Raw genomic sequence first — 116,996 nt, 5'->3', positions numbered from 1 at the left:
TCGCCACCACATATTAATTTAATTCATTGAGATACTTGTTTTCCATGGAGGAAATAGAATACGCAAGTCCTCCCTCCTGAAAATAATATTCGTACTGATCTACTGAATCATCACAGTAACTCCTATCCAGCGCTGATTGAAAAAAAAAATCTCTCCCTCTCCCTCTCGCTCTCCCTCTCTATCATCATAACAAACTTGTACACAAAGGACAGGGAAATGAGGGTTTTTAGTTCTCTCAAGGGAACAATTCACATTGTTCATTACAGAATTTCGCACTTGTTTGGGATTATAACCTTATCCGTAAATTGACGTAAGAATGGGATTGTTGACTTTTTCCCATGTTGACATATTTGTTTTACACTAATACTGAGGCAAATCATGTACAGTAGCTAGCTGTGTGATAAGAGTGCAGTTAGAACAAGCACATACTGTCAGGGAGAGGAATTCCGGGTAGATGGTGTGGTTGTAATGTGCGGTCACCGAGAGTAATTCATGGCACACACTCAGTAACTATGTCTGCCATTCAAAGACATCACATTGGTGACAAATGGGCTGCTTATAAAATCCCATCTCTGTTATTCATTAGCTCACATGGAAGAGGGCCACACAATTTGCAGCAACATCATAAACTCTGACCACAATCTCTTGGTGAGGACTTTAAAATGCAGCCCCATACATTGTTGCATTCATCATTTGAATCGTGTGAGTGGAATGTGTGTTGTGTAGCATGCCGTAAAATACACGATTGTACAAATTTATGTCAGATTTGGCACATAATTAAATAGTGGCACTTGTGATGATTTGTTTATTGTTGTGCCTTTTCCATTTACCAAGCCCTTCCTTTCCATCGGTCTTCACCCTTTGAACACTTAGACCACATAAATCCAGTTAAGACCATGTTTTCCCCAGATACTGACATTTGTTTATGCTATGTCAACCCTTGTGTGGGTGTGACCAAGAATATATGAACAGGGATCATTTTGGACTTCTGCACCTCTGTGGCTGATGAGACCGCATCGCACTCATAAAGATGACAAGTTCTCTTTGAATCATTATTATTGTCATGTTTAATATCTTTCTAAAAGCACCCCACTGACCGCGGCACAAGTATTGGTGCGTGAGGAGGGTTGTCACACAGGGATGCATGATCGCGGGTGGATGGCGTATCTAAACAAACCAGATTGACACTTCGTTGAATTACTTTCAGCAAAGAAATTGTTGCGATCAAAATGAAAATGTCAAGAAAATGGAAACGTGTGACAAATGGTAGATCTAAAAGCTGCAGGCATTTTGCTGGTCATTAGAGTACAAGCAAAAGTCACTTCTACAGCATTTGCCATTTGCTGTAAGTTGCAACCCTATTCCAACAGACTGGATGATAAATAATGTGCAGTTTTTATTTTCTGCTTCCAACACTCCTTAGTTTATGATGAGACACTTTGGTATATGATTTGTCCACTCTACAGATTTGAGGTCACCACGAGGGAACAGTTCAAAGTGACAGCTCAGTTTCCACAGCAACAAGACATAGCTTGCTTCTATATTAAATCTGTTTTCAGTTTTTTGTTTTTTATTTGAAAATGGTCTGGTAAAACTAACATGCCTGTTGATTGATTTAATATTAAATTATGCATATACTTGTATTGTGTAGTGTTGTTAATAAGAACAAACTGTTGTAGATTCCATACATATGAGGAGTATCACACTGTCTGACCAGCTTGGAAATCCTCCAAATGATACTTTTGCATCTATTCACCAGCATGTATCTGAGGCATGTTAGATGGTAATGAAATCTTGCTACCACCTGGAAATGCAAAAGAAAAACGTGACCCCCCAAGTAGGTGCAAATAATTAAACACAGCTAAGGCTTAATTTTGAGGTATTCATCTAGCAATGTCAGTTTGGAGTTTTGCAGAGCTGCATCATACTGAGAGCTTGTAATATTTTGAGGATATTTGGCATTGATGGAATTCAAACAGCTCTCATTATGATGTAGCTCTACAACACTGTAAGATTTTGATGTTGTCTAAAAGAAGCTTACGTCACTTATTTGTGGGTTAACAATCCAATAGGTGAATGCTGCTTCCTTCCTGCCAGTCGTTTTTGACCAATTAGAATTGCGTGAAATAGGGCATTACGTCTTTCATGCCCATATTGAAAGAAGAAAACATTTTGTGACCGCCCCCCAACTCTCCGCCACGTCGATGGATAATATCAGTTTTCTATAAACGTTTTATAAGTACACGTTTGTATAACATTGCGTCCTTATTATACTTATTGTAATACACTTATATTAATATAATCATAACTAATTTATTATTGCGTAGTTAAAAACTAAATTGAAAGAAACATAGATTAACATTGCTTTTAGTCTTTCTTCTACTTTCTTTTCATCTATGTTTAATATTTTTCCTTGGTGTCTCTTAAGGGTTTGTTCGCTACACTTCTTATCTCCTGGTCTGTACTGTGTGAGCGCATGCCAAAAAACAAACAAAAACCCTACATCTTAGCGCTAATATTGCCAGCACACACTCTGACAACGAGAGTGCCGCTACCACCTACTGTAGTGGATGTGTGATTACACATTCTAGTACAAGAAAAAAAAAAAAAACGTTCCTTCGGGTCACATTGCCCCCCGCCCCCATACTGAAAAATTTGTCTTTATCTGTAGTTCCACCCCTAAGATTTAAACAGCATTTATGTTTATCTGACGTTTTAAAAGTGGATCCTTAAACAGAGCGATCTGCTTTGTGTTTAATGAATCTATCACCCAGTGAATAAATCATTTTGTGGCTTTTGGGGGATTTCAATTTATGCTGAAAAGGTTTCTGAATACGTTAAACTTTTATTTCTTTGTCTCCAGAGTCTACATAGACACACTGGCAACCTGCTGCCTGCACATTGCTAAAAATATCCTCTAATAAGCCATTGGCATGGAAGTCACATTTGTAAAACTTCACTATATGACAGCCAGGGTCTTCTCAATATCAAGCTCATGGTGAACTTTGAGTTTAAATAAATGAATATATGAAACAAGTGGAGAGAGCATGGATAGAAGCAAAATGATGCAAAGATTGACATTAAGATATTGACGGGACTCTCACTACGATACATAGCACATTCAATTAAAGAATTCAATAAAAAGACATCAGCTTGCATGTGAAGGCGAGATGCCTGACAATAAGAAATCACCAACTAATTAAAGCTATTGCTATCAGAGATCTAGATGTTAACACTCAATGTGCAGAGTCAGTGTCCGTACTTTACAATAACGAGTCTAACAAAATGGCTGACCTTCACAACTTGTCCTTGTTAAAATGACAACTACCTGAAAGGCAACAAGCCTTAATTGCCTTCATTTGATCAACTACAATATTTCCAAAAACAAGATCTGCTCTCTGCATATGCACCAAAATACAGTCTTTGGTTAAAGCAATTACAATTAAATCATAAAAAAAACATTATGACAATTGCAATTAGTAAGGCCTATACAAGATGTTTGATATTTTCGGATCACACGGATATTTTTTTAAAAAGTTGCATTTACCACAGGTAAACATTTTTACCGCCAAACAATGAGGAATGAAGCTAGTCGTGTGCCAGAATCTTTCTCAGTCACACGAGGCCAAGAGCATCTATGCCAGAATTCAATAGGTTTCATAACCATCACTTTATTTTATTTTCAAATACTATCTAAATGAAGACTCTACATAATAGCTGTGGCTGTTTTCTTTTTCTAATCCACGAGAATGAATAATTTTTATCTACTTTCATTCATACCTCATGATGACAGATTGTCATGATGACAAATTATGCATTACGCATTTCCCAGAAAAAAGAAGTCAACTCCATTGCCTGAGGTAAGGGAATGCTGCTTTCATTTGTGATTAACTAAATGACATGGCTGAACTAATATAAAACCATGACCTTGTTGATTCACCTCCGCATCCAGGCTGAAACTATTCATTAATAATTACGGCATTGATTAGTTTTTTTTTTTTTTTTAAAGCAAAGGAGAACATCCATCCATCCATTATATGAGGCGCATTTCCTCACAAGGGTCGGGGGCATTTTGCAACCTATCCCAGCCGTCTTCGGGCAGTAGGCGGGGTACACCCTGAAGTGTGAGGCCATCATGCTAACCAGTCGTCCACCTCGCTGCCACCGAAGGAGAACCAGAGTTGGGGGTACTGTGTGTAATATATTACATTTTTGCAACAAACAAGTAATATAACGAGTCACACTCAGTTCTTTTATAATATTATAATTCGTGAGTCTGGTGATGCCACATTTTGGGACCTTACCACAAATTTGATTGAATGGAAGTATAGCTTACCTCCTCACTTAATGCGTATGCTAAGTAGTGGAGTAATTGTCTCAGAGTTCCTTGACTTCCTGCAAGCGCAGTGCAGCATAGTTGGGCGGGTTGCCCATTTGAACTCTCTTTGAAGTGTTTCATTTATATTGTCACGATGATCATCCGCCTTTGTGACACCAATCACGGTCATGGCTTTATAAAATAAAATACAAACAGCAGGAATAAACCTAAGTAAAAATTGTGAAAAATGTGGTCATTCTGTTTGCAATTTTAAATTGTCTGCCTCAAAGCCGAAGACGTGCGGTGGCCAATGATGAAACTACAATACGCACCATTAAATGCGAGTGTGATGTGCTCGTTTATTATACCAAATTTTTGTTAAATCACCTTGAACCTTTGTCTCCATGTCGGAAAGTGAATTGTAGCTTACTGAACTTTGAAAAAAAAAAAAAAAAACCTCAGGTAAGTTTTGATATAATAATAATAATAATAATAATAATAATTTGCCCTTTATTAGTCCCACAATGGGGAAATTCGAGATTCGAACCCAGGCCTCCTGGGGAGACTGGGTCCTGAACGCGGCGCCTTAGACCGCTCGGCCATCAATACATACAGTATTTTTTATTTTACTTCACATGTGCTTTCGATCTATCCATCTGTTTGTTAAAATGATCAGTTATACGTCATCCATATTTTTTTGTGTGTAAATTAATTTGAGTATGTTGATAATTTAATTTATGGATTAGAGTCTGGGATTAAATATTGGAAAAAAATTCACTTCCATTAGTTAACTCATTCGCCATTGACCGATATAGAAGCCAAAAAGTAATTTTGCATTTTCTTTTCAAAGTGTCAAAATCATCATGAAATAAATTATTCCACGATTAAAAAAAAACTAACTTTATAGTGACTTAAACTTGGGTAACTCACAAACACAGTAATATTGAAAAGGAACTTCTTTTACATGCATGTAACAAGAAATATGTAATATGTTTACGAAGTAACTTTGAAAAGTTTGAAAAAGCCACGCTAAAGGATATACAATTTAACTTCTTCATATTTGGGAAGAATTGACTATATAATTTATATCTGAATTCATGGCGATACGTCAAGAACTGCTGCGTTCTAATCTTATTTATTACTAACTGAAAACTTTGTCTGGACACAAAAAGGGGTCAGTGTGACTTCCCTTAACACCAGTCAAGTATGCTAAGTATGCTAAGCTTTAGCCTTACATTTTTATGAGGGAGTGGGCATGCAGGAGATTAGTGCAGGAATGTTAATAAAGGTTGTTTATTAACAGAGGGATTCCTAAAGGGATTTACTTTTAACATAGGTAGCATGAGTGTTGGGTGCCATTCGACAAAATGGAAACCAATTTGAGGAAAACCACTGTTGCTTTCGATTACTCATTGGCACATACGCATAGTTTGATTATTTTAGGAATAGGACTAAAAAGACATATGGTGCACATGGCAGATGAATCAAGAATATAAATGAAAATAATTGTCTATTCACGCAACAATTTTTCTTCATCAGAGCTAACATAGGAGCTCCTGAATTTTGTCATAAGTGTCGGCTTTCACGCGGTTAACATGACATGGCCCGTCTATTCATTTTCTATACCTCTTTTACTCATTATAATTACTATGACTGACTGTTGAGCCCATCCCATCTGACTTTGGGTGAGAGACATGTAAACCCTAGAATAGTGGTTTTCAATCACTGGTCTGTGGGCTGGTACCAGACTTTTTTTTTTTTTGCGGTGCGTCAGCCAAACACCCCCCCCCAATCACATTGATTACCTTCCAAAGGCCAATATAAGTAGGGCTGGGTTATTATATGGGTGACGATTGGGATATTACGCCACCAGCTGCTATCTGTGAGCATATTTACTCCATCAGACGAGGCGGAAATATATGCAACTGCAGCCAATTGGAGTCCAGCTTTTTCTTGGAACGTGGTTTGCAAGTTGAATCAAACAGAATTCGAAAAAAATTAAATAAATAAATGAATAAAATAAAAAAATAAAAGGAATAATGTGCAGTTCACTTGTTTAGCAAAAGTTTAACGCATCAACATGGGATCTAATTACACATTCATTAAAAAACTGTTTATGGCATCTGTGATTGGCTCGATATATTGTATGTAGGTGCAACTTCTGCCTTGCAACATCATGTATGGATGGCTATTTTGACGTAAAAATAAAAATGATTCTTTGACTCCGAATAGGTTACCGTGACAATCATTTGTGATTGGACGCTCGAGGATGCCGATGCGGAACGTCCGTTGACATATGCAACGGATTTCCACCTTCTGCCGTGGATGGATACAGCTACTTTTCAGTTTACAGCAATGTGTTATGCATGTTGCTAATGATGCGAGAAGCGCAACCTAGATCCATCCGTTCATCCATGCCAGGACTATTCATACACCGACAAGAGTACGTAAATAGAGATAAATGTTGCGCATAACTCAAATTGTTCGGAAATTTGTAACTCGAGGTTCCACAGGATGTGCACTGGCTCACGATCAGGTTTGCAGACGCTGAATAGTGGACAGTATTGTGTTTGACCTTAGAGGGTCCACAATAAAGTAGATGTAATCACACTTCTTGCATACTAAAGGCGGAAAATAGCTCGAGAAAACAACAGTCACATTACGATTACACCGCTGACTTATTAATCAGGTCAAATCAATGTTCTAATTTAAGCTTCGTTATGAGGATCATAGTGAGTAAGATGTGTACGTGTGCATGTCTAAGCAACACACTATTGTTTTGGGAGCCAACTTCCCTAGATTGAAAAACTGTCCAATTTGTATTTTCTTAAGGAAATCAAACAATATGCGTCCTACGGCGTGCGATGTTTGGGAGAAGCAAGAACATTGTGTGGTGACTTATCAAAAGAAAGGATGGCCTGTATCCAAGTCACCTGATGCTAATCCTTAGTTCCAAACAGAGGACAAAGTTGGAGAAAAAAAAAAAAAGGCCCAATTATGTACGTCATTTTGCATGCTGCATCTTTACTCACACAGTGACATCTGGAAGGTTATTAAACATTTATAACTTAGTTAATGCGTTCCCTTTTCAGGGCAAAATCAAAATCATCGCTGTATCTTCATTTTAGAGACACTCCTTACAATTACCAGCAAGTCACCGCTGTTGTTTAGTGTGCCGCAGAGAAAAACACTGACTTTATATATGGCCGTTGGTAGGTGAAAAACACCGTTCATCTTTCCCTCAGAATACCTAACTGCTTATGAAGGTTGAAGCATCTTTATCTCAAGCCTCCGGACCTGTCATACGTCCACTCAGTCTAGGTGCTGATGAGGTGGTGATCGGGTCAAAGTACTTCTGAGCTATCACATCCCTCCTGACACTGCCCAAACATTTATAGAAAGTGTCACATGTCACTTATTGGCTCATTCACTCAAGCACATTCAAGGCAAACCATGCAGGCAGGACACATGTATGCGGCGTGCAGCTTTCTACGAACAGGAGGTGGCTTACGTTACCTTGGTGTGGAGCGGAGTCAAAGCTCATTCTGCCATCTGTCAAGCAGATTCACAAAAGGAAGTAAGGCTACCTCTTCTTCCCTTGTCCCAGAGAAGTGTACTTCCAAGGACGAGTGGGTAGCTGGGGGTGTCCCCCTGTCAGACTACAGCCAAACCAAGAAGGATGCTCTCCTTAAGGAATCACAGCCTCCTCCTGCTCCCGTTGCTGCTCATGCACAATGGCCCCTCCTCTCACCGCACGTCTCCAGCCTCCTTTCTCAGCTCCCTCTCTCCCTCATTCTGCTCCTCTTGAACCCACTCACTCACTCACTGAGACAACCACAGAGCCGCGCACTGCAAACACGATCATATGCAAATAGCACAAGGCAGACAAAAACGCTCCTGTTTGCTCAGTTATGTCAGTTACAATCCGCTTGTTCACTGAAACACGTGTTCAAATGAAAATTGGGATGGTTAGAAATTGTGGTTAATTTAAACAAAAAGGTATGTTTGCTATTTCCTGTACAATTAAACCAGATTCTGAGAATATGACAAAAAAAGACTTCTTGCGCGGAGGAATTGTCACTGAATGGACGATGGTTCAATTGTTAGGACGAAGCAGATGTTATGACTCATTCATAGAAGAAGAATTCCCAGAGCCGAGAGTTCTCTGTGATGGCACAAACATTTAATACAGTATACGTTATGCGTACAGGCGCTCAAGGCTGGTGTGTGAGCAAGATCGGATTGGATGCTCTGTAGGGATTTGCTATTTTGAGCTCCTCCGTTGTGATGCACAACCGGAAAGAGGATGCTCTGTTCGGAGAATCTCCCCTAAAAGTACACCACTCTCACCCTCCCCTTCACTTTCCTCCACGTCTACTCTGATTCCGCTTTTTTTCCTCCGTGCAGAAAATGTCCAAGCTTTAAGGGGATAACAGCAGGAGGGAGGCAAGGAACGAGCGATGGAGTTGTCTTGTAGATAAAAATAGTCATGCAGTGACCTAAGCTATTACCAGATGGCAGGCTAAGGTCCACTTGGCGGTTTAATTACAGGTTGACAGAGAGCACATTTTCTTTTTCTTTTTATTCCTTTTTTTTTAACAACTTGATGAATTTCAACACTTTAGTGTTCAATTAACAGAGGTTGGGTACGTCACTAAATTTTGCAAGTCCATCATTCCTCAGTGTCCGTCATCGACAGCCCATTATAATTTCAAGCCAACTAAATATATCATCGTCAGTTTGTCACTCGTTATTTTAGCCACGCTTCTCTCATGGCAACATTACATTTCCTTTCCAGTATTTTTTGGTCGTGAGATTTCTTCTTCTTCTTCTTCTTTAAGGTTTTTGCATTTGCAGCACAAGCATGTACGTATATATTATGTATACAGTAATCCCTCGCCACTTCGTGCTTGACTTTTTTCAGTATTTAGCAGATTTGACCAATAATTAATCAAAAAGGAAAAAAAAAAAAACGGGAAAGAGATGACACACAAGAATCATGATCGTTTCCTGGCGTGAGATTGACCAATGTCAGCATGTGTGGATTCATCCCGTGAGGTTATTGGCTGCAATGACCCAGCATCTTCTGTTGTATCTTGCCAGTGTCGTTAATAAACGAATGGCACTTTTGAACAACATTTTGTTTGGGAATTCTGAACGTTATTCAAATGTGCCCTTCAGTTAGTCAGAGTCATAGAAAAACAGCTGTGTTCAGAAACTGTGAATGGAGTGAGCAAGAACGACAAAACAAAGGCAAATTAAACGATAAAGTGGTTGTAAAACTTCGTCCGAAAACACCTTAACTTAACTAGAACCTCTCGTTGCATTTTATCCAAAGGTCCTTGTTGTTGTTGTTATTGTGATAAGAGAAAGTTAAGTCATCATTACGTCCGGTGGCAGGGCACTTTGTCACCGTCAACAAGGACCTTTGGCTAAAATGAGCCGCTAGTTAAGGAAAGCCAATTTTAGTATAAAAATTTAAAGTTCAACATAGTTATTAGCCAACGCTCCAACGTTTTATAATCGTCCTGTGGTGGATGATTACGAAACGGCTTGTAGATCACCTCTCACATCCTGCAGCTTGGCATTTATTCTTCATTGTGCTTTTTAAAAACGCGATTTGTTGCATAAGAAGTATTTTGAAGGTTGGGAATAATGTAAGCATAGTGCAGTGCTAAACAATTTGCAAAACACTTGAAATTAAAAATGAAATTCAACCATGAGTGAGCAGCACAGGAACATAAAACAAGATGTCACACGGGAATGCATTGAATTGAAAGAAAGTCTGTGTGATTAAAAATCAAAGCAGTGGCACTTCAATCTGAGGATTATCTCAAGGTCACCTGTTGGCATTTTTACTGGCAAGAATCCCAAAGCACATTAACATTCTCCTCAAATACTCATCGCCTCTTTGTCGTGACAAAAAAAATAAAAAAAGACATACAACCTGAAAGCTTCCGGTTGAATTACAGAAACTGACAAGACATTAAATACAATGTGTGCAGGCTTGATTCAATGAAATAAAATGTCATTCTTTTGTGTCACTTCTCTTCTCTTCAATATCATTTTCAGTTTATGGCATGGCAGCAGGATTATGGGCAGAAAGGAATGCACTTTATGTAGGAAATGTTAATTCTCGAACTCCAGCCCAATAGTTGTCTCGTAAATCTTTATTCATATTTTGCTTTTTAAATCTATTTGTTGGTGGGGTAGAGCGTCATGGCTTTCTCGGAGATTGGAAACTGTCACACTGATTACCTTTGGCCGCAGTGGTTTGCCCTCCTTCAATTTGCCCCATGTTTTGTGGTTGACCCAATCAAGCACGGGTTCTTCACATTTTTTGTTCAGTGAATTGACTGGTGCAGTTAGCTTAGCCGCATTAGCAAGCAGGTTGCTATGCTTGTTAGCAGAGTGCTCCAAATCACAACAAGTTCCAAATTGCCTTTGTTGACCTACTCGGGTATATTTTTGAATTTGATGACATCTCCGTTCATTGCTCGTATGTCAAAGCATCCCATCAGCTTCCCAACTCAACATTTTTAAGTTTATACAAGAAAAAAACAAAAGGAAATTATTACTAAAGGGTGTTTTATTGCTTTAAAAGAGTGCTTATATTAAATAAAGTTTCCACAATCGACTTTGTAACCAGTTAACACAAATATCTATTTTAAAACTAAATATCTTTCTGGACGTGACATTTAGTTTTGAAATCCAAACAAATCAGACCTTACTCCTTCTGCTGTAAATTAAACAAATTTATACTCATAATTAACAAATAATCCATTTAATATCCTACTGCTTAGCTTGTGCAAGAGAAGGTCACTCTTGTCTTACGCTTGTCGTTTTGCATGCTTCATTATAATGTACTCTTTGTAATTAACCTTTAAAGTGGTGATGATAATGTGCCTCACTTTCACGCCAACGCAAACATAAGGTCAGAACAGCAATAATTAGATGATTTTTCAAGATTTATATTTTGGAATATGATAATTACATTGAGAGAAAAAGTACAACTTGCAATAACAAGTGTTGATATATTTCACATTACACGGATATGGTTTACATAAAAATGTATAAAATTGATGAAAAAAAACCAAATGAATCCAGGTTCATGAAACCAGTTCTTGCAGATGTTGCTGTAGCTATGGATATATTTGGGATGAACAAACAATATATATATTAAACAATATGTAAGGCCGCCTACTCTTTTCCTCCTCCTGACCACAAAGGTTCTGTTACTGTAATCCACCATCTTTAAAGCTATTTTTCACCTTTTTTTTTTAAATCACCGGCCCCTTTTCTCAGATGACCTATGGGTTTAGCCTCTCTCAATAGCTTCTGATGGGATATGCCATGCATAAAATATTAAGTCCAGCACATCATTCAGCTCCTGTTCAGCTTTTAGGAAGTGAGTGATAAAAATGTGATAGGCTTGACAATGCCCAACATTACTCATTGTCATCTGCGTTTATGTCAAGTAAAGTTGATCCAAATAACGACCAGACACACCCACTTAATTTAGTTCAATAGTTTGTCATTTGTTGATCCCCTGCCGAAATTGCTATGACTTAATAAAACAAAACATTTTGGAAAAGAAAATGGCTTTGTTAGTTTTATGTAAGTGGCAGACAGGTTTGCATATTAGTCACACAGTGCAGAGTGGTTCAGGATTCGATTCTGGCTCTGAGCTTCCTGTGTGGAGTTAGCATGTTCCCTCCATGCCAGCATGGGTTTTCTCTGGGTGCTCTGATTTCCTCCCACATTCCAAAAACATAGTAAGTGACAATTCTTCACTTCTTTCCTTTTGGTCTGTATTTTTTTTGTTGGGAACCTGACAGGATTTTCAAAATGAATATTTTAGTGACACATTTGGCATTTGGAAATTGAGCATATGCTGTCGTTTGCACTGGAAGAATGGGCATAAGTGATTTTTAAAAGGTTCAGGCACATCAGATTTTGCTTGAATTCACATGACTACGTCTCGCAAGGTAAAATGGCATGACTCACTTTTCGAGCCATGAAACTTCAGAGGCATATGGTAACAACTTGGATGGCGAGATGAATTGTGAAACACGCAGTCAGTCTGAAGACCGCCGCGTACTTCCTGTTTGTCAGTGTTGCTTTGTTCTCTTGTGGTCAAATATGGTGGAGTCCAAGCCTCAAACATCTGCACTTACAAACGTCGGCATTATGCAGCGGCATACCAAACAACCAAGCAGCTTCTCGGTCTTGGTTCTTGACAGGAAGACATCTGTCTATATTAAAGAATAGCTCCATCCATCCATATTCTGTATCACATCTCCTCAACCTTCAAATAATTGATATAATATGAAGAAGGCACAGCAACATATCACAGAATTATTAACCCACTTGTTGCTAGGCAAAATTGACGAAGCACAATCATTTTTGCCCCCAAATTTCAGCGGACAGGGATATTTGCATTCTTAACTGTAAACATTGATTTGACCAATCAACATTCCATATACTCAATTACAATTTATTTGCTCACAATGAGTAAACAATTACCTCATCACTGATTGAGATGAAAGAGCTCGGTGGAGGTGCTGAACCATTTTATAGGACTGAAATTTGTTTATGGGTAGCTCTGCTGTCCCTCATACTCTCTCGGGCAGTGGTTTAATTACACATGAAATATCAAACAAGCATAAGGAAGGGGAGATTTGGACGTTAGTGGTGAGCTAGATCAAATCGGAACGTGTATGGCTGATAAAAGAACTTCCGTGTGGACAACACATTTGAGAAATTAAATGGCAAGGTTAACATGTCTACAGTTCAGTCTAGGAGTATTTGGATAATATGAGAAATCTAAATGGGTGTTACCCAATTGTAATCATTTTTTTTTCCAAGTTAAAAAAATGCATTTTATAGAAACAACAACAATTATATGCTGAGTACCTCCATTACACCATTAAACAAAATCCTCCACCGTTATGTGATCTATAACCTGCACGACGCAATTTGCATCATGGGAAAGGGGGTAAAAATAAATTGCTGACATGTGAGATAACGGGGGTCGCAAAAGTGTGCGTGCCTTCTAATCGCGTATACAGCGAGTTGCAAAAGTATTCTTACCCATGAGCAACGCTCAATTTGGTGGCACATAAAGGAAAAGTGTGTTTCACCTGTTTGCATGAAAGGAAATAGCACAAACGGAACAATCCGTCACTGCTTTTGTTCATACGCAATCGTTCCTATAGCTGGATTGCAGAAGTCTGTATTTCATTGTCGCAAAGGTATTCACATCATTGCACCAAAGTTATTTTGAGACAAAAATTATTGAATCACATTTAGTCACCCATGACTCGAATAGGCTTGATTTCGCCCTATAATCACCTATCCACAATCATTCCGTACTCGTCTCTAGACAACTGTCATTCAGTCTAAGAAGCTGTCAGAAGACTGACAGAAAGAAAGTTCGAGAGAAGCATTGCTAGGCAAACTACACAGGTTCACCAATGTACCAAAACTCTTGCATCACTGGTCCGGAAATGGAAGTGCCATGGTACCACCGTGATCCTCCGAAAAGCAGGACATGCCTGTAAGCTCACGACAAAAAGCAAGAGGAAATTCCTCAGGGAAGCGAGCGCAAAACCCTCCGTAAATCTTGAAGACCTGAAGAAGTCCCTGCCGGTTGTTGGGACTAATGTACACAAATAGACAATATCTCACACTTTATCCAAGGAAGGACTCTGTGGGCGTGTTGCAACGAATAAGCTATTCCTAATGAAACATTTCAAGGCTCATTTGCAGTGTGCTACCACACATCTGAAAGATTTTCAGTGATGTGGGAAAGAGTGATCAGGAAGAGGAACATGCAGGTTCTAGACTGGACAAATCAAACCCAGATCTGAACTCAGTAAACTTAAGGCAGGATCTGAAGATTGTTGTCCCTCGCTCATCCCCACAGAACATGACTCCGCTGGAGTGGTAATACAAAGATGAGGGGGCGAAACTATCCAAACAAGTTTGCGCAAAACTCATTACTGGCTATCCAAAGCCATTGGGAGCTGTTACTGCTTCCAAAGGAGCAGCAAAAAAGTACTTGATGACTTTGGGAGAATATTTTTGCAACAATGAAATTCAGACTTAGGTGGTTATATAAAAGAGCCCTTATGAACAAAATCAGTGGTGGATTGTTGTATTTGTGCTATTTCATGCAGGTGAAACACACTGTACCTTTGTTCTGTGCTGAGAAATAGAACGTTGCTCATGGGTATGAATACTTTTGCAACCCACTGTAACTGTAACTAATGTGTTGGGAATTTACTGGTCACATTCAAACTAATGGTAATTCTGAGTCAGCACGAGCCTGTCACCGTTTGCTTTCTGGCAGAATTAAAACAATTTGGAGGGATATCTATTTGAAGAAAACCTGCTCAAGTTTTTTTACTCAGAAATTCGAAGTCAACTTTACAAGGAGAGTTTTTGAGTAGATCTTTCTTGCATAGTGTTCCTATCATTTAAAAATGAAAGAGAAACACCACCAAATGTGTCCGAGTTGGCAACAATTTGCTATTTGGGTGGGGAAAATAGTCTGCAAAAATCTAGTTGTGGTCTTGTAAATATCCACCATGAAAAATTCACAGTCTTTAAAAAATGACAATCCGAAACTAGGCTGCGACTAAAAACATATATTGTATATAAATGAGAGCAGATATGAGAGTTGTCCAAGGGCCTTTTCCATATCTCAAATTTGCAAGGAAATATGACATGTGTGTCCAATCAGTACTTTTAAAATATGAAAGGAGTTCACAGTTCAAGTTCACACTTGAGTCATTTGAGGAATGGCAAGGTGACCTGAATAATGCAAGCCCTGAAGGAGAGGAAGGAGAAAAAGAGTAATGCTGTTCTGCCACCATGTGGACCAACGTCTCCATCACCACAACAAGGTTTTACTTTGAGCATCTGACCAGTGTTCTGTACGAGTTGTTATTTCACTGGGAGGATTTAATCTAAGACTTACTGTAAAGCTTTTATCACAACATGTATCACTTTCACACTACTGTGAATCTGGAAAGTATTTATAGTCTTTCACTTTTTATGTTATGGCATCATAACAATATGGAATACATTAATTTCCCCCCACAATATTCTGCACTCACCCCATAGTGACAAAAAGAATATTTTTCTTCAAATCTATTTGAAGAAAACAAACAAAAAAAGAATCAACCTATGTGAATAAATATGCACAGCCTTTGCTCATTACTTCATTGTTGCACCTTTGCCAGCATTAACATTCACAAGTGAGTGTACCACTACATCATCAGTGATCCCTCTTATTGGAATAGGATACCTCAACAAGGGTTAGGGTTTTTTTTTTAATTTAATAAACAAGTACAATTTTCTCAGAAAACCTTGTAAAATTTTTAATTTCTGATCGAAATTACTAAAAATACCACTGCCCATTTTTTACAGTCTAGTTCATCTGTAAGGGCATTGCAACCTGAGCGTTGTGATTATAGTCCTGCTGAGGACCCAAACATAAAGAATATAATAATGAATGCGGTGATGGCAAACAAACAAAAAAAAAAAAAAAAAAAAAAAAAAAAAAAAAAAAAAAAAAAAAAAAAAAAAAAAAAAAAAAAATCAACAGATGATTTGCAAAAGAACACTGAAAACTTTGGCAGCTTTAGCAATCATTAATGCGCTCTGGCAAAGCACATCCAGTGCTGTACTTTGGTAAACCGGAATTAATATGACTAGATTTTACTGGTCTATAATAATGCATGGGCGGCACGGTGTAAGACGGGTTAGCACGATGGCCTCACAGTGCAGAGTTGTGGGTTCAATTCCGGCTCCGGCCTGGAGTTCTAATGTTCTCCCTGTGTCTACGTGGGTTTCCTGCCACATTCCCAAAAAATTTGCATGGCGGGTTGATTGGACACTAAATTGCTCCTAGGTATGAGTGTGAGCGCGGATGGTTGTGCGTCTTTGTGTGCCCTGCGATTGGCTGGCAACCAGTTCAGGGTGTCCCCCGCCTACTGTCCGAAGACAGCTGGGATAGGCTCCAGCACCCCGCCACGAGCCTTGTGAGGACAAGCGCTACAGATAATGGATGGATGGCTAATGATGCATGCTTGCCTTGCCATGCGGCACAGAAGCAGATTTTTAAAGCTGAGGATTGCATCGACTCAATATGCTCACTAATTGGACTGGAGTCTACTTTTCATTGGTAGATAATTAATGTGACACTTGAGTGTGAGCTAAGGAAATAACTCTGGTGGGTCTTTGCTGAGCCACGACCCAAGAGACTGCGGTTTATCAGCATAGGAAGGAGATAGGAAAGCAGAAGGAAACGAAATCAATGTCCCTGCGTTTGCTCATTAACCAAGGACCTTGGCAGGGACAGCCTCTAAGGAAATGCCCTTGCGGGGGAATGAATTGTGCAGTGAGGATAAAGAATTTTTTTTTTTCAGACTCTGAACTTTAGGTGGTCAGTTCATGGAAAGAATGTCAAGTTTACATTATGGGCCCCATTTTTGCAGACGGTGCGGTTTCATGCTGGACGATCCAGTGGAACAATTTCAGAATATTAAATAACACGCTGGGCGTGCTTCATAGTTATGTCGTGGAGTGGGCTGATTTTAAAAATGTAATAAAGATAATAAGGCCTTTATTGAATTGATTACTACAATAATTCAGAGGGATAGGCGCATGCTGCTGTCATATATACAAATGAGATATGAAGACATCTGCCACATATATCCTCTGAGATCAGAATCTGTTTGCCTGCACCTTGTCTGTCAAAAAAAACTCCCTAGATACGTTGGAGCACTCGAACCTGTCTGCCACATTCTCAGATTTGCCAAACAAGGCTTGCAACTGCACAGCAATTAACAATTGCCAGTTTTTGTGCTTGCGTCTACAAATACACAGAGAGACCCATGTATTGCTTTCAACTCTGCATTTACAAACTGATAATAATCCATACAATTTTTTACACAGGAATTTTACAAATTTTTTTTTTTTTCAAATTTTAGACAGTATATTCATTTCAATCATTTAAAAGGTAAGCTATTCCTATAAACCTTTCCTCACCACGAGGAGATTTAAATAGGCCGTCAAATTTAGAATTTCGTGATAAATCTTACCATGCATTCTCAACCACTTATCGTCCTTCAGGGCGCAGATGAACTGTGTCCAATAACTTAGACTTGTGAAATGTGGGGTACATCCTGGATTGGTCACAGGGCACTTACTTATGCCTATAAACATTTTGAATATCAATAAACTTAATGTACAGTGTAGAGATGTGTTCCTAGTATACGATGACGCCTAATTATTTACAACCAAATGAAAATAATGCTCACGCACACACACATTTAGGCCTATGACATATGGCATAACATAATAATGAATAACTCGGTTTGCGATCCAATAAAGGGCTCAGTTTTATAATCTCTCTGGGCGCATTTTGTTAACTGGTCTGCCAGTTAAACGCCAACTGAACATAGTAAATTCAAGCAGGATTATGTCTTTTGTTGTTTGGATTATGAATCTAATTACCTTGCCGAGGGTTTAACGGCCTCTGTGTCTTATCTGCTTGATTTCCTAAATTGTCACTGAACGCTGAGCCAATTTCTAGTTTCTTGAAAAAACAAACAGCAGATTAAATGAAAATCTAATATTAAATTGAAATAAATGTGCACCATAATAAAATCAAAACGCAAGAAGATAAATATTGCCAAGTGTGTAAGTCCACTTGCAGCGACATAAGAAATAACCTTAAACCTGATGTGCGGGAGCCCAGTCGATTGGCATCTTTTCACGAACTTTGGTACAAAGAAATGCAGTACAAATGATTACAATTTCAGCTTAAGTACTGTACAATAATAACAGATGTTACCCACACAACATATACTCACTAACTATTTTCATAAAAAGCAAAAAAAAAAAATTCTGCTTCATATAAAGTCGAATCAAAATAATGGCAACCAGGGTATTATGTTCTTATATATGGAACATAAACTCATTACACAAATATGACTTCAAAATTCATAATGGTTGGCCAATTTTGAGTGCAACTGCGCAGTAGGTTAATTCAATACAATGTATCAATCTAAATTTAAACGACTGCTGCATGTAAAAAGCCTTCAGTGAGTAAACAAGAACACACTCATAAATAATGCATTTTTTTTTTAGCTTTGAAACAAGCAAGTAGAGCAAAAAGTTAAAACTCTACGTTTGTCATCAGATTTTGTGTTAAACACTTCTCTATTCGCACAAATAACCTTTTTAGCAAGTTTGTCAAACAATCCAGGACACGGGAAGACTAGAAATGCCGCATCAGGCTTTCTTTCCCAGCATGTTAGTGATCAGAGCTTTTGTAGGATGAAAAGAAAAGATCAATTTCTCAAGCAAGATGTGGAGCTTCCTCATTTAGTTGTCAGAGCCTTGACTTGGGTGCTCATTAGTGCGCTCATGCACACGCAGCATTCACACCGTCATACATACACACGTAGCACAAAGAAAAGTGTCTCGGAATCAGCTGCAGTTGCAAAATGACACAAAAAAGAACCCCACTCATTCGTTTGTCATATCAAATGTGACCCAATTACAGACATTCAGTACCTGTTTCTGTGGCGCTCGAAGGGTGGTTTTCTTTCATTTTTGCCAGCATTTCCCAATAGGAACAAAAAAATGAAGAAATATATTAAGCCGCTTACTTAATCTTTCACAAACACAATTATAGCAGAATACCATCTTTAGGCTTTGCGTGGAGGAGGACCCAAATCCAGGGAAGCCAGGCAGGAGTAACTCAAAAGTATATTTTAATGTAAACAGAAAGGCGAACAAGGTACTGGGAAAAACTAAAATATCAAAGCACGAAACAACGTGGATAAAGTAACAAAACTTAGAAAGTAGCAAAATCACTATGACCATGACTAAGACAGCCGAAACACACTGAAAGACGGAGGACAGAATATTTATAGGAGACATTGACAACTGACATGAACAATGAACCAGACAGAAAAGAAAGCAAACAAGGAACTAAATACAAACAAATTAACGAGACAACGAGGAACACCTGGACAAGACACGAAGGGTTGAAGGGAGTTGATTGGTATAACACGCACAGGTGGACACAATAAGCATGACAAGACACAGTACACCGGAACTATCTATTATCTCCTCAATGAATTCACATGAACTCATATATGAAATATCTTTCAGAATTTCCATCCCCTGCAATTAAAAAAAAAAAAAATGAAGTGTGTAATCACGTGTTTTCCCAGTTCACACTTTCACACATTAAAATGTGATCCCCAAGCAGATTAAAATGTCCTCATCTGAGAAGCTTTCTTTAGAAAGCACAAGATCGTTAGACGGATCGTTATCCCCTTCAGGAAAGAGAATCACGAGCTGTGTAATCTGGCATTGACACAGTTGGCCAGGAATGACAAAAGGACTCTCCAAGTCTATCTGAAAGGAGATATAGGAACCAAATCAGCACATCATATCGTTCATATTTGGCTTTAAAATGAAAAGAATCGTGTCAAGTCAACAGGCTCCACAGTGCTGATGCAAAATCAAGCTCAATGAACGTGGTAAAGTATCTTTCACTTTGATCGACAACTATATCAACAACCAGCAAATTTGGATACGACAACGTGCGGAGGCAATTTAAAAATGCAAGTAAATCCAGCGGGTGGCCTGGTTAGCATGAAATTTCACGCTTAAACAAGATACCACGTTTATCCTTTCAACACAATGCTGAGTGGCATTACAGTTCCCATGCACAGGTTTTGACGAAATGTCACAGTTTACCAAATCCCAACGCTGAAATGTTTTATTCTATTATTATTATCCATACATCCATTATCAAAAGCGGGGGTCGCGGAGTGCTGGAGCCTATCCCAGCTGTCTGTGGGCAGTAGGCGGGGTGCACACTGAACTGGTTGCCAGCCAATCGCAGGGCACAGATAGACGAACAACCTTTCTTAATATATGTAATAATATAAGCTCTGAACTTTTACACACATACTAAATGAGCTTGAGATCATTCCCAGCACAACAGCAATGACACCTGCAGACAAAAAGGATGAAGTGGTTGCGTTCAAATGACCATGGTCAGACAGAATCATGCAATTGTATTGCTTTATATGAAGCTTCTTTTAGTTAAGCTGTTTTATTATCAATTTAAAAGATACGGTAATTTTAAATCTCTGCATGACCTGCGTATCATTTATCATCCGACACTCACCTCCTGCTTTTAGGGCAGGCGTGGGCAAACTACGGCCCGGGGGCCACATGCGGCCCGTTAAACGTTTTAATCCGGCCCGCTGAACTTGAAAAAAAAATTAAATAAATAAACCTTGTTAATGTTTGTTTTTTTAAAATACTGTGGTTTTTCAAAGACATATATATTGTCGTAATGCTTTTGTTGAATTTAATATACAATTAAATGTATTTTTTTTTTCTCCGATGAGGTACACTCCATCCATCTGCTCCTGGTCCGGCCCCTTTGTCAAATTTTAGAACCCATTGTGGCCCGCCAATCAAAAGGCTTGCCCACCCCTGTATTAGGGCAGTGCCCAGTCAAGTCAGTTTGCCTGGAGAATTTTCCACCTTCAGGTGAGGGATGAGAAAGTCTTGTCATCAGCAATATATGTGCAGCAGTAACAAAGGAGAGCTCACGTGACAACAATCATCCACAGGTGAATGTTCCCGCTGAGATACAGAGCTGCTTGGTATGCACCGTTACTGCCGACAACCCACACTATATTTCCTACTCTGATAACCTACAGAGAGAATTTCCAACATGGCCTCACTGTATTTTTGTATGGGTGATGAAATTTAATTATTACCTTAGTATACTTCTCTGCTGCACTTGCTTGAGAGAGCTCAAGTTTTTCAAGATGACTTCAATCCAGGAGGAATAAAGTAACTTTGATGGAAGTTCCTGAAGTTGTACACTTTGGAATATTTTTTTATTTGGGGGGGGAGGAGGGGGGAAGGCACCTCTAAAGTTGTGCAAAACTTTGGAACTGTCAGCAGACCAAAGATTTTCTCATGCGGGCTCATCTGAGCGAACGAGTGCATGTGTTTTTTTGGGGGGGATTTTTTGGTTGAAAAGTATGAACAATGGAAGTCACATGTGCTAAGCAGTCTGATGTTCAAAGCAGTCCCTTTTCAAAGGTATTGTAACTGGATTTGATGTTTTACTGTGGTTAATTTAGTTACATTTAGTTTTGTTACATGCAGGTGTTGGTTAATTCGTGGTTCGAACTTGGCCCTCGCTGTCGAGAGGTTCTGAGTTCGAACCTTTCCAACCTAGGCTTGCTTTATCCCACATTGCAAAAATGCGCATATTACGTTAACTGAATTCTACTGACTCTAAATTGCCTACAGGTGTGAATGTGATTTTGAACGTGTTTTTGTTTTTATGTGACCTGCAATTAGTTCACGACTAGACCTTGACTCTCACCAAAAAATTCAGATGGTGACGATAATGCAAACTCGTGCAAAAGAAAATGGATGGATGAATGTTTTTTTTTATTAGGCGTATATTTAAATATTACTGGTTTACAATTTAAGCCCGAGAAAAGAGAGCAGCTATTGCTCACAGAGTACAAAGAAAACTCAAGATTTAAAGAAGAAGTACGGAAATGAAGGAATCTCTAAAATAGCATGCCAGTAACTTCTCTCAGTGGATTCATGGTGACATATAATTGGATAAGTTGTCAGAGAGGGAGATATACTGATGACACGGGTCACAGGGCGACACTCATTACACACCAAGGGCGGCTTTTCCATTTCAATGCCCGGAGGATAGTAAAATATCGGATTAAAAAAATAATTCTATAGAAATGTAAGTTTAAAACAAAGAAATTTGAGTCTGTTTGATTTGAAGGTGTCAATCAATGTATTTGAGTCGGGAAACAAAGCAAAGCAGAGCATGTTATTTCTACCAATAAAGTCAAAGAACATTGATACAATCATCTTAAAAGTTGCTTATAAAAATTATCCGACCATCGAATACAAGCAGAAAGTGAATGGCAAGCATAGCAGCCCGTTTGCATCATCAAAGTTCCACCAGAGGGAGCTTGAAGCAAAGCCACTCATGCACTGCTGAGTCAAATCGCCTCAATGAGAGCCAAGAACAACAATGAACGGAAGGTTTGTCTTTCATGAAAGGGGGAAGCGGACATTTGATTACATTTTCGTAATTAAGGAACCTCACTACAGGCTCCACTCATATTGATACATCTCACCTCCAATAGAAAGCATTATTGCATTCTAAATTTATTCCCAAAGCATATATGCTTGTCAGATAAGGAGCATTTGATTATAAGTTCCTCATTAAAATTCCACAATAATTTTGCAATAACTGCTCAGATTTTTCGATCCATAAATTAAGAGAAAAGTGTAAAAGAAACACTGCAGTTGGATCTCACGTCAAAATGCTGCCATTGTAAAACTGGAATTACTGTACAGGCAATTCTTTAAATATAATTTCAAAATTCTTCTGACATGGATCCATCGGGGGTGTGCGGTGTTGTGGGATCTGGCCATTTGTATGGAGTGTATAAATTGTAAAAATGAAAAAAGAAGAAATATTCATACAGTATGTAAAACAATACAGACAACTGTAACTTTGAGAACACGACCTGACATGTAGAGCTGCTAGTCAGCCCGTGGTAAAGTAGCTAACTATGTACAATACTGTAATTTAATTCTTTAAAAGTACATTTGCTTAACTTCAGATGTGATTTAGTAAATGTTGAAGTTGGTCCTGATCAATTTCACAAAACCCCCCCCCCCCCAAAAAAAACAACAAAGAATATGCAAAATCCTCTGATGCTCACTGAAATAAGCTCCATTATGACACATACTGACATTTGAATAATATGTGTGGTCAGTTTGACCTCCAAGTTCTAGTGTAACATTTAAGACATGTTTTTAATGTTACTTTACAAAGCACTATAGTGTGAGATTTTTAATTTGTTGGTTCTACTGGACTTATTCGAGTATAGACCTAGAGAGTTGAGTTCATTGAGGTAAATACCACAAATTTGATTTATAATTCAACTAATGCAAAATAAAATCACCCCCATTACATCTGGTTAATGGTAAAAGGGTGACTCTGCAACAGTATTTTATATTGTCTAACATTCACAAAGCTAGCTGAAGTGTAAATAAAACACTATTTGCAATAATTTGTCATAGTGCATCTGGCAGCAGATGATAGCAGTGCAGCATATGCATGTATTTATAGGTGTGCGACTGTGTGTGCGTGTGTCTGTATATGAGTGTTTATGATGCTGTTGTCACACATGGTCAATCATGTGGAACAATAGAGGCCTGGAGCAGAGAGTATACGAATATAATCTGGTCTTGAATATGATGTTTGAAAAAACATGCTGCATAAAAAATATATGCACATCAACTACTGCTAAAGAGTCAGTACAATAACAATAGAACAACAAAAACACAGTTGGCGTTCATTTTGAGTAGTTCTTTTTGCCTTCAGTGTGTATTATTTTTGGTATTTCTTGGCATCTGTCAAAATCTACCTGTGTGATATGCAATCATTATTTTGTGAACAAACAGAGATGTTTTAGATTGTGGGGTGGCGACAGCTCAGATCCTGAGATTATTATTACTTGCTTTTTGGTGCATTTGAAAAAAGGTGGGAACAAAAGCAAGCAAGTAAAACCTAAGAAAAACTGAACTGAAAGAGGCAGGAATTTTCTTAAAACAAATAAAAAGGAGTATCACAATAGACGGTTTTAGAGGAAGTATTGCTAAATATAAAGACCTTTAACCCAAGCGTTTGTACACTGAAGAGTTTTTAAAAAAACTGAAATGTATCAATAAACCTAAATTCAAGGAGGGCATCTTGTCCACTGAATTTTACCAATAATCTGCCAAGTTATATAATTGCACCTATTTTTAGATGACCACTCATCATCTAAAGATAGCCACACATCAAAAACACAACTGTAATAGTATAAAACAGGTGTCTTCAATCCTGTTCCTCAAGGGCAGGTGTCCTGTCTGTTTTCAATCTCTCCCTCCTGCATCACACCGAGTACAAATATGATCAGCTCATCAGCAAGGTTTGCAGAAGCTGGAAATTATCCTGTTTGGCAGCAGGGAGAAATTGTAAGGAGGCAGGGCAATGATCCCCGTGGAACAGGATTGAAGAGCCCTAGTTTACAATGTGTACTTTAAAAAGGTGTCTATGGTAACCATTCTTCGGCTTTGTCTTAGCTGCTGGTTGGCTGCATTGCATCATGGGATAGCTTGCAAAGTCAAACACTCAGTGGTTAAATTTGGCTAATATACAAAAGCAGCAAAAAGAGATTTGCCTTTGATTACTAACTGTGCCTATAAAAAAAATAATGCCACTGTCCTGTGAAAAAACACATATGTCCAATTTTGTATTCATTTATTTTTTTTATTTTCACGTTAATGGCATGTCTGTAACGCAGAAACCTCATTCACGTAAAAATAAAAAAATCTGGAAAAAATAGACAGAAGTGTCACAGGACAGTGACAATAAGTTCAATTGCCTATAAAATTTATAACATCCAAAAGAAGACAACGGAAGTCCAAGTAGGTTGTCATTGAATATTTTATTTGCAAATGAAAGAGTAATAACTCATAAATCGTAAAAATATACATTTTTAAAATTGTGATATTTACATGGATTGTTTTTCTCATCAATGAAACTAAGAATTCTGCACGGTTAATCAAAACCAAACAACTGCAGAAAAGAAATGGATGATTGCCAAAGGAAACAAAAGTGTCTTGCATGTCCCCTTAAGTAACGCTGTGCCAAGCGCACCTGCTCCTGAAGATTCAACTCGGTCGTCGAGGAGAAACAGCCGACCAAACACATCCCACACAGACCCATGATGAGTGTAGCACACACAAAAGTGCAAAGTACATGGATAAAAATAGAAAAAAAAATAAAAAAGACAAAAAATAAAGCTTCATAAATTTTTCTGTGAATATATTTACAATTGTAGATTTTTTTTTTCAATTCCTTATCCAAATACATGTATGATACAGCAAAGCAAAGCATTCTCAATCGATTGCTCAGTTTCTACGACATGCAGGTCCCTTCACATCCCTTTTCCAGGGTGACTTCAGCACCGTCCGTCATTTTTTGGGGGGAAAACGCGTCACATTCCGAGGCCCAAATATCTGAGCATCACTTCGCTCTGCCCTCAAGTCAGAAAAAAAGCCAAAACACCGTAACATAAAAACATCGTGGCTATCACACAGCACAAGTTAACCTAACACCGGAGTGTTGATGATTAGACAATACACAGAGAGTGTCGACGGAATACTGCCCTAAAAGATGATACAGAGTGTGTGTGTGGCCTTTACCCCCCTACTGAGATAATGGAAATCTGTTAAAAGAAAGCGCCGCACATGAAAGGATGAAGTCAGGAATCTGTCACCTGAGTCAAAGCGCCTGGAGGAGTTTTAACAGCTGGAAAACTTGCACCCTTTCTTCCTCCTTCCACCTCCACCGTCGGTGCCGCTATTGTTGCTTTCATCGGTGGCGGAGGGAATTTCAATGGTGAGAGCCTTGGCTCGATATCAATCGCGTTAGGAGAAGCTCCTCCTGATTCTCAGTGCTACAGTGCTCCGACAGACTCTTGTGACAACCAACGTTGGAGAATACGCCATTGTTGAAATACAACGACTGTCTCTGGGAGTACCTGTGTGTTGTTACCGCGGGTATGTTGATCTGCATCAGTAATACTGACCAACATTCAATCCATCAAACTAACTCTGAAGGATCAGAAATGTGTGTGAGCACCTGAGTGCTTGTGGAAATGCAGCGATATCGACAAAAGTATAGGGACACATTACAGCGACAAAAAAACTTGGAGTCGTAACACGTTCCAGTCTACTGGTAAAAACGTTACACAAGATATCATATTATTTATTTATCCAGACCAAAATTATCCAACAATGCTTTTGTAGACCTTGCTTTGATTACTTGGCTTTACTCAAAGTGTTTCCACAAAGGTGGAGGCATAGAATTGTCCAAAATGTCTGGTGTCAGGTTAAGAATTCCAGAAAAGTGAATTTCCAACCTCAAGTGCATGATTGGGAAACTGCCGGAATTCTTCTCAAGTAATCTGATGCCCCACAGCAATGTTGTGATATTCCATTTCCATTGGACAGTGACTATATTAGTCTGTTTTGTATGTCTTTTTTGGGGGGGAGGGTGGGGGGGCGTTATTTCCCATTGGAAATTCTTTGAGATCTGACCTCAGACGTTTGGGATGAGATATAATATTTCTTACTTTTCAACAATCTGGACTGACTGCATCATCGGATTCACATGCATCAAGAGGTAGGCTCGTCCCGAGACTTTTATCCTAACAATTCAATATAGTATTTGCATGTACATATAATATTGCCATGTTTGTGCACCCGTGGCCAAGTGTTAAAGCATGAAGCCCAGTTATGAATTATGTACACACTTGTCTCAACACACTCCTCCCCCACAAGCGAAAACATGGCTGCCGCTTGTAAGGCCAGCTTCAATTGACTTTTGAATCCTAATGGAAATAAATACTGCCAGTCCGCATTCATGTCATTGTTAAATAAAGGCTACTTTGCCTGGCTACATCCCCTCTCATTCGCTAACCGTAGATTGTGTGGGTGTGGCCCGGGGGGCTAATACTGAATTAACATGCACGCACTCCCACCGCACACACTCAGACACACATTCACATGCACGCACCCACGCACACTAGTTTCTCTGGTCAGATTTGAACTGCTGTCTGTCGTTTGATATAAAAGGCATCTTTCCCACGTTACAGGTAAGTCAGATGGGAGGTCCCGCATGTGAAGTTAAAATACATGTTTGTTTCACAACAGATCTCAAGAATTTCAATATTATTATTATTATTATTATTATTATTATTTATTTTTTCACTTTTTCACAGTTTTCGAAGAAACATCCGATTAAGTCAAGCTCATGTGCACTGCTGTTTGCACACACACACACATATATATATATATATATATATATATATATATATATATATATATATATATATATATATACATACCGCTGATTTAAACACAAAACAACATGTTTTAAATTCACGTTTGGGTTTTCCATTTGACTTTTACATGCATAGGGATCAAATCTTTGCTCATGTATCCTAATTTATTTAATCAAATGACATCATGTGCATATATCTATCTGTATGTACAATACAAAACAATACTGATTACATAATGTACAGTACATTGCCCTTGGCATGGAATTGCTTTCTCAACAATTGAAACTTTTCACTGCTCTTGAAGTCCCCCCTTTGGGAAGCCTCGATTTTTTTTTTTAATTTATTGAAGTTGCATCGATATTTGCCGCTATTGACCTTCTGAGTCGGTGAGAGGGTGTGCTGAAGATAAGGACAAAGAAAGTAAGTTCGAAAAGGAATAAGGGATCGCAAAGGCACACTGATAGAAAAGCTACTCGCTCTATTTTAAGCTACGTTCAATCAAACTGCACTGGGTTTGTGACCAAATGACAAAAGGGGCATCGGCTGATACCAGACGGACCAATACCATCTCAGCACCCGCTGATTCCGCCAGACAGCCATTGAGTGCCACGCCATTATTATGGATCCATTGAGAGTCCCGACAATGATACCATGCATACTCTTTTACAACTGACGTGATCATACTTCTCACTCCTTTTATCAGGCCCAATTGACCCTTTCTTGCTATGATGTCTAAAAACTTCGGCCTTTGTCTCTTCTTTGGGTTATCTTCACTAATTCAAAGCATGATATAATAAGACAAGAAAGGTGTAGAAGTATTGAGGGAAGCAGACAAGAGCAGAGGCTGAAACGGAGGCAAAAGAGTTACTCGCGGTCTGCCTTGCTAACAATCTAATAACAGAGTGCTTCTCTGAAAAATAGCTCCATGAAATTGAAAAACTGCTGAGGAAATTTCTTTCATCAACATTTATCATGGGGGATTACTTAGTCCTGAGTGCTGAAGCTCACAAATCTTTCGTCGTCAAGACTGTATTTGTCTGCAGCAATCATACGAAGCAACACGCTCAGTTACCGTAGTCCACCTGCTTGTTCCGCTAGCATCTCCTCTGCCTCTCATAGCATCTTCCAACTTTTTGGAGTCTTTCATTTTCTACTTGGGGGGGGGGTAGATCAGGTGATGTCATTAATATTTGTCAACTGTGGGCTTGTCAAGCCCTTTGAGACTCCTTTTGGCAAGACTGTATGAATAAATTGGATGTGACTTCACTCAAGCGAAGATAACGCCAGGAAGAGAAAGCACGAACACCCCCAAATTAGGCTAAGTTCTACGTGCTTATTAATTCAGTACCTTTCTGGGAGCGAAAACAATGCCAACCGTCCTCATCATCACTCACACATTCATGGTGACACGTTTTGGTTTTACTTCTGAATACGCAGCACGTAAACAAACAAACAAGTAAAAAAAAAAAAAAAAAGACATTTTAGGGATCAGTGGCACTTCTTATGACCAAGCTGTCTGTCAATCTTCCGGCCAGCTCTGGTAAAAGAAACACAAAAGACAAGGAAGGGAAAAAAAAATACTCAACTTGAGCTAATAGATGCTTATTCTCTATAATGAAAGCATGGTCTGTCTACAGGCCTAGTATATGTAGATATTAGACATAATTCAGAACCAGAATAGAGGTGAAGACGCCATTGATATGACTCCACTGTTAGTGCTACATCCTTATACCTGAAGTTTGCCCCGCTGCTGGTAAAGCAGATTGGCTGTTCAGTCAGATGAGTGAGTCTAAGTAGGTTCCTTGTGGGGGTTCTCATGAGAGAGGTTGATGATGCATACACAAATATACACACGCACACACACACCCACACACACTGAAATACTGAGCCTGTCCGCACAAATGGGCCCAATTGGGTCAACCCATGGGTGGCAAATGGGGTCTGTGGTTTTGGATCTGATGCCGGAAGATGACATCATCCTCCTGCTGGATAAGAAAATATCTGCAGTCTCCATCTCGTCCGTCTCACGGTGGGAGCGGAGTTCTTCTACTATCAACCAGCTCTGAATGTTTCATCCGCGTTTTACCCCTTTGCTCCTTTACATGCCTAAAATTTTGATTAGATAAATACTCGACGAGCGGGTCCTTTCAACTTGCAGCTCACAGTGCTTCCTTCCTTGAGTCATGAGACGCAAACAGTGCCTCGTCTCTGATCTTATTTTTTTTTCTTTAATGTAATTCAGTAGGGGGCAAGCATTTCATATTTTCCCTTTTAAATATGCATTCATTAGAAGTACTTTTGGACTTATAGTATTGAATTTTTAATTACATCCTTTTAACTAGTTGCATTTCTTTGTTTATGGAGGAGTCTTAGCCTTTGGGAAGGGGGTGCAGGGTTGTGGGGTAAGGATGGGAGTCTGGCATGGCTGCAGGAAGGAGTGAACTTTCAGTCCTACACAGTCTGAAAGGCCTTGGTCTGGGCGGGGACCATGAGGGTCGGGGGTGTCGGCCCAGACATATTCCTGGAGTTGAATTTGGGAGGGGTAGGGGGCTCGGGGGTCTTCGATGGCACCACTGTGGTGTAGGCCGGGGGAGATTGAGGAAAGCCCGGAGGTTGTCCATTTTCCTTCAGAGCTGCAACTGCAGGTGGGCGGGGACGGTGGCCGCGCTGAGCGCTGTTGTGCACCATCGACTGGGTGGAGGAGGCACCTGAGCGTGAGCTACCAGAGCGGGACGAGGACAGGGAGTTGGGCTTCACCAGCTTTGCCTTGGGAGCCTCTGCATCCTCTCTGCACAAACACAAAGGCACGTAAAGAGTATTTACTGATGTCAAGATATATATATATATATATATATATATATATATATATATACATGTACAGTATTTCACAAAAGTGAACACCCCTCAAGCTTTGTAAACATTTTGGGTGACACTTTAATTGCAGTTTGTTCATAAGACACATGAACATGAATGAATCCTTATGACTGATGTCATTAAGCATCATTCGGTAAATGATGTCACTTTTGATGCAATTTTTTTGTTATTAAGTGTCATTTGTTAAATTACATCACTTTTGAGACATTGGTCAATGTTAATTTTGCATCACGTGACACAATTTACTGAATGACACTTAATGACATCTGTCAAAAGGGTTCATTCATGTTTATTACAGGTGTGATTACATGATTATGACAGTCTTATGAACAAACTTCAAATAAGTTTTACCACATTTTGTTATCTGGTCATTAGTCAGTGTACCGTTTATATAACGGAGTAAATTTACTGTCTGCTCAAAATACTGCAACTCTAGACACACCCATTGATATCTAAACCACTGGCAACTAAAGTGATTCACCCCAAAGTGAAAATGTCCAAACTAACGCCAATTAGCAATTTCTCCTACCCGATGTCATGTGACATTAGAAAATCACAGTTATGAATGGAAAGAAGGTGTGTTAAATTTGGTGTTAAAATTCTCACACTACCTCATACCGGTCACTGGCGGCTCAATATGGCATCTTGTGAAAAAGACACACTCTAGGAGACCAGACCAGACTCTAATACACTGCTTTTCCACGGCACAGTACAAACTCAGTTTTATTGGATTCAGTTTTCCACATCAAAATTGTGTCATGCGAAACTGTAAAATTAACGTGACATTGAAGGTATCAGTCGGAAACAGGATACACTTTTAAAACAACTACAATGAATGAAAATGAGCATCTTGTCTAATTGCTTCTCAGCATGGGTCTGGCTACAGTAATTTAATATCATGCCCCCCCCAACTATGGTGTAATATTTATCAGGCACTGTCATCATGTCAGCATTTGTGCACATTGTGAGGCTCATTCGGGCAGCTGAATCGTACTTATGAGAGATTAGTGTCGGCTTTTCCAGCGAAAGTCAAAAACCTCTCATGTGTAAAATGTTGATAAAACATAGTTCTGGAAAAATGTTAGGAAGAGTAAAATAGATACATAAAGCAAAATTATGTGGCTGGGGTTTGTTATAAACCGATCACGCAAGTGGTTGTCTGTTTTTTAGGACATTGCCACTCCACGCATGGCATACACGTAAAAAACAATTCATTTTTTCTGCATTATTGACTGAAAGATGGCCCTCAGCTTGCTAGAACGTCTCTTTGTGACAAATTTGCTAAGAATGTGTACATGTACTCGATGACACTTTTTCCACATAAATTAAAACATACAGTGCAACATAAGTCAATAAAATCAAAAACAATAAAACAATAATGATAACATATTTGATTGCATATTATTTTGTGTTATTTGATTTTACGCAGATCCCAGTTCCTTTTGGTCAACATTAAAATGTTTAGCAGTGATGTCACCTTTAAAGAGGCTATGTCTGCTCTGAAGGCGGTGCGGTTATGACATCTATGGCGACACAATGTATGTGTATCAGATAGGATAGGGATTGGAGGGTCCATTTGAGGTGAAGCTTTTTTAAGTGCATAACACATCTGTTAAGTAATTAGAGAATTGTGCCTATCAGAGCACTATTGTGTGAATATCTGAGGAAATAGTTCGTCCCAAATACTGTCGTAAAAGCCCACGGTTAGAATCACAGACAGAAAGAAAAGTCATAGAGAAAATGAGGAAGAACAAACCTTATCTCATTTGGAGTCTCCTCTTCCTCATACTTTTTTTTCTCTTTTGTTCGGAAGACAAGCCAAATAATTAATATGACGATGAGCACACCCAGGGAAATTCCCACTACTGCGCCAGCCACCTTACCCATATCCTTCACATCTGTGAAAACACAACAGAAACATTAGGGCGGCAGTTGCATGCACATCCATCGGATTTCTTAAGAATAACATTCATTAAAAAAAAAAAAAAAAAAAAAAAATTCCAAAATGAAGGGGGTTTTATACGTAGGTTTACGAGATGTCTATTGTCCTGTTACAAATATGTATAATAATATGGTGGTTTTTACATCAGTACACCACGGCACTAATTACTGGAACAGTATTTAGTTCCACACGTACTTTAGGAGTGCCAGACATTGCGGCTACTGCCTTTACATCCTCTGAGTTTCTGTAGTTTCAATACGTATGTTCAGCGAAGTGGACTGTACTACACCTCATTCGCCACAATGCTGACGTTGACGCCGCAAAAGTATAATTTTGGCTGCCTACCAAGAACCATGACAGCGTCACGAGGGGATTTGTCCCAAAGCAAACAACAAACATCCCATACCCGATATCTTCTTTTGTGGATTCCCCAAATTAGTATTTTTCAAAGCAAGTCTTTTTTTCGGCTCATTGCTATTTCATGATGCTCTCGCCACTCTGTAAACACTGGCACATATCTGGGTCTTTTCTACTTCTTTTTTTTTCTTCTTCTTCTTCGTTTCACTCTTTGGAAGTGTCGAACATAGAAATGATATACCAGTGCGCGATAGCAACCAATTTGTCCATATAATATTCATGGGTGTTAAAATAATTTTTTTGCTTGACTAGGCATTGCCAGAGAAGTATCCTTTTTTTCTATATATTTAATGGTGTGCTTGTTTTCTTACTGGCATAAAAAAGCACAGCATCATACAAAACTGACAAATATTTTGGCCATTACGTTTTTTTTATTTTTTTTTTTACAGTGCTACAAATTTGTTTACACCTGACCCCAAACCGCCCAGCCTCTCTATAAATATATTAGTGTGACAGAGAAACCCAAGTGTTAGAGCACAGGTGGCTGACCGGTAACCACCATTACGTCCAGTGTAGTCCCCTGTGTTGGTGCATTGGGGAAGTGTAAGTAGGTGTGGAAGCACTGAGGGGGAAATAAATGTATTTCCATTTGCAGTTTGAAACAATAACCATCAGTCAGTGTGACAGGTGGAGGCGAGGTGAATGCCGCAATGATTTGCCAGTTGAACCCCATCCCACCTTCCAAACACTCACGCTGCATTGTGACCTCAATGGTGCAATTCTCCTCGCCCACGTCATTGCTGGCTGTGCACCTGTAGACACCTGTGCTGTCCATGGTGAGGTTTCTTAGAGTCACAAGTTCAGGGTTCTTCAGATCTGGGCAGCAGAGAACGGTACAGCCACATCAGATTAGAGAGTGAAAGTATTATTTGTGATTAGGCGCACCGGGGGAAGTGTGAGGTCTATCATATTAAAATGTTTAGAAGGCTTTTGTGAGAGTTGGGACCCCATGGGCGGAACATGGCCCCATACGCTCTAGACTTGACTTGCACGAAAATGAAGTTACTCCAGTCTACCAAAATATGGCCCTGAGAGTTGACCAGGGAAATTTGGTTTCATGAGGATGATTGTTGTGATATATAGCAATAACAGCAAAAGTTTGAAAGGAAAAAATCATTTGAAGTTTGTTGACAGTTGAAGGAATCTACCTTGGTCAATTTGTTTAGAATCCCATAAAAATCATTTGGATTCTTGCTCTCAATAATTGGGAACAGTGGAGAGGTCACAAAGGAAATATAATCAGATATCCGACCCTGCTTTTCTAGGCCATCAATTATTGAATTTCATGTCCCTCATCCTTGATCAAAAAGAGTCCCGCATTGCTATAGCTACATCATAGATGAATACGTGTAGGTTGTTTGAAGAAAACCAATGTTCGATTCCTTAGGGTCCAATAAAAAAGAGCCGATACAAAAATCCTGTGATTAAAAGTCAGGGAGGCGTAATTTTGAGAAAACAATGTAGAAAAAGTATCTGATCATTTTGGGTTTATCCTGTAAAATATTTGTGTTTCTATAGAGATGCAGAGATGTTGTCTAATTATGTTCCAGGATGAATGCCAGAATCCATAGTAGATTTCTGGTAAGCTTTCATGTATAATTCACTTTCACTATATGTTATCATAGATCAGTGCCATAGATATCTTCATCTGATAAAAAGCAATCCTCATGTATATATCATTTTGTGCTATGGATTACAAGTGAAAATCATCCTCAGGGGGGAAAAAAAAATCGTACTGTATGTCTAATTTGAACTGCAGCCATTTTTTTGCTGTCAAGTGGGGGATGTCGTAGTGCAAAGCCATGCAGGCCATGTAAGTCATGCAGAATCAGTGGCCTAATTGTGACAATCGAAATGCCCTGAGCTCAGCACTGCATCTTAATTATTATGCAGCTCTTAATGACAATAGGAGAAATACACTACAAATATACATAGTAGAAAAGTGGCAAGTATGAAAAAGAGATTTCACTGGATAAATGGAGTCAGTAAAGAGTGCCATGATGAAAATTCATCCCTATAGCACATCTCTGTAGATATCGTTAATGGGGTTAACATGTCATTATTTTTCTTACCTATCAGTGCCAGGTTTGGCAGTTTGCCCATGCTCTTGCCTTTGTCTAGCACTCGCTCCCACTTGTAATTGATGGGGTCAGAACCATCGGTGGACTTGCAGCTCAATTTGACGTCGCTCCCTTCCAGGAGGTCGCCATCCATCCAACATCTGGGTTTTGAAGGTTTCACTATATACATGGCAAAAGAATAACAGGTTTAAGAAAGTGTGTATGACAAATATATTTCAGATTTAGTAAGATGGAGCCAACGTATATATTTGATAATAATATAGTATCATTAATATATCTATTTGGCAGTCGGAAGACAGATTCTGTACATACACATTATAACTCAAAACTATAATAGCATTTAGGGTCCATGTTCACCCTTCTTGTCCTGCAAAATGTGAACGTTCCAAAATAAAACTGAGACTTATTGTTACCACTCGAGAGATTTCTCTTTTTGTGTGAGGATGAGGACTGTTGTCAATTGCACAAGTATTCATCAGTGGAATCCCCAAAAAAGCATGCAGATCTTTCTGTAAAACACTTTAAGCTGTACACATTTCGCTCATTGCATTGACCCAGCACCGACCCATTTCCCAGACTGCCTTATGAGCTCATCACAATGCTTGCAGTCACCCATCTTTGATTAAGCTCTATTTGTTTTCCACTCGCACAAAACCTATAGATACATAAATAGTATGGGTGAAAACAAAGAGGATTATACATGAGGTATGCGTTTTAATTCCGTCACTTTATGTCCATAGATGAGTAATAGATGGGCTCAGTTTGAGACTAGAGAGAGTTTAAAAAGAGTCTATGGAGACTCGTTCAATGAGACGACTAAGCTGGCTGTGAATGTCGTTATTTTCATTTTTTTTCTTCCTGCCACAGCTCAAAGGTTTCAGCCCAGCGTCTCAACACAGAGAACACAGACGAGAAGTGCTGGATGCTGCTGAAACGTGCGCTGCCTCTCTGTCTTTAAACACACCGGACGGCTTTGCTGAGCTATAAAAAAAAACGAAAATAGCTTGGCTTCCATCCCAGCAGCGTATTTTTAGATCAGTGGCAAGCTATTTTTAAACGGCCCTTTTCTATTTTGTCGTAGTCGCAGTGTCGGCTTTTATGCGTTTGGCTGGGGCTGATAGTCTGCAGAGCTGCAGCGTGTTGATAAATCCGCACTGTTGTGAGGTAGCTTGTACAAAGACTCATCTTATCTGTATTTTATAGGAGATTTCTTCATATGAGACTGAAAACAACATTTGAAAAAAGTTAAACAAAACTGAAATAAGTAATTTGATTGATTTAGTCAAAGAACAATCCATCTCCACAATAATTGATAACCACACCAATTGACGGGTGTTCAAAAGAGTGGGAGTACTAGTTAGTTGTTTTTTTTAATTGGACGCCAGTCAATAATAGGGCACGTATAGAAACTGACGTGCATTCACCCTCACATTCACGCATACAGTCAATTGATTTCATCCATTTATCCATCTATATCAGGCGTGGGCAAACTACAGCCCGGGGGCCACATGCGGCCCTTTGACGTTTTAATCCGGTCCGTCAAACTTGAAAAAAAGTGAATGAATAAACCTTGTTGTAATGCTTTTGTTCACTTTCATTTAAAATTAAATGTATTTTTTTTCTCCAATGACGCTCCAGTCATCTGCTCCTGGTCCGGCCCCTCTGTCAAATTTTACAACCCAGTGTGGCCCGCCAATCAAAAAGTTTGCCCACCCCTGATCTATATACTGCTTATGCTCATTTGGGTTACATGTGAGCTGGAGCCAGTCCAATGTGATTTGTGATGAAGGATGGTGTATAACCTGCATGTTAGGTAGTAATGAATCAAATATAATACTATTATGTAATCTAATTTTAAAAAGAATTACGTAACTATAATCTGTTATACTATTGGGAGGAAATGAGTAACTAAATTACAGTTGCTTTAATGAATATTTGTAATTACAATTATTAGTTACATTTGAAAAATCAACCATTAGTACGTTAGGTATCAATCAGTGTTTTTTCTTATTTGCCTTTGCCGCTGCTAAATCCAACAATTGTGAAATAAGAGTTGTGAATCGACGTCTGTGTTCAGGTACCAATTATGCCGTTCTACTCAATTGGCTCGATAATGAGTGGAGCTGTGTACCTTGCTTAGGCCAAGCTCGACTAAACTGAAGTACGTCGGAATCAGAGTTGCACCAACCTACGCGGCTTCTACTTAACGGCTCACAACAACATGCATGCAATCAGATGTAACCCTACATATCTAAGGTATTTTTTGGACTATATAAGCCGTTACTTTTTCCCCACGCTTTGAACCCTGCAGCCTTAAATGTTGTTTTTTTTTAAGAATTCTGACAGATGAGCTTCAAGCCTTTGGCAGACTCACCCATATCTTCTGACCAATGAAATTACCGAACACAGTGGACAAATGAAACAATCCGTTGTAGTGCGCACATAGGCTGCGACAGAGAAACTTGTGTGTAGCGGTACGCAGCCATGTAGGAGTGCATATATTACACAGTGAAAATAAGCAGCTTGAGTTCAGTGCCATAAATACAACTATCTCTGCTGTGTGATCCCGTCTCTCTATTGTTTGACAACCGACTCGCAATGGGCGATAGGCGCTAGCGGCTAGCCTCATGTGACAACCAGAGAGACAGAGAAAGCTTTGGGGACGTTACTGCATTACAAGCAGTGTTCGGCATTGCTTGCGGAGCAAAAACATCGACTGGTGTTTAAGGTGAAAGTTTTTCAAAATCCGTGTCAGCCCCTTCTTTGCAAATATCCCATATTATAACATGGAGACCCGTGACTATTAATATGAAAAGGCGAAAGTATGAATGTAAATTTAGCCGTCGTGGCTTTTAATCAGTCGCGTTTCGTAGTAATAAGGTATGTTTTTGGAAACTGGCTCATAAAACCAAGCGTTCACAATTCATAGGAGGCAGCCGTATAAACAACCTGCCTGGCCCCAAGCTATTATCTTGGGGGAGCCAAATGCAAATGTCCATCTCTCTCAAAATCGAAAGTGTCACCGCAAAAGCTGGGGGCAATTTGTAAAAGCTAAGGCCCTAACTCACTGAAATGTCTTTGTGGAAGAGAGATGCGAGTGAGAGGATTAACAGACTGTTCTATTAGAAAACCAATAACCGCGGGCCGAACTAATCTCCCATGATGTTTTAATAAATCGCCCGCTTTTCCGTCACTGAGATGATCTCACTCTTCCCGCCGGACTTTGCGCCCGACTTGAGTGGTAGGCCCGCTCCCACATTTTGCTGCTTGTCCTTCAGGATTGTTTAGCTATGAGCAGAAAATGACAAACATTTCCACTGAGATTGCTCTGACGCTTGTTCGATAAACGAAGAAACTGAAAATAATGAAAAATTTGAGGGATGAAATAGACAATAATGAATTGACTAAGGATTAGGAGGCCAAAACAAGTTCCCCCGACATCATTTGTGTAAATAATTTTCCCAAGAAGCTTATAGGCGGTTTAAGGACAAAGACTGCTGTAATTATAAACTTTCACCTTAAACATAGGGCACACATGCATGCACTCAAATTTCCATTTGCTGAAAATGAAACTGATAAAAAACAGTTGCATGTTTCTGGTCTCACCTCATCAACAAACCAAAAGAAGAATCCAATCAGTCAGTCTGAATCAAATTGAATCATTAGATCAGTCAGCATGGCTGAGGAAATGTGTTAGGCTAATGACCCATTCATGAGGTCTGTGTGTGTGCGCATATGCAGCAACATGGGCGTAAGTAAGGGTGTGTGCGTGCGTGCGTGTGTGTGTGTGTACGTGTGTTAGGACCCTCACCCAGCACAATGAGGTTGACTTGGCTCCAGTGGTACTTCCCCCCAGTCTTGACCTTGCAGTAGTACTCCCCGGAGTCAGTCAGCAGCAGGTCACTGATCAGCAGGGAGGCGTCACCCCCCAGGTACTCCCCAGCAAAGGACAGGCGGCTGGCATCAGTGCTCGTCGCCTCGTTGGTGTACACGTGGCCACCGAAGAATGTAATGATCTAGAAATATGGAAGAGCAACACATCAGAGTCTGCCATTAATGTTGGTTGGTGAACTGTGCTCAAGCCTTCGCAAGCAAATTTGACTAAGTGGTCCCCAACCACTGAGCCACAATCCTCATTTCATTTTTTGTATTTTCTGTGTGTGGGAGTTTTCATGGGCTTTTATTCGGATCGATATCCTCGAACCCAGGGGTGGGCAAACTTTTCAATTGGCGGGCCACAATGGGTTTTAAAATTTGACGGAGGGGCTGGACCAGGAACAGATGGTCGGAGTGTTTTGGTTACCTCACCTCATCGGAGAAAAGAAAAATTAAATGAAAGTGAACAATAGCATTACAACAACATATATGTCTTAGAAAAACCACAGTATTTAGAAAATAAAACAATAACAAAGTTCATTCATCTAATTTTTTTCAAGTTCGGCGGGCCGGATTACAACTTTTCACAGGCCGCATGTGGCCCCCGGGCCGTAGTTTGCCCACGCCTGCTTTAACCATTGGTCTTTTTCACTGTTTTAATGCTGGATAAAATAAGCGTTGTAAGCTTCAAAATAGCGCAATAATAAATAAATTGCATGTTCGCTCGAACAGATTGCGCTCACTGTAGGTGGGCATCTTGCGCGTGATTTACTCAAATTACGATCTTTTACTACAAGCCAGCTACTAAATTGTAGCTGTCTAACATGAGTGAATGTAGTATATAACGCTAAGGATAAAAGGGAGTAATACTGTGTTGGAATTTCAGTGAATTAATATTTATGGTGACCAATAAACAGCTTTGAGCAACAACATTGCCTCTCATTTGGAAAACTGTTAGCGAGCTGCTGAACTAAACAGTGCACAAAAAGCAAAGGCAAAGATGCAGCTAGCGCCAAACAAAATATGCAAATCAGATAGGTTGAGAAATTTAATATTATGTGGTTCAGTTCTAAAAGTAACAGTAAACACACGTGACACGTGAAAAAAAAAATAGTCATACCTAGTCGTAACTGTTTTTTCCCAGTGGTTGCAGAGTCGCTGTTCGATGGATAATAATTCCGACCCAGAGGATACATCCAATCTTTCAAATATCTTATGGCTACATCTTTGAAATATGTAATGTATCCTTCTTGTAGTAAGCTGGTAAATATTAAATATTGTAATACATTGATGATAACATATGACATATTCACAATGTGTCTTTATGGGTGTGAAAGATATCAGCATCACTTATGGCTTGCTGATTATCTACAAGTTTGCTTATTTAATATGATTTATCTTTTCGCAGTGTCGCCAAAAATGACTAAATAATAAAAAAGTTTCCAGAGATAAGAGACCATCATACCAGTGATACCCACAGTAGGCAATGATGGGTTTTTAACAGCATGTAAAAAAAGAATCTGACTCAGTAAATTCGCACACGAGGCACGTACTGTAAATCTTTTTATAACTAAGCGTGGAATAAAGGTTACCTTTCCATGAAATGCACTTCCTTTAATTACTACAAATTTATTAGTGGGTTGCTATTTTATTTTATATTGGTTGCTTATTTTAACCTAAGCTCAATAAAAACTCATAATATAACAGAAAATAATTAAAAACAATAAAAATACGTTTTTTCAAAAGTAAAAATAACATTTGGGCGCTATGAACCTAATTGTTGACATCAAAACCTTTTCTTGTGTGTGTAGTATATTCAATAAAAAATGTTAAGTCCAAAAGTGTTTTCTTTTTTTTTTTTTCGATTTGAAATGTGGAACAGTTCAAAGTTGGCAGCATTGTAAAGAAAAGTGACAATTTCCTTCTCCTTATCTCCACATCTATCTCTACGAGGCTCTCGTTCTGGCTGCATGCATGCCCACAAACACAGACACAGCTGTCACAGTGGCCTATTACCGAGGGCGAGTGAGACCCTGCAGATGGGGCCCACTAAGTGCCGGTGCCACAGCGCATCACTGGCGACCAAACAGGCGCCACCTGCCGTGACCACAGGTGACGACTGGCTGCTTATATCCACCCAAATGCACGGAAAAACACACATGCGCTAAAATTCAAACCCCAGAATGCAAATTGATGTACTTCACATAACAGTGCTGCAGTTCTGCAGAAACAAAATGTACTACCAATAAGCGTGTCTCTGGTTGATTGTATGGCTCCTGCATATTGACTGCTAATTGACAAATAATTTATTGTCCTTGTGCACAGATGTATAGCTACATACTATAGAGAGTAAGAGCATCAAAGTGCTAGTCAAGGGAATTTTTGCAGAAGGCTACAGGCTGTTTGTTTTAAAGCTGCAACGACTAAATGCTGACATGGAGGGTTTATGTCCTCCGCAGGCTTTTTTCATCATTTTTGGAGGACATTTTTACTGGGAAGATGTTTTTATATGGAAACTAAATATCTCAGCATGAAATATTATTTCATGATACATTTCGAACACTTTTTGTGTCTTGTGCAAAAAAATAAAAAATAAATAAATAAATCCTCAATTTAAGCTTATTAATTATCGCAGCGGTTTATAGCGATACTAAATTGTGCAAATGGAAAAATAAATACAAATAATTGTACAATAATAATAAACAGTAAATTTTGATTATTACAAGACAAAGTGATAATCTTACAAGAAATTGTCAATGAAAAAAAAAATCACATTATAACAACAATATGATTTTTTTCCCGAATAAAATTTGAGTTAAGATTCATTTAAAAATGATCATGGATCTTTAATATTTGAATATGTTGAATGACTGCAACATTGTAGGACATACATTAAGTTAGAAAGTTTTGGTGACCACAAGATATATTTTAGAATTTAAATAATCGCTTTGGCCCCTTTGTAGGTTCGATTGATTTTTATTATTATGATGAAACCAAACAGACACTTCATTACATACCCAATGTACAATTGTCTTCACAAAACATCAATATGCTTAATGATTATCACCAAGTATTCCTGAAAATATTCATTTATGTTTTATTGTCATTGAGGTTTTCAGTGATGTAGAACTGCATTGCATTATACTCTGAACATTTATCAAAATGTTATGATTGGCGGCAATTCTTTTCAACTGCAAACTACAACCCTGAAAACAAATTGAAATAAACTCATGAGGCTTCATTATTTGTACAAAATAGATGTTTATTTTTACACGTTATTTAATTATATAGGTGTTGGAAATGTTGCGATAGGTCACGGTGAGTGTATCGTAATGTCTGAGAGCATGACCTTGAACCTGCGGTCTGTGAGCCGAACAAACGTGACCCGCACAATAGCTAAGAGGGGCTAAATGTTGCAGGATGCACTTTCTCTCTCTGACAGTACAAAAGAATGATTTATTCATTCGGCTACAGGCGCAGTCTCTTCAACCTAATCAAATTTTCAGATGTTTGATTTTAATTAATGGCGCCTTCAATGTTATCTTCCCGTTAAAAATTCATCGCAATGTGGCAGCCCCCCCCAACCCCCGCCTTGAATCATTAAAGCTTCAGACAGACGCTTTCATTCGACGACTCCATTCCCTACTTCTTGTCCTCTTCCTGCTCTTTTCTTTCTCGCTGTGTTGCACTTCCATGTGCTAACGCATCAGGACACAAACAAACGACTTCCAAATGGAGTATAACAGAAAACACCTCAATTCCTCTGCCAGACAGCCAGGGAGATTTCACACAGTGATTCTACCTTCATTTTGTTAGGAGAGCGTTCCGAAATGAACGACATTTCAAGTTTTTCAAGATAAAACAAACCACTGTCTTATTGTTCAAGTTTGGAAGATACATTCCGTTCTGTTGCGCTGGTTGACATAAAAAAAAAAAAAATAACAATCCGCAGGGCAAAGAGTGTAAAGAGAATTAATTTCTATATTAAGTCTGCTGACGTATAAATACATCCCCAAAAAAATACAATTAATTTTAAGAATGACATTTTCTCATATTGCCCTGATCAACCATTTTAATCCTTGAGTTTGCTAACATTTATTTATTTATTTTTTTTTCCATCACTGGAGCCCCTTTTGTGGCAGTATCAAAAAAAGTACCAAAAATTTAAGAAAGCCCCCCCCGACCCAGCCCTAAAAAAGGGGGAAAACACACCAGATTTCCGAACATCTAATTGGACATAACACATGATGATGATGCTAAATTTAATTTTAAAGGTTTTTATTTCATTAATATTCTTATTTTTAATTAAATTATTTTTTTTCTTGGGGTCACAGTTCTGCCTTTATATAAAGAGCAGTTAAATGCTATCTGTGAAAATTGCATACAAAGTTGTTACCAGCAGTTATTAATGGTGAAAGATCAATTTAAATGTAATTTTTTAACAAAAGTTGTCTCTCAGTAACGATCCTGTGACATTTTGGAGACTTCACTAAATTTGACAAATGTTTTATTTTGTCTAAAAAATGTCAGCAACATATCATGATATGTGCCTGTGCTGAAAAAATAAATATGTTTGATCAGATTATCGCCTAGAGACAGCGTTTGGGTCTCAGCACATTCATTATGATTCCATTATGATATGTTCGTACATACTAACAAGGGTTAAAATGTCACTTGCCTGCTAATTCAGTTACACGAACACCGAAACTCATGTTGATGTTTGGCCTGCAGCATAAACAAAAATGCATTGAAATCCCACTAGAAATGAACTCAAGCTTGTTTTTGGAGCCATTTATAGTCAATCTTCGTCACTTAAATTAGTTTTTGTCTCAATGTGAATCTCTAACTTCTTGATACTGATTCCTATTGCTGTGTTGGAGTTTGGTTCCCACTCTGTGTGAGTCATGCGTCGTTGAGCCCATGGGTTGAGGGTGCAAAATGACGTTCATATTAGAATTTGAGTAATTTCTGCAGAAATCCGAAGTGTGGAGCTCATGGATACTTTAGTTTTTAAAAATTCCTCTCACTATGTTAAATGGCAAGTGCTTCGTTTGACACCCGTCTTTCATTCAAATAAACAAAATAATCCAATGACAGCAAACATTGTTATTGTAATTTTGCATTCAATTCAACAAACATTTTTAAAAACTGCAAGAACCAAACGGCAGTTGAGCAATTTCTTCCAGCACATATATTCGAGACATTTTAGATATTTTATTTTCAGTACCGCTTATCCTCATCAGGGTCGCAGGTGTGACTTGAAATGTGGGAGGAAACTGGATATATAATGATATATGAAAACAGAGATAATGAGTCTGTGGTGTATTGTAAACAATTTCTGAAGTGTGAAATATCAGATGTCTCGTGTCAAAATGTTTATATAGAGAATTCCAATAAATAGAAAACTCTACATGTAAAAATTAATCCAAACGTCAAATCATCCATTTTGCAATTTAGTTGTGAAATCTAATATCAATATTAGGGTGATGCTATTTTCATCTATTCAAATAGTATATCAAATTTAATAATATATTATATCTCCTTAAATCACTTTTCTTTTCATGAAAGTCAAGTTGCTCATCAAAGAGGTCATGGGTGGGATTGATGATCTGAATGACTGAAATTTGACTGGTCATTGAGATGAGACGATAATTCCTGAAAGTTCTAAGACGATTGGTCGAGAATTGTGACATCTTAGAGTCATGACAAGGACCATAATCATCAGTCTGACCTTTGTCTGTCAAATCGCCAATCATCATTATTATTATTATGTCTGAGATTATGAGCGATAATCCAAATGTGTAATTATTAAAAAAAAAAAGTATTTGATTGCAAAACGTTGTGAGAAGAAAGGAAATGCTAATAAATACTGTGCTGTGTGCCTTCTCACCACTTTCTGTTTGGAGTTTGGCTTCTGCAGGAGCCACTCAATGTCAATCGAGCCAGATGATTGGAACTGGTGGTGGCAAGGTAAGGTGGCGTTGTCCCCGACTACCTTCTTCATCTCGGTCTGGGCACCTCCTGACAGTGGACTGAGGAGAACTGGCGGTAGAGAGAGGAACATGAAGAGACAAATGTCAGATAGCTCCAAATCAACTGGAAGACACGAGACAGAGCTTGCAAATTGGATAGAAAAGCCAATATCTAGAGGAATATGTGACAGAAGACACAAAGAGTGGGGACGACGTATCTCAATGACTGTCAGGAAGAAAAAGCTGAAAAATTATAATTGTTTTCACAAAGCCATTTAGGCATTCTTGTGTAACCACTAAAGCAACGGAAAGATAATTTGATTTATATTTCTTTAGCACGCCACTGAAGTGTCATTAACTTCAAGTTTAATTTGTAAAAATCCTAAAACATGGTCCACAGGTAGAAAAAAAAAAAGCCAGTGAATGAACGAGGTGACTGCAGTACAATTTCAAATTTGAGCACAATTTGCAGGAGAAATATTGTTAACGTTGCAGAAAAAAAAACCTTTGAAAACCATGACAAAAGTCACCATCACCTTCTTAATCAAGATTTATTGTAGCTGGCTGTGAACATCCTCACAAGGACGCCAACGCTGACATAAAAACATAACCTCTGTCGGTGAGTGCTGGCATTATTGGCAGGCTTCAGTATATTTCTTGACACGTATAGCAACTGTTAATATCTAAATTGTCACGTCTCATTGAGTTTTCATTCTAGTAAATGAACTTAGAAATGAATGATTTCGCAAGTAGATGCGACTTGCCACACATGCCATACACCTGCATATTCCATTACTGTAGCACACATAGACGATAGCCTAACAGTGGAGGTGCAGAGGAGAAATATTCGCTGTCTTGAGAACGCCGTCAATTTGCATGGAGATTGGTCAGACCAGGTGAGTTAAATCTTTAAAAAAGGAAGTCTGTGGCATAAACTATCACAAATAAATTCTACACAATCTAAATATTATACGATCTACTCAAGGCAGCAGCTTTAAATGTACACCTTTTTTTTGTTGTTTTACTTTTCCTTAAGGAAAGAAAGAATTTTTTAATTAACTGTGCGCCGCTAAACTTCATAGTTGCACGCAATCGCTTCAAATGTAGACACGTTTCAGTCAAATAAATCCAGGGAAATGGAGTTAATAGCAGACATACCACGGCAAGCAATGCTGATATTTTCAAAAGTTATATCCGATTCACGTTGCACAGCATGTTGAGAAAAAATGAACTTACACCGTTGTATTGTATTTTTTTTTTTTTTTAATACACCAGAAAGCGCTCCCCCAAAAGACAAACAGCTCAATTTCTCTGGAATTTTTCATCTGAATTTAGTTGGTGCAATGCATTTCGGTTGAGGTGGCCATTCCAAACAAACTCAATATTATGACAGATTTTCATTTTTGGTCAATGCTGTCACATTGCGCCTTTGAATCAAAGTCCTAGATGAATAAACTTTATTTTCCTCACTTATTGCAAACAAAACAAACCCCAGGCTACTTCTGTGAAGTGCTCGTGTTGCAGTAAAAAAAAACAAAAAAAAAAAACACACGTAGTTCTGTGCGTTTTTTAATGAGTGACTCTAAGCACTGGCCTAACTGTCGCGTCGTAAATCTCTGCAGGGGAGCAGGAGTTCTAATTTACTCGAGAATGCTGAAGAGCATGCAGGAATTCAATAGAAGTTGCCAGAGGCGTCACAGAGGTATGTTGAAAATTGTCTTTGCGCATCCAGAGGGGATGTACCACGACTGAGATAGTGGACTCTCAACACCTGTTCCAACGACTGTAAAAATAATGCAGAGCTCCAGCGGATATTTTTGGCTCTTCAACATTTAACTTAACTACCTGCTTTTAATTTAATTGCAGTGTGAGTCAACAGTTTGTGGGGCTTGTGAGCGCTTAAAATAAAGTTATCCACCCTAGCAGATGATCATTTGGTCTCAGGCTTTATATGTTGTGTATAAGCACCACTCTTTTTCATTTAATATGCTAATTAACGGTTCTTTCTCTAAACTTTCAATAACACACCAAGGTGGAGGAAAAAAAAATCTTGAAATATTGTATGACTTGCTAATTTGGCTCTTTGCAGAACTTTCTGAAGTTTTTTTTTTTATCATGGTACGATCGTTAAATTGTGATTAAGCTTCTTTTGCTGGTTATATTTGAAGTAGTATGAAAGCAGAGTCAGCTTCATCGTTTGGCATCACAGCAGCATGATAGTGTGTGTTGAACTTGTCAATAAATTAAACAAAGATCTCACACTATACTGTAGCTATTATAATTCCACCTCCTTCGTGGCCGGATCGCATGCCTGGTGTAAAAGTGTCAATTGTGGTGGAGTGAACTAGTGTTGAACTGAGAATGCATAAACACCAAAGTGGGCACCTGTCCACTTGTTTCTTGGTCCATCCTTACTTGAGCAGTCCCATAAGTGAGCTCTGGGCCAATGAAAATGTCAGCTCAGTGCTGCGAAGCCAAAGTGTCAGTGCTGACGCAGGACACAACGGAGAAGAGCAGCCGTCCATAAACAGCTTCTTCAAGCATGCGCATGCCATCATTTGCTTGCTTTCAGCAGTTCTGAGTTTTGTTGCATCTCTGTTTTTTGTTTTTTTCCCAGTACAGTCACTGTCAATCCAGACGGTAAGAGAAAAGAATACTTGACAGCAGAGACTTTTTTTGTGTCTCTCTTGACAGGAACAGTTTCTGATGTCCTGCTGTTATTGGACCTTTAAATCACCAGTCAGCAGAAAAAGATGGGACATCCATTCCCTGTGTGGCTGTCTATGACTTTTTGATGCAGTGTCATTCCTCCGCTGGGTTATGGGTTCCTATATTTCTAAAAATACGGTTTTATGTGCGCGCAATGGATTGAACATCCCGGTAGAGGTTAATGGTTGATGGTGGAGGTCTTGCGGCTATGCCGACTGTCTTCCCTTGACTCCTCAGTCTGTAATCAGCCGAGCACGTCAGAGACTCATTGCGAAATCCCGCAGTGTGCCAAAGGCCTGATAAGCGCCCCCTGTGCGCCCTTTTCACCTTCCGCCAGCTCCGACTGTAGGCTCTGTAAATCCAGAAGTCTCCCAGTAGATATAACACGGTTGACCGGATAAATTGGGGGTACTGTAATCTTTTTCCAACATGACACTAAAACAATTTCCATGAAACAACTTTTTTTAAAGACACCCAACTAAGGAAAGTCAAGGTCATCTCCTTTATGGTCATGTAAAAATTTAATTGGCCATGCTATAAGACACAGCGATGAAGTCAAACAGATTTTAATAACAGATCTCAATCAAAATGTAGGCTTTTCCAATATAAAAAATGCTCACTTCAAACTGACGCCACCCAAAAATTAGCTACTCGCAATGTTAGTGAAAATTGTCTTTCAAATTCACTTGTCATTTGGAATTAACGTACCGTATTTTCCGGACGACAAGCCACAACTTTTTTTTCTAGATTTTGAACCATGTGGCTAATACAGTGGTGCAGCTTTTCTGTGGAATTTTTTTTTCACCGTTTTTAATTTTTTATTTATTTATTTATTTTTTCAAAAAGAGTTGATGCGGCTTATATACAGGTGGACCGTATAGCCTGGAAAATAATTGCCTCAAATATTGTCCAATGCTACAAACAAGCATTACCCAAATCCATCCACTCCATCACAGTTGTTTATGGAAAACTGTAGCTAGCTTAGTTGCTTTACCAAAAGCTGGCGGACAATCTAGAAGGCATGGAAACAAACCGCATGAAAACAGCGCCTCCTTGATGTCTATGATGCACGCAATGCATAACTGTCATTAGATGGCGGAGGATGTACGTTATGAAGTATCCACAGACTGTTGATGCTGAAAATAGTTTTTGACAGAGAGAAATCACCCACTATTTGACAGAGAGAGTTGGCAGACATGTGAGAAGTGAGGGGGTTTGGTTGGTATATAATCACCTCGCCCCAGTTTGGCAGTTATTTACGGTGGCGATGGAGGCTTTGACTGACTGACGCCACGCTGCCAAAATATGCTCGCTTCGATGCGAGTTTGCCTTCAATTTGGCCTCTTTCATTGTGTTCACAGCTGGGACAGTTGGACTGCTGGACCCCATCATTTTTGTCAACAACACTTGATGCTGAATTTCCCAATCGTAGCATCTTTGCGCACACAGTAGATCATACGGCGACAGCTCGCCAAGCAGTCGCTAGGAAACCGTAAACAGTGACAATCAGAAGGATAAACAAGAGGATGGAGATCTCCAAGGTGGAAAGATCGTGGTGTACAAAGCAAATTTTATATACGTGATGCATATATGCCACAAGAATGAGTTTTGATGTTTCAGACGTCTTATCGTGAGAGACTGCAAAAGTTTTTTAAAAGTTTGATTTAGTAATTCTTAATTCAATCCAATACTTTTGGTCCCTCAGAAAGAGGGAGACATATATCTAGACATAAATCTTGTACTTTTTGTCCAAATATGGCCAATTTAATATTTTTCTTTTCAATCTGGTGTCTCTAAATGTGTCCCCAAAAACATCAAACCAAGGCAGTCCCTCTGATGAGCTCATTTCTAATCTGTTTTATGTTTCTTTAAAGTAACATTGAATTTATTACATGATTATAATCTCCAAATTGTAATGTGCTTCACTGCTTCTGTTCATTTTGATTTACTTTCACCAAAACAACCATAAAACATAAAATTTAACTTCAATGCCCTCACACTCATACTGATGGCAGCACAGTAACAGATTACAAAAGATACAAAATTATAGACCCGCTTTCCACTGAACCATTTTACCTTTTTATGAAATTAAACAATGATTAACCCATTGCAAAAAAGTTCGCCTGCAATCCTCCTGATTGTCGCTTCAAGAATACGCCTTTCAGCTGAACAGGCCCATTTCTGTCAGCACAACCAATTGGTTGTGGGGTTCAAAAATGAACTCCATTATGATATTGAGTCCCCACACAGTAGATAGGCTTAACTTTAACAGTGTCAAATAAGTAAAGGTCAGCGGTGTGCTTTAAAGAGTTCATAAAAAGTCAACATGTCCTGAGAAAAGATAATGTCTGGTTACCAGAAGTTTTTGAATTTAAGCATGTGTTACTTCATATCAGCTCAACTTTAATGTCATAATCAACTCTAATGTGTAAACGCAGCACACAAATTGTGACTGAAACTAGGCGTACTTTATAGCTCCTATAATAATGAATTTTTCCTTGTTACAATCAGCCCCGCAATGTTACGTGAAGGCGCAGTTGCCATTTGATGTTGCTCTGTGCTTCTCAGTGATAGATTTTGCATGTGATGCTAATTTAATCACCCAAGCATCCAACTAACAATTATTCAAACCAACAAAGGAAAAAATATGATGAAAAAGTATCAGGAAAAAGCTTAAAGCAGATGTTATGTTGTTAGAATCATGTTTGTGAATTCCCACGTCTTCATCAGATTTCCCAAGGAGAAGCAAAAGGTCAAATAAATGAATACGATATGTTAAGCGAGGGAGTTAAATGTCGAGAAGAGTCGTGACCTATAGGTCCCACGTCCCGAGCTCCTTCTGCTTTTCTCACTCAGCTTGGCTCAGCTTTGGACGGTCATTTGAATCCCAGATTAGGAATTCCCCAACTGTATGAGTTGAAAGTGCGTCATGATTAACAAAAGGAGATTTGGTTCTAAACACAAGTTTTGCAAAGAGACAGAGAGAAGGGAATGGACACAAAGGGTGCAAAAAAGGGACGAAGCGACTTCTATGAAAAGGCCCTAGGGGGAGTTGTGCTCCAGTAAATCTGGCTCCCAGAGCCCTGCAATCTTATTATAGTGTGACCGGAGAGACAGACAGACAGACGGAATGACAGGGCAGGCCTGGATCTTTCACACTGCCTAAAGTCAAGCTCCATATCCCCTAAGTCAGCAGCGAGTGGATGCGGCCCGCGCCATCACCAAAGCTCATGACCTCTGGTGCGCTCGTACATCAAAGACGGTGAGCTTCGAAGGACGGGAGGGGAGGAGTATGGACGCTGCTGACTTCCTGCAGACCTTTTAAAGTCGCAAGTGTGCAGGGAGAATTCCACTGTCATAAAGGGAGGATTTGGGCACATGTTAGCAGATACACAAAGGGAAGAAGAGGGTGAGGGTGTCATGCGTGACAACATTTACGGGGCTGAAAGCGTCAGAAAGACACTTCCTGCCTATTTGCATAATGGAAACGTAGAGGTAAAACAGCGCCTTCGCCGCTCTACTCTGTGATTTAGAGTGCAGCTGTCACAGTCACATTTGCGCGACTCACTCACTATTCCCCGTCTCTTTCCAACTTCAGGAGACGTTTGGAAAGGCTGCCTTCATCAAACGTCTAGCGTGACCTAAATTAACGATTCAAAGGGCAAACATTAGGTCCTATAAATACCGCTATTGTGGCTGCAAGTTACACCTTACTTCCTCCACTTCTCTCTCTGCCGCTGTTGTCTTCACGGGATTTCAGACTGCATTGCTTGAAAGGCAGAAAAGTCTTTTGATGTTTCAGCAGACAGCAGGCAGCCTCCAGTTGTAAGCGCGCAGTGCAAAAACAACCCTCATGCTCGTTCTGTAAGACTTCTACTTTTTTCATCGGGGCTCTGCTTCTTCTTCATTTTTTTTGTTTTGTTTAATTATAGCTTCTAAAAGGCTAAGTCTCTTAAATGTACTAGGTCATTGTGCACCCTTAAAACACGTTTTGCATATGACCCACTGCTTGTTGCGCCGTAGATCAACTCATGAAATTGCTTCAGTAAAACTCAGAGGTTTTCTCGTTCCTTCGCGGCTCTTTGATGGGATGAGCACTCAAACCTCTCCTTGCCTCACTACTCTCTCTTTCGCAAAGATTTAACGACGAATTTCAACGACATATGAACAAAATCACAACAGATTAATCCATTTGTCATCATATTCTTGATAACGACATTACGACATATTTTTTGCAACTTTTTACATTTCTTTTTTGCAATGTCACACCGTATTTTTCGACGGTGTTATGCTTGTGCGTACAATAAATGCTGTACTGTAAATTTAGACCAGTGCTTCTCAATTATTTTCGGTTACGCCCACCCCAGCAAGAAGAAATTAATTCGGCCCCCCACCACCACCCACTCTCTGCCGCAACTAGTATAGACTCACTGTGCACAATGGGCAAGGAGAGCGCCACTGCCAACAACTGGAGTGGATGTGCAATTACACTTTAATGTAGTATGGCAGAAAAATAAAAGCTTGTTCCCCAGATCACACGTGCCCCCCTCAGCATCACACCGCGCCCCCCACTATTTGAGAAGCACTGATTTAGACAAAGCGGTATACGAGGATAAGTGAATTTTTGATCCACCAAATGCATTTGCCTTCTTGGATTAGCAGTCAGAAGAAGCAGTTTCTTCTTCAGAGTCAAAATGGAACAGGTGTGTTCTCAAGATGTACCAGTCAAGTGTCAAGGATATAAAAGTAGCACCACTCTAGCTTCCATCACTTAAAGGTACCAGTCGTGCAATTGTCAAATTATATGTGTGTATGTGATGTGAACGATGTAGGGGGGGGGGGAACAACAACATCCTCCAAGCGCAGGCTTTCCTCCTCATATTAACCTTCGCCCGGATATTTCTGAGAGCTGCGACGAGAGAGGAAAAGAAGGAACGCAATCATTCTCAAGATAATCCCTTGAAACGGGAAGAAAGGGTTGCAGGTGAAAAGGAAACGCCATGAAGGACCATTGGGAATGGGGGGGGGGGACGAAGAAGAGATGAAACACCTCAGATGCCTGAATAATGCGAGATGTTCACCTTGTGGTGCTCTTGTGCCTTCATTAGCATCGCTTTCATGGCTGCAGCACTGCTGTAATGTTGCGCGAGAGGGACGCCGTCCCGTCGTCACAATCCCAAACTGGATACAAAATTAGTTCCGCGACAGCCTTTTTTATTGTGCCCCAAGTATTCAGCTTTTTTCTCTTTGCAAATTAGGGGAATGTAGGAATAAGGAAGTTAATTACACCATTCCACATGGGAGGGAAGGGCAGTGAAAGCTGCTTGCAGGGCTATATACATTGTATCAGCACAGAATCTGCTGGAGCCTCTCACACTCTTGGGTGTAGCTGTCCAAAATGCTACAGCTGCTCCATATATCTTCTGCTTTTAGTAGCCCCCAACTCCCACTCCATCCCCAATGCCCCGTCACCCACCAACGCGTTACTTAAACGGGAGCATTTCACGAAAATAACTGTTTTTCCAATTAATCTTGAAATTTCACCTTAAGTTAGGTTTAAGTTTAGTGATTTTATTTTTAATTTAAACAATTAACCGTTTCATGTTGTAGAAGAAGTAGCAGAGGAGAGGAGTGGAGAATGCCACATTGGAAAAAAAAAACTGTGAGAATCAAATCACACTTTGAAAAAGGGCTGACTTAATATTTTTATGTCAAGCTGTTCCATACGATTGCATTTGCTAGTTTGACACAACAGCGCAATCTGAATTGAAAATGAACCGTTTTGTGGAACAGATTGACATAAAATAGATGGAGTCAAGCCAGCTTTTTTGACTGAGTACAGTGGTAATGTTACGATATAAAAAAAAAAAAGTGTTTTGTCAATGATAAATGGATCACAAAGGGAAAAAGAGGATGACTTTTTTCTCAAAATATTTTGATTACTGTCATGATTTTTCTCATTTTTTTTCTCAGTTTCATTCATCTTTTCTTCATCATGTTTTGTGTTATGTCGGAGCTTCTCCAACTCAATCACACCTTTTCCACTCACTTAGTTACAATAATTTACACATTTGCTTGTTCTGGTCAATTTGAAAACCGTCCACTAGCCACAATCATATTTGGAGTTTTAATCACAGATAGATTTATGAGATTGCACACCTCGGTTTTGCAAACCCAGCTGCCTCGCCTTGCAAAGAAATCTCTGGGAAACGGATCTGGCAACCTGCTCCAGATTAAATTCAGCTTCGAAAACAATTGCCACACATTGCGTCACGCTATTCTCCTTCTCTCGCAATGTGTCTGCTTGATTGACGGGCTGTCAAATGGTCCGTTTTGCAACAGATAACATGCTTCACTTTGATGGAGCATGTACGCTTAGCTTTTCTGCATTTCTGCAGGAATGGGTGGCCCAAGTCTGACAACATGTCTCTACATTTCTTGTGCATCAACATGAGTCTCAGACAATGGAGAAGTACGGGATCGCCGGTATGCCAAATACTGAATGCATGATAATTGAGATGATGTAAAACTCTGAAAATATTTTACAGCCGCAAAAAATGTATTTTTGCAAATGAAGCAAAAACATTCACTTGGTTTCAAAGTGGGAAACCAGAATATTTTTTTTAATTTAAACATCCCCAAATCCCACTAGTGGAATATTTTTATAATATACAATATATCAGATTTGGTTCCGTTTTGTCAACAGGACATTCCTTATACTCCTGCTCGGTGCGTTTTCCGTCTTCACAAGTATTCAACAAGGCTTTATTCCACAGATGAGCTTATTTCTCGGTCTGTGTGGCATGAAGTTATTTTTGTTGGCAAGGGTTTAAGAATAAAGGGAAAATATTCGTCATGTAGCTCTTGAGTTGTGGGAACAAAAGCCGCAGTGTGCAACTTTTAAACAGAGAAAAGTTGCTCTTTAGGCGAGTTAATTTTTTTGGTTCAACCCCGCATGCCCAACAGATGGTACAGTGCGAAAGAATGTGAGCAGTATTCATTAACGCACGCTAGAAGACAGCTTTGCCGACTGCTGATCAGCTTAAATCTCTCCTGTTGGGCATCGATATATATGGTGTACATCAGCAAAGCGCTGCTGGTGGGTGGGACAGATGGGGCGAGCTCAAATTTAAGCAGCTGCAATGCTCACAATAGCGCATGCAAAGAACCTTCCTCCTCAGGTAAAGTACAGATCAGGACACGGCGCAGCTTCTCGAAACACCGTCCCTCCCTCCTCCCCGCACTCATTATTTATGTGTTCTAATCACAATTTGTGGCTGGCAAGCATGAGAGTGAAGCCCTCTCACGTTGTTGGCACACACCAAGACATGGGCACTGACCTCAGCGGATCAATACTTAATAAGCTTTTGTGCTGCCAAGTCCGTTTTGCTGCAATACGCAATTTTTTTTTTTTTTTTATGTCCATTAGGTTGAAAATAGAGCTGACTAGGTGTACGACCACAGGAAGTGGAAGGCAGCGTTTTCACCCACGTTCTTGCCCATGATGGATGCTTCACAATAGCAAGGGATAAATGAAAAGTTTGAATTCTCGCCACCTCATGCGCTATAAAGCCATTCCATGCCTGATTTATTAAGTGTAATGCAATATGGTACTCCGGTTGTGAGGATCAAATAAACATTTAACAGCCCGTGTAAAGACTAAAGAGCGTACATGGTTACATTTGATAGTGCATGATGAAGGGAGTGATGCAATAGCGAGCACACCAAGAGTGTTTCATGTGGGAAAAGGTCGGTCTCAGGTGGTAGCGGGTTGCAGGTTAATTCCATCCTCATAAAAACACTTCACCGTAATAACCAGGAAGAACTGCTACGAGTTAGTGAGGGACATTTGACTCCACGTGCGGGACTTGTGTCTTCCCTGTGTTGTCTGAAAAACTAACAACTGGAGATACGTGTGTTACAATTGACAGGGACAATAATTCTTCTCCACGCCATCCTCGCCTCTCTGCACACATGGATTTGATTTCATAACTGACGTCAGCATGATTATTTTCACTGTCCAATGAAAAGTATGCATCGCCGATCCCCATCAATTTTGTGATTCTTTATTTTAGCGGAAAATCCCTGACCACCTCCCAAAAAAAAAAATATATATATATATATACTGGACATGTATCACGTTTGATAGCAACGGTTCTACTTCTTCATGTCGTCTTCACTTCTCTGCACACATGGATTTGATTCCATTATATATGTCAGTGTAATTATTCGTCACTCCCCAAAGTCAGAGTTCACCTGGGCTTGGGCGGGGAAGCCAATTTGAGCAGAGGCTCTAATTCACTTCCCTGAATCGAAGTGAGAGAAGGAACTGAATACGGCAGAGCAGCTCCCATGTTGAACATTTCAGCGGCTAATTGAAAACAGACGGGACGCCGACTCCCCCTTTCCATCCGCCCAGCTCTGCTGCTCTCTGCATCCATGACATATTAGCGACGTCACCCATCAAATGGCGAACGTATAATGTTTCATATCACTAAATCAGCGAGGGCGGATAATGCCATTGTGGATTTCCACAAGAATGAGAGCATTCTTTTATTACAGCTGTCACACTGCAGCTGTGGAGGACAAAGCGGTAACCTATCTGTCTTGGAAAAAACAGAATGATGGCTGTACCATTTCCCCAGAGGTGAGCGGATTCCATGTGTGTTTTGGCAGCTGTGTACCGAGAGGTGTTGACTGGTGGGCCAGCTGACAGAGTGGCGGTGGCTACATGACGGCTGTGGAGGTCATACTGGGCTGCAAAGCTTCCAGGAAAAGCATCACCTTGACTCATTTAGGAGGGCTAATGGAACTACCGCCATCTGTCCTTTTGTTTAGTCCAGTCACACAGGGCACTCGTTTATTCACCTGCAAGACGTATGGGGAATAAATATGGATCGCTGATTTTGTCAGAGTTCAGCTTTATATCTTGTAAATCGCAGTGGAGAACCGAGTACTTGAGGCTTTTGTTTATTACCAAAGGAACTAGACCAAGCTTTTAAAAGTAATTCGTTAGACACTAAACCCCATTTATTTGTTGGGGATAAGGACAGACCAAAAAAACTAAACTAAACACAACCCCCCCCCCCCCCTTCCCCAATTATGTTAATATTTGAAACTGTTAAAAATTTGGAAACACATCCACATAGAGCAACACACTCATCCAAACATATGCGCTTGTCCCTTGAGCCCTCGTAGCTTGCGCAAACACACAAGCAAACACACACATTTCCAGAGTCAAGAAAAGGAATGTCCACATGGCCTCATCGCAAGGGTGGAGAGAAGATTGAAACCAGATGAACGGATCTCTGGCACAGCCTACTCACCAAGCCCATATTTCACTCCCCAAAGCCTGATTAAAACGAGGCGAGGCACAAGCTGGGCCAAGGCGGCTTATTGTGAGCTCGGAGACGGACAATTGCTTGCAGTGACACCGCAAGCAAGAGGGAAACAGGACAAAGGTTGCACCTTAAGTCTGTGCAATTTGTTCACACTGTTCGAGTTGCGGTTTCCTCAGGAAAGCAAAACTTTGTTATAACTTCAACAAACGGAACTTCCTTTGAAAGTCAAGTTGATATTTCAAGGAAGAATTGGTTCTATTCCTATTGGGGCCTACGCAGGGGAGATGGTAGAATTAGGACAGTGATCTGTAGACTGTAAATTGGAGAACCAAGAAAATGAGAGCAAAGCAGAGAGGAACAACTTCAAACATTGTTGCAGTGCACAACAGGAATCAATTACATTGCAATCGATTACATATTTTTTTGGCAATGACACTTTCAAAATTACTGGGTTTACTGTGTAAGTTTACTGTGTTTGGGAATTTCGCATACCTCATTGAGCCTCGCTGGGCGTTCTGGGAGACGTAGCTGGCGCAACCCTCGGTGTACCGGAAAAACTGACAACAAAAAGACTGCCTATGGCGTAAAAACGGGCACATCATAATTTTCCGTCCCAGGGCAAGTCTAGTTTAGTGTTGTGAATTTGGTCGGACTACTCGACACCTCGATAGACATCCGTTGTAGCTTCTATTGCGTCTTCTGGCAAAATACTAGTTACCAAAAGTAGAATGGACTGTAGGATAAGATAAAAGCAGGTCTAAGTTGTGGTGCAAGTGGTGTGACATGATTCTGTAGGATTTGATTCAGGCGCAGGCAAACAGATTCAGAACTTCGGCGGAGATGCTCAGTGGTTGTCATCGTAATAAATTCATATGACAACAGCGTAAAATCCCTGAGACAGCGTCCAACTTTAAATAATTCGAGAGTGGAGAAATTCTTGCAGTTCCTTTTAAATGTACTGTGCGCATGTCGATCTCCTGTATTTACATGTCATGTAAACCGCGTGTGACCTTTTTAGGGTACGTTCCCTCCCGCAACAGCGCACAACGGTGCAAACGCCCCATTCTACTTGCGTCCATCTACCAAAAGAAAACACCACCCATGCACACAGTTAGACTGCGATTAGCACTCGATTCGCACCGGGCACGAAAATTCGGCCAATTACGATGAATGCTGCTACGTGCAGATGAAAAGATGTCATAGCGTTAAAAGAAGACTAAATGATTCCGTCCTTGTTAACAGGCTCATCAGGTGTATGGGCATCTCGCCATGGGTGGTGTCAAAGGTCATGTGACATGTTTGCAAGTGTGCACACTGATGGGGGGGGGTTCATTTGCACGCTTTCGTTATTTATACAGGGACAAGCCTGAGGGAGTCTGGTTGCTTCGAGTGTGTGAAGCCTAACACATGTGCAAGTGTGACTGAGAGATTAGCAGCATTTTCATTGACTGTCTGTGTGCCGTCTGTCGCACGGAAGAACTCCATACTCTTTGGCCTGTTCGCAGCTGGTCGGCCCCGCACGCGCCTCTGTGCCAAACATGCTCCCCGTTTCCATCCCCTTGACATTTTAGCTATGTTACAACCACAAAACGTTGCGGTTCGTCGGCAGGAACACACAAGTAAATGAAAGTCAGCTCATTCCATTTCACAGCAATGCTTAATCTGCATCAAGTTGGTCAATGGGAGGTTGATCTCATTAAACGTGCTAAATGGCATGCTTGGGCATCGTCTGACGAGATGGAGGTTAATTAAAAGAAAAGAATGATGTTGCGGAGAACAGAAATCTGCTGTAGCACGTGATGAAAAACAAACCACAAGTGTTTCAAACTAACCTACGGCAACAGTTGTGGTTTACTAACAACGAAAGGCCTTAGTAAAACAAGCCTTAACACGCAATTGCTGCTCGTCAACAAGCAGAGCTTTAAGACATTAATTACGTTCAAACAAAGCTAAATTATAAAAGCATACATTATATTTCAGCATGTCAACAAGAGACTTATTCTTCTAGAACGCTTCTATCATCAAGTGCAATGTTTATTCCTGTGTAGGCAAAACGGTCATATCCATGCAATATTCTTATAATATTATAAAATATTATAAAAAGTTTACAAGTGGCGTATAAATGACTAATGATACTATAAACAGTTGGGTAATGGATATATCTGTGAGTATTGCAATTTAACAATATTTGCTTTTACAATTTTTTTTTTGTGTATTAAGGATTCATAACAGAGCTGACCAACCTTTTCGAAACTACAAGCTATAGTTTGAGTGCTGATTATTTGTGAACGGCGAGCAGCTCGACACACACTTCCGAAACAACAAATTTGCTCATGTGATTTATGGTTTAGTCATGAGCTACAATACTAAGCTTTAAACTTAACAATAAAAAATAATATGACCTATTTTTTATTATACAAGTTTGACCTCAAAGATAATCGCTGAAAATGTTCCAAGCAGCTCACCGATGAGCAAATTTTGGAACAGCCCAGTGAGCTAATCATGTGGTCCTTGGGGTCTACTTGTTGCCCACAGGAACCATGTTGATGACCCCTGATTTTTAATATATAACTGTTAAAAGCTAATTGCTTACCAAGCAGTTCATGAACCATGTATAAGTACTTTTAATACTTTTTTATTGTAGTTCCTTTAGTTAATTACTTGCCCTGCAATTGTCTGGTGACCAGTTCAGGGTGTATCCCACCTCTCATGTAAAGTCAGTTGAGATAGGCTGGAGCTCAACCGCAACACCAGTGAGGATAAGCAAAAAAAAGGATGGATCGACTGTGATTATTAAGGCGTTTAAACCAAGTAATGACCATTTTAGAAACCAAAAATAAAGCTACCCTTATTGCAGAGTGCTTTCACAATGTGCAACTTGGAAAAGCTGTGTTAAGGTAAATAACATAATATAGAAAATCATGGGAAACCCCATTACTTCATTAACTTTATTTGCTGTTTTTTTGTTCACTGGCCCACCTCAAATGACAAAATATATTGTATCTTGTAGGGGTGCAACAAAAAAATAGAATCGGAAAATGTATTTTTTTTATTTAAAAGATGCATCGACTTAAACCAAATGGAATGGTTTCACTTTGAAATACATCGAGATACGTATGGAATTGTCTTTCATTGGAGAGCTATAAATCTTAGAAGGAAATGGCAAATTTATATTACTGACAACTTCATTCAAATGTGTGTAAAATGGCAACAAAAAGTGAAAACATCATACCCTCTCGGACTGAGCTGTAGCATATAGAATCAGATCGTAGACGAACCAAATCGAATTGTTTCACTTTCGAATCGAACCATCCTCGAATCGTTGTTGCACCCCCACATATCGAAACCTGTATTGAATTGTCTTTTTTGGTGATACGCACGCCCCTAATATTTTGCAGTATAAGCAGTTACCCAATGATATAACTTAAATTACGTCGAAGGGCATAAAACTTGAGGCGGTGGAAACATTTGGAATTCAGAGGATGACAAAACATTTCAGCTTCATCCACCCCCTCTAAAAACATTTAAATACAGGACGCAGCATGACGTCGGATTTGCATCAAGAAGACTTACGGCCTGAAACGTGTAATGTGAATGTACAAGAACGCTCCCTCTGCATCATCTGCGTGTGCGTACAAGGAGGCAAAGTAGCTGTGCAAGTAGCCTGCTAGCTGCCTACCCTGTGGGCACCACTGGCGGCAGCGGCCTCCCTCCAGATGAATCATAAACAACTCCCTTGGCCTCCGTGACTTAATCCCCTGTGACATCGCCACAGGGAAACGGCAGAAACGAGAGAGGAGAGAAAAGGAAATGACGCCCATGCCAACTTTCAAGTGAATTAAACATTAGAATGAATGTGTATGAGGTGTATCTGAGGATATGTCACGGAGGTGAGGTCGTAATTTAACAGATGATAGCGTATGGTTGCAGGGGTGGACATTTGGAGTTTAATTTTGGCCCTAATAAAAGCAAGAGTCACTTCATGTCATGCTCTACCTTCCCGCCTCGTCTCTTTGTTCATGTGTGCATTATGTAAATTCATTTAAATATGGCCACGCAGCTTGAATTTGTGTAATAGACAGAGGGTGGCAGCTAAGGCCATCATCAAAATAGTGCTTCTTTAAGGCAAAGGAGGGTATACCCTGAAGAAAGCAGCTAATTAATTTATTTTAGGAAGCAGAATCTGGAATCTTCTGGTAGACATGCAATGTTTTTTTTCCTTCAGGCTTCTTCAGCACACAGGCAACAGTTTCTTTTTAAAAAAAAAAAAAAAAGCCGATGAAATCAAGGAGCAGGAGTCGGCAGTTTGCTCGAACCAAGCCAAGGTGCTGCACTTGTGTTCTCTGAAAGTTTCTAATATGATTTACTGGCACTTTTTCAGCTTGTGCTGATACAAGGGGCTTTTGTGTTTGAGATTAATGAAAGATGTTTTGCTCTTTGGCATTTTAGAACCCACGCAAAGGTTAAAAACAGCCCCCGACCAGCGAAAGGTTTATGTGGCGTGCCGTCGACAAGGTTCCACTCACCACGAGAAACAATTCTGTCTTGTAAAGCTCTGCTGTATTTTATAAGTTATGATTTTTTTTTTTTCAATTACATCTGTCTGTGTATTTCTGCTGCAGACAAAGTTCATTTCAGATTGCACAATAAAAACCACCTGATGAAATGTTACAGTACATATAAAGCGTTTTACTATTTCTGCTGGTGGCAAAAAAGTTTTTGTGCATTCATGTGATAAATAAGAAAAAACGTTTTTTTATTTAGCAATGTTTTTATGCCAACCGGCGTAATTTAAGTCCTTAACGTTGGGTTATCTTAATACCTTAGTCGCGTTCCATGAACAACGGGCACTAAGATAAACTGACCAAACATTATACCATCCGCGAGCTAAATATAATTATTTTCTAAATATTAAAAAAAATGCATGAACACATACTAATTGTTGTTGTAATTTTTCATAAATTTTAATGAACTTGTCAGTCCTGTACGGGGTGGGCAAGGCCACAATGGGTTCTAAAATTTGACAGAGGAGCCGGACCAGGAGCAGATGGATGGAGTGTTTTGGTTACCTCACCTCATCTGAGAAAGATTTTAAATGAAAATGAGCAAAAGCATTTCAACAAAATATCTTTGTTTGACACACCATAGTATTTATAAAATAAAACATTAACAGGGTTTATTCATTTCATTTTTTTTTTCAAGTTTGGCGGGCCGGATTAAAACGTTTAACGGGCTGACCGTGGCCCCCGGGCCGTAGTTTGCCCACGCCTGATTTAGACTCTTCAATTAACTGGAAACACATTTTATTTGGAAATCCTTCTTACATGACTTCCTTCGTCTCTTGATTGACATTCTGCTACTTGACGCAGCTTTCACTAAAAACTGACCTTTTTCTTTCTGACTAACAAACAGAACTACTTGCACAACCATTACCATGATACGTGTCCATGACAGTTTGTGACTGTTATGACTGGGGTTCAATAACAACAAACAGGTGTGGTCTCTTATTACTCAACAATAGGAATAGCGCAAAAGAATGCCACGGGATTTATCAAGATAGCATAACTCACTCCCTTTACCAAACGGCGCATCTCCTATGTGCCAGTAACACAGAGTGATCACATTATGTCATCATTCATTGTTAAAGTTAGCAGAGTAGTTCATTGTTTTCATATCTTAACAGTCGGTGATTTCGTACACTTGGATAATGTTAAAATGCACACTGAATGAAGGTAATGTCCTGTAAAAGAAGAGAAGCTCAGCTGCAGTCAGACTCATTTGATTATTTTCTATTAATGGCTTAGACGTGTTTCATCCAAATATTTACTGGAACGAGGCCAAGTCTAACTCCAAACAACCTGGCGGTCAACTTGCACCTCGGTATGTCTTCAACCATTTAGAGGTTTTACTGTATATTGTGGCCACCTTTGCCAAACAAGTGTCACCACAACTGCGATCAAGGTCCGGGCAATGATGCAATTAGAATTCCAAAAAAAAAAAAAATGCAGCAAATTGAGTGACACTAGTGAACGTCAAAAAGGGTCCAAGGATGGAATATGAATAAAATGCAAGAAGATAAAAAACGTTGACTGTCGTATAGGGCATTGACCTCAAATGACTATTTCGTTCAAAAGTCCGTTTAAAATAAAGAATCAAATACTGGACATAAGTTAATTAACACTCCTTTTAAGCCATCTTACACTGATAAGTAGATGATCCAGACATAAGACAACCGTAAAAAAATAAGGAACTCCAGCATCGTGCATTCAATTGTAACAGTTTGTTCCACCCAATGTCGGCAGTCAGGTAGAATTTGTCTCCTGTCATCTTTGCTGAATTAGCCACGAATCAGTATGCTGAGTAAAGAGGTCAAAAGAAAGATTTTCTTTGTCAGCTTGCTCATATTAATACTTTCATTAGGAATGGCTGCCTGTCAGTGATGCAGTGTGACACGTATGGCTCCGCATGAGAAGCCAGGCTAATAAGGGGATAAAGGGAAAGGTTAAATTGGAGAAAGCCAGCGCTGCCACTTATTTTCAGTGCAATTGTGTACAAACACTAAACACACACAGCAGTATGTTGTGTGTCTTTCCTATGACCATACAGTCAGTAAAAGCGCTGCTCACTAATGTAATCGAGTGAGTAAGAAGTGCATTGAGGAAGGCATTGTATGATGGTAATGTGTGTGTGATGGAGAAAATACTTTTTTTTACTTTAATGAGCAGACAAGTTTAGCCCGGAGCGAGGTCTTTTGGAGCATTGCACAATGTCCTCTTCGTTTTCCCCATACTCCAAGGCTGGAGAGTGTACATACTTAATTACACACCGGGAAGCACTCGCCTAAACACTGCTGAGATTATGCATGTCTAGCACATTCCTGACACACACACACACGTGCATATGCACGCACACTTGCACAAGGGAGTAATGCTGTCCTAAGCATTGTGCCACCTACTCCACGGTACGACCTTCAAGCCCCAATGTTCTTCGTCCCTGAGGTGTCCTTGATGACTCCCAGTGCAGAGTGAGAGGGGGCGGAAAGAGCATCCGCATGATAGTCGGGACTTAACGGCAGAATGGGTGGAGCGAGGTGAGTGGGGTGGTGTTCTCCCGTCCTATTTTACCATACTGGAAATACCAAGTGTCCTCTGGCTCGGTTATTGCAGCTCTAGTGAAAATTAAGCGAATGCATCTGACATGTTAATGTTCTCACTAATGCGGCTAATTTAGATTCCGAACGCAGCCCTTTCATCCGCCAGCTACTCTGTACAGTATGTGTCGATTACCTCGCAAAGAAACAAATGAAGGGAAAAGCCTAATGACATTTGAAAGGCCGAAGCCAGTGAATTCTTGAAAAACCTCGCAGATTAAAAGACGGTCAGTGAACATCTGCGCTCCAGTTGGCTGATTGATGCTGAAGCATTACTGGAATTAGATATAATGTCATCCTGTATTCGTACCTGAATGTCACTTGTTTTTAATTGGCCAGAGCATGAAATGGTGATTTTTCTTTGTGGCTTTGAATCCATTGATGCAAACGTGAACGCGGAAAACGTCCAATTTGATACCTTTAGGAGTTTGCATTCGGACAAATATTAAAGTATCAATAATAAAATAATGTTATTATATATTCGAATAATATAAATACATTCTAAACTTGTCAAGCAGTTGCACTTGATGACTGGACTGGGGTGGATTCTATTATTCACGGTTTGAGTTTCACCAGAAAAAAACGAGGAATTTCCTTCTGGACCCACCCATCATCGTGACTCAAATAGTGAAAAGCTGAAAAAAGTACTCAAGTTAACACACAAACAAGTCCACCACACACTTGCAGAGAGATCAAATTTCTACATTAGATTGCTGACGAACAACTCAAGCAACAAAAAGCACAATACGTAAGCAATGCAAGACTTCTTATTGCGTAGAGGAAACTTTTTTAATTGGCTCACGTTTCAGCGGCTGTCGGGCTGATTTTCACTTAATAGCCCATTCGCAATCATCAAGTTGAATGGAACAGGCTGTGCTTCTTTTGTGACCATGAACAGGATAGATGGCATTGAAAATTCAAGGGATAACAATACAGGTACTACAAATAAAGTTTTTTCAACACTTATTAGTTCACTTATATTACATAATCCTACTCAATTCAGTATTCTGAATATTTGATCGTTCTTTAAAGCAATGTTAGGACACAGCCACGGTATGCCGGCAAAAGACGGTGAGCATGTGCCATTGTAAATGGACCGGCCTCTGCTGTGAATGGACTGCTCCTCTGCTCCAATGTTTCATTACTGCCACAAGTTCTACTTAATGAAGAGAAACGAAAAGTGCACAGTGGGTAAAAGTGCATCTTTCACCTCCCCAAAATGTTGTTTTCATTATGATCAAATATAAAAAGGCTTTCTGCAGTGCGCTTCAAATTTTTGTAGCCCTCCAGTGGCGCAATCCCAGCTGACAAGGGATACATTATGTATTTGTATTTCCTCTGCAATACAATCAAGAAAGCATCCGTCGATGGAAGCAAAAGGTGGCGCCCGGGGATTTAGCCCGAGAGTAAAATATTCAGAGGTTAGAGGTCAAACCAGTCACAGCTGCTCTGGAGTACATGGCTGATGGGCTCGTGGGACACATGGACACTAACCAGACACGCACATTCACTCTGTCTCTTTTATACCATACATACTTATACAAAGCCAAAACGGGGTATTTTATGCAGTGCGCGTGATGTAAAGCAATCAACAAAGTGAATGAATTAAAGTGGGTTACAAAGATGTAGTCATCCAGCTGTGTTAAGTTGCGATGTCCTCTGTGGCTACGAATGCGTATATGTGAGAATTTAGCATTAGCAGAAAAGGACAACAACATTCCAGACATCACATGCCAACACATTTTACCAACTTCCTTCTTATCTCACATCATCAATTTCATTACATTTACGTCCTCCCTATGTTTGAAATACAGCGTATCAACATGAGGCCCGTGGGGAAAACTTTATGTGAATATGAACCATTGGCACATCTCCATTTGTGTCAAGCTTGAATTTCCCCCCTGGTAGCTACTTCCTGATATTACAACGTGAGATAGGTCACAACTGCTTGCTCTTAAAAATGACATATTTCACAGGTGAGCGATATACCTGATTCAAGAGCAAACTCCAATAACACCACTTTGATTTAATACTTAATAATTAATATAGAATGAATATACCGTCTGTCCACCTAGCCATCTCTACATGCTTCTATTTAGGGCTGTTGACTTTCTACTTAAAAAAGAAATTGAACGACTGGATCACACTGTGACACACTAAAAACAATGCAAGAGAATGGACTTCGAATGTATTTACTTCTCGGCATGCGGTGGCTGCTGGGCAGCAAGAAAACAAACCCCTGCAGCAATTTGGAGAAGATTGTGGGCTCGATAACGACACTGTCTTGATATAAAACAAAGCAACAGGGTAAGCTAACATTAGCATGTGTTGATTGTTGTCATTGGTTAGACGTCTGTCATAAAAAGTTCCAATGCCACAGCAAATGAGGGATCGAACAATTGCTGTTGTTCATGAAATGTTGCTTATATGTTTTTGTCTCATGCTTGGAATCCGCCTGAACAGGCACTACAAAGAGTACCTAGCCGCGAGGTGGTGACCTATCACATGGTGGTGAAAATGTTATGTGTGACTGTTGACATCCACTACAGGCCTGGCAAGGGGCCTTAATGTATTTCATGAGGCAAAGAAAAGTCAGATAGACAGAAATTTGGGGCCTTGGAAAAAATAATAACGTATTGAGTCTAATTTTTATAGTGTGTTGTTGTATGCACACTGATTTTGTACCAACCCATAATTTCAGAAGTTTAGTATAGTTGCCACCAAAATCTTGAAAATGGGATGCAATTGGACGCAATGACATTTGACACAGTTTTATTTTAGTCAGCAACCTGTGAAATGCGCATTTACTTAAAAAGTCTTGTTACAGACAACCTATAAGCATCCCTTTGGCTTAGGCCAACAGTCAAATGTCCAAATCTCTGGTGCAACATTTTTAACAATCATTCTGACGAAACTGCAGCTCTGCTGTCAGTGGTGAGACAGATGCTACAGGAATCTGAAGAAAGAGCCAAACGGGAATGTGTTGTTCAAATGGAGTGGATTAAAAAAAAAAAAAAAAAAAACGAAAGAAAGAAACCGTATATGAGGTTTCCACTTTCAGGAAATGAAACGGGTTGTTTTTGTAAGCAGACCTCCGAGTCCCAGAGGAAACATTCAAGTGCTTCCATTCCAGACACACGCGGACAAAATGCAATGGTACTTTTCTTTCCATTACACACACAAACAAAGACACACGACCTCCCCCCTTGTCATCCTGGTTGACCCTTTGCCTCTGTGACCAACAGTGACATTCCTCACTCGGGCTGTCTGAGCTTTATTTGCATTAGCTGAGAGGGAGCAGAACCCCCATTCAGTCCCATTGGCTGCAGTGCGCCACACGTCCGCCTGCTGCCGGCTCGCACGCGCACACACACAGATCCCCAGACCTCATGTGTGCGCCACAACACACAGAGGTAAGTGCATTTCCTCAGAAGTCCATGTATATACACACACACAGGCAGTCACACTCAGACGGGATAGTGTTGTGGCCTTATACAGGCATGGTGGCGACCCATTGCCTTTCATGGGAGCTGACTCTGTGACATCCACTCCTCAGGCTCTGTGTTCTCTGCAGCCCAGCTAGCACACAGTTGTGGGGGGGTTGAGATAAAAATCAGGAGGAGGGTGAGTGGATAACAGAGAGAGAGAGAGAGAGAGTGACGGGATGAGTGGATAACTGAGAGAAAGAGAGAGAGAGAGAGGAGGATGAGTGGATAACGGAGAGAGAGAGAAAGAGAGAGAGAGAGACAAAGAGAGCGAGAGAGAGAGATAGAGAGAGAGAGGGAAAATGAGTGGATAATGGAGAGAGAGAGAGAGAATGAGAGGATAATGGGGAGAGAGAAAGAGAGAGAGGGAGGATGAGTGGATAACGGGGGAGAGAGGGAGAGAGAACCGGTTCGGGAATGCGATGTGTGATGGAGGCAAGGGAGGAAGCCGAGGGGATGAAGTTTACGCTCACACTGTTTAGGTTGCGGCCGTCTGGCACTCGAATCTTCTTGCAAAAAGCCCTCTCTTCACCTGAGAAACTCATGCTGAATGACGACGACAAGGGAATGAATGTAGAGGAATATACACCTCAGCTTCTAAAAGCTTAACCTAATGCACAACTAAATCCTGTCTCCGTCTTCATAAACACGCTGTCATCCTTTCACAGACGAGTGCTGTTTGACACGTTAGATAGAATGGGTTGTTTTGAATGTAAGCAGGAATAGTATAATGCAGGATAAAAGAAGAAAAAAAAAGATTTACGCAGACATCAGTCATGAAGCGGCAATTAGACCTGACATTTGAAGCTTGAACATGAAATAGGAGCTAATTCAACAACTTGTTAAACCATCCAGCTTGTTTAAAAACGCCAATAACGACAAAAGTAATGACCACAGTTACAAAGAATGCCGATGCAAGATCATTCAAAATAATTTAAAAGCAGGTAAAAAATGCCAATATGTCCATGGATCTGCCCTTAAATGGTTTAAAACATCGACGGACCGGATTGGGAAGTTTAATGAGGAAAGACTTATGTCACATGGTTTGTCGTATCGCATTAAATTCTTTGGAATATTTTAGCGCCTACACCATTGTGTCCAAAATATCCAACAGATTACGTCCTGAGCAGGCAATATATGGGTGGGTGCAGACATCATGTGACGTAATCTCTCTGGCGAACAACAAAAACACACGCAAAATTTTTGATGAAAGGTACGCGGTGTGGAAATTTGTGCCAATCAAGCTCTATTACAAAATCTGACATTCATATTTCTTATTTGGCAGATTTTCTTCCGGTTGGCAATTCAAATAGCAGAGAAAAGAAATGCACTGACAGCTACTGAGTGATGTTTAAGTAAACATTTGGAAAAGAGTGTGAAAACAAACAAAACCTACTAATTCATTTTACTTGACTTTCAATAAATCACTATTTTCCGCCACACTAAGCAGTGCTAAATTACAAAAGCATCGAAACGATATTCATCATTGAACAAGGCTGTTCCGTGGTGAATTAATGTGAATCAGTTACTTCTGAGCTCCGATTTCATTCTGATTACTGAAAGACTCGAATGCAAATTGTGACAAAGCATAGAAAGGGTGTTAATAGGAAAGCTACAAGCACACACAACTCATCAATATGTGCAAAAAAAAAATAATAATAATAAATCACCCATGTGGCTCTTATTTAGCTTTCCTTCTAAATAGGTAAAAACACTCCCATATTTTTTTAGGCTCCCTAGCGCTGAATTTACATCTTCACTATCCCTACATTTAGAATTAGCCAAACAGTGTAACATCAGAGCTCAATCTTTATGGTATCGTGTTAAAGAAAGATTTATATCCTGGCATATCCCTGTTTTGCGGCTCCAACAGGAGATTCTGGTTGAATAAACAGTAAGACTCAGGTCCTCCTGCATGACTCAGGGGAGTCATCTCCGCCTCATAACAAATGAATGAGCGCGGCTCAGGCTGGAGTACATATGCACAACACGACAGGGACGACGCAGTAACGGTGGAGCAAGGGGCATTTATGGAGGTTGGACAAATTCACACAGTCTTTAATATTGATTCTAAGTTGAAACGTTATAACGCGTGTTTATTGAAGCATTGCTCATGGATCTGCGTGGAGGGGAAAAGTACAGAGGGTGCTGACCACAGTGTTACATATGTATGATGCATAACAGTCAAGCAAGTGGGCGCGAGATGACGTCCCAAATGAGTCACCGGGCAGGGTGGAGCTGCTCTGAATGCTGTGGTGGAGGACAAGGGTTGTTCAGCTCAAACAGCTGCCGATATCCTCCCCATTTGCTGTCAAGAGCCTCGATGACAACAGTGACTGGAATAAATAGCGAGGTCATAACTTGGGGCTGCTGCACAAGCATTCCAAAGTGGAATCGTCTTTGTACCGCGGGCCATTTTAGAGCGTACCGGCGTTATGCTTCATGCTGAGCCCTTTGCCGGACAAACCCTCCAGGAAAATAACGCATGTTGCCATCAGTAATGCTACACTGCAGTGCTCTGCGCCCACCAGCACCAGCACCCCCCCCCCCACACACTGCTTCAATGCGCCCAAGATACAATCCATCATTCGCGAGTATGTTGGCCTCAAGGCATTGCCTGAGAGCTCTCTCAACCCCTCCCTCTTTGCTTCCCCCAAATGTAATGAGAGGGAGATACAAAAAGAGGAGAAGTCAAATAGGGTGCCAAGCAGAGGAGGAGGTGAGTCATGGACACGACCACAAGGTGATGGAGTGTGAAGGAGACAGGAGGGTGTGGCGCAATAGGGTGACGGGAGGCCACGACCGCTCAGATCTATGCTGTCATGACAAACTACTTTTATATCTTCAGTTTAGTTTTATATTTAAATCTATGGCTTTGTGTCAGCCTGATTTTCCCGATTGGTTGCGGCAACAAGCACATGAGTATTGTTTTAAGCAGGATTACTTTAAAACTACACCAACACATTCTGTGCAATTTTATGAATTTTAAGAACGGCTCGCATTTTGCTGGAAATCTCGGTTAGAATGAATTATTATATAGATCAAGGGAAATTTCAATCATCATTTAATTGACTAAGTTATGACTATCAACTTTATTTTAGGGTTCTCTTGTGGTCGACTTTTTGAGTCCAGATGGACTCAATCCCTCACCCTTCAATATGAACAGTAGAGTGCTGTCTGCCGACTAATCATAACGGATGTTTTACATCATTCTCCATGAAGTGGGACGTAGCCTGATAAAATACAGAAATACAAATAAAAATAACAAATACAAAAAAAAAATAATACAAATATACAAATATATCCAAATAAAGATAATTGCAGTACTCTATTGTTTCTACTTTTTCAAAAAAAGTAATTTTCTTCTTGTGGTCGTTATGAGTCACAATCAAATTGATAACTTCACTCCGATCTATTTTATATTTTCTATCATCATCCTCCAAAAGTACTGGGCAAGCAAAAATAACGTACGGACCCACAAAAAAAGTCCTGTCTGCCATGCTTTTTCCCTTTTCTTAGAGGAGTAGATCATTCCTCTTCTTTTTTTTGCATATAAAAACAAAAAAAATCATGTTTTGTCAGTGCAAATATTTTATTCTTTAGCCATTTGAGTCATGATGGAAACATACCCACTCCAGAATTAAAAAAAAATAATAAAAAAATAGAGGCCAGTCCCGTATCTTACGATCCTTCTTTCCAAAGAATGCCAAAACAGAATATCCATTGCATGGTTGGTTTCCAAGCTCATCATGCTTTCTTGCTAGAATTACTGGGAATTTTTACGATTCTTAAATGTTAATCCTTGGAGGAGGATGACATTCTTCTTGGTGCTGGACTAGTTGTCGTTTCTTCATTTTCTTCTATGCACCACCATATTGACTCCATATTTTCGACTTGGTCTTCCTATTTGTCTTTACCGTTACTCCTCCTATACTGCCTCCCCTCTCTCATTAGTGCACCCCGCCTCCCCCGTTATCAACTCTCAGCCTTTTATCTATCGCCTGTTCCACTTGCTCTCGTCCACTGTCTCATTAGCTGACAGCTACTACAGGACTCCTATGAGAGGCCAGATGAGACCCTCATAGTACAGTGACCTTCGTTTCACAGAGGGGCCGCAAGCAATCAGCCGCATTGCCGACAAAGGTGCGCACACACATTCACATCAAAGCTAGAACTAATACGTCGGCACAACGCTGTCCCCCCACACACATGTAGTCCGGAACATTATGGTGTGTGTCAGTAGCCGTCAACCAGCTATTGGCCAAGGTTAGAGGTGACTCATCCACTGGAAAAGAAATGAAAGCCATCTTGGCCTCCACCCTGCTTTCTGCCCCATTCGATCAAATGGCCTTTACCACAGATGAGGGGGAGGCGCTTCCGAGGATAGGAGTCCGCCGTGGCCAGAGTCCTTGAGACACATGCACGCATAACACACACTCAATGGGCCATGCGGTAAATAATGCTCATCAACCGGTGTTTTAATCAGCCTCAGGGACGCGGGGCTGCACCTTGTGGTGCTAACAGGACATCCGTCATTGAAGGCGGAAGGTTGCTGCCGAATATGAGTTTAGAGACCCGGAGGGTCAGCGACCAGACCCTTGGGTTGAGCCTTCAAGGTATAATGGTGGCAAGTGAGCAAAATTCCAGTGGCGAGTCGACATATTTGCAAGATGAATGTGGGCAGCGGACACTCAAACTATTACCTCTTACCTCCGTCTACCTTCTGATTTAGTTGAATCGGCACAATAAGATGGATGACACAGTAAGGCTTTCACAACAACCTCTGCTGAGATGAAACGCCAGAGTCGGAAGGAAGCTTTTTTTAATTGTCATGATTGGCGTTTCTGCTTAGAACAATGCTCCATGTTTAGTATGGCAAAAATTACATCCTGTTCTGACTTACGTGGTGATTCCACTTTTGGAAGAAAATGTGCATTTGTGCAGCACAGCCAAAAAGAGAGAATGGAAAATACAAAGAGGAGACAAATGGCAAGTGTGGTTTAAATATAATGACATCAGGACATTTGATCTTTGGTTTTGGGGTAGTGGGACTGAGATTAAGGTTGCACAAATGTACACGGTGCCAAAGCGAGATGGGCCTTGGCTGTGCCAAGCGGTTTCACATCTTGCTGCATGCTGCAAGGGCCAGACATGCCATATTCCTCGCATGTCACCAAACATCTGGCGCCCAAATGCATCGCAACTCATCAGCGTCTGAGAAACCCGATTCCTCCAGCCCATCGCCTCCCACCCATCTCGTTGAGACCAGACAAATTCTCAGCATCACGTTCATGGGACAGTTCTTGTAATTATTTTAACTTTATTAATTTTTATTGTGAATTGGAACATGTACAACTTCCATGAAATGTAACCTATTATGGACACTTCATGAGGTATGTTGAATAGAAAATGTTTTTTAGGATGTGCATCACTAAATGGGCACTTATCAAATCAACATTTGCATCGCAAAAAAAATAAATACAAATAAATAAGAACATATCACACCATACCATTGAATCGTAATTCTGACTCCATTTAAAAATAAGCGATGCAGATGTTGAGCTCTCAGCCTCGTACTAGCCACACAGTAAAAAACCAAAGCTGCATGTAAGCCCACGCCATGGCGTCATGTGGCAGTTTTACCACCACGCCACCCTGGCTGGCAAAATAAAAAAGGAAGGCGATCAAGTTATTGCTGACCGCCATTTCTCAGGTTCTCCAGTCCTCTGATCTCTGGCTGGCCTCTCAATAAATAACAGAACACGCCTTGAGGTTTACAGACTCTCTGACTCCTTGCTCTTCCTCACAGAAAGGCAAGGATGAGGCACAGTACAGAGAGGCTGTAAGGCTCCTCTTCAATGGCGCTCTCGGTGAGTCAAGAACACGCGCAACAAAAATCATTCTATTATCAGTCATGTCTGATCCTAAGGCGGAGCTGTCATTACCAATTTGCATTCCTTGCCATTTTTACAAGACATTCTCACAATGCAATAGATGCTAGAAAATGGGCTGTTATATTGCGATAATTAACTAGAGAGATGCTGACACACACACCAAAAAATAAAAGATTTGGCCATTTATGAAAGATCTGCGTTGTCTAACGAGCCCCTCTGTGCACAAGCCAGCCCCGCTCTGACCTGTCTATGACCAGCATGACAGTGTGAGGATGCCAGGCTCAATCTGAGAGTAATAGGGGGGGGGGGTGTCTCTCTTGCTCGAATGGATCATCGCGCTCCAGCTCCCCGGATGAGGCGAGAAATAATTTGTAGGGACAGGCAGTCTCAAAGAAGACAATGATTCAACTGGATGGCCAGTGTCCCAAACAGATGAAATTTAACTTGTTGGGAAACATCACGACTCCTTTCTAAAGAGATGGAAGCCCACAAGAAATCATCTCAAGGGCCCAATTCATTAACTAATTGCACTGATGAAAATTCAACACGCAGTCACCTCTGTCTTAACTACCTGTGATCATTTGTAGCCAGCAGGATCCAAAGACGTACATACTGTTGAAGACAGAGCAAAAGAGGTCGGGCAGCTGTTAAACAAGCTAATTAACATAAACTCTAATAGGCCAGAAGGATACGAGGGGAGACGAGGATTAACACTTTAAACCATTAAAGCACTCTGTCATTAGTGTTCACTGCTTCTTGCTGTCCCGTGTTGGAGATTATGCTCCTTGGGGCTATAACGGAGTATACCGGAGTGATGGATGGATGGATCGACAACGAGAATAATGCATCATCATCATCACAGTCATCCACATAAAAGCAATAAGTGCGCTGTCACTAAGCACCCCTGTTGCATGGACTCATTTTACCTCAAGGTCAAAAGCAAGTATTTTTGTTTTGATTGTTTGTTTGATTGGATGACTCGAAAATAGCTTTACAGACATGCAAATAGATTTACATTAAGCTTTATGGCATGTGAAACGTATTCCCTCCAATGGTGTCTGGCCGTCTACTAGATAGAATGTCCCCATTTTCCGGTTAGTGCGTTCTCTGTGTAAAACAAATGAATGCCCGTGTCACATAATCAATTTTCTCTTTAGGAAAAACTGGTAGAAATTTGTTTTGAACGTAAAACGATGAACTGTCGACCAAATTGATTGATAATAAACCACTAGTGCATTTTGATAAATGCCCTTCATCGATCACGTGGAAAATAAATGATTAATAAATGGATTATATTTTCTAAATAGTTTATACTCCTGTTTCCATGCCAATGTTGTGCAGGGCCTCCCCTCAAATAAATCTGCAATTGAGTAAATAAACAGCACCAGCCGTTATCCGGGGCGACGCAGTAAATTTGAGGGCACATTCGGAGGAAAATGATGGAAACGTTGCCACTAGAGAATAAAAAATGGTTGCCTGTTATTGCATTATCCAGCTTAGTAAATAAAAAATAACGACAAAAAATGGTGGCCCTATAGTATTTTTCCTTATTTTTGTTAGAGAAATGGCTTTTCTCTTCTTGCTGTTTCAGTCACAATGAAACATGAAACATTCCCCTGTCACAGAATAAAAATGGTAGGTTTCCATCATCTTATGTCATCTTCAATAAACCAGGAAGTGGCCTGATATTACCTTTATATGGAAACAACACAGGCGAAAAAACTACTTGGAATAGGTCTGATTTTTTTTTTTTTTAATTGCAGAAAATTCCTGACTTACTCAGCAGTAATGAATTCTTGGAAGATACAGACATGGGACCGATCACCTGAACTCAGCCTTCTTACACAATCGCAGATGATGACATAGTTATATTGGCATCATACTTGATATCTGAATAAACTTTAGTCAACCGGGGTTTATTTAAAAGACTGCACCAATTGCAAGCAATACAAGGAAACTGTGCGTGGGCTGTAGAAAGAAATGCAAGGAAACATTAGTAGGTGAAGATTAAATTGACCATGGCCTCAAACATGAATTGGAATTAAGTTAAAAAAAAAAAAAAAACACTTGTCGTCAGCAGTTTCTTACTGAAAACAACCAGAATCAATGGGGAGTTAATCATAACTGTAGCTTCTAAGTGAGCCAACATAAAAGATAAATAAATAAATAAATAAAATCATACCCTTAAATGAAGTGCAGCGCAGACTCTACAGACACATAATAGAGTTTGTGTTGCAATGTATGTGAAAATGTGAGTGTTGGCGACAAAGAGATCTCACTTGGGTTCACACCAAGTGTAAACATAAACACACCAACAGTTCAATTCCACACCACCTCACTTGACGACTGTAAGCCTCACTGTCATCGACGTGTTTTAATTGTGCAGTATGCTCATTTCGTGTGACTCACTGGGATATTACAAATTGCCCTTAAACAGCTATGTCTGCTAATATTTACTTTTTTTTTTAATCTGCCATCAGTTTGTCTTTTTTTTTTTCCTGTTATGCGTGGTCTGCCACTCTGACAATTCTTAGGACGAGTCTGCATTGGAGGACACACTCAAAAGTTGCTCAGCTGACTTAGCTGCCCTTTGATAGGATTAAATAAATAAATGAAAATAAATAACATTTTATGCATTTGTGATCACTTAAAAGACACAATGTATAATAATAATAATAATAATAATAATAAATACACAAATAATAATAATAAATACATAAATAATAATAATTAATAATAATAATAATAATAATAATAATAACAATAATAATAATAATAAATTACACACACACACACATGTATACATTATTCCAAGACAATCACAATGTCCCATCACTGGTGAACTATTTTTAGAACAGGTTACAGCTAGAACAGCTACTCATTTGGTCCTTAGGGGCCGCCTGGTACCCATGAGTTGGTGATTCCTGATGTAACCTGTGTAGTATTTTTTTTTTACATTAAAGAACAGAAGGTGCCTTACATACGTACATAAACTATTCTTTTGCACAGCAGAACCCAACCTAGGTTTTGGACCGCCTTGTTAGACATTATCACCGCTAAAAGACAATGCACAACGTAAAGCACGCCAACTGCTCACATTTGGTCAAATCACTTTTTGTCTAAAATCTCTGGAGCATCCGTCCACGTTTACTGTGGTGGTAAATAACTTTTCCCCTCGAAGGAAGGGACGGGTTAATGAAGTCAAGTGTAAGCCACTGCACTGCGTAACTCGCCGAAGCTGCCTTGCACAGGACTGCTGCTCACTACGGTGCTCTGTCTCTGCTTCTCTTTGGCGTATACCGCAGCAGCGTTGATCTGTTCATGAATCAATCAGATCATGCCGCTTTTAACTTGCTCGCCTCTGCCTCACGCTCGCTTTCCACCCAGCAGAGCTTGCCAACGCAGTCATTAGAAGACTGTTGATCGGACTTGGAGGTAAAACGCGATGGACATGAAGCAGACAGATAAGAGGAGCCTCCGCAGTGTAAGGTCCCGCCTTCTTAACGCATGCCACACTATCATCTTGATATCTTTGTGGCATAACATTGTTCCCTAGTTTGGAAAGTGAGGTAAATCGGATTCAGAAAACAAGTGGATTAACTTAATCACCCCTCGGCTTTGACAATGACCTTCGCTTCAGAGGCATAATAAGGATTAGTTAGAAGTGCAAGGACATATGCCACGCAGAAGAAAAAGATTAGAGTTCTCCCGTGACAGCATGATTGAAATGTGCTATCCACCATTCCTTCATGGCGAGCGGCAGTGATAAAACGGCAGCGAGAGATGCATCATAATCGCAAATGGCTGTGATCTCCAATTGGGATATTTATAAGCGAGACAATGAAATACTGTCAACCGTGTCTTTGCTGATAAGAAATTGACTGTTAGACTATAGTAATTTAGCCAAACAAACCATAATAGCATCACAAAAAAAAAACAAAAAAACAACAGGAAGTTTACATTTACATTAGCGCTATCGATTCCAGGCTTTCTGACGTATATCCTCCCTTTCTGTCATTACCGCAAGCAAATGGCGTAATATTTCTTATAGACCTCGCTATTTCATTGATCAGCTGAACAGGAAGGAATTTATTCTGGGGATGCAATGAAAGACAATACTAGCAAGCCGCTGCATGGCACACAACTCAATAGGGCGTTGCCTTGGACAAGGTTAGATAAATTGAGAACGTGGTAGCCTTCGGCCTGACTTCTGGGAAAGGTGAGGTCAGGTGGGAATACAAGGTCGCCGGGAAGCAAACAAGATCTCCAATGGACAGGAAATGACGGTAACTGATCAGTAATTATTGAGCAGGCTGATCGGTTAGACTTTGACTAACGAGCATATTGTTTAGTTCTTAACAAAAATATATGCTGGGAGAACAGGCGGAAGGTGCCGAAGGGAGTTCACTGTAGGACACGGCCGTCCATCACTGCTGGGATCGGGATTCATGCCAGCTACAGAAGGAAAACATTGCATCTGGGTGTGCAACAATCCGGATGTATCAGTAGATGTGTGTCCATCTGTGCCGGAATAATTCCAAACCTTTACACCTGCAGATAGGGGCGCAGCATTAAGGTGCAGATACAGAATGCTGCAATCTCCAAGATGCATATTCCACGGCCTGTCTGATCCAGCCTTTCTCTGTTCTTGCTCTTTATGCTTCTCTTTCTATTCTTTTTGTATCGCTGCCTCTGTCCTGATCCCCTGAGACTAAAGTGTCACTTTCAGAGGAATGACATTAAAATATGGTGACTGCAGTTACATAACGGGAATGGTGACTTGAGCAACGTCTGCATCTGTTTATGTGAAGATCAACTTCAACAGTCTGTGCTAGAAGTTGCTCGGTATCTGAGTGTGAATTGAAGGCCCTTTTGCAAATGCACTGTACCTACGCTGGTCAGCTTGGCTCAATTTGATAGTGCCTGGTCAACTGGGATTCCAAACCATTGCTAGCCGCTCACTGGTAAGAGAGTCCCCATCAACTCAAAAGTTGAACATTTAAGAATGCAGATTTGTACAGAACATTTTATGCTCCAGCCCGAAGAATTGCCTGGAATAAAATTTATATCCTGACTGTGGGAAATACTGTCGCTAACTTCAAGGAAAAAAAATACAGGAAATGTAACTTTTATTCCTCTGATATTATTTTGAAATGGAAAACCAACTGCACCAAATCAGGAGAGTCGAGTCAGTGGGCAACCGTCTTGGGATACGCCGATTAATCAATTACTTAATCAATCAGCTTTGGGCCACTTCCCTTTGGTACCACAATTGTTGAGCCAATGTAAAGTGACCTACAACCCATTCTGGGTTTCCATTATAATGCGTTTTATTCGGAAGCGTGGGATTTTCATTTTCAGTTGTACAGTAGGTGTAATGAGCAGGTGCAAAACATGACGTCCATATATATATATATATATATATATATATATATATATATATATATATATATATATATATATATATCGCCTATGATGCATCTAACTGTTAAATGTACCTTAAACGCTGGGCTCTCAAACTCAAATGAGGGAGAAAGTTGCGCTGTCGTTTGCAAAGGCATCACAGTCAAATCAACATTTGCAATTTCCTTATTGTCTACTGCACTTCCTCCTCTCATTCATTTCCATTGCTCTTGTATGATTGAATGTTTATTACTCTGCACCTTTTACTTCCGGCTGGATGCAATCCCCTTTAGCCGTATCTGTAGAATGTGTTGAAAACCTGTCTTACACGCATGCACTCTCACACACAGGTCTCACACACATGCCTCATTGACCTCAGTTGAGGCTGAGCAACAACGGGTTAACTTTCTTGGGAGAGCAATGTAAACAGATTAATTAGACAACAACTGCACAATGCCAACACGCCGTGGATCTTACAAGGAAGGTAAGGACTCAAAATTGGCGGCTACAAGATGATCGTAAAAGGGTCCCATCTGTACGTTTGTCTTTTACAGCTGCTCCTCCCTAAGTCTCATGTCGGTGCAAGGTCATCCAGCAAGGGGGTGGGGGCTTCTGGGTAGCAATGACAGGGCTGGAGAAGGTTAGAGAAGGTGAAAGCCCACCTGAAGTCGCTTCACTAAATGACTGTGACCAACCAAGGGCCCTTGAGTATAGCACTGGATGTGATTAGTAATCTGTCCCCGTGGAGATGGCGTGGAAATATGATGGTGAGGATTGTTACAGGAAACTGAAGGCAGCAGGTGACGTGCGTCAGAAAAGCTTGTGGGTGAGGATACACCTTTTTTTTTTTTTTTGGTCCAAAAATGAGCCCAATGTCACTATGACAGAGCTGTTCTGAGGGTGTTGTGGGACACTGGGGAGGATGATTGATGAGTCGCCAAACAGCCTCTGCTTACCTCATCATTGGATACACACTCACAGACACACGCACACACACGCACATGCACACACCCTATAGTTGAGGTATGCAGTGCGACCTCTAAGGTTGAACCCTTTCAAGTAGACTGGCCATCCAATTTTTTTTCAACTGGAACGTAACATTCACTTAGACATTTTCATCTGCCATTCAACTGCATAAAATGTTAACTGTTAACAGTAAAACACACACAAAAAAAAAAGAACTATCAAAATGGAACTCATTAAAGCATAATGCCGCGTGGCCCACCTTTAATTTTAATTATTTAAAAAGTGAACAATATCATGTGAAAATGCCAAAACTATAAAATACTCAACCTCATCTTTGATGAACAGACACGTCTGGTGTGATGGAGTGACAACATACATCGTGGCGGATTGAACTCTGAAGATTACAATTTTATTACATTACACTGTTGTGATACAACTGAATGCTTTTAAAGTAAAATAGCGCATGGAAATAAAATATATAAAATATATATAAAAAAAAATATATATCAATAGCAATAATCAATTTTTGTCGTCACATGAGTGTTTGGGTATGCATGTGCGAACAGAGACTACACATACACGCACACCCACTTGGGGCCTTATAAGGATAAACCACCACAGGATTGTTCACATATGCTTACAGTGATTTATCGGTGTCCAACTGCGTTATAATTAATCACTGGCATAACCACTCCAAATGCAGATATTTGCATGCATTTCTTTCTACACACAGTCCTGGCTTCATTACGACTGCAGCCCATGCTAATGTCACAAGATCAATGACAGAACCGCTCTCTTCCTCTTATTTCTGTGACCCAAAAGCATGAGAGTGCTTCCATGCAGAGCGCCCTGCAGTGATTATTCCTTCCATGACAAAATAGCAGACCCTGAAAAAAAAAAAAAGCCCCTCCGGTCATTCCGCTGCTAACGCCCTATCCATCGACGACTTTCCCCACCAACCAACATACCATTGATCATAACACTGGTCATGAGAATTATCAGGATTACAGGCAGTTGCATAAACAGATGGCACGCAAACACATATAACCAGCAATTATTCTAGAATCGTTCATTTCCACACCTCAGTGAAGCAATATGGCTCATTTTAATTACAATCAGTGATTTTGCACCTTCAACATGATGAATGCCACATCCTTGTAATAAAATCAACTTCATCTCTTAAGCGTCTGGGATCTGATTACAACATATTTACAGTAACAGTAAAAGATCACAGATGTCCTCTTTTTGGTTGGAATCATATTACGGTAATTCTGTTACATCTAATCAAATACTCCTCTACAGGCCCTGCTGAGCAAACTGAAAAGTTCACTCTTGACTTTCATGCAGATACAGACCGTCGTGGGCAGTGAAGGAGAAATACGGCAGGTCTCTGGTGAGCAAAGCACGTATAGCTGAGTGGCCATCCATCATGACCCTGAGGTGGAGAGTTACAGTATACACGCACTGCCCGCTCAGACCTCTCATCTCATCCGAGGGCGAGGGGATCAGGAAGGTGGAGGACAGTAAGAGGAAGGGCAAATTCCTTCTGGGTGAGGGGGAGAGTGTCATGTAAAAGCCGAATTGGGAGTTGGCTGAGGGGGTGGATATATGACCAGTGAGATTTATGAACTCCGCTTTCACACTTGTAGTTGTTTTTCCTGCAGCCCAATACACAGCTGTACATTGCTATGATTACTTGTAGTCGAGCCAAGACTGGGAGTCACAATATTAGGATGAATGACCGGGCAGGTGGGTCCTCGGAAACATCATTCATACCTCTATTACCACTCAACATTGCCCCAAACAATGACCAGATATGGTGTGTAGAACAAAGGAACAAGTGAGTATGTGGGATTAGTTGAGAGTCGGTCATTCGTAGCCAACTTGTCTATCCAGGCCTTTCTGGACTTACATTGAACACGGGTATCAGAAAAGGGCTTTATGAAAACGCTTTCCACAATTTATAAATAATGTCTTGGTAAGTTGAACAAGCTCAAAGAGAACTATGACAAGACCTTCATTTACAGACACTGATAAAGAAAAAAGTCCAAATGACTTTTGAAGACGGCACTACAAATGTCACTTTAGTAAAACAGTATCCATGGTTACAGATCATTAAAACTGGAGAAAAGGTCAGCAGCAGGTGAAGACAAAAGTTGGTCCCTGTCATTTGTACATGGTATGGATTGTAAAATATGACTGCAACGTAACAAAAAAGAAATCTGCTGATGCACACACGTTTTCAATAAGAGAGTAACCTCCAAATTTAATTAAAGATTGTGAAATGCAGAATATGTCCAATATATTCAGTCATATACATCAGAAATCAACATTGACTGGACTGTGATTGTTATTTGACTTGGTAATTCATTTTATTGTGACATAGGAAAGTGTCTACGCATGACTCTGCCCTTGCTGCTCATCATAATGCAGAAGTCGAGCCAACCATTTGTTGAACAGAAAAAGAAAACATCAAAATCTCCACTAAAAAGTGAACCGTGGAAGCTGGCTTTTGACACGAGCAGAACATTGCTTTTACCGCCAGCACAGCCGATGCATCTGGCCCCCGACACCGGACGCTTGCCATCTGCCCGACTGGCATGGCTTCTTCACGGTTAAGGCAGACTAGGCTCTGCCTCTCCAAATGTACCATGTGGTATGTGTCTAGGCGGCTTGTCTGGATTTTTCATCTGAACCTCAACATGCTCATCACCACATTTATGGAGCCTCATCAAAGGGTGAGTAGGCATTGTTTTTATTGTGTCTGATAATTATTGTACAGTGGTTAATTCATGACCAGCCGAGTAAAAAAAAAAAAAAATGGATCTTTGACGTCTTTAGCCGTCAATGGTAGTAAATAACTTAATTTATGTTTACTATTGACAGTGAAGAATATTACTTACTATTGCTTGAATATGTTATGTAAATTCTTTATTGAGTTTTAAGTGGGAAAATCTAGACATGCCTGACCGTACATTACACAAAAAGGTAAAATAGATCACTGAAGAAGAAATTAATAGAAGGTAGCTTTACATGCGTGATGAGTGCATGTCATTTAGTGTAATTTTACAGAAAGAAAAGCACGGAACATGACGTGTCATGTCTCGGGTCATTTCAGCCAGTGGCGGACAAAACAGACTCAACGGCCAGTGCAGCTCTTTTTGCAACATGTGCACTTTTTCTGGCATCCTTGCCACTGTGCATCTTTTGTGTCCTGTAACTGAAAACCGTCAGCTCTGTCATTCTGCCTCTTCACAAACATCCACACAAAGAGCAAATGTAATCCCCCTTATATTGATCCGGTCATGTGGTAACGGGGCAAAGTCGAATATTTTAAACCGGGCCGTGGAAAAACATAAACAAAATTGATGAAACAGGTGTACCGTGTGATGTCATTAATTTTGACAGCCACATACTGTAGCTGAAGTTTCAGGAGATGGGCATCGATTTCGGGCAAATCTGTCCAGACATCTCCTCTTTCCGGTTCAGTCCACCTTTCCTCAGCTAATGAGGGTCCGCCTTCATTGCCTGTCGAGTGAGACGTTCTTTTTCATGCCGCGTGTCAGGAAACACTGCTGATACATTAGCAGGGAGGAGAGATGAAAGCGGGTGGATGTGAAGGGGAGAAAAGTATGATGACTAAGCCTGAGCTTTAAGAAAGACAACGATGTCCCCTAATCCCTCCTGAGCAGCCATAAGCCTCCGTTATCGCTCGTTAGAATTGTGCATCCCTTAAACACGTTAATGCAGGCCTTAATGCTACCCTCTTTTGTACATCACGGTGGCTGCTTATTGGCTAAAATGGAAATAACATGCATATTGATGTCATATATTTGTCTAACTATTCGCATTAAGTATTTTCAATCCCTGCTGATGTAACATGAATCGACACTGACAGTAACAAGGGTGATCACTAAAAAAAAAAAAATGGGTAACGTTCTCTATATTTAATATTCACCCTAGTTTTATGAACATCAGGTTAATTTTTTTTTTTTATGATAAAACCCTTCCACCCCACAAAAAAAAACATTAAATTAAATTAAAGGAAAACAAAACATGTAATTTCCACCATCCTACATCTCAAAATCAAAGCTGTATCCTTATGGTTCATCGACTATCAGGTACGTATTTATTTAAATGATATATGAAAAGAAAACGATTAAAAAAAAAAAAGTCCAAAGGTAATTGGTGCAGGAAAAAAAAAGAAAATCAACATTTCAACTTCTGCAGCTTTTAACTTGGGTACAAAGTCAAATAAAATCTGACCTACCAAGGACCAAATTCTATTAAATTTTTCCTCCTCTAATCTCAAAGCAAATGTCAACCTTTCCATCACATATGTATTGTGCATCACCTCAACCCACTCCTCAAATCTCGGTATCTCATTCTTCATCCACTTTCTGGTAATGGCTTTTTTGCTTGCAGCCAAAATTAATTTAGACATATATTTATCTCCAAATCTGGTAAATGTTATTTCAGGTTTTTCCCTCAAGTAATATGCTTCAAACGTAGTTGGAAGCTCTACCATGAATATTTTATCCATATGTTCCGTAAGCTCTTGCCAATGGAAAGACACCCCCACGTGATAACGGGCGGCTTTCTCTGCATCACATATCCGCCAACACCTCGTGTCAAGAAATGTGGTCCTAAAAAAATTCACAACAATTTTCCACCAGTATTTCCTCCAAGATAAAGAATAAGTTTTATTCGACTGCTGTTCATTAATCTTTTCCCAGTCTTCTACTGATATGACAATATCTGCCTCCCTCTCCCACTTCTTCTTTTCACACAAATACCCCTCTAAGTCTTCAATTCCGATAAAAAAGTTGGAGATGAACTGTTTTCCCAATTTGGAAAATGTTGGACCATCTCCCTTCCAAGGCCACATCCCTTGTTTGAGTTAGAGAATGCCGTATTTGCAAATATCTGAAATGATTCTTTTTTTTTTTATGTCAATCTTTAACAAAAGTTCCCAAAATATTTTAGGTCTGCTTTTTTGACATTTTAAACCTCCTATTGGTTATGTTTGGAAGAAAATGTGTATTTGAAAAAAAATGTTTTCCCTCTTGTATGACTAGGATCACATCACTCTCAAGTTGCAATGTACGCCGCCTTGAAGGCTGGCCTTCAGCAGCCCGACATCCTCTCAGTCTGTCAACCAGCAAAAGCTCTTTTAGCACTATGAATAACTTATAACATAAAATAAACACTGTAAATACTCAGGTCAACAAGAAACATAGGCAAAGAAATGAAAGTGGCTCAACCCTGGAACTGTATTGCACATAGGACATTTCCCAATTTGCCTCTTTGAGTTTACTGTATGTTAAATGGGCAATTTAATTTACAGAAAGGCCCCTATTGTGCTTGCATGAATTATTCAAAATAATGCACACATAGTACAAGTGTGCAGTACGGTACAAAGTCAACACTAGAGTGCATGATTTAAAGACAGCCGATCACGGATTCTGTCCATTGATCCATTATTATTCTGTTTAGGGCTCGGGGAGCTGGAACTTATCTCAGGTGACTTCAGGTGTACCACTACACCACGACGTTATCATTATTAACTCCATTATTCCCTATGAAGTTATGGTTCTGAAACAGGGGTGGGCAAACTACGGCCCGGGGGCCACATTGCGGCCTGTTAAACGTTTGAATCTGGCCCGCCGAACTTGAAAAAAAATTAAATGAATAAACCGTGTTAATGTTTTATTTACTAAACACTGTGGTTTTTCAAAGACATATATATTGTTGTAATGCTTTTGTTTACTTTCATTTCAAATTAAATGTATTTTTTTTTCTCCCCTGAGGTGACCAAAACACTCCATCCATCTGCTCCTGGTCCCGCCCCTCTGTCAAATTTTAGAACCCATTGTGGCCCGCCAATCAAGTTTGCCCACCCCTGTTCTAAAACATCATCTGTACATGCACACCAACTTCCATGACTTGCCTTCTGTTTTTCCAGTCCTGTTAGTATTGAACAAGTTCAAATCGTGTGAATATGTTCAAATGCTACCTGTGATCGCCAGCTGTGAAGGGTTACACTGACCAGGGAGAAGCATCGCCACTGGGCCACCACAACAGCAAAAAAGGGGCAGGAGGTGGGGTCTTGTTCTGTATTCTGACTGCAGCATGGTAAAGATGCTTGCTGTTTGCTGAGACAACAGATGACTTGCGTTGCTCTTTCAGCCATTCACTGAACCAAAGCAGGAGAGACTTAATTGCCTCATGAGCAAAAGGGGTCAGCGAGGAGTCGGCATCTTCCACACAGTTCAATGTCAAACGTGCAACTGAGAGGATGAGGTCAAAAGCAAAACCAGCATGCGTTGTTCTTACATGTGGAAAATTTGTATTATATGATGGGTAACCATGTAGTATATATCTTTAATGTTTTACAATTGCAGAATGTAACATATCATGCATATTGCTATGAGGTTAACTCCCCAAACGGTCTATTTATAAGCTTGAATCCAACTAGAAAGCAGTGTCATCATGCCAACAAATTATTTTAAGAGCCTGATTGTGCAGACTGCTACAGTATTTCCTCCGAGACTGCATATTTGGGATGTGGACAGTAAATCAAGCCAAACGTTAACACTCTGGATTCCCCTCTTAAAAATGACGTGCAAAATAAAAATAATGTCTATGGCCGGGAGGAAATGTGATGTCCTTTGTTTTTAAACAGTTTTGAGAGAGACATAGGAGTAGAGCACCGTGTCCAAAAACAGTGCAGCATTACACTTCTTTTTAAGTGACTATAAATAAAACTTGTATGACTGTTTAAATGTCCAAAAAAAAAAATCAGAATGTGACTGGTATGTTGGATGTCGTCCTGCACTCAAGAAAATTGCTTTTCGTGCTGAACCATGACTGAGATGCTATTATGTTTTGATTTCCGACCCAAAAACTGTTATTTCACCGTGACTATAGGAAAATATAAAAATTCATCATCATAAAAAAAATTGTATGACTGAAATGCAGTTATGTTTTGCCCTCTCCGATAAAGGAAATATTCAGCCTTGGTTTTCAAAAACTGTTATTTTAAGGTGACTAAGGGATAGTTTTGTAAAGTCACTTGAAATGCTCCTTTTCGAGAAAAATAAATTTTGAATATTCTTAGTTGGACCACTGTAAATGTGACTTAAGACTTAACATGCTTACTATAAATAATGTGAATCCGCTAAACAATAAATATAAATATATAATCTCCAAAAATATTTTGCGAAGATGCTGTCTTCATGAAGAGAGTTTGCTTAAAGATCAAATTAACCCAAAGCAGTTCAATTTAATGCCTATTTGCAGACACATCCCTCCAATTTGAGAAAATGAGACGTCTCCCAGTAAACAGGTCGTGTAAGATATCACATGTAACATCCCGAGGGTGTGTACTACTTTAAGACTGCGGACTATACAGTCATTACCGGGAGGCTCCATTTAAAAATGCACAGCTACACATCTGCATGGGCAGTATAGCGTTAAGACTCCATTTCATCAGCCAGTCATGTCTAACGAGTTGGAAAATCCAAAGGTGTTTGCGCCATCTGTTCCGAAGCACTTTGCAGGAAAGTGGGGAAAATGATACAGTGTATGACCAGAGCTCACAAATAAATTACTTTTATCTCCAACACAAACATACTCCTCATTCTCGACCCCTTAGCTGACAGAAGAGCACTGAACTCCTGACTATGTAACACCGGGGAGAGGACCACAATCATTGGTATTACACACTGAATAATTGAGTCTTGTAATTAATCAATGACAGCCAGTTAACAAGGTTTATGCTGTGGTATCAAAGGCCAAATTGCTGGCATTGTGGTTAGATAATTAAACCATCCATCCATCAAATAATGTAGCTTGCAATGGAAGAGAGCGAGACCGTGGCGGCAGTTGGACGACTTCACAATGAAAAGGATGTGTCCTTTTCATCTTGGGAATGATTTTAGAGCTGTTGTTTGAGAATTTGTTCATTTCAGAGATCATTTGCAGGAAATCAGTAAAAAAAAGAAAATCTGGTTCAGGGTCAAATATTTCTATCAGAGGTGGACATTCTGTCAGGCTGATGGAGAGGTTTGTTGGACCGTCACTGAAGAACACTGTTTTGGTGATGATTGACTGAATTATGGGAAAATGCATAAAAATAAAATTGCAGAATTTAACACTGGCGGGAGTGGAATTTCATTCGTCAGCGATTCATCAGTAACTAGGTTAAGTCCTGACACTGACGGACGCCCATTTTGCTGATTTTTAAAAAACAAAACTTTTTTACCGGCAAACTAACTCTTGTGCAGGTAACTGGTTTATCTTCCGCCACATGAATCAATGACTCCTGGACGCCCTCCACAGCCTATCAGACACCATCAATCTTACGGTCCTTCCTTAGCTGCTACCCAAGATAAATGTCTGAAGGGCAGAAAGGTTTCTCCTGATTAAAGCCATAAATGCTCTAGGCAAGAGTAGCACGCAAAGGAGGAAATGGAGTGAGACAACGGAGCAAACAGGGTTCAAAACACCTAATGGAGTGTCCTGCTTGCTGGCCTAATAGACTGCTTCAAATTGAAAGGAACAGCAGGCGCCTAAACAGTGCGCCGAGGAACATTTCCTCCAGTTCATTCAGCCACAAACCAATTGGAAAAGCACAATAAGACGAAAAAGACACGCCTGGGTTGCTATTGTTTGGTGCGGGACTGGTTGCGTTGATTGTTCGGCAATCAATTCTGGACATTGACTTCCATCCGGTTGGACAGAATAGCCAATGTTTCATGTAGCTGTGCCAAAATGGGGTAATTACAAATACCTGTGTGGATATCACTTCAGAATTTATTCTGCCTACATTATCATACGTCAAGAATAATGGTTGAGAAGCCCCCGTAATCTCTACCCGGCTAAATAAAATATTACTTTAGGTCCCACCACATCGTGCAAATTGAAAATAGCCTGCAATGTTCTTGGCCTCGGGTCAATTATGGTTCGAACAATCTTAGTCCCTTTTATTCCCTTTACAGTGCCCCTTGGAAATGTCAACAAGTAAACATTGGGTTCAGGCTCTTAAGGTGATGTAAACACGGAGTGATTGATTCGTAAATGTGTCCTGAAGCAATTGAGGCAAAATAGAGAAGACTAACTGGCTGCAACCAGTCAGAAGTATTTCACAATCGAAAGAAGAATGCGACATTGACTGACATCAGAGGTGCTAACTTTTGAAATCCAGAACAATTTGTCCGAATTTTTATATTTGCAAAGATTTTGCCAGTCGGTCCCCTGTCAAAATGGCACCCTTCCATCCTTTTTCATAAAATAATCATTTGTCCCTTTCCTTTTAAAGAGCTTCCATCCTTACTTTTCCCGCTGGCCCCACCCAAAAAGCATTTCTGCATGACGTGGTGGGAGAGGTTAACAGCAGAGGGCTTTCTTAACTGACTGAGAGGATCTTGTGAGTAGAGTGAATTGTTTACAACTGTTTAGGTGTCAACCAACATAACATTTAGCTGCCAACACAACCACCGTCAGGCACGTTGACTGCCAATGTGTAAACGTTGTTTGACGAGGATGAGTCTGGTTGAAGCTAAGTGAAGACACTCCCTCTCGCAAACAAACACGGAGAATACGCACGTGACAAGGAGTGCGTCGTGATATTTCACATTCAGTCGTGTATTGGCGGATAACACCCATTTCCGTCTCTGCTTAGTCCGTCCTTTTTTAAAACCTTCTCATACCTGGGACGGAAAGCCAATCTCTGCATATCTATCACTATATTTCGTCAAGAACATTACCGTGGGACTATGTTACCGCAACATATTTCGTAATAAGATTTATCTGCATTGTATTTATTGTGCTCCTTCCATCTATCTTTGAACCGCTCTTTCTTGTAATCATCTGAAAATGAACCTTCACTATTTGCGTCTGCCCTTGTTTCCCGCCGCTGATATAAATCTACTAAAACCAGCTTGGTTCGAGTCATGTCGGAAACTTTCAGCTAACTTTGGACTCATATGCTAGCTTCCATGGTGGCATATACATTATACCAATAATGCTGACATATGAGCAAATTGTTTTATGTATTGGATATGCAAGCACATCATTTTTGCACCAGCTACTGTCTGACATATACAGTAGATGTGGAATTTGGATTTTTTTCCTCATTAGCTCATTGTCTCCACGATGTCCCCGCAATACTAAGCATCTCATAGACTCCAAGCTCCCTCAGAGCAATAAAGATTTATCCTTTTAAGCTGTTTATTCTCCAGCACAGTTGGACTGCGCAATTAACTGAACAGAAAATAGATTTAAAGAGATTTACAAAGAACGTACATTAGATGAAATTCCTGCAATTGCACTAACAGTTAGCGATGACACCATGTTTGGATTTATACAGAAATTGCTATTAAAGACATTATGCCAGCTGTTTAGAACTGGTATCACCTTAGCTGCTTCAGGCAACGAGCACTTTAGTTGTGTTGGTCAAAGATTGAATCTTGTTTACTGCAATGTCAATAACTGGGGGCAAAACCACAGTGGGGTGAATCAGCACAAGACAATTTCCATGCTCTGCTTCACAGACTGCATCAGCGTTCAACCGGCGTTTGCTCATGATCTGATCTGAGTATTGGTCATACAAAACAATCAATGGACCTGAATTAAAGTAGCTATAAAACAACACATTTTTATTTTCAATCAAAGTACATGTCGAGTGTGCGACATAACGTCGTGGTTGAATAGGAATTCAAAAGGAAAGCAGTTAACCCTTGCTTGCATTTTGTCTGCAGGCAACCCAATAAAAATCGGATTTGATTTGATTTAAGCCTGATGTTTTCTTAATGCATGAGTTGAGCTACCAAGCTGACTGCTGACTGACCACAGGAAATGATTTTTACTAAAGAAGTGGAAATTTCGCTAACTCACTACTTATGGAGCCCATTCTCCTTTGACTGCAAAGATCTTCCCTTCTAATTAAGTATGTCACTTCAAACGTATGCGACCTTTAGATTTAGGCACCTTTTCTCGTTCGCATTCCCGAGGCTGGAGTAAATCCAGTGCCCCTTGTAGGTGAAACATCATACTGCAGGTTTTTTTTTTGAGTTGAGGTTTTGATTCAATTACGTGCTCCGCTGGTGGTGCCAGACTCTTGGAGTTTGTCTGAAAGAGCCGCTCACAACAACTGCAATTGTAGTGGTGGCGATTGTGAGTTTGATTTTTGAATCATTAGGTTTTATTTGATCTATGCCGGTTGTGAAATCCGATGGCTCACTCGTTTTCTACAGATGACTTTTACTATACTTATTAATTACAGACTGCAAATATACATGCCCATTCAAAGTAAGAAGCCTGTTATATGAGCCGCACATCTGGTTACTATACAACTTCCAAATCTTCTACCCATTTTAATCCCACAATCAAATTATGACATCTTTTCAAAAAGGACTTCTGTGAAATTCATACTTAGATACTTACAGAAATTTACTTTTATTAGACATATAAGAGGATTGACGATCAAAGGTACTCAGTCTCTCTCTCTCTCTCTCTCTCCCTCTCTCAAGAGAGAAAAAGAGAGAGAGAGAGAGGGAGAGCTTACATACTTCAATAATCATTACTACTTCGACAACTACACTAATGTCTACTACCACTACAAATTGCCGTAGTGAGCAGTAGGAGGAGTAATACATCATTCTGTGACTAGCATTGCCAAATTGTGGTGGCATGCATCTCTAGGCTAAATTGAAAGGAAAATCTTAAGTGCCCCTTTCCAATATTTATGCCATCGAGCAGATGACCTTACATTTTTTTTTCAAGGAAACAGAAAGCTGTATTTGCATTCGCTCCATTGACTTTCACGGTTATTCCGTAGTGCAGATAAATCAAAATCCCTCCCTTTTGGAGGGAGTGTCCAAGTCTATAAAGATTATATGGAACCGGGGCCCTATATCTCTATAGGGTTGTTAACGGGTCAGGTGCACTCATTTTAAGTTCTTCACCTTTGAACCTGCATAAGCAGTTGCTTATCCAAAGTAATTGATAACAAGAAGATTTAGATTTGAATCCAAATTATAAACACATGTACGTTGTGTATTCCAGAAAAACTGTAATTAGCTAGACATTGTCTGATGGAACTTGAACATAACAAATGTTCCTATCACTTCTCATTGAAATATACAATTGCCAATTACAGTTGCCTTTACTAGAATGATCTGCTAGATTGACTTTTATGTTGTCAATAAAGGGAAATACTTGTTCTGGATTGGATTTCGGTGATGCACAGTTATGATGTGACCATGTAAGCAGAAAGGCAGTATTTTAATTATATGGGCATAAATATCAAGCTAAGAATAGCCTCTGAAGTTATTATTTAGATTTGAACCCAAAAGATAAGACTCATATAACACCTCACACTTCTCACCGCCATCAAATGTGAAATCACGTGAGATGTATATTAAGAAACCTCGGTTCAGTGATTCTGAATGTGGATTTTGCTTTTAGGTTGGCCTTTTTTTTGTTTTTTGCATTATATTACCATTTACCTTCAAATTATAAATTGGAATAATTAATCTCTGGACAGATCATGCTCAACGTAATAGAAACCATCGTGTATACCATGTTTTGCATTTAAAAGACTTACTTGACTTAATGGGTTAGGGTTGGTAGTTTACTGCTTGACTGACCAAAAAGGTCATTTTGATTCTGTATGATATCATTTTGATATCATCAGTTGTGGTGACAACCACAGCATCTGCCAGACATCACCATCATCATCAATATCACAGGAGGACAGCATAAAGAACAAACCAGTAGTTTCTCCGTATTTGTATATATTGATATTTTTTTAACAAGCTGTCCTAGATTGTTTGTGGACTGCATAACATTCTTGTGAGGTGATGTCATGTGTGGTCTCCACACATGCGTCTCATTTAATGTGAATGCAAGTCTCTCCAGAACATCTGTCAAAGATTAGCAGAGAAGTGAAATAGGCAGTTCCTGTTCCTACGTTTCAGAATAATCTGGCAGTCGTTTCAAGTGAAGTATGAAAAAGCCTGGCAAGTTTATCAGTCAGAAACATAACAGCAGCCCGGCTCTATTAATGCATGTTCCTTGTGTTTTACAAGCTCAGAGTGACAAAAGGCCAAGGGGATAACCTTTTTTTAATTTTTAGGTGGTGGGCACCCGCAATATCTGGTAAGAAAATGTCAAAAACAGGTTGATTGTATACAAAGACGACAAATTCACTAGATACTCACTCTACTATCGTGACCTTTATTCTTACCTCCCATGTCTCCGGCTGCTATAAAAAAAATAATAAAAAAAAACGTGGCCCGACCTTCAGCTTGCACGAGTAAAAACACAAATTGAACAAAAGGTGCTTTCCTACTTACAAGCATTCTAATCATGGTAGCCGGCATGCAGCGACAGAATAAAGAGGACAGACCTTTGGACTAAAAGCACCACAATCAATGAAACATGAAGAAGGCCTCAGGTACAAAAAAGGACAACTTGTTATTCAGGGAAGCACTCCGTAGCCGTAAAAGCCACGCAACGTCGACGGGGAAGCGCTCGGAAGGAAAAAAAATCAGTGTTTGTTAATAATATGGGTCAACTGTTGTGAAGAGCCTCTGAATTCATCGGTAGGGCTCTTCAGTCACCCTTGATAAAGAGCGTTCCCAAGTCAACATTTCCGTGACCTTGCCGAGCCCTTCAGATGTGACACTTTTACACATAGTAAAACAATCCTCACATAATATCTGTGTTACACTATGCCTTATATGTCATACGGTAACACATGCCTTGCAGGTGGAAAGGAAGTCTTCTAACGAGTTGGTGAAATGTAATCACAGCTGTTCTCCCACTTCTCCTTCAGAATCTACATAGCACTGTATGCTCCTGGATGAAAATACACCGGATATTGATTCCTGGGATGATTTGCATTGTCCGTTCATTGTGTGTGTGTGTGTGAGCTTTGCCTCTGCATCATCAAGTGCAAATTAATTGCGCCTGCCAATTAAAGTGAGAGTGGAAGTCATTTGAGAGTTTACGCTACTGCAACGTGATATGAAGGTTAATTCCATTTCCATTTAACTCGCCACCTGAATGACAAATTCTTTAAATATCTTTCAGTGTGAGTCCCACGAAGCAGATCTGGCAAATTCCACACCTAGCGGCAATTTTTTAAGGCATATTCAGCACATAAGGAGTGGCGCAGTGTCCAACCAACGCTAAATGATCAACACAATATCAAAACAGAACGCTGATGCTTGGTAACTAGACGTCAAACGCTGCGGTATTGGGGAAATGTCAGACGTCAGCCATTGTGGTTGTGTGTGAGCGTGTGTGTGTGTGATTCAGGCACAAACACATCGAGATGTCACTTCATAACCTCTGGCTCAGGAGGCTCCTGTCATCTTCACATTTCTGATATCCTCGGCCTAGCCCTGCAGACATGCTAAATATAGAATGGGGACAAAATTTGCTGTTTGTAGCTACTGCTCTGCTCATCTACATCTCACACAAGCTGTGTGCCTTGACACCGCCATCTTCTTAAAGAGTCATGCATGCAGACAAGGGCTTCCCAGGCCACTAATTTGACCACCAGACTGCCCCCTCCCCATTCTTGCAGGCACTGAATCTCCTTAAAAGACTGACACATGCATCTCATTCTTCCGAATTACACGTGAAGTGTGTTATAGTGCTTTATTATGTCTTGGAAAGTCATACCCTGATTCCCAATCAGTCACTGGAGGACAGATGGCCACTCCATTGTCGGTCCACTTTACCTGCGCGAGTCAAGCGTTGCAGCGGGTGGAGTTACTTGATTTGACCTTGTTTCTCATTTTGCATTAGCCAAAATACAAAAGGGAATTACGGAGCCTGCTGTGGCAATTATTTGCAATGATTATCTATAATGGCACAAGTGGAAATTACATTGGCAACAGATATTAAATTAAGGAAATTCTGCGACTTGCACGGGTGTAGCCGGATGGAAAAGGAAAGAGCCTTGATTAATGAAAATTTCTTTTTTTTTTTTTTAGAGTCAAACTTCCCCTCTTTGCAGCCTCTTGGTTGATCTTTAAATGCATTCATGATGGTACCATTTGAGGCAAGAAAAAAAATCTATGAGCAGAGCAAAAGCAACTAGCCTATATATTGTATCCATAACAGTTTTCCGTTTTAGTTTATATTCATAATATTAGAACTTGAAAAAAATATATCTCGAGTCTGGTAAATTATTCGCAAAAAAATTATTCTAAAGACTTCATTCATGTTGATTCTAAAGACTTCATTCATGTTTTGTCTTTACTAAATTATGTATTTTCATATAATCTTTATTATGGGCATCTGATGTTCATTCCACGTCAATATGAAATTAACTGAATGATTTTCTTATGCCATATTGATGTTGAATTATCATCAGATGCCCGCAGGGGACTTTCGTCTGAAAAAAATTCTAACCTAATTTTTCTAACTACACCTTTGTTACTTTAAAATTCTGTCTATATTTTCATGCAATCGTAAATAGGAAGAAAGAAAAAGAAAGAAAGCTACTGGACTTTGCGCTCATCTTGCACCCAGAACAAAATAGGACCCTATAACTCCCACAGGTGTCATTTTAACGGTTGTTAAAGTTTTGATGTGTTGTTACTATGTTCACAGAATCATGATGTTCGTGGCCATGTATTGTATTTTGTCAAACCAAAATATTTATGAGTTAGTTCTGCGTCCCTGGTTGGTTTCCATAGCAACCACTTTTCAGCGGCGGCATTGGTTTTTGAGAAAAGCGTAACATGGGCTACAAGAAACAATTTCTGTATACAGTAGAGGAGGCATTCTATCTACTTCAAAATACTGACAAGGCTGAGTCTGTGGATGCTTAAGACAGCGAGTCCAAGTAAGAGCAGCCTCCACCCAGAGGAGCTGTGGTGACACAGTTCAAGGTATTATTAGCTTATCGTAAAATATTTTCTATTAGATGTGATAGAGTCATGACATTTTTGGCTGTACAGGCCTCATATATTCCAGAGAGTCTCTGTCAGGCCACACCCGTCTGCCTCACTGTGTGGACTCGGGTTGTAACGGGAGAGGAGCTGCATAATTTACATTTTAAGATAATCAAACCAGAATTTTAATAAACATACCTTTATTAGCTACTCAAGTAATAACCATTTTAAGTGATGACGTAATTGCTAGAGCGCAAACTGTCAAAATGACGGCGCAGGGAGATCTAGTTAGAAATTTAGAATTCTGGTAGTCCAATTGTTAAAGGAAGGAGCGGCCCTAGTTCTTTTTGAGTGGGTTACGGACTGACAAACATCAACAGTGCGCTCTGCTAAAGTCTCCCCTGCATCGGAAGTTTCGGTGCATTGGGGATATCGAATGCGGAACTGCTGCATGCATACAGGTTATTATAACTTCATACTAGTTAGAACAACTTTTTAAAACTTAATTATCGGATACAATTTTATGTTACATTCAAAGTATTAATTTCTCTTCATTTCATGTATCCAATTTCTTCTGCACTTATCTGCATTAGGGCCACAGGTGAGCTGGAACGTATCCAAGCTGAATATAGCTGAGAGGAGGGGGATACCATTGACAGGATGCCAGTTAATTGCAAGGGCACACATAGACAAGCAATAATTCATACTCATATTTACACCCATTGACAATTTAAAGTCTTCAATTAACCTAACATACATGTGTTGAAAAGTCGACGGAAGAAGGACTGCCAGAAAAAAACCCAAGCAAGCACAAGGAGCATAAGCATAGTCCAAAAAGTGAGAGGCAAGCAGGGATTCACATTCAAAACCTCTCAACATCAACAGTAATTCAGTCTTGCTAAACACTACCCACTCTCATCAGTGAGACCAGTATTCATTTTTTCTAGAAAGTATATGACACAATAATATAAAGTATGCTGTTAAAAATGAAAAGTTATCATCAGAATGGTCACTTTGCTCATTGTTAAGTTGAGCTAAAATCCCCAAATAGCCAAAACACACAACAGGCCTGATGAGGTAAACCAAAAACTGTGCTTGTATGCAAAGTCCACAGCAGAGTCCGCTGCTACAGTTAAAGTGCCATCCTAGCAACCATCTTCACTGGACACATTTAGGAGCATAAAAAAGCCTCAGCACGTCACCATGTGTACAATTCTCTTACCTTCAATTACAGCTATTATTTATCTCATCAACTGATTGGGACAAAACCTATATTGTGTCCATTGTGAGTAACTGAGCACAATACATTTACAGTATATAACATAACAGCAACAATAAAAAAATCCTCACGGATCACAAACAAAGCATTCACTGTACACGTAAACGAAAGGTATGAAATTTTAAACACAAAGCCTGCAGTCTATTGACTCCTCTCCAAACTGCAAATGTCCCACACTCCGAGACTTTTGGAGTCCGACCAGACAAAACACGCCTGCAGAACTTCGGTGGTCTAATAGAAAGCACACAGGGGATTCCAAACTTTTGCACAAACAAAGAAACCCTGGATTGTGCATACATTGTTACTGCATACTTCTAGGTTTAAATCACACCAATTCCCAAATTGGGTCTTTCGTCTCATTTGACTGCAGGTGATGAAACAGAAGTGGGAGGAGGTATGAGACATCTTACTGGAAGTCAGTTTTTACACACTGTCTCACTGGGCTACATTAACTCCCAGCCAGAGGAGTCATAGCGGAATTAAAGAGTCCTTAATTGAGTTCAGAGCCTGCTGGATAGTCTTCTTCTTGGTGCATTACTACAACGAGTATAGTACTGTTCATATACAGTGCAAAAGCAGGGTTGGTTTTTAAAAAATGCAGCTATAGTTCAGCGAGAACAAACAAAGAGACTGGAATTTGTTTTTGTGATCATCATGTGCGTACTTAATACACACCCAAACTCTTGTTGGCATAAAACTGACCACATTGCAATAAATTAGTTTTTTTCTGTCACGGAAAAAACATACAAACTATACAAAAATGGCACAAACACATGCCAAATTCAAATTTTTAGCCAGTATATATCCATTTTAATTAAAACAAATGCATATTTACAAAGGAGGCGTCAAGCTAACTTTTTAACGGGCTCCACTAATTGTGTTTTCACCACTCAAATAGATATATGCACTTCACATACATACACAGAGGGCAGACGACAAAAGAAAATAATTATTTATATTTTCAGTGACATCATTTGGCTGGTGCCAGATGTGTTGTCAAGGACTCTTGTAATGCAGAAAGAAATCATTTCAATCATATCACGAGGAGAATGTTCCCCTTTGCCTTTGTCTCATTAATTAATCCCACGTTTTAAAAATAAAAGAATACAGGGAAGGTGAAACGACTTACCGAGAAACAAATAGCGAAATGTTGCAGACATCGCGGCTGGAAATCCCACATACAAAAAGGAGGTGGAAACAATGCGCTGAGGACGCCGCCACATTCACACGCGAATGGCGAATTAGACGACACCGAATGTTAGCAAAAGAGCGCAAAAATGTTGACACGGGGACATCATGTGTCTCCGCGAGCCTTCGATGTCATAATTTTCGTGGCGGAACACAAACACTTGGCCTCGGATCAAAGTTGCTCCTTCTTCCCGCAATCGCAAAGCTGCGTGGTGGCTGTGGCTGTGGCGTGGGACGTGTCGTGTGCGGGGTCTACTCGGTCTCCTCCTCACACGAGGCTCTCCTCCTTTGGCTCCTCCGCTGCACAAAATACCAGCGAGGAGGAGGAGGAGGAGAGGAGGAGGGCGAAAAGGTGGATGATGCTGCTGAAGGATGGAGACCTCTAGAGTCTGAACTTCTTTTACACAGCAGCATCGTGCACAACAATGGATTTCTTTTTTTTTTTGTTGAATTATTCTGAGTTTCAGTGGATTACAATGCAAACTGCACTTCGAGGGTTGGGTGCATTTGGGAAAATACAATAATTCCTTCAGTTTCAATTGATGGTGTCGGATGGTAATTCAACAATATGTTTATTATTTCAGTTTATTGTGGTAGTAGAGAATTACCGACAGAGGGAATAGTTATGGTAGTTTATAGGGTTGCAACCTACAAATTCCAAACATTGCAAAAAACGTTACTAAAAACACTATACAATGAATTCTAAATCTGTTTAAACCTATAATGAATTGAATACACTACAAATACAAGATATGTTATGTTCAAACTGGTAAACTCTGTTGTTTTTAATAAATAATAATAATAAATAAACTCATTTTGAATATGATCCCTGCAACACATTAAAAAAAAAGCAATTTTATCAAAGTGTTACATTACCTTTACTTTTGACACTCAAAGTGCCATGTGTGTGTGTTTGTTGTTTTTTGGTTTAGTATTTAGTTTCATGTTTTTCCTTGTGTTCCTTTGTGTCTTGTCATGATTATTGTGTCCACTTGTGTTCATTTAACCAATCCCTTGAGTCTAACCTTTTGTGTCTTGTCCAGGTGTTCCTCGTTGTCTCATCAATTTGGTTGCATTTAGTTATCTGGTTGCTTTCGGTCAGTGGACAGTTGGGCATATTTTGGACTATTGTGACGTGAATCTCGGGCCCCGGTCTCAAATTTATCACCTAATCTATGATAAGCAAGCAAGCATCTAACAAAGCAGATGATAACTACCTTCAATTTTAATTTACAATGTCAGAAAAGTATTATTTCAGCAATACTTTGTTTCTTATTTTTGCGGTTTGTAGTGGTGGAAAGTTACACTTTCTGAGAGGGAGTTTGATTTATATAGAATGGTTGGTACCTTATTTAGATTTTTTTATAGAACGAGGCGATGCAACGGGCAAACCTAAGAGAATCAAGCAGTATGGCTCTACGTCACGTATCTTCGTTAGCATATGATGATGTCGTGATTTCCATGGGCCATAGGACCGAAAAGCAGGGAAGCAGGTGAAGCAAGGCAGGAATGCAGGTTGGAGTGAACTACATTTAAAGGCACCGGGATAAGATTAAAAGACATCATCAACAAAGTCCTAATAAAAATCAAAACTCAAAGTAACAATGAAGCACAATGGTACATGACAACTACGGTGATCCAATCAAGGCTGCAGTAGGGAACTAATTAGAACTGACTAGACAATGAGAAACACCTAGACAAGACACACATGGCCGAGGGATCTCATTGAAAGATGTAAGTGATCAGGCTGGCAAGAAAAGGTTTACGGAGTAACCAAATAGGACAAACATGGAAAAAAGGGAGAAGAAAAACATGACAACTAAAAGTCTAATCCAAACCAAATCAACAAAAACAGAACTCATGACACACGTGACAACAACCTTCCGTTTTGAGTGACACCATCTGATAAATATTCATTGAGCAATATTTTTCTAAGCAGTTCAGAGATTGGATGGATGGATTTTAGTTTGTAGTTGTAGACAATTAAACTTCCTGAGATGGGCTTTATCTAGGAGTTGCGAGCTGATTACCTTCTTGAAAGGGACAAATTGAAGGCAACATTTTCAAAGAATTGTGCAATATGGATCTACGCCATTGCGATTTTGATCTAACTCAGGCTACCAAGCGACAGTATTAGTATAGACCAGTTAAGTCTTAAATTAAATGAGGGAATTTTGCAAAATGATCAACTCTAATTCTTTTATTGTGCAGTAAGTATTGGTTCCCGAATGATTCCTGGTCATGATTCATTTTGATTGACACAGTAAGCAGTTAGCCAACTTAAATTGTTATAATGTACAAATGTTTTTGCATCTTATTCCGTCACTTATTTTGAAAATGTGCAATAGCATGGGATTCAACCTCTGTTTTTTTTTTATTTCACTTGTATTTTTACTCTGTTAAGTCCCAACAGAAGCAATCCCACGGTACTTACAAAATGGATCAAGTGTAGTGGATAACCACATTAACGAGACCCGACAGATCTCCCACATGAGGAACCGATTTGGTAACAGAAACATTTATTTGAAAGAACACAATAAGGATTCAGTGTGGGGAGGCCATCTCGCCTCGTTGGTGTTTTTTTTTGTTGCGAAAGAGACAACATTTATGCAAAGCTAATGATGACAATGATGTATGTCTGGAAATGGATTTACCAATGACATTGTTCTCATATTATCACTTCATGGCGCTTGTGGGCATATACATATACATATATATATATATATATATATATATATATATATATATATATATATATATATATATATATATATATATATATATATACGATAACTTGGAATTGTTGTCAAGTTAGTCACATTTCATTCGAGTTGCTCTTCCAATTGCTGGAGTACTCAGATTGTGCAATCACTCTTACAGAGGCAATTTCACCAAACAATGGTGATGCAGATCGTATCCCGGAAGATTAAGGCACTTGCAAAATAAACAATCTGATTGTTCCTGTTCTCTTCAACGGCAATCATCTTTGGGCATTTTGACTGTATTTCCATAGAATTGACGATTTCTACTAAACGGTAACTGTATAAGGTAAAAGAGTGTTCTTCGAACATTAAATAATTTTGCATAACTCTTGTATTGGATGTGATTAATTATGCAGGTGGACCTAATGTTGCGACGGCTTTGTCCACATACCGCCTATACTCTTACAATACGAAATACATTGAAATTCTATTTTTTTTTCGGACTTTACACTGCACAAATAATGTACTATGTACATAATAATTTACACAGTATGCAGATGTTGTTTGAAAATAGAGAGATTATAAATATGATCGGAGGGGAACTGGTGCCAAAAACACAAGACAAAAAGCAGAGATTTGTTTCTGTTAAAGGTCAAAATATGTGCATCGGAAAATGACTTGAAAACGTGCGGCCCTATTATTTCTTTGAAAAGCTTGTTCAAATTCAAAATACAGACAAAATGCAATGAAGTGTCAGAGTGCATAAAAGTAGTACATTTTGTTGGTTTGACAAGGTTGGTAAAAATTATACGTGAAACTATTTTTACCAAATTCTAGTGAGTGAACTTTATGTTGGTTGTTGTGGTCAAGGATTTTCTTTGCTTTGTTACGTAAAAAAAGGCGTAGGCTTGACTAGCTGTAGGTTCATGATGCCATTTGCATTGGCTTGTCTTCTTTTATTGACTGTTCTGTTCTCTTTTATTGAAGTTGATTCAATAAAATAAACAATACTGGTAAAAAAAAAAAAATAATTCCAATACACAATGAATCACACATACAGCGTTTTGTAAATGTGAGAATATTCATATGGTTGATAGTCTAGTGTTTTTCAAAGTACAGATTTGTTTATTTACTTGTTTAGTCATTTAAGTCAGAGAAGATTAATCAAGAAATGCTTCATGTTCTAATTTTAAAAGGCTCCATATATTCTCCAGGGCTATTTAGAGTTTGTGATCAAAGGCATTTTAAAATCCTTTTTTTTTTTTTTTTGGAATTTATTTAAAAAAAAAAAAGTGTCTCATTTTGGGATTACACATCAATCCTTCCCCATACGAAAAATATTTGTCCCCCCCGAACCCCAGCCACTCTAGTTTACAGAATTCAGCAAGAGGAATAAATGGTCAAACGAAAATAGTTGCATCTAAGTCGAGAACAGTTCCTTGCTCTCAGAACGTGAAAGAAATTAATTCCCCCCTCTACACTTTCCCAACAATCGACAGAAATAACAAAAGGCTTCTCACTCCCCGGTGGCCTCCCCTCCGCTTCCCTCTCTCTCTTTTTCTCCCCTCTCAAGAGGCCTGCTCTTCAGCCTCAGCACCAGCCTTCCTCCAATCCTTTCCGTTCCAATAACTAGATAGCTTGAAACAAGGTCTCGCATGCGCTCACTCACAAAGCACACAAGGCAACATGCACACAGACATCACTTGATGGAAGACAGAGCAACAAATACGCAACATAATTCAAGGTGTCGTAGCGAGAGGAAGATAAGATACAGCAAAGTGGTGTCTTCAGTCCTGTGTACCACTGACAACACATTCCTCCGTGTTTTTTTTTCCTTCTCCTTGGTTGACTTTTTTTGTGGCTTTAAAAAGGTCACAGCAGAAAAATCTGTGTCCAAGTGTAGTAAAGCAACAGAACTACTTCTTGTCAAAAGATGATGGATGGCTTGTTTTAAAAGACGCTTGTCGTGCAATTGCAACTGTTATAAAAGTTCTGATCAAAGACCAAAGCCAATGATGAAATGAAAACAGTTTTTTCCACCGTTTCCCCAAAAGCAGCAGCCTCTCATGGCAAAAGTCCGATAACCCTCCAAGTACTTTTAAAAGGTCAAACAATTTAGCAACCAAAAAAAATCATAGAGCAAAAAATGTCTCACTGTTGGTTGAATTGTCAACATGCAACGCATATGACACTCCGCGGAATTGTCTTACGATTTAATTTTTTTTTTGGGGGGGGGACGGGTGTTCGGGGCTGCTACTTGAGTTTCTTTTCACCTCATGATAACATTACACACTGTTATTGGGAAGCGCCAGCTGTAGACAATAATTTGCATCAGTCTAGCTTTTTAAATACATTATCCTTCAAAATAGCAGTACAACGAGGCATGTGGAGAGCATGTCTGCTCAGTTTGTGCATTTCTGGACGAAGTTTGCATGTTTTACAGTATCACAGAAATAGGAAAGTTAGGTTCAATAAAGACTAATTGTGAACTGTCCATTGGTATACATAGGGCCTACTTTTTTCCTGTGCGCTTGATTCTGGTTCTTTTTTGTACCATCAATAGAATGAACTTATTTTCCTTTTTGTTCTATTGCTTTCTTTAGCACTAATTGACTGTAAAAAAAAAAAGATTCATGAGATTGGCTCAATAAGCCTCTGAAAACAACAAAGGGAAAGGGGTAATTTTGAGTAATTTCAATTTTATATAGTTATATTATACAGTGGTTAACTTATATAATAATATAATATAATAAAATATAATATAAATATAAATATAAATATAAATATAAATATAAATATAAATATAAATATAAATATAAAAATAAATATAAAATAATATAATATAATATAATATAATATAATATAATATAATATAATATAATATAATACAATATAATATATATTTTTTTACACACGTTCAGAGTACTTAAAATATTGTGTCTACAGTTCATCAAGATTTCATGCAAAAAACATTTGGCCAAAGTCCAGTCAGTGGAATGGCACCCATGTAACATCATGACTTCTCTTTTTAAAAGATGACCCCACTTTAGTGAAAATTGATGGCAGGTGGACATGAAATGTGACACCAGCTCATTGTTGAATGTAGCTCATTGTAGTTGAGCTGCATATATCACATATAGTCCAGTTGGTGCCATTAGAGGCAACCTGTCTATGTTTGGTGGCTTGGCCTTAGTGTATGATATAGCACCCCAATGCAGATGGCATCACAGATGGCTGATATTTTTACCACAGGGCTTTGAAAAGTCACCAGTGTGAAAACTGCTCTTTCTCCTAACACAACACGCTCACCCCATTTATTTCATTCTGCACCGGAAATATATGTCCAGTCACGACACAAAGTATGAGGGCCATCAAGCATCATTTTGTAGTCGTCGTTTGCCTAATCACAACATTTCTGTTTTAATGAGGAGAGAAGAATCAATGCCATGGTGAGTGTTGACTGACCACCTACTTGCGGTAATAGTGGCCCATAAATGTGCAACCTTCTTCCGCATTCAGCAAAATGGGCAAAAGCACTTCCACCTCACTCTCAAGATTGAAGGGGACTGTGATACAGCACTTATGGCAACTTTAAATGTCTAGAATGTTATTTTTTTAAATGCCACAGAGCCACATTTTTGGCGATAGCAGATATTTAGGCCTTGTTTGTGTTTCTATAAAGTACAACATATCATTAATTTATATTTTATTTGAAGTGCTCATCCTCACTGGGGTCATGGTCACACTTGAGACCATCCCAGCTACCTTTGGATGAGAAACATTACACACCCAGAACTGGTCGCCCGCCAATCAGCGCACATCGACAACCATTCACACTTAAATTCACGCCAACGGCTAGTTCCGAGTCTCCAATTATTATATTATGTATATTTTGAATATGGGAGGAAATCTGAGTACTCAGAGAAAACCTACACAGGCATGGGGAAGAACATGCAAACGAAGCCTTGATTTGAACCCGCTACACTCTGAGGCGGATGCGCTGACCAGTCGGGCACCTTGCCACCCGTATCATATTTCATCCAGAGTTTTTGTTGCACAGAGCTGCAGTATCTGCCTCGTGATGACATCATGAGGATGTGTTACCGATTTGCTTATCCGCCCTACAAACACACGCATAGCACATTAAGATGTCTGGCCTCGACCACCTCTTTGCACTGGCCTCCGGGAATGAGAAATGGATAGTTAAAAGGATTCTCGAGTAACTACATGAACGTGGAAGAAAATTGTTTTGTTCAGGCTTTCACTATTTTTAGGCACCAGTGTGATGCGTCACGGTTCGTGTTTCATGGCTCACAGATCTTTTATAATTTGATGAGAGAGAGGGCGGCCCCGCCCCCACAAGTGATTTATGGCGAGCATCTTGAGGCGGCATTGACCACTTGGCTTATAGATTCAAATTTGATGTTTGTTTATGTGCTAGTAAAGTCTCTTCCTCTTCTCGTACCACAAAGAACATTAACACTGTCAAGATGCACGTAACAGCCAAACAAAGAAACTAAATTATGATATATATATATATTTTTTTTTATAAATATTTTTATTTAAATATGGCAGACAGAGTCACACACACCGCAAAGACTTTAATGAAATGTTGCTGTGTGGGTATTTTTAATTAAGAAGCATACACGCACTTTCACACTGAGCTGCAAAACAAATAAAAAAGTCTAGATGACCTAGTTGTATAGCGACACCATTTTTATATTTTATTAGTATCTCAAATGCAGGCACAAACTGAAAAAAAATGCTAATAAAGATGTGACCTGCACACAATAAAAAAAAATATAGGCAGTGGCCAATGTTGCAGAGTCCAATTAATTGAATTCCATGCATTCATCTATAAATACAGCTTCTCGGGGCTGCAGGGGTGAATGTGATTATTTAAAGCAGAAAAGTGAAAGTAATTTATGTATTCGATGTATATTATGCATAATTTAGAGTTTAACTAGTCAGCGATACTGAACTGTTTCTTTATAGTGTCGCTTTAAGGGAGACGCTGTTTTATTCTGTGTGCTTGTGTTCTCTGGAAGGTACTTGAAATACATTTGATTTTTATTATTAGAATTACCATCACATATCCTGCACACAAGGAAAAAAAAAAAACTATTGATATTCTTAAACCATCTTTCTTGTCATGGTGAAATTGGCTTGTTTTAAGGGCTGCTGTTTCTCATGTTTTACATTTTATATCAAATAAAGCAAAATAATTTAATCCAAATGTGTGTGCTTGTGAAACATTGCATGTTTGGAGGTCCATCAATAACAATGTGGTCCAGTTTGATCAGTGGTCCCCAACCATTATTTTTTTTTTTTTGCACCACGAACCACGATTAGAGATATTTTGACACTCTTTAAGAGAAAAATATATCAACATATGATTAAATATAGTGGGTAACACTTGTGATTAGTCTGGCGGGAGCTCTAAGCCTTCACGTGAAACCAACATGCCAGCATAAAACTATTGTACTTTCTACAAGTGTACCATTGAAGGTATCAAAGCAATTTTGTCATATACATTGTTGCTTTTAAATGGCACGTCGACAACATTGCATATTGGATCAATAACTTTTCTTTATGGTGATTTTTGCTCTTCCTGAAAAAGAAGGGGAACTTTTGCCCGTTTTATACAACTTCCTGTCATGTCCTGTTCCACATGATCCAGTGAGCGCAGCATTCGTCCTCTTGTACTGCAAAGCCCAGCAAGTTCAAAAGTGGATGTTCCCCCTCAATTTATTTATGAGTGTTTCTCCGGGAAAACGAGGTAAGGGGAGGATAAGGGTTGAGAAACATGTTCTCGTGCTCTAATGAGAGGCGAGGCGGCGCATAGTTCTCCTGTACGTCAGTTGGTGTGCTTCGGCGGTGTTGGCAAATGTTGACCTGATTGAGCGGGGATGATTGAGCAGATCAGCAAGTGAATGCATTTATCAACCCAAGTGAGAGTAAATGCTTGAGTAAACCAAATACACCAGGAAGCTCCATATGACTGATCGTTGTTTATCTTAAATTGCATGACTGTCTTTGGGAAGGGTGATAATGTTAAATTGTGACCCAGCCCAGTCCAGGATAAACAGATCAATCATGTTGGAATGCAATTTCCAACACCTTGCATGCTGCATTAGAATGCATTGCCTCAATGCGAGCGGGAGTTGGAAAATGTTGTATCATACTGAATCTGTAGCAAAAAATTGTTAAATGGATTTTGAATGAAATGTGATTTCCTAGACAAAATGAAGGCACCCAAGTACTGAAATCGAACGAGACTCTTACCATCCATCCATCAATTTATGGATGCTTTTCAGGGTCACAGGTAAGGTGAAGCAAACTTTAGGTATGAGGCAGGGTAGATAGACCCTGGACTGAATTTAGGACTAATGTCTAGTCAATAACAGAGACAGACCAACAACTATCCGCAATCACATTCACACCTATAGACAAAAACGGATGGCTTGATGAGAAGAATCTTGTTTGTTCTTTCTTAGATGAAGAAATTGTGTATTCTGATAAAAAAAAAATACGTATATTCTCCTTATCTTGCAATTCAGACCAATGGCTAGATTTCCAATACATGGAATGAAGTAGAAACAGAACACAATATACTTTGCACTCATATGCTATAGTATATAGCAGGGGTAGGCAAACATTTCGATTGGTGGGCCAAAATGGGTTCTAAAATTTGACAGAGGGGCCGAACCAGGAGCAGATGGATGGAATGTTTTGGTAACCTCACCGCATCGGACCACACCAGAGTATTTAGAAAATAAAACATTAAAAAGGTTTATTCGTTTAATTTTTTTCAAGTTTGGCGGACCGGATTAAAACGTTTAAGGGGCTGCATGTGGCCCCCGGGCTGTAGTTTGCCCACACCTGCTATATACTATTTGAGTCATTGTGAGCCAGGCATTATCAAAATGTGCTAATTGATGACATACTTTAAATTAGTGTTGTCATGTCATGGTATCGATACAACAGTGCGCGTGCAAGCAACGTCCAGTGCGCACACTTTCTCTACCAGGCAGACAGCCTGCGGCAGTCAGGAATGCCCTCCCAGGGACAACCGCTTGCATTTCTACGTTTTACTGCTGCTAAGTATAGCCACCGTGGCGGTTGCAGGGCCAAACCAGACATGTTCATGTTAATAAAAATATTTTTGACGCCTTTTTAAAGCTTGTCAGTTTAATATCCCCTGGTATCGAAAATGGGATCGATTATTTTCCTGGGTATCGAGTTTGAATTTTTTTACTTTCAATGCGCTTCGACCTAAACACCACACAATTGCAGTAAAATGTACAATGCTATAAATGGAAAAAATATATATATGACGTATTTCGTATACACATATTTAACTTGACTTCCGACAATGGGGAAATCTGCATCGCTTCAGCAGCAATAGAAAAATAGCATAGGCTACACGAGAAGGCGTTCACACAAGTAGCACATTGCCCAGAAATGATTAAATCTATCCAACCCAATCAATCCAACCATTCTTTTGTTCCAGGCAGGGGCGATTCTAGAAACAAAGGTTGAGGAATGCTGAGCCAGGCAAGATCAATTTTACGGCTTTGTACATTTTAATGCAATGTCATTCCCGCATGAATGAAAGAGAAGTATAACTCATCCTGATACAGCAACACCTCTACGCACACATTAGCAGGATTCTGTTTTTTTATTTTTTTTTTATTATTTTTATTTTTTTCTTATATTTATACAGCAAACCAGTGTGCTTTCGTGAGTATTGAATGGTACAAGTTCAGAAATGTTAGACGTACCCCTTACTACTTACATCATGACTTGGTTGTCCTGCTTATCACCTGAGGGCATCAATTTGTGCAAATAGTGCACTCAGAGTCCGGTCAGTGAGAGGTGAAAGGGATTGGGTGGAACAAAACATTTCCGAAGCAAGCAATGGTGTTCTGCTTTTTGATATTTTATGTTTCAAGGATACACTGTAAGGTAATACACTTTGGTAACTTGTTTAAAAAAAAAAAAAGACGGGTGCTGACAGCTGCAGGCAGGAAGAAGCGACGGAATTTTTCCTTCCTACAGCACAGATTTAAAAGTCTGTTGCCGAAGCAGCTGTGGAATGCTGTCAGAGTGTCCTGGAGGGGTTGGGTTGGGTTGTCCAGCATGGTTGATATCGTAGCCACCATTCTTCTGTCTCCTTCGGTGTCAATTGACTCTCGGGGCTCTATTTTCATGAATGGCGTAAATCTTGCTTAATCTTTACTAATTATTAATTATATAAATTAATTACCAATGGTTACAGGTTATAGTGCACTTTAGGTTCATCCTGAAGTTTCACCTGTAGGCTAAACATCCATAACTTTTTCTGAATAGCTTATATAAGTTGTCAAACTGAATATAGGTCACTTAAAAAGCAAAGAAAAGAAATCAGGATTGACACCTGTAGTGCTAATCCGAGCTGCTGATTTATCACAGCACACGGTGCTGATTGGTATGCCCGCCAAGTTAGAAACTTGTCAAGATGGATCTGTGTGATTATTCTCATGGCTCCTGCTGCTTAGCAGCGTAAGGGGATTTTACGCACACGGAACCAAGCAAAGCATATGATTGGTCTCTGATGTAAAAGGTAAATTGAAGGCCTCTTTTGTTATTGATTGCTTTGCCACCTCAGGTTAATCAGCAAGGGGTGGGAAGCTTGTGATCCGGCTTGTTAGAAAAACAAAGATAAGTCGACTGGCACAGCAGACAGGTTAGAGAAAGGATCCGTTTCTCAGGATGTTTGGTTTTAGAGTCCATTCTATCCAATAGTTCTAGTCCTGCTCTTGATGAACTGGTCTCCCGATCGTCATCATCGGGGAGTGACTGATGTGAGGAATATGTTGATCGCGCAGTAGCATGAATCAGCCATCCAAGATTTATCGATTCATCACTCTAAGAAATTGAAGATTTGTCGATTCAGCCTTAGATTGGAGGCCCATTTCGAAATAATCTAGATCAACAGATTGCATATCACCAGGTCATTTATAATATTGAACAAGGAACTCATCCACAATACGTGGTGAGGCTTGACAGTAAACCATCTAGGCTAGATTACTGTAATGCACTTTACTTTGGAGTCAGCCAGTCCTCGCTCAAGCGCTTCCAACTGGTCCAAAATGCTGCCGCTCGGCTCTAAACTGGCGCTTGGAAGACGGATCACGTCACCCCAATGTTGGCCTTTCTTCACTGGCTCTCAGTGGACTTTAGAGTTCGCTTTAGTTTGTCTTCAAATCTTTAGATGGACTCGCCCCAGCGTACCTCTCCGAGCTCCTCCACCCCGACGCACCTGCCCGTTGCCTCAGGTCTGTGGACCAAATGCCGGTGGAGGTGCCGAGGGCTAGGCGGAGCCTCAAGGGGGATCGTGCCTTTTCTGTAGCCCGTCCTTCCCTATGGAATGAACTTCCATTAAATGTTAGGTTCTTCTGTCCACTCTTAAAACTCATTTCTCGACACATTTTTATTCTTTAGCTTTCGACTCAACTTGAGACCGTCGCTGTTCTGCTATTATTCTGGTATCTATTGTAAATGTGTTTTAATTTGAGTTCTAATTACCTGCTAATTTATATGATGGCATATGGTAAGCGCTTTGTTACAGCTCCAGCTGTTGTGAAATGCGCGATATAAATGAAATTGTATTGTATTGCATGTGCGTTTGTATGCTTGTTAATGCGCTGCTATTTTGGTTAGCAACAGAGTTAGCAGTGGGCTACAAACAATATCCGTGTGAGCATTAGGATTAGATGTGAACTGAGAAAATGACAGTGACTTTTTCATACATGGATGTTACACCGAATTAACAGGGCTGAGGTGTTTCTGAGATGAAAATTTCTTGTTTATTCGTGTGAGACGAAGAAATACAACAGCTGATCCAGACATGACACTTGAAGAAATGTATTATCTTATTACCAAGGGAAGAAAGAGCATTTAGCATATTTTCCTGTCTCCCTGCATCACTGACCCAATATCATGGTCGGAACATTTTTATAGTTTGATTTAGGATGTGGCTGTCCCTTCCTTGTGATTAAAAAAAAAAAAGAAAAGCATAAAGCATAGACACCTAACAAATGCACTATGCATGTAAATGGATATTTTTGCAGAGCAAGGCAGAGAGGTTTATTGTCTGCTTACTCCCTTACAAGGGAACAAAAATCTTCCCCTGTCAGTTGTGAAGGTCGAATGTGTAGAAGGCTTGCATTGAAAGTTTTCTACTTAGAATGGAAAAACATTACATGGCTGTTTAACAATTTTGCCATTACGAAGGACAATCTATCTTTCAGACAATACAGTAGCAATTCTTCTAGTTAAATTCTTCGCGTTATATTAACACGTAGTCCAGAAATGTGCACCAAAATGGAACTGTGTGTTAACGGGTGCTTTTTGTCCTTCAACAAAGCAGTTTCATTTGTCGGCTAAATGAGTGAAGGATGCTTCCCAGCCCCCTAAGGATCTCTCAGGCAGCCGAGCTTGCAAGGTCAAATATGTCATTGCGTGTATTATTCTCCCAGAGCATATCACTTTATTTCAATTTATAGGCATGAAATGATCTATTATGCAGGAGGCCTAAAATCTTACATAGACAATTACACACCGGTAACAGGAAAAAGGCAGTCATATCAAAACACTGTCAACGACAATGAGGGAAAATCATTATAACATGTTTATACATCTTGATTTCTCTTCCGTACTGTCGAAGCATTTTTATGGAACGTGCTAATAGGGCTTTAACAGGTATTTTTATGAGCAAATCCTTTTTAAAAAGGAAGGGGGGGGGGTTATGCTATTGGTCTCAGCTTTTTCTACACTCAAAGCTGGGGACTATACTAAAGCCCAGCCAATTTTCCAGACCGACTATGTGCTGAGGCGTGACCGATGCGGCCGCCAGTGAAGCATGATCATTTCTTTGACAAGTCCTAGCAAGAAAGAATGACAAGAAATGAAAAATTCATCACAAAGGAAGGTGGTCCCTATTGGGTATTATGAACCATGTGACATCCATCTGACTATGTATGGCTGGTTATTTTTTTAATAAAGATCACAGGGAGTTACCCTGATGAAATGTCAGTGATGCATACAGTAAATGCGTCAGTGTCTCAGTGCAGTGACCATATTATTTGATGAAGAAAATCACATTAGGCATAACAGCCAATGGCCAGGAGCTTTACATTAAAACCTGAACACACATAACATCCATCCATTTTCCAGAATGTTTATTATGCTCAGAGCCCATCTCCGCTGTCATAGGAAGAAAGCTGGACGACACCCAGAAGTAATGGCCAGTCAACCACACACAACTGAGAGAGGACCTCCCAAAAGTCAGCAACTGGATATGAGTCACACAACCAATGGCGTGTACAATTTAGGTATTTTGTGTTATGTGTGAAAGTACCTGTCTTGCATTAATCAGAAGCCATTCAGAAAAAGACGTGAATTGTGTCAAGTGTCTTACTCAGCATACACATCGCCACCTCTGTCCTTAGCTTTCGGACAAATAGGTTTCATCTGTCACTGGGGCAGTAAGAAAATCTCTGTGAATCAGTCTTTTCTGATGAAAGCGTAAACAGTTGTCTTCCTTGCTGGCCATTGAAGGAAAATATAAAAATCTTCAGCTCAAGCCATCGGTGGTTCTTTTATTATTTCTGTCTCGATTCCCTGCTTCCTTCCTAAATGACAATAATGACAACGTTAGTCATGGTGGTCTTAAGTTGTTTTAATGGGATCCTCTCTCGCGGGAAAACAAGTCACAGGTTGATTCCAAGTGAGAGAAGCGAAGTAACTGCTGGTTTCCTGGGAAGGCGTCTCCGCATGAGAGGTAGCTGGACCAACTTGCCTGAGCAATTTCCAATAACACGGCTAATGAATATGATAATAGAGGTGTGTGGGTCTCAAGTGTCAATCATGTCTAGATCAGGTAATGTGACACCGACTCTATGGAAGCTATCAAGCCGACTGAGTTGATGCAAACACTCCAGAGAGGTGCACTGATGAACACAATCCCTGCATCCTCTGGGATACCTTGCAGCTACTCAAAGCAAATATTGTCTCCCACAAAATAATTTGCAATTTCCATTTATTCAAATATGCTCGCCCCACAGAAATCTACGAGAATATTTTTATGTCACTTGTAAGACGATTTCAGAGATGATGTTTTTGAAACAGTGTAGCGTTAATAGGGGTCACACGTAGGAGTGCGTGTATTTAATATCGACTGAGAGAAAAGCCTGCATTACTGCTCTAGGGCACCACATCAAAAAAATTCTGGATAGTCTAAAGGATAATTGATGAAAAAAAAAACTCATTAAATCAGTCTTGAAATATGAAGGAGGCTACAATAAAGTAGGTTTGGAGTTCTTTTACTAAAATAGGGGTTAATACTTTGACACATATAATTCACGCTTGACTGTATGTGGAAAATGTTTTTCAACTAAAGTTATTGAAACACTAAAGATAGAAGATATCAACTCATTTCAAAGAACAAGAATGGTCAAACCATCAAAGAAGGTATTAATTAACTTAAAAGTATTTATTTAATGATTAATTAATTCACTTAATGATCCGCTGTTACCACCCGCCTAATTTACCTGGGAAGTGTCAAAAAAGGGTTACCGGCACTTATTATTTTGCACGTGAAGCACTGTGAATAAGTGAATGTGATTATGTGTCAGGCGGCACAGTAATAGACGTCCGCCTCACAGCTCAAAGATGCATGGTTCAATTCCGGCCATCCTTTGTGGGGGTTGCATATTTTCTCCGTGCCTGTGTGGGTTTTCTCCGGGTGCTCCAGTTTCCTCCCACATTCCAAAAACATGCATGGTAGGTTGATTAGATGCTCTAAATGGCTCCTAGGTCTGAGTTTGAGCGCGCATGGTTGTTCGTCTATGTGTGCCTTGCAATTGGTTGGCGACCAATTCAGGGTGTACTCCGCCTACTGCCCGGACACAGCTCGGATAGCCTCCAGCACATCCGCGACCCTCATGAGGAAAAGTGAATTCGATACTGGATGGATTATGTGACAATGAAACTTTACGCAAGGAAAATAAATAGAATACAACTAGTGTGGATCATTTAAAGTTGAGCACAATGTAGACCAAGCGTGGGCAAACTACGGTCCGGGGGCCACATGCGGCCCGTTAAACATTTTAATCCGGTCTGCCGAACTTGAAAACTATTAAATGAATAAACCTTGTTAATGTTTTGTTTTCTCAATACTGTGGTGTGTCAAAGACACATTTCGTTGTAATGTTTTTTGTTCACTTCCATTTAAAATTAAATTTATTTTTTTCCTCAGATGAGGTGAGGTTACCAAAACACTCCGACCATCCTCTCTTGGTCCGGCCCCTCTGTCAAATTTTACAACCCATTGTGGCCCGCCAATGAAAAAGTTTGCCCACGCATGCTGTAGACGGTCTGAGTCCAACATTATGATGGCTTTGATTTAAACGTCCACATGTTGTAGAACACATGGCACTGCACTAAATACAGTTGCGTTGCATAGACATGATTGCATTGTGCAGAAGACGGGAGGTGTTGTGTGCTCAACACCAATGTGTACTTAACAATGAAAAAAATACAGCTTGTGACTCATTCTCACATTTAATGAGCTTGGACACCGAAGTGGGGTTTCGTAGGAAACAAATTACAAGCTAGCATGCAGCTGTCACTTTGTTTTAGTTAGGACGGCCACCCACTAAATATCAAGCAGCTCATTACTGCATTGAGAGCCAAAACTGCTGAACACGAAATAAATAGATTTAATGTCCTGCAAATAATTCCGGTCTCGATGGGATATTTACGTTATGTTGAAGGATGTATAAAGGTTTTGATGTGGAACTGTGCATAATAGCGATACGACTACATTATTCACCAACTATTCATAGTTATTATAGATGTCAAATTTTATGGTGCGACCTCTAATAAATGTTGAAATTCAGTTTTTTGAATGTAGTCAGAGAAGATAAGGTTAAACATCTTTTTCATTTTTCTTCTTTTTTTTTTTTTTTAAATACATGACATGCCTGGTGGGGGTGGTTGCCATTTATGCATGACTGAACCGGTCCGCTCAACGTAGAGTCAGCTTCTGTGCTGTAGGTGCATAACTGGGCAACATTTAATGATTCTCACGCAAGAAGCTAAACAAGTGAATTGAAAGGCAAAAGGGCTCCACGTATTTACGTTGTGCTGCAATCCACTTTGATCCTCTTTCAAGTCTGTGAGTGCTTTTCTGAATTTTATTGCAAAAACAAGTTTGAAGTTCTGACGTGAATAAGACCGCATGATTTGTTAGACTCGCTAAATGAATTTGTTGGGTTGAATCCAGCTGAGCGTCTGCTCGCTCTTCGCACAATGTCATATTTTCGAGCCTTCCGTCTACAGTTCAGTTATAATTATCTTCTCTACCATATATGTGTGTGAGTACATTCACTGCGAGACTATAAAAGATCAAGGTGACTGAGGTCACAAGAATTTCTTTTTATGGACATGAAAATTTCAGAAAGGCATTGCTTCTTTCTTCAAGGCTGCATTTACTACAGGTCTAAAGCTGGGGTTACAATACATGTTTGACGGGAGACAATTTTGCTTCCGAGTGGCACAATTAAAAAATGTGTCATGAGAGCATAAGTGAAAGCGAAAATAACGTGAAAGCGGATAACCTGATATCAAAATATGTTTGACGATATGAATGAAAATAGGACATGAATCGCATCGGAACCAGGTCTCCTCCAGATGTGGAAACATATTGCATATGAATCTGATACTGTATCAGACAGTGCACCTTCAACGTACTCGGATCTGATCTGAGCTTCAGTGGGAGGCTGAAGCCACAAATCTATTTATCACGCTCTTCTAACCATATAATACATGTCTACATGATGAATAGTCCATAATAAATTAAAAACTGCAGCAAAAGCAGAAAGAGTTTAAATGTGGTACATTCAAGGGGGCACCGACCACTAAATAATAATAAAAAAAACGGACTACTGATGGCCGTCAGTGGAGAAATACTTAGCATTTAAACCAGCTGGAGTACATCAATTCAGGCCACCTAAACTGTACGAAAAATGTAGGAAATGGTCAAATAATGTATAAAATATATATAAAAATATCTGATGTATGTATTAAATATTGAAATTAATCCATCATAAATGTGTGCATGGTATTTAGTTAAAAAAAATAAAATAAAATAACTTTTTTTTAAATTTCATGAATCGATTAAAAATATTTGCATTCATGAAATATTATAGCTTACCTAAGATTATGTATTGATTTATATATTTAAGTTAATGAAAATCTTGCCCCCGGGAAAAAAAAACAAAAACGCCGCCTCTGTATCCATGTATGGAATACCGAAAGCTACTTCTCGGGAACTGATTACGATTGAGAGTTATCAGTATTTTATGCACTCTAGAAATGGCTAAATTTAACTGCTCTCTATTTTCTAATTTTCATGGATAATGAATCAAATCCATCCCTGCAAAGAATCATCACATATACAGTGAGCACTGCAATAATTAATAAAATAAATAAATAAAATAAAAATGCTTGAGGAATGTTAAAAGCGATGTTTGTTTTATCAATAAAGGGAGTTAAATGAGACGCATTTTGCACCAGCCGCACAACCCGGCTTCACATTGTAGCCATGACAACAGAGTTAAAATAAGAAAAAACAGCCTTTCATTTGCATACCCTATTTTTTTTTTTTCGAGCTAACAGTTTCACATCATGGTAACCAGTGTGACAGCTCCCAAAATGGTTATTGGGTAATAGGCTACAATCACGGAGTCGTAGTGTTCATGTGTGTGCGCACTAAATCAAGCACCCTAAAAACAATTCTATCAGGCCAATCAAGATGTCTAAATTAGGCTTCATTCAAAAAGATGAAACAAGCTGCTCTGGTTTCGCCCCATTTTGGCAGGATGCTGAATAAAAAAAAAAAAAAAAAGAATGAACAGTGTTTTGCAAGACAAAACGTGTGAAGACGAAGGTTTGTAAGGAGGAAGTCGGCACATGAGAGGAAGAAGGCAGCTGCCTGTACGGCTGGACGTTGCTGGTGGTGCTTGCTCAGAGCAAGAGGTGCACTTCGCTCATCTGCATTAGCGCCGCAATGTCAGTGAGGACTGCATCACTGACTGGATGAAAGTAGCTCTTCATTGTTGCATGCAAGAACCTATTACACAGCCTGGCAAAGCAGCTCTTTTTTTTATTTGTTTTTGGCTGAATCAAGCATAGGGATGTTACCACTCACCCAAGAAAAACGGAGTGCATCCCAACTGTGCTATTTCTCTTTTTGATTAATACAGTGGAAGCCCCGGATGTGGGAGCAAGTCAGGGAAAACTGTCATGCATAACACAAGATGCCATCACATTGGGTTGAAAGCAGTAAAACTCCATACGACAAAACGTCACATGCGTTGTCACTAAAATTAAGGGAATTGGCCTTTACTTACAAAGCACTTTCACTTT

At 39.7% G+C, this 116,996-nt stretch overlaps 1 protein-coding gene across 1 annotated transcript; it reads right to left on the bottom strand.

Moving 5' to 3' along the window:
* Window positions 1–24,902: 24,902 nt before the first annotated feature.
* Window positions 24,903–98,127, bottom strand: clmpb (CXADR like membrane protein b). The gene is made up of 7 exons (XM_088301263.1): window positions 97,760–98,127; window positions 44,405–44,556; window positions 38,450–38,654; window positions 34,630–34,797; window positions 33,251–33,373; window positions 31,955–32,096; window positions 24,903–30,112 (listed from the first exon to the last, which is right to left on the bottom strand). Exons 1-7 carry the CDS (start codon window positions 97,851–97,853, stop codon window positions 29,776–29,778), a joined length of 1,221 nt encoding a protein of 406 aa, XP_088157389.1. The 5' UTR covers window positions 97,854–98,127; the 3' UTR covers window positions 24,903–29,775.
* Window positions 98,128–116,996: the final 18,869 nt, after the last annotated feature.

Source organism: Idiotropiscis lumnitzeri, chromosome 7, assembly GCF_059441095.1.
Source record: "Idiotropiscis lumnitzeri isolate Australia: NSW breed Sydney's pygmy pipehorse chromosome 7, RoL_Ilum_1.0, whole genome shotgun sequence".
Classification (NCBI taxonomy): Eukaryota; Metazoa; Chordata; class Actinopteri; order Syngnathiformes; family Syngnathidae; genus Idiotropiscis; species Idiotropiscis lumnitzeri.
This window is presented reverse-complemented; position numbering and strand designations above follow the sequence as displayed.

Bases quoted from the DNA above. Each gene is read 5' to 3' on its own strand.
- clmpb (XM_088301263.1), bottom strand. From the start codon at position 97,853: ATGTGGCGGCGTCCTCAGCGCATTGTTTCCACCTCCTTTTTGTATGTG. The intron at 38,655-44,404 runs GTGAGAAGGCAC...CCATATTTCTAG, and splicing joins CAAACTCCAAACAGAAAGTG to ATCATTACATTCTTCGGTGG. The intron at 34,798-38,449 runs GTGAGGGTCCTA...CCATGTATATAG, and splicing joins AGTCAACCTCATTGTGCTGG to TGAAACCTTCAAAACCCAGA.